Below are 126,135 nucleotides of genomic sequence, written 5' to 3'. Positions count from 1 at the left end.
GATGTGGCACATGGTCAAAATGACGATTATTTTCATCGCCTGACTAACTCAACGTTTGAGAATACTCTGGTTTTGTTTACCGCCAAATAATTAGTTTAATCAAATATTCTTGAAATTGTGCTTTTTAGACAAGTTATAGTTCTGAAATAAGCCGGCTGTATTACAACTTTTCTGCCCTCAGTAGTTGCGACGTACGAATCGAATAAAAATTTTTAGCCCAGTCGTTAGATTGATGTATGGACGTTAAAGCGATTATGTCGTTTTTCTCGGAAATACCAAGATATTTGAAGAAAAAAAAAACTACATAGCGTTTTTACGTTTACTAAGGCCTCCTCATATTCAACAGTAGGAAAAATTCTATTTTTTAAGCCTTACCGAACTATTTTTGATTTTTGTGGACTTTCGCTCTTAATTAGTCGGTAAATATATTCTCTGGTATATAGTGTAAGGGTTTTCGCGACACTTGCTGCCAACTGTCCCTCGACTATCACACAACTGATAGTTAAACCTTATTAAGTAAACTCGATCGGGCTGGAGTTAACGATTTCACAGTGGCCACAGGCAAATTGCTCAAATCAATGATTCACTGAGGGTAGGTCACTGCTGTATTAATGTTCGTCATGTGCTTCCTGATTCTATATGTCAAAGCGTGTATCATAAAGTTACCTCCCGAGTGTATTCCTACCTTGCCCTAGATTTTCTATATATTCGGAAGCTTTTCGTGACAAACACTTCTACACTTCTTGGTACTGATCTGAGGATGAGTGGAGCGAGAATATCATGACCCCTAGGGATCCGCATATCGTTGTCTAGCCATATATCTTGTCCCACGGATATTAGAGCTAAGTTCTACAATTCACGCTTTGTTTTCGAGTTTTGTGGATAGCCGGTAATGTTCTCCCTTCTGCAAGCGAACTTCCTTGGGATTATGATAATTGTCTGCTCGGGAAAGATACAGTCTTATAGGGGGATGAAATATTTATTATCTGACCGGACCACACCCTACTTTAGGTGAGGTGTCTCCGCATGAAGGGGTGGCGAATGGTCGCAGTCTCGATTTTTCTACGAAGCTGTCTCGGAGTCTCGATTTTTCGCAAGGCTTAGGGTCTCGAAGTCCCAATTCGTTCCTTTATCTGTTTTTATAAATTACGTCGTGTCTTTACATGATATGGAATTTCAATGAAGCAACTTACAAATTTTCCGAGAAAAAGGTAATCCTAACTTCTCCTAATTGTCTTAATTCCACGAATTTTAAGAATCTGAACGTCTCGCGCTCGCACTCAAAACACTTTGAGGTCTCGGTCTTGCAATCTAAAAAGTCAAAATGTCTCGGGCTCGCAAAGAAAAACGCTTGTCTCGCCGTCTCGCAGAGTGTCGCAATTACCATTCCCCACCCCTGCATGAGGAGGTTGCCCAAGGAAGAGCTTCGCCTGTGGTTTGTATTTTTACATCGAATTGAAATATAGATATTTGTTTGAATATCGTTATTTCGGGTATGAATTCTACGTATTGGTGACTGTTTTTCGGTAGTTTGGTTTAACTTAGGCAATTTGCTGTAACTTTGGCCTATTCTGAAACGGGAGCACTCTTCTACGTTGGATGGCGTGCATTAATGTTTTAACTCAGTGAATATACACAATCAAACTTAGAAGAGCTATTCCCTTTCAGAAATGGTCCAAGTTAAAATGAGTCATTGTTCAGTAAAGCACGTTTGTATGCACCGGCCGTTACGCGTAGAGCTGAGAAACGCGGGAAAATTAATACAATGAGCCGAGTTTGTTTATTAATATATTTATCAAACAACACAGCACTACATTACGCCATAACACTTCATTGTGTTCCATTTATTCAGAAACTGAATAACACATTCTAATCCATGCTACGTGACACTAGAGTGCATTATGCTGTTCCACATCTCATTTTGACTACTACTTAAGTTTGCTTACATTTTTTTGACTGTTTAGTTATTCTTATAGCTCCGTTAATTTCAAGTGTGATCTCCCCCCCTCCCCCACAACCGGTCATGCACAAACAAACCAAAAACTAGCCATAAAACTGGACGACGTTCCGTATCGTCATGACAGAACTATATTTCCATTAAGGTTCATAGTTTATTCTTATGGAACAAGGTAGGGCCTGGATCGGTATACAAAATCCTCAAAACGGGGCTTACAGAAAAGTGGCACCCCCTCCCCCTTTTCCCCAAAGAATTATCTTCAGAAATAAAATTCTTAATTTCAAAAAGCATATTGTTACTAAGGTAAACATTACATCGAAAGCAGAAACAGATCTCTAAAAATACAAACTGAAGCCGCTTTTTTTAAGCTTATGACGCATTGAAATGTCTGTGATCGCCAAATATAAGGTGGCTCACAAAGGTTTCTAGCATTTCTTAGCACTTCATCTTTAATTAATCACTGCTACCCCTCCTTTTTCAGTTAATGCCGTAATAATCACTCAAAAAAATTTCTATCATCGGTAAACAAAGTGGGGTAATTTTTGTGTTGCAAAAGATCTCCATAGCAACAGCATAACCTGCTATAAACACCCTTCTATTTGGCTTTGACTGCTTATAGCATAAAAACGAGTTCAGTGACCCAATTTTTTTTTATTATAGAATTGATTAACAGCAGTAAGTAAACCTGTATACAAGTATACATCATGAGAAGTGACAGCTAGTAAGGCGACAACTTCTCGCTATTGACGTTGACATTAAGAAAAGGCTTTAGCTCTTGAATGAGCAGAGTCTCCTTAATTCTGCAATGAAGGTCACTTTTACGGGAAGCAAAAATATCAAAATGATCCCGTTTTATGTTGTGACTTGTGGTGATCAGCAATGGCTTTAGAATGGTCGCTTTTAGCAAGGGCCTTGAATTTTAATTTCTTCTGTCATGGAGTCTTCGTCTTGGTTTGCCAACGTAAAATTCATACAGTCCCAGCATCCTGCTTTATAGGTTACTTTGGACGTCTGAGAGCGGTTAAGGCGATATTTGAATGTATTTAATCAAGCTAGGATGGCCTTAGAACAAGAGTTTGTTCAACAATGTTTAGGCATGTGTTTGCTGCCATTATTTAAGCATTAAATGAAAAATAAAATGGTACGTAGTACTGATCTACCAAAGTAGCGCCAATCTTGGAAAAATGATGGAAACTGTTGCCAGCCACCTCGGAACAAAATATACCAAATATTTGTCTTAAAATTACAATTACCGTATACCTTTAGGGGTGTCTCGCGTCCAGTTTAAGCGGTAGATACCTAATATAAACCGCTATATCAAATTAAAGCTTATAGAGCTGGTTATCAAACTATACCAAGAATTTTGAAATTAAATGAATTATCGATTTTTTTTCACGACCACTTAATGCGAGCGCCCTAATCAACTGTTGGAAGCTACAAGCCAAAGAGAATTTTGTTTTTCGCTAATTTATTTTTCACTCGGTTTCAGGAGAAAAAGCGCTAAAAAAGCGTGTCTGCGTTTTGCCATATTCAATTGCAGTAAAAGGTTACAGAACATTTCCGAAGTAGGATTTAAAAAAATGCGAAGTGATCATACGAAAATCGCTCTCAGAGAAAAAAATATTTCGAAATAAACAATTCGCAGACACGTTTTTGGTTTTTTATATGTCAATCTAGCTACTGTCTAAATTTGAGGGCAATCGAACAAATTCCCTTTGAGTTATAACTCTTTAAAGTGTCTGCTTCAAGCGAAAATATTTATTCGAAAAAACAGCGCTAAGAAAAATCTCTTGCTTCGCAAACAAACTCCGCCCACAAACGCCTTCAACTGGGTTCTCAGATCACTGAGCCAATCAGCGCTTGGAAAGTTTACAACCATTAACCTCGCGGTGAAATTTACACGCGAATCTCCAAAACATTCCCGAGTAACTGGCATTAAAACTTGTCAAATTGTACACACACACACACAAAAAAAACAGGAGACTGCTCAAATATTATTGCGGACTACGTGGCACCTAGACTGAAAGCGTTCGAAATCTTGCAGCTGATTGGCCAGAAAAATATTTTTTCTGGCCAATCAGCGGGGAGGTCTTGCAAGACGACTCTGTCGCCTTCTTACACGAAGTGGCTTCCTCATCGATCGAGGTAGTTGCTTCGCCCGAGGTAGTTGCTTCGTCCGTCTCGTGGAGAGTTTCAGAAAAAAAATATTCAAAGAAGTCGAGGAAGTGACAAGCTGGAAGATGGGCGCAAGGAAACAATTCTCGTCGATTAATTTTCACGGCGGACTTATTGAAGGTATATCGTAAATTTGTACAGCTAATGTACGCGATTTCTGTACAGTTGTTGGTGGCGTGCGAAGATAGTCCAGTACAGAACTTATTAATCAGCGGTAAGGATTTCGAACGCTTTTGGAACTGGTTCGGTAAGAGTGAGTTTCCAGGGGTTCTCTCGCACTTGAAGTTAACTTTCGCCCAACACTATCGCGTCCCCCGAAAATATCGCATCGTCACGACTAGCTGCCCCTGGGTCTCCGAGGATGATTATTTTGTAGATCGACTCCTGTAAGCAGTCTTTGGATGGTGGGCAAGAGGCTGTCACCTGCAAAGTGGGAGGTTTTCCAAATTATGTCTTGGCTTTTTTTTTTTCATCGAAATGATGTTATCGCTTTGCGTCACTTTCGATAATGCTTGCGTCAAATAGTAAATGGCGTATTGACAAGCCATATTTGTACGCTTAACAGAATTAGTAATTGCCGCTAATAGATATTATGAAGAGCCAGTGATCTCAAGAGGAAGAGAGTTAAAATATTTTGGACCACGATAAAAAAATTATACAGAATTGCCGGATATTAGTTCTACATAATGGAAGACGAAAGGAGTGTGCTTGCTTTGTGTTAATTGTGACCATAGATTTGGTTGTTTTCTTTGAATATGTTTTCAAACTTTTGAGGGAGAAGAGAGTTTTTAAACGAGAACATAAACTGACCTAGATGTACTGAATGAATGTCTTAAAGTTTAAGCAAGTTAAATTTCTTAAAATTAGGTTCTGTGTGAGCCTTATAATAGGACTTGAAGACTTGCAGACTTGCGGCAAAATTTCAATTATTTGAAGGTTTGTTTTGTACGGTAAATCCCTAAACTAGATTACAGTAATTAAGGTTTGGAATTATCACTGAATCATAAAGCATACGGAGAGAAGTTTTTGAAAGAAAAAAAATAGATGTAAAAATTATACCTCTGGATTGAGAAATTTTATTTGCTAGGCTAGATACGTAAGAATTCCAATTAAGTTGTCATCTAAAACTCCTCCAAGAAAGACCGTTAAATTGGCCTGTGCGATGGGTCTCTCATTAATATCAATATTGAAGTTAAAAGAATGCTATTTTTGCCATGGTTTAAATATGCTTCTTTAAGTAAAGACGTTTTATAACTTAAGATATTTTTTTTTTTGGAGGGGGGGGGTGGGGGGGGGGGGGAGAAGAGGGGGTGTTCTTCTGCTTAAACCCCCATCTTGATTATTTTGTATACACAACCTGGCCATGTTCCATAAAAGACAAACAACCAAAATATAGCGGTAAAATTGGACAACGTCTCGACATTTTAAAAACTTTTGTCCCCAAGCATTACAAACAATATTCTTAGACTGCAAACCGATTCTGGGTTTTTTTAAAGTCTTTTCCATTTGACGACGCACATTTATTTATTTATTTTCATTCTCGGAAATTGTTCCTTTTTCGTGGAAAACCAGGACGTTTTTATTCAGTCATTTGACATAATTAAAGGTATTCAATTCGCACAAAGGTGATTTTTTTTTTGACAAAATAACTACTGCCATTTGTTCAATTACGCCTGGCACCTGTTTGAAAACTAAGTCCATTCTAGAATACGTCAAAAAACACTGACCCGTATGATGGCGTGACACCTCTAGCTTCCGCTCAAAATACACTTTCGTCGGTAGTCAGTGGGCTATAACTTTGTTTATCGCCTCTCTAGCTTGATACATCATGTTATATCATTGCTTGTGATACGCCTAATTAGCCTTGATATATGAGCTGTCCACTTGTTTTGATCTAACTACAACAAAAAAAACAAAAACAAAAAAAGACAAAAGCAACAACAACAACGCCGAAATATTGTAAGAATATTTTGCCTTGTGATAAACCCAAACTTGCCTTTCGGCAATGATAACAATCTTCGGACTCTGCGTCTGGTTTATGTTACTAGCTCGGTACAAATGATAATTGGAGTCTATCTTTTTGTCGAGGGTCGAGGGTCGAGGGTCACATGTCGAGGGTCACATGTCGAGGGTCGAGAGTTGAGGGTCGAGGGTAATAATTTTTTTTTCTGAGCTTTTTTTTTTTTCAAATGTCACAAATCGTAGGAGTCGTGAATCGGAGGCTTGCCAACCCCATTCACTACATTGAAGTGTGTTTGCTTTGTCATTAACATCAAATCTAATTTGGTAAAATGTTGGCGTGACTTCCCGTCACACGATCAGTCGAACTTTTAAATAAATTTTTTGAAATGCATGCCGTAACTACACTGTAACTACTAGCTATTACAAAGGAAGATCCCGGTGGAGGAAACGTTCAAAAAAGGTCTTACCGTCGCTTGCAACTGCGGGTCAATCAAAATTTAAAGTTCTGACAATCAAACTTCAAAGTTTACCCGCCCACTTGGAAACGTTTTGGCGCCACTCCGCAAACACTTGAAGAGGGGCAAAGTCAGCAACGCGTACGGGCATTTTGTCTTTTACAGTTTTGAAAATCAGAATGAATTATAGGAAATCAAGAGAGGAATTTCTGTCGGATATCGACTGCGATCTTTTACAATATCCAGAGGAATTAAGAAGAAAGGGTTCACCTCAACATTGACCGCGCGGCATCTAGCTGAAGATGATCTTCATTTTCTCCCTGAATGCCACAAAAGGTAACAAAAGACTAGTCTTGAACATGATTGCTCGGCTAACAACGCCTGAGAGAGTGAAAAGCAGCTTGAAACGTCATACAGCGTCAACACAGCAGTTACAAAGCCCTGAATCAAATTTACAATCTCCTGCACGAAAAAAGGTCTCCACGTCGGGCTGAACTAAACAATGATGCGGACGAGTATCGTGGGGGGGGGGGGGGGTGGGGTGGGGGACAGGGGGGCGGGAACCCAGGAGAATAGGGGGCGGGAGGGGTACGGGAGGCGGGAGAGGAAAGGGCGGGAAGCGGGAGTTCTAAGAGGGCGGGAAGCGGGAGAGAAATGCGAAACGCTAATTTTTTTAATTCAACAATGCGTTAGAATACTTTCAAAAACAAGAACCCAAAATATATTTGACTTGCATTTAACGTCTTCGCAGTCACTTCTGAGCCTTCTGAGGAAACGAGCAAATGAAAATTTGCGCTTGGGCTGAAAAACAGGCCTACTTCCGGTCAAATAGTAAACCCGTTTACAGTGGTTACGTCATAGGTCATGAAATGTCAAGCAGCATGAGTGCACATGTGTCGCGTAAGCTGTCAAATTGCAAAAAGGTGAGACGAGTAGGCGATCTCAAATCAATGTCGTCCAAGACAATTTTATTAGGTCTCAGTATTTTTCGGTGCGGCAGTGAAAGGTCCGTGCATGGAAGACCTTCTTGGGAGCTTGCTCACCGCGTGGTGTAGGGATGCCTCAACTGAATGCTGCTTTAATTAATGAGTGCGCTGGAGAGTGTGGAGTGGTTCGTTTTACGTCTCTGTTTTTTGTTTTAGACAAGTCGAAATCGATTCCAATTAGAATAGGCGGACAAACAGCTTGGGAAGCAGTTAGGAACGACTTCATCGAAAACAAAGAGAAGACTGCTTCTAAAGATTATGAATTCCACGGTAGGTGTGCTGTCCTGTTTTGTTAGCCATTGTTTACTTACCAGAGCAATCGTTAAGCTTAACATATATTTTGAGTTTTTCCTTGTTTCCTCGCATTCGCTAACACTGTAGATACTGTATCACACGATAACTCTCTAAAACACAACAGCACCAAATTTCTAAATTCTTAAAGATTTTGCGTGTGTACATTGGCTAGAGGAAATTGCCAGTGAGTCCAGATAGTCCAGTTAATAATTAACATTGGGCAAGTCATGTGAAATTTAGTGCAAACGTGGCGTAAATTCAACGTTTGTATTGTTTTTTCTGGCTTGTATCAGGATCGACAACGAAAACGTATACCATTGTTGTCATTATTAAAAAAATTCCGTAAAATGTTAAAAGTGGAGTAAAATATTAATTCTAAAATATACCATAAATAGTAAACGAAAGGTATCATCGATGTGTTTTTACTAAGATATTAAAGGTCCTATAAAGCGTGCTGAAATTGTCTGATCCCAGTAAACGCCGGACTGGTTACTGGAAAACCGTATACTTTATCAGAACAAGATACAATTTACAATTAACTTTTGAGACCGTCGTCACTGAAAACGGATTTCAGAAACAAATCTGAAGAGCCGATGAAAATGGACTGAAATGGTGAAACTCAAACAAGATAAACAAGTAGGTCAAAACCTCATTGAATTGAAACATATGGCAGTGGTAATCTTGTTAAATTATTTAAAAACAAAGGAAATGCTTAAGAATTGCGAAGCTAAATGACTAGAATGTGTTTTGACTGTGCCAATTTACAGGGGACGGGAGCAGCACGGAAAAGGGCGGGAGGCGGGAGATAAAGGTACGGGAAGCGGGAGAGCAGGGTACGGGAGGCGGGAGGTTCTGACAAGCAGGCGTCAGTTACTTAGCCAATGTGAAAGGTTCATCGAGGAAAAGACAGGGGCACCCAACGGATCGTTTCGGTAACTTATCTGTTCGGAAGGCCTTTAATCCCCACTGATTTTCTGAAGAGAATTGTCACCTCGAACTTTCACGATATGAGAAATTTAATGTCTGTTGTTTTCGAATTGTAAATAATGTCGTTTGGAGTACCGAAAAAAAGTCAGCTATCATTTTCGGAAAGGCGATAAGACCTAAGGTTTTCAGGGAATGGACAAAAAAGCCCTAATAGATTCGAGAATACTCCAGTTCCCCTAGAATAACCGAACAGATAAAATGTTTTTTTAGTGCAATCTAAAATTAACTTACAGAGCTTTAAGAGTACTCCAGATAGCCTAAAACAGCGTTTAAAAGCATTTGAGAGAAAACGGTGGTTGGGTGCCCCTGAAAAGAGGCAAGAATTAAAGTTTAAATTTAAGGAAGCAAGCACTAAAAGATAAGAACTTGAATAAACCTCTGCCAAGATAAGAGACGCAGCTTCCGCGCTTGGAAATACCGGTCAACACTATGTAAGCTTAATTGTCATGAAAGAAGTCACACAGTTCGCACCTGCCGAATGGCAAAATGTGAGTCAGTGTTTTTCTGTGGATAGTTGAGTTGGCATCCAGATGAAAAACAGGATTTTCAGGAGAATAAAAGGCAAATAGCAGCATTAGAAACGGCCGCCACGAAAATAGACCTGGATTTGAACTGGCTTTCTCCCGAGGGAAAATAGTTCTTTGAATAAACACGTAGAGGAAATTTAAAAAGTTTCCCCATGAATACGTTTATTATGTTTTAAATTCCTCTATTTATTTCCTATCATTCATTCTGACTAGGTGTAAAGTACTAGGTGGAAAATTGTATTCACCAAGTTTGAAGGATGTAGCTTAGCTAGAAGACGCTCAGTTAATTTTTCTAATTTTCCATACATTTGTCTGTATTTTTTTTTCCCGCGAGCCGCGTCCACCCGGCTAAATTTACAGACAAATGTATGGAAAATTACAAAAGTAAACCGAGCGTCCTCTAGCCAAGCTACATCCTTTGAACGTGGTGAATAAGCTCGCAAATCTCACAGATATTTTTCATCGCAACCAATCGCAAAGCCCTGCAAGTTTACCGAAGGAGAGTGGTAATTTAGATCGCAAAACGCACAGATATATTTTTTTTGATAGCGAATTTACCGAAGGAAGAAAATAGCCGTAAATTTGCTTCCAAAGCTTCCATCGCCTCCAGATTTCACCTACAGTTCCTGTTTTGAATATTTCTCATCGCGGCCTGTCAATAACACTGGAAAACAATGAAGCCAACACTCCACGAAATCCCATCGGTAGTAACCTGACCTAAACGACTACAGCAACATAGAGAAAAAGGTACACAAACGAAGCCAGGGAAGGCGTTGTCACTTGTTCTCCACAGTGAAAGATTTGAAGCGAAAAATGTGAAATTCGAAGCGAGTGAGACACTTGACACAACATTGTCACTGTCAATACAAATATTAACGTGAACCACATTCTGTTATCCCTGTGTTATTTTTTTGTTGAAGAACTGCAAAACTGCAAAACTTAATGTTTAGATTTATTTCTATGCGGATAGCCATTCAAAAGTTGATGGCATTAGTACATCGGCCAAAGCATCCAGCGTGATGAAGTCACATGAAAAACCGGACTTTGAATGTTATAAACGTTATAGATAAATAATCAGGTCTGTGATATATTTACATTTAACCAAATCGAGGAAGAACATGTAGACAGGACTCGACTGAGCGGCGGAAATCGAGCCTACAACAAGGAGTAAAACAACAAACCCAGAAAAAAATAATATTACCCTCGACCCTCGACCCTCGACTCTCGACAAGGGACCCTCGACCCTCGACCCTCGACAAAAAGATAGACTCGTGTTAATTGCCCCAGTCTATAAACAATCCAATTTCCATGATGAGACTGGCTCATAGCCACTTTGATCTAGTTCTCAGAATTAGATTGTCATAAGATTGGCTGAGAGAACAATGAAACAAACAACAGAGCATTGACCCAAAAAGTTATGAAAACAACACACAGCTGCCATGCATACAATTAGATGTAAAACAACACTGCTCCGATAGCTTCAAGGAAAGTGAGAGAACTTTTCCTTGAAAAGGCTTTCCTTTGAAGTTAACTTTTGACGTTTAGTTCTCTACCACGGTGCTATCTAAAGAGCAATGACCTTAATCCACTGAAATCTGGGAAAATGGCTCTTAGCAAAACCAAAAATATCGAGGAAATCGACGACCTGTTTGAAATGTTTCAAGCTATGGCGGCTCTTGGTATTTTATGTACAGGATTAAAAACTCTGGACGATCTGAAAAGGCGAGCAAGAGTTGAATTAAGTCAGACACCAAATAAGCCAAGCTGGAAAGCTGGGCAAGTATGAATTGATTATGTACGTACAGACGACACACATTTTCTATTTCTACCAATAACGAGGCTTGTCATTCTGAGAACCGGTCTAGTGCAGTCGATAAAGTGAAGCCTTTACTAGCGGAGTCGCTGAAGTAGTTTACAAGATTGAAATGTGGATTTTGCCTTCAGAGTTCAGTGCAAATCATCTTAAGTCAAACATCCATGCTCGATACGGCCGACTAGATTCGACGCGAAAGGAATTTCGAATCGTACGACTTGTGAATATGTATGGTTATTGACCAAGTGTGAGGTCAAGATGGCTGGATATTGGCCAAGTTCTTTTTTTGCGTGTTTATGGACCGAGACGGAGTCGAGGTCCATAAACTCGCAAGAAAAGAACGAGGCCAATATCCAGCCATCTTGACCGAACAAGCTTGGTCAATAAAGGATTTATTATATGGCTTTCGGGGAAATTTTTCTTGCGGGACACGGCGGGTAGTCCCGAGCGGGCAAGACAGCTCCATCTTCCCCACTCGGATAGCCAATCACAACACAGGATTTGATTCATCTTGCCCGCTCACGGGGCTAGCCAGTAATAATAAGTTATTGTTAAGTAAATTCGCCACCCGGCAAGTAAAGTTGAGTGGGAAACTATCACGACTCGCCAACATGCCGCATCTTACGCCTAGTGGAGCGCCCTGAATGTTATACGAACAGGAAACAAAGAACACTGCTTTTATATCTCGTTCTGTAATATAGATCGTTTTCACGTGACGTCATCAACTTCCAAAATCCAAAACTAAAGAGCCACGAAAATTTTTATCCTCATAAGGCATAAGGGGATCTAAACTTAGATTTGTTTACAACTTTTCACCTCAATAGCGTGCTTGGTTTGGAAACCAGGGGCCTGTTTCTCGAAAGACCCGGTAAAATATCGGGCCCGGTAAGTCACCCGGTAAGTCCCCGTAAACTCTTGGGGTGTTTCACGAAGCTCCCGTTATTTTCGATCCCGTTAATTTTTCCGCTAACTTGCCCGGTAATTTACGGGAGGTGGTGACCTCCCGTAAAGTTACCGGGAAGTCACAAATGTTGCAAAACCAAACAAAATGGCGGCCGGGGGCGGACTTTTTTGTTTCACGGTCTTATCAAAGACGCCCCTTTCTAGCCGATATGGTTGACAGCGAAGTCATTCAACGATTTCGGCTTTCACGAGCAAGAATAGAATGGCTCGTTGAGGAGCTTAAGGAGAGAAGCTGCCCGCTGGCTCTGGAAATCTAGGTAAATATAATTGTTGTTGTTTTATTTTTTACAGTTTGAAGGCGTTTGCATGGAAGCGCTATATTGTTTTTCAAAACCAACAAACGGCGGGAAAAAAAATTAATGAATAGATAAACACTGTCATGTAAACGCCGATCACTCGCCACGCGTTTTCGAACTGGCTTCTTTGTATGAACATCAAAATGGGTTCCTGTCACGCAAACCTGATCTTACTGCAAGCCAAACCTGTTTCCTGTGTTTTAATTGCAATTTTTTTTTTTTACTGTTTTTGGAGGAGGAAATTAGAAACAGACGTTCGAAGTTCAGAGTTATGGCGGTGCGTGGCATACCGCTCCGATCACGTTTGTGGAAAAATATACACCTTTATTTTTTTCTCAAACATCTGAGCGGGCCGGACTCCTAAATCCTCGAATTTGATTGGCTAATCATACGCAAGTGACCGGTCCTGCAGGGCCTATTACTCCCGTAAATACCGGGCCCGATAACTTACCTGGCTGGTTAACGGGAAACTTTACCGGGCCCGAACGAGCGTTTCTCGAAGCACCCGTAAATTTTCCCGGTACTTACCGGGCCCGATAAAATAGCGGGTTGTTACCAATCTCTAGCGCGCGCTTCACGCTCGTTCGCGAGAGGAGGAGAAACACTTGGGACTATACGTACACATTCGATTCTGATCGATTCTGTTGTCGTTGCGACTGTGATGCTTTTTGAAGAACAGTGCGAAGTTTAACTTCGAAGTTATCGTTGTGTCAAAGGAGAGCAACTGAGAGAGATCGTCATTTTGCATGGTCATATTATTTGAAAGTGACGATCAATTGCCTTTGGTAGCTCGATTCGAAGACTTCGATCGACAATCTCGCTCTTTTCTAGGAGTGTTGTCTTTTTGCGTGATTCATTCTAATTCAAAAGGTTCCGCTGAGCAATCAAACAAGATCTGCGGACCGCCGAGGAAACAGTGTGAACTTTAGAACTTGAAATTTAGCTACAAACACTTATTTCTGCAATTTATACTGATAAGAATTTCGCTTAAGTAAGTGTACAGAATATTTGAAATAAGGAAGGATCTTACTAAAATTTTTAGGCGTGATTTAACCGTTTTCTCCGGCAAACATCAAGCGTAATTTTCACTGATCCCAAATCGACTGTTCTAGCATAAAGCAAGCCAAGATCAGTAGAAATGCGACTGAAACAATTATGTGATTGGGGAGAATAATTTTAATGTTCTTTATTCTCGTTTATCTATCGTGAGTACAGAACGCTTCTTCGTGTTTCATCTAGCTAGAAATGCTATAACCAACATTTGTCAGCATTTGTGCACCGTGCCTAATGCGACTCTTCGTTCGCGATCGCTCTATTATGTTTACTTTTTGTAGAATGTCTGTTCTCTAACTTCCATCTCCAAAAATAGTAAAAAACAAAGTCTGCAATTTAAACACAGGAAACAGGTTTGGCTTGCAGTAAGATCAGGTTTGCGTGACAGGAACCCATTTTGATGTTCATACAAAGAAGCCAGTTCGAAAACGCGCGGCGAGTGATCGGCGTTACATGACAGTGTTTATCTATTCATTAAGTTTTTTTCCCGCCGTTTGTTGGTTTTGAAAAACAATAAAATAGAACTTCACAGTTATATAGCGTTTCCATGCAAACGCCTTCAAACTGTAAAAAAAAAACAACAACAACAACAATTGTATTTACGTGGGTTTCCGGAGCCAGCGGGCAGCTTCTCCCCTTGTTTCTCTCCAATTCCTCCTTTAGCTCCTCAACGAGCCACTCTACTCTTACTCGTGAGAGCCGAAATCGTTCAATGACTTCCCAGTCAGCCACATCGGCTAGAAAGGGGCGTCTTTGAAACAAAAAAGTCCGCCCCCGGCCGCTATTTTGTTTGGTTTTGCAACATTTGTGACTCCCCGGTAACTTTACGAGAGGTCACGACCTCCCGTAAATTACCGGGCAAGTAAACGGAAAAATTAACGAGATCGAAATTAAAGGGAGCTTCGAGAAACACCCGAAACGTTTACGGGGACTTACCGGGTGACTTACCGGGCCCGATAATTTACCGGGTCTTTCGAGAAACAGGCCCCAGCTTTTCACGATACGGCCCACGGGCCGGATTTTTTCCCCGCTGCCTAAATTTCGCTCCTAAAAGTTAGCGGTAATCGTCAATCTTTTGCCTTCTCTACACATCCATCGACGACTAGTCAACGCAAGTTTATCTCTGTTCACTTTAAAATGCCAAGGAAATTTCACTGTAAGTAAATTCAATTGAGTGTTTTGAAGTTGTGGGAGTTTGCTTGGTTGTTTGTAGCTTGGTGCTGTAATGGCGCGTAATCCTGTGTTTCTTTCGCCGTAAAATTTGAGTCAATTTCAGACGAGTTTACCTCTCTGATCGTTGCCGTATTTAGGAGAATTTCTATGGAATACAATTAACGAATTTCCTCGCTTTCTGCTATCCAATTTACGGTAGAAAGGTCTGATTTCAACTGATTTCAAAAGCAACGACTGACAGAAATTGTCTTTGTAGTAAAACTTCAAACAATTCGCACGAAATTTCACACCACAAACGCAATTTTGAAGAACTTAACTGGTGAAATAAGTGCAACTAACATAAAGTAGTTCGAAAAAAATCTGTTCTTTAATACATCTTTCTTTGTCTACTATCTGAGTTACTCGCTCGTTGCCAACATTTTTTACAAATCGTTAGTAGACGGCGCGCAAGCCGATTCAAAGACAAGAGTTGCGTAAACAAACCCATTTGTAATCTATAAAATCAATTTACCGCAGGAAAAATAAAATAAACATGTTATTTGCCGGCTGGGAGGTCCGTATGGCGAAAAACTGTGACCTCGGGCTTGAAAATGCTGCATTTCCAAGACCTCGGTCACAGTTTTCACCCGACGGACCTCCCAGCCGGCAAATAACATATATATCTGGTGATTTTTACCCTTTTTAGGAGTTAAGTGTTAGGAAAAGTGCTTGTGTAAATGTTTGTTGGTTCAGTTAAGATAATCAGTCGCCTAGATAGCCAAAGTAAGTTCCAGATGTTTTCACTATTTTCCGGCCGCCATGTTGGTGGAGCACAGAGTTCCACCAACATGGCAACTCCATACTGGGCTCTGTAAATTTGCGCAAAATATTTCGACGAATATCTGAAGTTTGGGAAAACGTAGAGACCCAAAACTTGGAGAAGTGTCTACTCTACCTGTCTTCTATAAGATTAAGATTTCTAGACTTTATCCACTAAATAATTTTCGACTTAGTTTTTCGTTGCGTGACAGTGAAAACCATCTTTACGAGGGAATGAGTTCAGAACTTACACGACTATTTAAGTAGCTCTAGCCATTCTCGTCCCCAGAGGCCGCGCTCCTTTTGTTCACCACCAAGAATCACGACCTCTGGATAGGTCCAGTGAGATTCCGGTTCTGATTGGCTTTACAAACACAATAGAATGAGACTGGAACCAATCAGATTTGTCAGACTTGACTCTGAGCAGGCGCAGAGTGACGGGAAGTCCGTGAATCGCGGACATCCGGTGTTGGACCCGGCCAGAGGTCGAAATTCTTGGTGCAGACAAAAAGGAGCGCGACCTCTTGGGACGAAAATGAAGCTCTAGCAAGCTTAAAACTGGGGCGTTAACTGTTACCATTTTTGTTAAAAGGAAAATTAAGTTAGACTGATTTTTTACCCTCACATCTTCCGCATTAAAAAACGTGACATTCTCCACGCTTTATGCGTTGCACGTTTCCAGCAGGTCGAGGGCAAACATGCGAAATAAGTTGCTACTGTTCCTCAGAGAAATCGACTGAAATACGAGCTTTTCTTTTTTTGTTGCCTTAGCCCTTCTTATTATCCAGATGTATTCTGTTTTGTGATTTACAGTGCGATGCCTCTTTTACTACATTTTGTACCGTGGCCTGTAAGGGACACCTCGATATTTTTCATTGTCACATAAAAAATTTTACTTTGGCGACTTAAAAATGAGCATAGCTTTCGTTTTTTCTCTTTCTTTGTCTCTCGACCGCGATTTTATTAATCGCCATCGCGACTAATAACTGTCGATCGCAACTAAAAACTCTCGATCGCGACTTAAAACTCGCGATCGCGACTTATAACTCGCGATCGCAACTTTTAACTCGCGATCGCGACTTATAACACTCGATCGCAACTTAACACTCGCGATCGCAGCTAATAACTCTCGACGGCGACTTAAAACTCGCAATCGCGACTTATAACTCTTGATCGCAACTTATAACTCTCGATCGCGTCTTATAACTCTCGATCGCAACTTATAACTCGCGATCGCCACTTATAACTCTCGCTCACAACTTATAACTCGCGATTGCCACTTATAACTCGCGATCGCCACTTATAACTCGCGATCGCAACTTATAACTCTCGATCGCTACTTATAAATCTCGATCGCGACTTATAACTCGCGATCGCCACTTATAAAGAACATGATCGGACTTCAGTAAAGAAAGCGATGGAAACAATACTTTCTTACACCGGGAAATAATGATCATTTCAATATCTCGTCAGTTTTCCAAGACGTGGCAAATGTGTTTCAATAGCTCATGTTTTAATGTTCGACGCGTTAAAAAGCGGTCATCATCGACTGCAGCACCGGGATCGGATTTTACTGGTCGTTAAAATTACAGAATTGAAATTACACTTGGAAGTAGGATCACTGTGGATGAATGGACTGACAGTTTCGAAAACCCTTCCAAGTTGTGAGACATATTGGGCCTTTTCTTGCTTTCACTGTCTTTACTGAAGCTGCACTTTCCGTTGGGTTTGAAATACCAGTGGCGGATACAGTTTGAAAAACTGCGCCGGCTTTTCCCGCACATATTGCTTAACATTATCAATATTAAATACATAGGCTGATTCAGCTAGTTCAACTCCAAAGTAGGTCTTACCTGAACCTTTGAATTTATCAGTGGAGTCCTCAGAGTTCTCTGGCAGCCAAACCCTCAAACAACTGGTCGGCAAAATCTGACCGCGCTTGAAACCGACCGTTGGACACAAAATTATACGGGAACAATGTTTTAGTTCCAAAATATTACGAGGTTACGGGAGTCTCACCGGGCCCCAGGCAAAAATGTGAAAAGACTGCACGAAAGAAGAAACGTCATTACCAGATAACCAGTTATATCACGGTAGAACATGAAAGCAGAACAGACGATGATTTTCCGCGACCGGATCAACGGTGGTTAAACATACAACTGAACGTGGGAAAAAGGAGCGTCAAGGGAAAAGAAACCGATCTAATTTCACGCTATAAATGACAGCAGAACAGACTTCTATTGTTTGCTGGTAAATAAAACTTTAATAAACAACTAACATTATATTGTAAGCATGTTTTCAAACAAAAGGTCAAGCAGTCAGAGAGTGTCAAGTGACACACTTCAGTCAGTCATCCCATCCGGAATGTAATTTCTAGCCAGAACTGATTTGTAAAACCACAATGTAAGCTATTTGAACACCAAAAAAAATTTTCCAGCTAGCTGGCTCTCGATAAGCTAAATTCTCAGCAAGATTCTGTTTATTGCTAAGATTCCCAGCCAGCTCAACTTTAGTCTGCAGAGCGGATATTTTGCGGAGCGGATCCGACGGGTACTCCTGGAACGTCTCGGGGTTGCGGTTTCATGTCGCTTTTGTCAAGGAGATGTGAACATTATGGAAAACGTGCTATCGCAAAATGGACTTGGTTCACCGTGGATTATACGATGCCAAAATGAAAGCTACCCATCACAAAGCTCTAATTCAGCCTTCACAACAACTGAGAAGGGGAAGGGTTTTGAGGTCAATAGGGCAACAGTTCTTGGCCTTCGATCCACCGGTTGTGTTCACGCTGCGACCTCGAAATTTCTGAGTTTTATTGGACTCGCACCGATAAGCAAATGCTGCTGGGCTGTTCAAACCAAAACAATCGAGGGAGAGGTGCGGGTTTTACTCGAGGAAGAACTGAATGAAGCGGCTCGCGAAGTAAAAGAGTGGAAGTTTTCTCTTGGAGAGTTGAACTGTTCTCGCGAAGACCTCGTTAATGCTGTAGTCGATGCAGGTGTGACCATAGATGCTTCTTGGTGCTCAAGAGGCTGGACAGCTACCGACGTTGTCATAGCCGCTATTTCTGTGGACACAGGAAAGGTGCTTGATGTCGTTCACATGAGTTCGTCTTGTAGTGAATGTAAGAAAATGGAGAAAAGGAGGAGTGAAGGGGACCTGAGCCGACTGGAGTACCTTGCCTGGTTAAATAGCCACGACTCAAACTGCTTTTTGAATCACGAAGGCAGCTCAGCGGTGAGTCAAAATATTTTGTAAAGTTTTATAGCTGCAAACGTTAGAGGACTTGTTTATTTCTGTGACACCCAAGTGCTTTTTTGTGGAATAAGGGATTTTATTAATTTCAAATTTGTGCTGTCCATCAGGGCATTTGACCCTCAGCCAGCTGTGAACATGTAAAATTCCTACCCCTTCTACCATCCTTAATCAAGCCCTTTGTCAACGATATTAATTTATATTTCAATCCCAGATCATAGAACTTGGCCGGACAGAATTTTCCATGAGCCTTGGCTGCCAAACTTATTAAAATATATTAGTTCTTAAACCTCCAGAACCCTCCAACTGAAAACCTTATTGGAATTATCTTTTATTATGTTTTATTGAAGACACATTTTTTGGATGCTGTTGTTGCCATTGACAGATAGAAAAGACCAATTTAATGAAATAGGTTTCTGATTTATCTATTTTGTATGTATTTCCTCTTTTTGTACTATATTATGTATGTGTAAAACATACCATATTTCTGGATTGAGCGGGGGGGGGGGATTTTTTTATTATCCCCCTTAGTCAACGATTATTTGAAATTTTGCTGGATATTGTGGCTTTAGATTACAAAATCTAATTTGAAAATGGACTGTTAAAGAGTTTTTGAACATCAGTGTCCTCAGAATTGTCAGAAATATGTTGATTTGTCAGGGGGTTCTGGGAGGTTGGAAGTGGGAAGGGAGATATTAATTCAGTTATTATTATTGAAGGTGGGCTGCTATTCTAGGAAATACTGTACACTGAACTTGTATTTGCCTTTTTGTTCATCAAGTAGTGGCTATTGTTGATAAATTATTTTTATTGTTGTTTTGGGGAGGATGGGTGGGGATTATAGACAGTCTAAAAATGGCTTCTGTTTCTGTGGTTTGTTACAAGTAGTTTTGTTTTGACATGTATTATTTTGTAAAGAGAAACATTTCCCTTTTGTTTGAAGTCCATGGAAGCAGCAGGAGCAAAGATCCTTTATCAACGATCTGTGAAACTTCGAAAACTGCGGTATATACCATTTATAGGTGATGGTGACAGTAAAGCGTATACTGCTGTCAAGCAAGAACAACCGTATGGCCCAGCAGTTTTCTTTCCAAAACAAGAGTGTGTGTCGCATGTGACCAAGAGGATGTGAACAGGCCTGAGAGCACTAGTGAGGGATTACAAGGGTAAGTGTTTGGGCTGTGTACGTGTATATTGCTACATTGGCAGATCCTTCAAGCCTAATATCAGTTGCAATGAGAGCAACAAGAAGTCTTTCTTTCTTTCTGCTCAAGAATGCATGCTCTTTTTGCCAGGCTGTACCTAAATGAATAGGGACTGTTTGCAGCAAGTTGTTGTGACATTTGTCAGCTTTTTGTATTTCATTATAGCACAGAATGCGTATGGTATGTTATTTTGACACCCACACTACATTTACAAAAAGTCAGACAGCTTTTTTTGGTTAACCATACAAAGTTCCACGTAAGTTCCTAAATATGAACAAATCGAACGAAAAGTGACAGTACTCTGGCGATAACTCTAAATAATCCCCAGAACCAACTCAAAGGTTTTGACAACAAAGCTGAAGTTTTTACAGTCCAAACATTTGTTTAATAAAGTTAACCTGAATTGGATCCAATTCGCCCTATTCTACAATGAGTAAACCACAATGGAATGCGGTAAATTTGGCCAAAGGGCGGGAAAAACCCCGCCAAACACAAATAACAATGATCGTTGGATGTTGTCCTTCAGTAGCATTTTAAATGAAAGTGGTAAAGGTTTAATTGAGGCCTTACACCACTGTAAAATAATATTAAAATCGGTTAAAAAATCGATCTACGGCGTCATCCCTGATGACGCCGTAGATCGGCGAAAGCTTGGATTTTTTAAACGATTTTAATATCATTTTACAGTAGTGCAAGGCCTCAATTGAACTTTTATCACTTTCACAAATAACAGTGTTCTCATTTTATTTTTCACTTGGAGAAACAAAGAAAGAAAAAAGACGGCAAACAGACAAATAAAATCAGCAGAAACAACAACAACAGCAAAAAACAAAAACACAAACAAACAAAAAAACCAAACAAGGAAAAAAATCCCGTTTCGCGGTTTCTTGTTACGCCGCTACGCCGTTACCCGTTACGCGTTTTACTAACAACTGAATATAAACAATCAAACTTAGGAGAGCTGTTCCATTTAAGAAATTAAAAATGATCCAATTTAAATTAGTCATTGTTCAGTAAAGCACGTTTGTATGCACCGGCCGTTAAGCCTAGAGCTGAGAAACGCAGGAAAATTAATACAATGAGCAGAACTACATGGCAGGCAAAGTTTGTTTAGTAATATATTTATCAAACGACGCTATAATACACTTCACTGTGTTCCATTTATTCACAAGTAACATACCCTACATCCATGCTACTTGACTTTAGAGAACGTTATGTTGTACCACATTTCATTTTGACTACTACTTTAATTTGCTCACTCTTTTTTTTTTTAACTGTTTAGTTATTCTTACAGCTCCGTCAATTTCAAGAATGACCTTCCTCCCCCCGGTTATGCACTTCTGCACAAACAGACCATAAACTATCTAAAACACTGGACAACGTTCCGCATCGTCATTGCAGAGCTATACTTCTATCAAGACTCATAGGTTGTTTTTATGGAACAAGACAGGGTCTGTCTGTGTATAAAATATCCTCAAAACGGGACTTAGAGAAAAGTTGCGCCCACCCCCGTTTTCCCCGAAAATTATCTTAAGAAATAATAGTCTTTCGTTCAAGAAGAATATTGATACTAATTAAGGCAAACATCATATCGAAAGTGTAAACAGATCTCTACAGATACAAACTGAAGCCAATTTTTAAAAGCTCAGAGGCCGAAAAGGCCTTGTTATGTTTATATTTCCCAGTATGTTATATACATCCTTTTGTTTCATTATTTATATCTTTTATATGTTTACTTAGCTTAGGTCCTAAGTTTCTTTCTTCTCTATATGGTGGCCTAAAAGGCTGTCTAATGCCCCAGCCGGATTACTGGTGCTCAGGCTACCATGCCTTGGGTTTTTTCTTTGTATTTTTGTTTTTCTCTTCCTTGCTCTTTTGTTTTATGTTTTATTATTTCACTGTTCCTGTATGTTTCCCCAAGGGAAGGCAGCCTAATATTACTTATCCTCGGTTTGCGCTCATGATATTGTTTTCTTAGTTTCCCTTTATTTAATTTTCTTTTGCCTTACGGTTGTCTTGATATTGACTAGCTAACTATTCTCACCAGTCCCTTGCAGAGCAAGTGTAAGATCCGACTCTCTAATGTATTCATACCACTTTCACATAGCTAGCGTTCTCTAGCACAGATCCTCCGTACTCGCTTCTTCCTTTCACGTTCATCCTTTCCATCCTTTAGGCCGCGTTTTCTTCTTTTGCTTTCGGTTTTTATTTTCCCACCCTCACCCAATCCCCTCATTTTTTTTTTTTCCCATTGACGTCTCTTTGAACGCGGTCGCCATTTTTCTCCACATCTTATACGAACATGAAAGGGGCTGCTGTGAATAGTTAGCTTTTGAATGCTGCTTAAGTGCAACAAGAACTACCTATTGATCCCTCGGTTTGATAGTTTTGAGATTTTCTTCGAGGGTTGTTTAGAAGCCTCCCTCATCTTCCAACTGCTTAAAGAACCCCGCTGCCTCCTCATAGAGTTTATACAAAATTCCACGTTTCTGTGTATCTGTCTTGCCAGTTTCCCATAAAACTTGAAACGTCTATTACTAGAAATGAGTAAAACGCCAATCTCGATGGATGTACGTGCACTAACCAGAAGATGGAGTAGGTGTTTGGCCTCAGTTTTTATTAATTAAAACGTTATCCATTCTACAAAGATGAGGTGTTTTTCCCTCGTAACATTATACAGATAGCGATTTCACTAGTTTCATCACTACTAACTATGGTCTCATTTAATTGATTCGTTTTTATGCAAATATTTTGTAGACTGTTCGATTTAAATTAGCATAACGTTAGTTCCTAACATGTGTGTTAATTGCTTTATATATAATTCAACATTTTCCCGTTATCGCCTCGTTTGCCATTAAATAAGATACTGATTTTCGGGGACAAAGAAACAACACATACTCACAAGCGAATTTATAATACTTACTTCTCCAACTTTTCGTTTCGATGATCCCTCTAGATCTTCCAAATATTCACGCAGTCTAGCTTCATTTCATGAACTCCTTTGCATCCTCTTGCACTAAGGCGAAATGCTTTCATTATTTCGAGGAGGTCTTCAATTTCTTCGATTTCGTCTATCTTAGTCGCTATTTTTCCTCTATTTCTTTAACAGGCAGCCCTTAGAACTCTAAGTATCAATGGCAGTCAATTCGTTTATATTAATAAAGGGTGTAATATGGAAAGGAGGGGCTTCCTCATATGTCATACAAATACAGGGAGAGGGGCTAGTTTCTTTCAGTGTAATGGTTACCGATGAAAAGCCAAAATAGCTTGCAGGACCGATCACTAGAACTAGCTTTCAAAGTGTTATCTATGTTAACGTGCTGCAAAATAATTAGGGGGGAAATTTGATGCTATAAATTGCCCCTGAACTGATCATACGATCAATCTACGACACATTAATGACATGCTGTCTCTAAGTAAAAGACGAAAGGCATACTTTCTCTCTCATCTTTTACCTCTTCTCCAAGAAATTCTTTATTACTCCACCGTCATTCATGAATATAGTTACGAGTCACCTTTCAAGTGGTCTCAATCTCAACTGCAAAGACGAGCACGATTATGATCAAAGTCTCCGACGTGGTTAAATAGTTCTTAATATTCGAAAGTCTCCTTGATATTCTAATCCGGCTTCAGGCGGCATTTGGAAGTCCCGTAGATAATTCGACACCTGGAACTGAAGCTGCAGCCTCAATATGGTGATCGAACTGATTATTTTGTGTTAGATTCCCGGAAAAAAGGTCTATCATAGATTTTTCAGCGCAAAATGAGTGTTACTAATTCATAAGAGAATGCTATGCACAAGAAGTAAATGACGACAATGACGTATCCCCCCGTATTAGTTTTTTTGAAAATCACTTAGTTATGCATCCTGCACACAAGAACGCAGGTGAAATTGTCTGTAGCTCCAGGGACGAAAAAATAGTTCACATTGCATGAATACTAGCCCTCTATCGGTGTTGCAATGTAGTCATTCATCTTCACCCATCGAGTTACACACGATTTCTGTGAAATGGCTTCTGGTGAAATGGCTTCTGGTGAATCGAAAACCATCGAAGGAATCGACGATTTATTGGAAATGAGTGAATTGATTCAGGCGCTTGGTATTTCGTGTACAGGACTACAAACATTGGATGAGATGAAAACTCAAGTGAGAACGGCATTGAATCTTTCGGTAGAAAAGCCTAGCTGGACGGCAGGTCAGGTAAGAATTCTTCGGAAATGCAATTAGGAAATGCTGGAAACTGGGTTACGCAATTAATTGATGTCCACAGGAAACCGTTTCGCAACGCGTCTTACAGTGACAGCGACCGCAGTGAAATTAGTCGCTTTCCTACTTTCCCACACTGACGCTGTCACTGTAAGACGCTGTCATTGTGAGTGTAAGATACGTTGCTTAAAGGTAGTCGTATCAAAAAAACAAAACGAACGTTCTGTATATTTTCCCACTAGTCAAGATTAGAGTACTGATCGTAGATTCGGATTTTTCGTGCAATTTGTGGTAAGAGAATGTTGACAAAACACGCGGGCCTCCTTTCACTGGAATACCCGGAAGAGTAGCAGAAAACGAAAACTACTTCTCAATTCCGGAATTTTTTGAAATTGAATGTTTGTATTTAAGAAGAATTATATTTAGGCATTTCATCGCGGTTTGCAATTACGGGTGGCGTTTTTGTTTGATATTTGTCTGGTTACATGTACGTAAGAGGCAGATGTGTATTTTCTCCATGCTATTCATTGCACAAATGCTTTAAATTAAGGCGAACAGAATTTAATTTGGAGCCAGTTATCCGGAATTAGTGAGTGGTTTTCTACGAATTTTAGAAAAATTGAAACGGGTTATTGAAAGTGACCCATGATGTGTTGCTCAATCGTCTGCATAATGTTGTTGGTCAACATGGAAATGCTCGAAATTGGTTCTACTCCTATCTTTCTCAATTTAGCGAGTCCCCATGCATGGAACTTTTTCAAATTATTCTGACTTTGACTGCGGTGTTCGACAAAACTCCTGCGTTGGATCTTTATTATTTGTAATTTATGCGTTTAATCTATTTGCTATCATGGAGAAACAACTTCCTAACGCGCACTGTTTTGCTGATGATACGCAATTGCATTATAGTTTTAAGCCTGATGATACGTCCAGTCTGGATGGAGCTATTAGAGCTATGAATAGATGTATCAGTGACTTAAGGTATTGGATGATTAAAGATAGGTTAATGATTAATGATGATAAAACTGAGTTGATATTAATAGGAACTAGACAGCAGTTAGGTAAAATCAGTGATGTATACAATATCTCTGTAGGTGAATATGATATTTATTCTAGTTCATGTGTTAGAAATCTTGGTGCATGGTTTGATAATATAAGTTGCCAATGTCAATGCATGTAACTAAAATCTGTTATGCCGAGTTTTATCACCTACTAGAAGGATTAAGAAGTATTTATCTCGCAATTCGTTATTAACGCTTATTCATGCTTTATCACTAGCCCTTTAGATTATTGTAATGGCCTTTTGTATGGCCTGCCTAAGTCGCAAATAGTTAAATTGCAACTCGAGCAGAATGCTGCGGCTAGACTTGTACTGAACTTAAGAAAGTATTCGCATATCATATTACTCCCACGCTTTATGAACTTCATTGGTTACGAGTACAACATGGTGTTCATTTTAACATCTTCATTTTAACATTGAAAGCTATTCATGGATTGACGCTCAAGTATATCATAGAATTAATTAACACTATGCGTAGATCTACATATAATCGTAGATCAAATCAAACTTTTATTGTTAGACCCTCCTAGAGGGAAAATGCTTGTTGCTTGATAGATCTTTCTCTGTTGCTGCTCTATATTCATAGAATAAATTGTCAGCTGAATTACGTGATATTCAGACATAATCTATTTTTAAATGTGAGCTGAAAAATCATTTATTTCGTATAGTTTTTAAGCATATCTTGCTGGATTAGTTTTACAAATTTGAATTTTATTGTAGTATTTAAAGTTGTAAAGTGCTGTTGATCACTGAATGTAAATAACGCTATATAAGTTATTAAATTATTATTATTATTATCATCGTCCACGTAATGTTTATGTTTTATTATTATTATTATTATTATTATTATTCGTATTAAAAATGATTTCTTTAAACAGAAAACGGTACAAACGAACGATAAAATCAGACGTTTCGAAATAGTCAGGACTCCATTATCAAGGAAAATATGTATCAGATCATGCAAATTATAGCATTGAAGGCGATTTTAGCGCGAATGATTAACATAAAAGGGTGCTAAGATTCTGAAAATTCTTTCGCACGAATAGTCTGAATGCACGTTGAGACTTGGCTTTAAAGTTCTTATAGAGTGTGTGCACGTGACGTCATCAAATTCTCAAATCCAAAACTCAAACGCCACTAAAGGTTTCATCCTCATCAGGCATAAGAGGTACTAATTTTATATCTGTTTACAATTTTCCAGCTCAATAGCGTCCTTTGTTTGGAAACCAGCGCAATTTGAAATTCAGAGTTATGGCGGTGCGTGACATAAAGCTGCGATCGCGTTTGTCGAAAAACATGTATTTATCTCGTGATTTTTAGCCGTTTAAGACGTTATAGTATTTGGAAAAGGGCTTATTTAAATACCTGTTTGTTCAGTGCAGATAATCAGTCTCCTAGATAAGTTCCAGATGTGTACAATATTTTCCGGCAGCCATATTGGTGTACCCAAGCGGAACATTAACATGGCGGCTCCATACTAGGCTCTGTAAATTTGCGCGGAACATTTTCACGAATATCTCAACCATGGGACAACCCACACTTCTTAAACTTGGAGAACTGTCTTCTTTATTTATCTTCTATAATATAACAGTTTCTTGACTTTATCCACTGAATGGTTTCTGATTTGATTTTTTATCGCGTGAAAATGAAAACAATCTATAAGGCAACAAGGTCTATAATATTTGGTTTCATTGAAAGGTATTAAAAGAAAGCAGAATTAGGAAGCATTGAGGCGAATTGTTATTTGCGATACATTACTAATAACAATCAGTGATAGTAAATGATTTATTATATGACTGAGAAAATTACTTTATTGCGATTGGCTGAGAGCAGACCAATTTATTGATATATTCTCAATTTGCACTGCAGTGCAAATTAACGCTCGAGCGTTCGTAATTTTCTCAGTCACATAAAGGCTCGTGCAATTTTGACAGAATTTTTCAATACCTCTCATAGTGTAAGTCCTTAATTACACTTGCATTCAGACGATTACCTATACTTATCCCAATTATAAAGATTAATTATACACGGCCTTTAACTGATAGCTGTCGACGGGTTGTCACGAGAAGTACATTAGAGAGATAATCTTTATTTAAACACAGTTAAAGATTCGTCGGCTAAAACTACTAATAGCTAATGGTAAAAAAGTAATTAAATTTAAAAAATGCTGCTTTCCACGAATGCCGTGCATTATACATCTCTTTTCAGTAGGCGTTTAAACTGCCTCAGGGACTCTGCTTCCCTTAAGGTGGCTCAAAAGAGTTTCAAGCACTTATATTTGGATGGGTCGTTGTAACCACTCTTTATCACTTGATGGTATAATCATGGTATCAAAAAACTGCTCAATCATTGGTGAACACGTTCTTATCTTTTTCGTGGCACAATAGGTTACCATAGCAACAGTATGACCTCCTAAAAACACCCTTAATTACTGCTTTAGACGCTTATAATTCAAAAACGGCACGGTGAAATTTTTTTTATATTATCAACGTTTGATAAGCATGATAAGACGCAATTTTTGGCAAAGTTTAAAAAAATTCTGTACATGGGTTTCAGAGCCACCTTAAATTTTCGAAAAATTAAGGTGGCTCTGAATCCCATGGTTATCAAAAGTTGATAATATAAAAAAATTTCACCGTGCCGTTTTTGAATTATAAGCCCCTAAAGCAGTAATTAAGGGTGTTTTTAGGAGGTCATACTGTTGCTATGGTAACCTATTGTGTCATGAAAATGATAACAACGTGTTCACCAATGATTGGGCAGTTTTTAGGTACCATGACTGTAACATCAAGTGATAAAGAGTGGGTATAACGACCCATCCAAATCTAAGTGTTGGAAACCGTTTAGAGCCACCTTAAGTCACAAGGAGGACTGTTCCAAAGAATGGCGCCACTAGAGCTAAAGCTATTTTTATAATAGTTTGTGCGCAGCAATGGAACATTTAGTTTATTCTCAGAGTCCCTTAGATTATATGCGGTTTCTTGGCTCTAAAATTTAGAACTTAGATATTCTGGAGCCAACCCGTGCAAAGACTTATAAACCTTCGTAGATCTTTAAAACGCTGTGTGACAGATGCCGCGTAGTACGATTGTCAAGCGTTTGTGTTTGGTAGTCGACGAGCTGTTCTGAGTGTTCTCCGTTTGTGGATTGTTGATTTGAACTGAAATATGTCATCGAAGAAATGTAAAGGTTCGTGTCTATCTGCAAGCGCGAAGAAAGCACTAAGAGGAAAAAGCCGGGGCGGAAAGGTTTCCAAAACAGCGATCAGAATTGGGCTGATGCTGGCTTGGGACAAAGGTTCTTGCTTTGAGCAGGAGAGGTTGCTTACACTGGACGAGGAAGACTTTTGACATTCTCCAAGCATATTACTTTATTGGTGCTTTCGCCGTTCGAAGCGGTAACGGCAATATCTCAACTCAATCGGTGTCTCGTGGGTTTCCTTAACGTTGTTTACGTGTGCTCTCTAAGCTGAAGGCATTTTAAAAATCGAAAAGGAGAAACAGAAGCGAAAATTATTTTCTTTCTAACCTGGACGCACGAGCAGTGTAATTCAGATCTCGAAAAGGAGCCCGCTTTGTAATTGATACGAGCTCTATTGTCAAAGTATAATGAGCCTTCACTTTATCAAGGCGTCATTATTTTCACACGTTTTGTTTTTTAAATTATCATCGGCATTACACCGGAAGAACGCCCCACAGTGAAGCACACCTTTCGAGGTCGTTTCCGGTGAGTTTTTAACGTTTTTCGCTGAAATTTGGAGAGAATGTCGCCCGGTAATCAGGCAAAAGTTTCTGCTTCTTTCAAAAGTTATGACTATTTTAGTGAAGAGAATGCCTGTTTTATGAACTCTCAAAGTTTAACTGCGTGTCAAAAATAAACCAGACAAATATAATCAAAAATTCACGACATGGTATTTTAGAGAAAGGTGCCGAGAAGACTTAGCGATGTTTATCGCGTCCTCTCGCTCAAATTCGACCGTAAACGAACTTCTTTAGGGAGCCTCTGTACTTTGGGAAATAGAGCGCTCTATTCGGAAAAGCTTAAATTTTATTTTATTTTAATAAGTGTATCTTCGTAATCTACAATTCTTAAGCTATCAGGAAGTATATACCTTTCTGGAGTTTGCGTCAAATGTCCGACCGTAAAGCGACGCCAACGAATGATGGTCATTTGGGAGTATACTGTTACCTTAAGAGTAGCTAAATGTATATGTATTGCGTGAATTTTGTGTGTGGAACAGGATCACAATCCCTTTTGCTATCCTTTCCTCAGCTCTCAAGGGAACACGTCGCTCCTGTTCAAAATACAAGCAATTTTCCCCTCTATTGTCAATGTATGATCATTGTGCCGGGTTGTTCACACCAACATTGAAGGAGAGAGTAGTTCGTATAGTGTGATCGTCCGGGTGAGGGTAGTTCTGAAAAGAACTGTTGTTGGTGACTGACGTTTCGTCAACCTGAGCAGAAGTCATCTTCAGAGTCAAGTGAATAGTGTTTGTCAGTCGATGATGTTATAAGTCTGGTCCGTTGAACGTTATTGGTCAGTTTAGCCATGATGGTATTGGCTGAAAGACTCGTGTTAATTTTTTCATCGGTCATTGGTGGGAAGTGTGGTCCGCCATCATGGGCTCGGGAAACGAGGGCACGATGCGCCCGGGTTTGAGATTTCCAATCGATTCGCATTTTTTCCAATCTGCCACATGTTTAGCCCAAGCTCGCCGGCCATAATGACCCTATACTGCGGGGTTTTTGCGCGTGGGATAATGCACGGAGTCTCTTATTCTAATCAAAGCTAAAACCTATTCACCGCAATGAAACCCACTTGCGCTAGTTTTCAGATGTGGCCTGTTCGGGAAGGGCGGCTGTAAAACAAGCTACTTAAGATGAAGCATTATTGCTGATGCAGTAGGGTTGGATATGTTATTCTCAAAGCCATTAATAATTTATCAAGTTTAAACAAAGGAAATCATGATCGTGACGGTGTTTGGATATCTGATCTTAATTAGCATAGATTTTTACAATTCTGTTTCTCTGTTTTTTCCTCCGTTTTAGTTTCGATTAAGACAATATATCAAACGCTCAAGGCAGTGTTTTACCACATTTCCAAACACCTCGAAGTTTGTCAAAGATACTCTGCTGCGCGTCGTATTTTCAACTCTCTTCTCGGTGTTTGGAAATGTGGTCAAACACGGTCTTTCGTGTTTGATGTATCACGTCATATATACTAGCATCAACATTTTTCAGTCGAGAGACTGAAGAGGTAAATTCGATTCAAGAACACGTTTGATTTGAGCTATGAAATCGCGTTTGCTTTCACGTTTTAGGCCTTTTCCATTTTAACAGAAGCAAGAGAAGAAGATGGCTTTAAAAGACAAGCTTTACTTAAGCTTTACTCCGATACCGAGGACTATCTGAGAAACCTAAATGACAAACTTCTCAATTTGCTGAAGAAGAACGTGGGCAACATTGAAGAGAAGATAGGAAATCACCAAGCACACCTGAAACGGAAAGAATATTTCCTTCTTGTGGCAGGTAAATGAGACAACGCAACTCTAGTTTAAAAAGCGGTTTAATTACGAACATTTTAAAGTAAAAATGTGCATTGACACAACATGAATTTCGAGCATCGAATTGATTGCAATTTACTCAAAAATAGGAAATTTACGTAGCTTTGACTTTGTCAGTACACCATGCTTAGAAATATTCCTGAATCTGTCAACTTGCAAATGTTTCCATTATATGAAAGGCAATTTCTTGACAAAAAAGAAAAAGGTCAAAAGGTAATTAAAAAGTGTCAAAAAAAAGGAAACACCACTCGCATTTCGTGAATTTTGCAGCAATATAATTCCATTCCAAACAGATCTAAGAATCAGACAAGAAGCTATTATGAAGGTAATCTAATAATTGACAGTTAATACCTTTTAAGGTGAGACAAGCTCTGGAAAAAGCACCTTGGTTAACCTTATTCTTGGAGAGGAACTACTTCCATATTCTGTACTCAGCAAAACGTCCACTATATGGGAATTGAAATATGGAGAACAACGCAGAATCGTGGTCCACTTTAAGGACAAGGATCCAGAAACAGGGCTTCCAACTATGGAGTTCCCTCTAAAAGCTGCATCCTCTGAACAAAGCTATCTTAAGCAGATCTCTCATTATGTTCACGCGACGAGTGATCGAGATAAAGGTTCACTTTACAAAAAGGTTGAACTCTTTTGGCCTCACCAACTTTTGAAGGTATTCATTATTGATGTCGCAATAAATACTGTCGAGCATTCCACCCTCAGGGGAAACGGGTAGTGGTTGGTGGGAGAAATGGGAGGCGAGGGCTTGGTCGCTTAACGGCGATTCGTGTAGTTTTTAGATTACATTGACTGCTAAGTTAACATAGAATCAAGGCGAGACAATCATAATAAACGTGTGTTGGAATCTTTTTCATTAGTCGTGAATTTCTATTTCGTCCCTTATCTGCCACTCGTGTTTTCCAAAAGAAAAAGCCAAACAACGCGTATTAAGTTTTGGGTGGTGACTTAAAAGGGCTAAGGACAATAGAGAACTTTCTCATCGGGACGACCAAAAGGTGGTCGCTGCCGCATAATAGAAGCGCACGTCGTTTTGGTAGGACAGCTCAGGTTTGACTGCGGCCCGTACTGCAGGCGCAGTCGCCGTATGCAAGGCCATTTACAGTACTGTATTTTACGGACAACAATTTCGGGACTTTGACAACTGGCCGCCCAACAAGGGGTGGCCGCTCAAGAGCCAATTCCGTCTAAGATACGTCCCTGCAGGGAGTCATGGACCGTAGTTGTATTCATCATCTTGGACTGGGTATATGTTTTGACGGATGACTACAACTACCATGAGTTTCCTACAAACGTGTGTCATAGAGGGAATTGGACGTAGGTGGCCGCTTAATTTAGGTTCGTCTGTAAATAAGCGGAGCTCTAGATGAAGCGGGCCAGCGGAGCACCATGGATAAAGATTTTTGGATAAGCCATAAAAATATACCGAGAAAATTTGGCTATTGCGTCACTGAATGAGCGAGCGTTCATTCGTCCATACAGACACTGGAAGGAAGAAGAGGGAAGTCACATGATTCATGAAGTGATCAACGAGAAAAATAAAACGCGTTTTGTGTGTTAAGAGAAATCATAAAACTGTAAACACAGCGGGAAAAAAAAGGTTGATTCGCTTATCTATTGAAAAGATTAGTTCAGTTCAGCCTTCCCTTCACAGCACAATGACTTTAAACTAAATAACATAATGATTCTCCTCACAAGGTCTTCTTCAGCAAAGTGAACTCCGCTGTCACGTGGTTCAAAAAAGTCAGGGGGAGCCCGTAGACTCAATCTTAGTTTAATACCCTCCAAATATATCGCGAATAACAGATAATGGGGTTTTCAACTGGGTAGTAAAAAGAAACTAAAGCATCACTTCGATCAATCACAAAAGACGTAGACAGTCCAGTGAACCAATTAAAACTCGAAGCAAACACATGTAGCTGACGCAGAGTGCGAAAAACATGTGCGAGTGAGGCGCGATTGGTTTGGTTTTGACTGTGCGTGGAGAAAAGAAAGTGTTGCGAATGCAAAAAGAAACAAACGCAGATTACTTTCGACACTCAAGAGAAAACCACTTTAAACATAGAAAAAATTAAGTCATTCTAATTTCATAATCTACCCGTTGTGTTGATCATCTCATACAGTATATCAGTTCATGGAATAATTGAAAGAAAAAATAGCAGCCCACCTTTATATTCTCTATATTTCAGAAAGGCGTGGTTATAATTGACAGTCCGGGTATTGGTGAGTCTGACATCATGGACGGGATGGTTACGCAGTATTTGCCTCAAGCATTTGCGTTCATTTATGTCATAAACAGTGCAAACGCTGGAGGAGTTCAGAGAGATAGAGTAAGTATTGAAACTGAATAAAAGTAGTGAAGTTACTGAGTATTTGCACGATGAGATTTTTTCCTGAAATCGGCAGACATAGGATTACCCATTTGTTTAGGAGGATCGAAGGGGACTCTGCTCGCAGGGTAATATAGTACGGGAGGGTTCAAATAGAGAAAAAAATAGAGGTTACACACTCGCCCGGCGCTAAAACAAAGAAACCCTATGCCTAAGGCCCGAAGGCAAAAGTTTGTAAGGCAATTCTCAATAGGAGGCAGGACGCACGGTAACGAATCGTACACTCTGATTGGTTCTTAGCACCGTCCGGATTTTCCTATCTGCCCACGGCCACGGTAACGCTTTGGCTCCCACTGCGGGCGGAATCGTGGTGTTGATCTATTTTCGTGAATAAATTAGCAGAAATCGTCACTTCTTTCCCTTTTTTTTCCTGTTGCTTTTGATTTCCAGCTTGAAAGGTTGCTTGATGAAGTGAGGAAGAAGACGATTGAGGGACAGGAAAGATCAGTCTTATCCCAGTGTGCATTGTTCGTGTGCAACAAATGGGACCAAGTTCCGGAAAATGAAGTAAGCAAGGTCCAGAATCACGTGATCAAGAAGCTAAAGAATTGTTGGCCTGGTTTTGATCCCAAGTCACAGATAACCTATATCTCAACTAAAAACGCCATTATCGCTCAGAACTACGGAATTATCACCGATGAATTTTTCTCCTTGATGAGTGGCATCAGGTCGATGGTTTTGAAAAGCATCAAAGCCCGGCTGGAAATGCACTGGAAGTAAGTATTTAAATATGTTTATTGGTAGAATTCCTAGCTAGGACCAAACAAACAAAAATGTAACCATTTAAATCGTTTTCACCTGACGCCATCACTTTCTAAAGTCAAAAACTAAAAAGCCACCAAAGTTTTTATCCTCATCAGGCACAAGGGGCAGTCAGGAGTATATCTATATCTGTTTATAATTTTACAGCTCACTCAATAGCATGCTTCGTTTTAATTGGAAACCAGAACATTTTAAATTTCGGGGTTATGGAGATGCGTAACACAAGGCTACGATCGAGTTTGCTGAAAAATATATAGCTAATCTCATGATTTTGCGCTTTTTAAGAAGTTAGAGCATTAGGAAAAGTGCTTAAGTAAATGCTTGTTTGTTCAGTACTGATAATCAGTTGCCTAGATAGCCAAAGTAAGCTCCAGATGTTTACACTATTTTCTGCCCGCCATATTGGTGTACCACGGATGTACACCAACATGGCCTTTTCATACTGGGCTCTGTAACTTTCTGCAAAACATTTCGACGAATATCTGAAGTTTGGGGATACGCACAAGCCTAAAACTTAGAGAAGTGTCTTATTTAGTTATCTTCTATAACATTACAATTTCTTAGCTTTTTCCAATGGATGGTTTTCGATTTATTTTTTTATTGCGTGACAGTGAAAACGATCTGTACACTCAAGTTGTCAATTTTAGAAACCAATATTCTGGAATATAAAATATTGTAATTTATATAATAACCCAAGCTATTCTCGCATTTTGATTGGTTCTCGCCTAAGATCTATTAGAGCACAGACGCACGATTGACGTCATTATTACAAAGTTTTTCCCTCTGTGTTTTAAAATGACGGAAAGTTTTGAGAATTTAGCTAATATTTTACGCGACTGGGCGAACGATAGGTCTTGCCGAGGCATTGAACAGGTACAAGAAGCAGGAAGAAGAAAGCAAAATCCGTTTCTTTTTTTAGAAAATCCGAAAAAATACTCGAGCAGTCTCAGTCGGCAGTCGAGCGAGACTAAACCAAACACAAAATTGGTCTTGAAATTAGCTTACTTTAGGGTAAGAAACCATTACTTAACTTAACAAACCCAATAAACAAAATTTTATCAGATTAATTTATTTAAAAAATTCAACTTTTCTCAGTCTCAACTTTAAAATGTTGACACAGATTGATGTCTGGAATGAAGCATCAAAATATCACTTCTTAAAATCAGTTAAAATAAACACATAAACTGCTTCCGACGCGAATGTTCCAGTCCGTTTCAGGGCTCAGCAGCGAGGAAAGTATAGCTCACTACAGCTCACGGTCGACTGTATCGCAGCTATAAGGTGTCTCCGACACTATATCAAGCTGATCTGAGAATCACCAACCACAGAGGACACAAATTTCCACCGTCACTAGCGCTCCTTTCATTCAAAGTTTGAACCGAATGGCCTCTAGTGTTGATCGCCACCGCAAGTTTTCCTAGCGTATTTTTGAACTCCCGCAATATTCAAGGTAACGTCCAAGGTTTTCGGCTCACAGGGCAGCTCTGATCACAAAATTAAAACTGACTTGACATTTCCAGTATTTTCTTCAAGATTTGCAGATTTCGTAGTTCAATTCTGCTCTTGCTGTAAGTTTTCATTCCACGAGAAGCGACGCTCGAGTCAAGTTTGACAGTGGAGTGATTTTCCTGGACCAATCACAATTCTTTGCTACGCATAGCAACCAATGAGATTGCTTCATTTTGTATAGAAAATAGATTACGTCAATTGGCTTTTTTCGTGCTCGCCAAAGTGGGCAAAGGCCGGCTTTCGAGTTATGTTGAAAAATTTTGAAATAAAAAAAGCTTTATCTGTAGTAGTTTGCATGTTTCGTAATTATATAAAACGACTAGATTCCATGTTGCGGTGCGTCTGTTCAGTAATAGATCACAGAAGACGTCAAAATGTGGTAAGAACATCAGTGACACACTCGGGTATCGCCTCGTGTGCCACTTTTTTGTTCTTACCACATTTTGACGTCATCTGTGATCTATTACTGAACAGACGCACGGCAACATGGAATCTATTTGTTAAATAAATTATGCACGTCCTATTCTACCTCAAGAAACGACATCAGATCATATCACATATGTGTAAATATTTACTCAGTAGACCTAGCTGTGTTGAAATGAGTATGTTTGCTCGGAATTTCACTAATGTAGCTTTTTTCATTGCTTTTACAGTAGAACTCCGTTAATACGGTCACTAACCAGCCATGAAAATTTGGCCGTGTTAACGCGGTACGGTCAAATTTTATAACTGGTATAAATTTAGTAACGTTTAAACAATTGCACTTCTAAATAATTGTTCTTTAATGTCTTTAATGAGCATCCGGAATGCAGATATAATTAAAAAAAAAACTTCAATCAGTACATAACATATTAACAATGCAAAGACGAACATAACTGGTTTGACTGGTAACCGTATAAACGGGGTAAAATTATATAGGTTTATACAGGTTGGAATTTCAGAATGTGGTCGTAGGCCGTATTAACGAGGTGGTCGCATTAACGGGGTTTTCTTATAAAGTAAAACAAAAGCGTTTCCCCGGGACAAAAAAGTGGCCGCATAAACGAGGTGGCCGTATTAAGGAGGTGACCGTAAGGCAGGGGTTCCACTGTAGTTGTAAGCTAAGATCGTCTTAAAATAGCAAAAGCTTCCAAAAACGCGTGTGTTAATGCGCCTTATCTCGAGAACGACCACGGTGAACCCCCTCCCTTGTTTAAAAAAATACCTGTTAGTGAGACCGTTTTGGGCGCGAACGTCCTTATAATTAAGGAAACAGGAATATGTTCACCGTTTGAAATACGTTCGCTTACATCACCTTGGTACGATAACGAATCTGAATTTACGAATTTCTGAAAATACGCAACCGACTGTAACGAACAGGGCGCTTGAATGAAGTTTGCACCATACTGGCTCTTTAACAGCTATAACATGACATGTAATTACATGGCATGTATCTATTCTATCTCGGCAACAATTGTGCTCCTTAATCCCTCTCCTAAAAGTTAAATCAAAATGATCGATTGAACAGAACTTAGAAAGTGCCCTGCAGTTAAAAAAAAAACATTTCAGCTGTTTCATAAAAAGAAGTCGGCGCAAAACTAATTCAGGTATAGCGCTCTTGGCTCAAATTGACTCGGTCGCTTATAGAGAACAAATGAGATTAATCCATCGCACCATGATAATGAAAATACTACTCTGAACCTTTAACTTGCATGCATTTTTATGTTCGATTGGGAAAGATGTTAATTGATATTTACGTTTTATTGTTATTCTTATTTTTTTGAAGATGGCTGGATTACTTGCTCTCACGATTAATTTATCAAGCAAAAGCTTTTGTGATGAACGCTTCCAGAAATCACGGAGAGGTCGCTGAACGGATGGATTCGATTGAGCGCCGTTTGGTCCAGATTGAAGAAAGAGAAACTGAAATGATGGAAGAGCTTGGTAACCACTTGGAGGCTCGTGTCAAGAGCGCTGTTGATGAGCTCTCCGAGTATCTTAAGTCGGATGATGTCAAAGCTCGCTTCACTACCTGGACCTTAGACGAAGTTCCAAAGGCAGAGGGCTCCTGGGAAGAAACTAACAGCAAAATCACGAAAGCGTTAGAAAAACGGCTTCGAGAAATCATCGAGCATTGGGAAGAACATCACCAAGTATTTTCAGATGCTCGCAAGTCCCTTGTGCAACGCTCTAAGCAGCGGTACAACATTGTTGTAGGGCAACTGAGGAATCTCCAGTGTGCTGTAACAAATGATGACCTGGATGTTCCCGAAACTGTTCCTCCTAAACAAGGCTTAACTATGGCGGAAAAGGTTGTCATCGGCGTCACTAGTCCAATATGGGTTCCAGTTTCCCTAGTTACGCTGTTGATTGGCGCCCCTGTGATCGGAATACTTGCGATTAAAAACAAACTGAAAAATAGAAGTGAGATCAAGAAATACGAAAGAGACAAATGTGCTTTTATGGCTGAAGAATCCGCAGACTACCTCGATGATGCAACAAACGAAAGCGAGCTCAAGGTGTTCGTGGAGAACCAAGTGAATGAGGCTAAGCTGTGTCTGGAACAAATTGAAGCCCGTATTTCCGAGCTGATCGAGGCTGACAAGATGTTATATAAAGAACTCGGTGATGTAAGGCTTTCACAGATAGAGATACAAAAATTGTACCAACCAATCGTGGATGAAGCTTCTGTTATCAGGGGACATCTGGCGGCATTTGCATTAAATGGCATCCGTGCCATTGACATCAGCAGCGAGGAGTTAGACTGGAAAGAAGAGAGTTCTTCACGTCTTGGATTTGGTGTGTTTGCCACTGTGTACCAAGGGAAGATGAAAAGACAAGGGAACGAGCAGACTGTAGAATTAAAGGTTTGCAACGAAGCGCTTGATTCCAAAAATGCAAGCCTTATCATGGAAGAGGCAGAACTTTTGAGGTAAGGGATTCTTGAGTTTCCCGAACTTCGTCCTTCATGCATGTAAGAGCTAATTGAACTACGAGTGGAGAAAGGTTTATCTGGTATTTCAGGGCTCATTAAAAAGGAGATACTTTGTAGAATGATCTTGTGAATTGCCGCAGCAACGCAGCATAACTTTTTCCTTAACCTGGGGTGTTTTTTCCACTTATTCAGTCTTGTCGACTCTATTTATGAAATTCAGAGTACTTCGGTTCCTACTCAGATGTGTGTGGTAGACGATCGATGTACTAAGGGGCGTAAGATAAGAAGGAAATGAATGTAACATAACCTGGAAGCTTAAATAGAGCAAATTTTGCATTAATTTTATGTATATTGCGTGTTTTTCATTCTCTTGATCAGAAAATTGGACCATCCTCACATTGTAAAGTTTTATGGCACATCCCTTCTCAAGAAAGAGGACACCACAAGAGTGATCTTGGTAATGGAAAAGTGTAAAGGAGACTTGAAGAGTAAGATCCTCGATCACCCAGAAGCAACGCCAGCAAAAACCACGAATCCTGACGTCTTTAGAGAAGTATGTCGATGGGCGAGAGAGATCACTGATGCTCTTACGTTCATGCACAATGAGGGACGTGTTTACAGGGATCTCAAGCTAGAGAACATATTGGTATGAGGCTGAAGTTTTTGTGTTAAGCCAATTTAAAATTACTGACCTAAATATTGCTGAAAATCTTATTCTGATTTTCTGTAAACTGAATTTGTTTTCGAGTTTGAAAGGGCAAAAACGCCATGAAACCTAACTAAAATTCGATAATGAGTTGAATTCTTTCTGGTTTTGAGAACGGAGTTGTACATACACGAGGACTCTTGGACACTTTCTCTCAGCAGAACTATGTAGTGGGCAGTGGGCAGTGGAAAATACCAAATGGGAAACTAAAAATTGGAACTTCTGGTCAGCTCTTAACCAAATCCCCATTTTCCACTTCTCTTATAGATACCCATGTATATTTTCACTATATTGGAAACAAATGCAGGGCTTAAAACGTTTCACCTGGCAATCTCCCATGTAGTTGAAATTAATTGAGTTAAAGAAAATATAATTGTTAACTTAACTGTCGTCCGTATAGTTTTCAAATCCACACTCTTTCAAACATTTTCATTAGATCCCGAAAGTATAAAACAATGAACTATCTTTGTAGGTGTTCCTTTAAAGAAACTGTTTAATTTGCGAAGTATAATGAAAATGTATGTGCTCCTTGGTTTACATTTAAGCTATCAGAAGACAACTTAGTGAAGATAACTGATGTTGGAGTTTCTAAAGAAGTGAAGGACGTCACGGGTAGTTTGCAGGAGACCTTTGTGTACATCGCACCGGAAGTATTTCATTCCAAGGTGTATGACAGCAAAGCAGACATATACAGCTTTGGTTTAATGCTGTGGGAGATGTGGTATGGGCAGCGGGCCTTTGCTGAATTCAAGGGCCCAATGGCACTTTTCTTCAGTCGGGTGGATGAAGGCTACCGTCCGAAAGATGTGGTAGGTAGCAAGAAGCCTCCGGCCCAATGGAAGCAATTGATGATCCGGTGCTGGGAGAGAAATCCAGAGCAACGTCCTTCCGCAAACGATTGCAATCAAGAACTCACTACACTGTTCCAGGACGTTGTTAGACCACTGTAATTTAGTCAATGGTTTGATCCATAGGACGTCCATGGAGCAGAAGATGCACTCGAAATGACTATAACTTTGATTTAGACCATTCTCTTCTTCCTGATTGAAGGAAATATAGGCGAAAATTTTTTCCTCCAGTCAAATACGATTAATAGACAATTCAGGAAAAACATGGATTTTGATTTCGGTTTCGTAGGCTTTCGTCTGATTAGGAATTAGCAATGAAACGTTTTTTTCTTTCTTGTATCAAAGAAAATTTAGAACATTAATAGCTTTTGATACTGATGTAAGAGGCACAGGATAAATCTGTTTGTCAGTATAGTCTTGAGCACCAAGTGCTTAGTATCAAGAACTATGCTACTCCTTCCTCTACCCCTATCTGGGGGAGTGCTTTACTTCATGTATACGATTTATAAGGATGCGTTATTGGGCATTTACTTTTGAATTGGGTGTTGCAGTGTTTGTTCGTATTTTATGAAAATCCTATTTGTTAGATAATCTGTAATCATTAATTATCACACCCTAAACCGCAGCCACGTGATAACACCTTTATATTTTTGTACATAGATTACTTTTGTTCAGTCCTATTAAAGCAGTTGTGTAGACCACATGTCCCGATTCATCGCCTACTCTATAGTAGTACTCCAAACCAGAATACACAACAGGTGTATAAATCCCTCCGCTTTGGTCTGGAACAAAGTGTGCTTTGGAAATCCGAAGGGAGAGACATGCAACGAAATTTCAGTCAGCTCGCGATACAGATTTTTGTTTTTGAGCAGATGAACGCAGCAGAAAAACCATTACATATTCTAAAGAATAGAAAACTCCTTGTTAAAACTATATATAGTTTGAAATAGGTTGTTTGCTTGCCTATATCGAAGGTATATATGTTTAAAGCGTTTTTCCCAAATGTGCAGTTTACAATTAGTCGGGAAATATATGCTATGGTATAGAGAGTAAGGGTTTCCCGCGACACTTGCTGCCAACTGTGCAACGACCATTACATGACTGATCATTAAGTAAAATGGATCGGGCAGGGGTTAAAGATTTCATAGTGGTCACAGGCAAATTGGTCAAATCAATGATCCACTGTCTGCAGGTCACTGCTTTTTTAATGTTCCTCATGTCCTTACTGATCCTATATGTCAAAGCATGTATCAAAACAATATATCCAGTACATTTTACATTTCCCCCGTTTTTATACCTCCCTAAACTTAACGTCAAAAGTACCAGGTACCTTTGTCTTTGAGTGCTTGGAACCGCTACTAGATTCAAAAATCGTGTACGTCTAACCCGTTCATTGTTATCAACAGGCTGCAACCCTTCTAAACTGAATCTTTGCTTTGACCAGTCAACTTCCCTTCTTTGGAGCCGTCATGTAATCTGGTGCATAGGTCTACAATCAGGACGTGAGAGTTGACGAAAAGTAAATTTCCACCAGGGGTACTAAAAGGAGGTGAAAGACTAAATAGATGTTTCTTGTTGGCTGGAAAAACCAGCATTTTATTACACAGCGCTCTCACGTCGTTACATCTCACTGAATTTATTTAGGTATAGGAGAGTTGGTGGATCCCTTTAAGAGGGAGGGGAACAAAACAATAGACGACCCCCCTTCTCGATACTTATCTGAAGATGTGTGGAGTGAGAATGCTTTCCACTCTCTATGATCGTGTCCCACGGGTATTAAAGCTGAGCTCTGCAATTTACGCTTTCTTTTCGAGTATTGTGAATAACCGGTAATTAATGTTCCCCCTCCTGCTAGCGAACTTCCTCGGAATTGTTTGCTTTGATGTATGGGGGCATGAAATATTTATTCTCTGGCCCGAACACACTCTAATGTAGGTGAGGTGTCTCCGCATGAGGAGGTTGCCCAAGGAAGATCTTTGTCTTTGGTTTGTATTTTTACATTTGAAATTTGGAAAATTTGTTTGAATATTGTAATTTCAAGCATGAATTCTACAGATTGGTGACTGTTTTTTTTGTTACTTTAGTTTAACTTAGGTAATTTGCTTTAACTTTGGCCTATTCTGAAACGGGAGCACTCTTCTACGTTGGATGGCGCCGTGCATTAAAGGTAGGAGCGCTGTTCCCTTTCAGAAATGGTCCAAGTTAAAATTAGTCAATTCTTGCTCAGTAAAGAATGTTTGTATGCACCGGCCGTTATGTCTAGAGCTGAGAAACGCAGGAAAATTAATACAACGAGCAGAACAAACTGGCAGACAAATTAAAGTTTGTTTATTAATATATTTATCAAACAGCGCAGCACTAAATTACACCATTATACACTTCATTGTGTTCCATTTATTCACAAATAACATACTCTATATCCGTGGTACGTTACACCATAGTGCATTATCCTGTACCACATTTCATTTTGACTTCTACTTTAATTTGCTTACGTTTTTCTTTAACTAACTACTTATTCTTATAGCTCCGTCAATTTCAAGAGTGATCATCTTCCCTGGTCATTCACTTATACACAAACAGCCAAAAACTAGCCATAACTATCAGCCTGTATGTTTATGTTCCAATTTTCTTGGAACAATTTTAGAAATAGCATGTACACGTCATCGCTTCTGCGTGCATTGCATGCCGTTTATTTACTTGCAATCAGACTTCATGTGGTATTTTGATGCCCCGTTGAAAATTGGACACCTGAAAGCTGCAGCCATAGTATAGTGGCCGGACTTATTGTTTGGGCATCTGAGTTTCCATGGTAAAGTCTTCAAATCATAGATTTTTTTTCGGAACAAAATGAGTCTCACTTAGTCATGCCTCCTGCACACAAGAACGACGCTGAAATAGTCTGTAGCTTCAGGGACGAGGAAATAGTTCATTTTGCGTGAAAACTAGGCCTCTTTCCGTGTTGCAATGTAGCCATTCATCTTCACCCATCGAGTTACTAGTGATTTCTGCTCAAATTTGTTTAAACCAGTGAAATGGAGGCTTCTGGTGAATTGAAAACCATCGAAGAAATCGACGATGTATCGGAAATGAGTGACTTGATGAAAGCGCTTGGTATTTCGCGTAAAGGACTAAACTAAACTGGATGATATGAAAACTCGAGTGAGAACGGAATTGAATTCAGTAGAAAAGCCCAGCTGGACGGCAGGTCAGGTAAGAATTCTTCAGAAATGTTATTAGGAAATGTTGGAAACTGGGTTACGTAGTAAATCACAGCAAAACGTTTAGCAGCGCGTCATATAGTGACAGCGACCGTATTGAAATTAATACACGTTGCTAAACGGTAGTCATATTAAAAAAACAAAACGAGCGTTACTGTATATTTGTCCGCTATTCAAGATTAGAGTATTGATTGTAGACTCGGGTTTCCCGTGCAGTTTGTGGCAAGCGGATGTTGCCAAAACACGCGGACCTCCAGTCACTGGAATACCCGAGTCAAGAGTAGCAGAAAACGAACGGAAAATACCACTCAATTCCGGAATTTTTTTAACTTGAATGTTTTTATTTAAGGAGAATTAATATATCTGGGCATGCATTTAATCGCGGTTGGCAATCACGGGCGGTGTTTTTGTCTTCATATATTGTTACCTGAAAAGACGGAAGCTTCGGCCATCAGAATCGAGTAAACCATGCATCGAGAAGCGTGATTAGGTAAGAGGCGGATATGTATTTTCTCGATACTGTACATTGCACAAAACGCTTTGAATTAAGGCAGACAGAATTTCATTTGGAGCCAGTTATACGGAGTTAGTGAGTGGTTTTCTACGAATTTTAGAGAAACGGATTATTGAAAGTTGTTTACTGATTTCGAAATGGAACTAGCTTTAGATGCTAAGTTTTTTTCATATTTCTTACGAACACGTCTACGAAATTGACCAAAACTGTTTTGAAACATTTTGCATTTATTAGTAGCCTATATGAAGGTGGATAGAGCTCAGTGGATAGAGCGCCCGCCCGGTGTTCGGGAGGTCATGGGTTCGATTCCTGTCGGGGACTCAGAATTTTTCTTTGTCCCACGCTCGTGTCATGTTGATTAATTCTCCTTCACATTTCATTACCGAGCTTAAAATTCACCATCTTTATTAACTTAGTAGCCTATATATTTGTAAGCTGCAGTCCTCATTCCGGTTGCGAGGGTGGCAAGGAGTTTATGTGCGACACGTAATAAGGACAAAAACATAGTTTGTGACGTGTGAGCGAAAAGGAACTACATGTAAATTAAAGGTATACGTGATGCGTGAAATTATACGTATAAATAATTTTATAACATAGCGTGCGCGCTAGTCCTATCTAATTCCTATTGAGCCATCATGAACAGAATCTCTACGTACGCACGGCCGTGCGTATATACGACTGATAAGATGACGTGTGCAGTTTCAATTTAGCTGCAAAATTTCCGTCGAGTTTAGTGCAAGTTCCTTTTGTTTAAGTTTCGGCAACGTGAAGATTATTCTGAACAATCCAAACTTTTCTTCGAGCGTTTGACATTTTGCCAAGCTAAGATGTTTACTTAAAGGTGAGTATTTTGACCTTGTTTGTCTACTTTTTCATCGAGTATTTTTGACTTTGTCTGTCTACAGTTTCATTATAATCAATTCGAATTTTTAATTGAGAATTTTAGAAACCAGGTTAAGCATTTTCGCTCAACCGTTGCTCAACTGATTGCGGCGTGTTAGGATCCTGATGACCTTTGTTTTTCTTCACCGTGCATTGTGAGAACTTTGTAGTCAATCACAAATAAAACATGTTTTAGCGCCCAAGTTGTTGTCGCCATGTTATAAAAGAATTGGTTTATGCTTTTAGCTGTGCGTATATGGAGTTATGGATGCACCTGGGAAGTTTGGACAGCACTCAAGAAGCTAGAGTCGAATGATGGTCATTTGGGGTATACTGTTACCCTAAGAGTAGCTAAGTGTAAATGTATTGCGTGAAGTTTGTGTGTGGAACGGCATCACAATATCCCTTTTGCTATCCTCAGCTCTCAAGGGAACACGTCGCTCCTGTTCATAATACAAGCAATTTCCCCCTTTATTGTCAATGTTGCGTAAATCACTGTGCCGGGTTGTTCACACCAACATTGAAGGAGAGAGGTGGGAAGTGTAGCCCGCCATTACGGGTTCGAAAAACGAGGGCTCGATTCGCCTGGGCCTGAGATTTCCAATCGTTTAGCATGTTTTGCAATCTGCCACATGTTTAGCCCAAGCTCGCCGGCCATAAGACCCAATACTGCGGGGTTTTGCGCCTAGGAGAATGCACTCTTATTCTCTAATTCCTTTCAAAGCTAAAACCTATTCACCGCAATGAAACTCACTTGCGCTAGTTTTCAGATGTAGCCTCTTCCAGGAGGGCGGCTGTGAAACAAACTGCTTCAGATGAAGCATAATTGCTGATGCAGTAGGATTGGATATGTTAGTCATAAATATTAGCATCAACATTTTTCAGTCGAGAGACTGAAGAGGTAAATATGATTCAACAACACGTTTGATTTGAGCTATAAATCGCGTTTGCTTTCACGTTTTAGGCCTTTTCCATTTTAACAGAAGCAAGAGAAGAAGATGGCTTTAAAAGACAAGCTTTACTTAAGGGTTACCTCGATACTAAAGACTATCTGAAAAAGCTAAATGACGAAATTCTCGCTTTGCTGAAGAAGAACGTGGGCAACATTGAAGAGAAAATAGGACACCACAAAGCACAACTGGAACAAAAAGAATACCTCCTTCTTGTGGCAGGTAAATGAAACAAAGCAACTCTAGTTTAAAAAGCGGTGTAATTACAAACATTTTTAAGAAAGGAATCGGGCAAAATGTTCATTGACACAACAAGAATTTCGCGGCTTCGAATTAATTGTTATTTACTCAAAAATAGGGAATTTACGTAGCTTTGACTTTGTCAGTACACCATGTTTAGAACTATTCCTGAATCTGCCAACTTGCAAATGCTTCCATTATATAAAAGGCAATTTCTTGATAAAAATGAAAAAGGTCAAAAGCTTAAGGGAACAAACACTACACACAAGAAGCTACTATGAAGGTAATCTAGTAATTGAAAGTCAATACATTTTAAGGTGAAACAAGCTCTGGAAAAAGCTCCTTGGTTAACCTTATTCTGGGAGAGGAACTCCTTCCATATTCTGCACTCAGCACAACGTCCACCATATGCGAATTGAGTTATGGAGATCAACCCAGAATCGTGGTCCACTTTAAGGACAAGGATCCTGAAACAAGGCTTCCAATTAAGGAGTTCCTTCTAGAGGCTGAATCCTCTGAACAAAGTTATCTTCAGCAGATCTCTCCTTACGTTCACGTGAAGAGTGATCGAGAAAAAGGTTCAATTTACAAAAGGGTTGAACTCTTTTGGCCTCACCAACTTTTGGAGGTATTCATTAGTGATGTCGTATTAAATATAGTCGAGCCTTTCATCCTCAAGGGAAACGGGAGGCGTTTGTCTGTATGTTTGGTAGCTGCGAAAAAAAAATACTATTTTAGTGTGGTTTTTGTAGGACAGCACAGTTTTGACTGCGGCCCGTACTGCGGGCGCAGTCGCCGTATGCAAGGCTATTTACATTATTTTACTGACAATTAGAAGTTTAAGCATTTAAACTGTGGTTAATGAGCTCTGTAGTCTATATCATAGCTGTCATCTAAGGTTGTTACCAGTTCTGTTATGTTCCCCCTATTAGCCATTGTGCAATAACCTTAGGTCAATGTCCAATGCAACCCAAAAGTTTTACGATATGGGAAATTATACGACAAAGGTCCCAGTGATTTTCCACCATACTCTCATGTGATTTCAGCGTGCAATGCCCCTCCCAACTCCCTCAATCCCCAGTTAGTAAAATCCCATTGTTTTCTGATCCTGTCCCAGTTGCGAGCTAGTATTCAAGCTAGGCCGTTCTCCGCTTTCTCTGCCGGCTTTTGTTGTGCAAAATGTTTCAGCTACGATGCCTAAATCACGTTAAACTCGCAGCAACCGTTCTCAAGCCGCTGCAAACCAAACCGGACTCGGTAGTCCAACCTCTGGCGCCGAACAATCGCAAATGTCAGCCTACAATCTGACCATTAACTATACAGCCATGCCCACGGAGACTCGCCGTTTTATGCTGTCGCAACGCCATCTAAACCAAACCGGTCCGCGTCGCATCTTGATCACTCGCCTCCGAGAAGGCGACTCTCCGGCTACGAATACTGCGCCGCAGGTTCCCGAACAGTTATCGGCGATGATAGCCTCCAAACTGGCCAATTTAAACTCCAGCTCCATAAGTGGACCGCTCATCCCGCCTGAAATAGGACCGGCTCAAGCCTCGCCAACTCAACCAACACTGACAGGCACTACAAATCTCGTTCCAGTCCACGAGCCATCAATCGTCCCCACTCTTCCTCCTGCACGGTCTTTCAATGGCGGACAAGATGGCGGACCTGCTGCTTTAGACCTCGCCAATCCGGAAGATGTCGCCTCCATCCACAGGAACTACAGGCTTCCGTCAGGGGCCAGCCACCTTTCCAACAGCCAGATAGCGGCCATCACGAATGGTGAGTACATGGACCTTGCTAGCCTTCTCCCTTTTTCCCCCCTCTTACGCGATCGAGTAAATTCCAACTTAAAGCTCCAGGTAGGGAACGAGGACCTTACTATCCCCCTGCCATCTCCTGCCCAACGCCCTAAAATCACGCGCATCGATGGTTGGCTCGATGCTTTAGCCACATACTCCTCCGTCATTCTGTATTCCTACCCTTCCCGCGGAGTTGACTTAATCTCTTACCAGCAGCTGATCCGTGAATCAGCGAGAAAATTCCCGGGTATGGCTTGGTACGTCTATGACGTAGAATTTAGGCGCCGGGCCTCCCACAACCTCTCAAAGAAATGGGGGGAGCGGGATGTCCAGCTTTACTTGGATACGTTTACGGGCTTACCAAAGTCCATCCTTTGTAAGTTCTCTAGCAGTGGCGACCACTTTACGGATGCTTGCCCCCTCTCTCCCAGGTCCGAGGACTCTCCCGGCCCAAACCATGCTGACCTGTGCTACAATTTCAACAACGGGGTCCCCTGTGCCCGCACCCCCTGCCCCTACAGACACCAGTGCAACAAACCTGGATGCTCAGCAGCCCACCCTAGAAAGGACCACCGTGATTTTCTCCAACTCAGGATCCCAGCCAAAGTCAGCTAGCCGCTCTAGCCATTCCTCCCGAAGCCGTACCTGATTACCTGTCAAAGTTGTCCCCTTCCACTCCCATTAATATCCCTCAGCTTTCCTCTTACCTGCATGATCATCCCGACCGCGACTGCATTGACAATCTCCTTACTGGTCTCACGCAAGGGTTTAGAATTGGTTTTCAAGGTCCACGGACCCCCAAAGAATATCCTTACCTCCTGTCTGCCAGGGACAACCCCTCCATAATCAGCAAGAATATTCTGAAAGGGGTGCAATTGGGCCACTCAGCTGGCCCTTTCATCTCCTCCCCTTTTCCCAACTTCCAGGTTTATCCCATTGGGGTTGTTCCAAAGAAACACTCCTCCGATCGGCGTACAATTTTCCACCTGTCATATCCCAAACATCACTCCACAAGTGTCAACGCTCATATCAGCCCCAGTGATTATTCATTGCATTATATTACAGTTGATAATACCATCTCGATCATCCAGAATCTTGGTCAGGGGTGTTTTATGTCTAAGCTAGACATCAAGTCTGCCTTCCGCAACATCCCCGTCCAGGCTCATGGCTCGTGTACGACGACCTGACTGACGTCATTATACCGCAGATGTAAAGAGTAATTGTAGCACAGAGGAACAGGAGAACAGTAGGAACGAAGGAACAGAGGAACAGGGAACAGTAGGCACAGAGGAACAGAGGAACAGTAGGCACGGAGGAACAGGGGAACAGTAGGCACAGAGGAACAGAGGAACAGTAGACACAGAGGAACAGAGGAACAGAGGATCAGTAGGAATAGAGAAACAGGGGAACAGTAGGCGCAGAGGAGCAGGGGATCAGTAGGCACAGAGGAAATAGAGGAACAGTAGGAACAGGGAACAGTAGGAACAGGGAACAGTAGGAACAGTAGGAACAAAGGAACAGAGGAACAGTAGGAACAGGGCAACAGAGGAACAGTAGGAACAGTAGGAACTATGTAAAACAACTTGTAAAAAAGCTTGTAACGCCAAGTACATATTTAATCGAGGTGAAAAGAGGGTTCAACCCGCGGTCAGATTTTACCTGCAACAAAACAGTAGAGAACCGACAAACTCAGCCCACATATGACACCGAGTCCCGTGCATATTATTAGTAATTTTTTCCCCAGGGCAGAAAACCAAATCCCATTGGGCACAAGAACGTATAACTCTAAACACCTTTACAAAATCCCGCAGGGCATCAATCTTACAAAGTTAATTTTAAGCCCCACTTTGATATGGGAGATGATCAAACTAAAAATCCTTGAACAGTCTGTAACTGAATACGCTATAGATAGAAAAACAAAAACGTCAATAAGAGAAGAAGAAATAGAAAAAGCGTAAAATGTACTGCACGAATTGATAGAATCCAGTAACAATGGAGATCGAGAAAAAAAAACGCCCCCATGGATCTGGAAGAAAAAAAGCTCAACTGGAGAAAATTATTGAATATAGGACGAAAGGTGCAATATTACGTGCCAAATGCAGATGGCATAACGCGGGTGAAAAAAAACACAAAGTATTTTCTATATCTCGAGAAAAGGCATTTTAAAAACGGCGTTATTATCCATTAAAAAACTGGAGAAAATGAATTTGTTATGTCGGACAAAGAGATATTACTTCAGTGTGAAAATTTCTACAGAGATCTTTATAAATCCCGCATAGATGAACAACAATCCGAACCCTCGAATTTCAACTTTTTTGAAGACAGAAATATTCTAAATGCGGATGAAAAAGAAAGTTGTGAAGGTTTGCTAACCAAATCAGAGTGTCTACAAGCATTGAATAGCATGGACCCAGAAAAAAACACCATGCTCTGACTACTTGGTAACCTCGATCAACTACGCGTACCAAAAGGGGCAGTTCTCAGTGACTCAAAGACGAGGAATAATTGAAATCATTCCTAAAAGAGATGCAGAACCATTTCTTATTAAAAACTGGCGCCAAATTACCTTACATAATTGCGACTATAAGATTGTGGCCAAAGCTCTTGTTCCCCTGTTCCTCTGTGCCTACTGATCCCCTGTTCCTCTGCGCCTACTGTTCCTCTGTTCCTACTGTTCCTCTGTTCCTCTGTTCCTCTGTGCCTACTGTTTCCCTGTTCCTCAATGCCTACTGTTCCTCTGTTCCTCTGTGCCTACCCTACTTTTCCTCTGTTCTTCTGTGTCTACTGTTACTCTGTTCCCCCGTGCCTACTGTTACTCTGTTCCTCTGTTCCTCTGTTCCTCTGTTCCTCTGTGCCTACTGATCCTCTGTGCCTACTGTTCCTCTGTTCCTACTGTTCCTCTGTTCCTCTGTGCGTACCCTACTCTTCCTCTGTTCCTCTGTGCCTACTGTTCCCCTGTTCCGACTGTTCCTCTGTTCCTCTGTTCCTACTGTTCCTCTGTTCCTACTCTTCCTCTGTTCCTCTGTGCCTACTGTTCCCCTATTCCTACTGTTCCTCTTTTCCTCTGTTCCTCTGTGCTTAATGTTCCCCTGTTCCTCTGTGCTTACTGTTCCTCTGTTCCTCTGTGCCTACTGTTCCTCTGTTCCTCTGTTCCTCTGTGTTTACTGTTCCCCTGTTCCTCTGTGCCTAGTCTTCCTCTGTTCCTACTGTTCCTCTCTTCCTCTGTGCCTACTGTTCCCCTGTTCCTCTGTGCCTACTGCTCCTCTGTTCCTCTGTGTCTACTGTTTATCTGCGTTATAATGACGTCAGTCAGGTCGTCGTACACGAGCCATGAGCCCCCGTCCACCCGTCAGACTGGGAACTCTTAGGCATGAAATGGAGGGGCATGCACTACTCCAACACCGTTCTCCCCTTCGGCTTGCGGGATGCTCCTTACCTCTTTGACCAATTTTCCCGCATACTTGAATGGGTTATTAAGACCAAACTGGTTATCCCTAATGTCATCCATATCCTGGATGACTTATTTTTTGTTACCAAGCCCCCACGGTCCGACTGCCTCACAGCTCTCTGTAACATCCTTTGTCTGTTTACAGAGCTCGATATCCCTGTCGTCCCAGGTAAAGCCCTCCCTCCCACCACATCCCTTGAATTCATGGGTGTTCTCCTGGATTCCAACAAAATGGAAGTCCGCCTCCCACTAGACAAGCTAACCAGGACCAAAGAGGCCTTGCATGAGTGGTCTTGTAAGAAATCTGTTACCCTGAAAGAACTTCGGTCCCTGATTGGTACCCCTCAGTTTGCCTGCAGAGTTGTGGCCCAGGCCGAGCTTTTCTGTAGCGCATTATTAGTTTAACCAAGGGTATTTCCAACTCTAGATGGCACATCAAACTTAATACAGAATTCCGCAAGGACGTTTCCATGTGGCTGGCTTTTCTTGAACACTTCAATGGGGTTAGTTTCTTCTTGGGGGACACTGTTCTCTGCTTCCCAGATCTCCAGTTATTTACCGATGCCTCTGGGTCTCTCGGTTATGGTGGGTACCTTAATGCGCAATGGTTTCAAAGCCACTGGCTCCCTCAGCACTGCCTTAACCCTGTTACTGGGATCAGCATTGACTGGCAGGAACTTTTTGCTATTTATATTGCCTGCTTTCTCTGGGGTCCCCACTGGTCGGGTAAATGTATTTGTTTCTGGTGTGACAACCTCCCTGTAGTTACCATCATTAATTCAAAACGTTCCAAGTCATCCAGGATCATGGATCTGGTCCGCTCTATTACCATTTTGACCCTAGTACATAACTTTACCTTCACTGCCAAACATATCCCAGGGCTGGACAACTCTATAGCTGACTCTCAGAGGGATCGTTTCCACTCTCTGGCTCCCAATGCCTCACCCATCCCCTGTACCATCCCTCCATCAGCAATGGCCATTTAACACCATCCGTGTACCACTACTTTGGTGCCTCGCTGGCCTTTAATACCCATCGAGCCTATGGTGTCGGTCAGAATCATTTTATTTCCTTTTGCCTCCTACAAGGTATCATTGGTCCCTCTTGCCCTCTTCTCCCGGCATCCGAAATCACCTTAATTTATTTCGCTGCCCACCTGGCCAAAACCATTTGCTACAATACAATCAAACTTTACCTGTTTGCAGTTCAAGATCTCCATAGGCAACATAACTTTTCATTAAAATTATCAAAAATGTATCGCCTGCAAAAGGTCCTCACTGGCATCAAACGGTCCCAAATGCCTCCCAAATTAACTCGCCACCCCATAACTACTCAAATTTTGGTTTCAATTTACAATTATTTCCAGCCTCCCCAAAGTTACAATGTAGACCATATAATGCTGTGGGCTGCTTCATCCTAGCCTTTTTTGGTTTTTTACGCACAAGTGAATTTACTTGTAATAGCAGTAGTTTTGACCCTACTGTCCATCTTAGTCTAAGGGATATTACCTTTATCCCTAACATTGAATCTCCCAAGCACATGCCTGTTTCCATTAAGCATTCCAAAACTGACCCCTTTCTCAAAGGCTGTACCTTAACCATAACAAGGTCCACCACCTCTATCTGTTCTGTGATGGCTATGACAGACTACCTGCTACAATGTAAACCAGCTTCTACAGGCCCTTTGTTTACCTTCACCAATGGCAAGTGGCTCTCCTGTGCCTCCCTGACTAAGGAGCTCCGTTCTGTACTGCAAGGTTGTGGCCTACCTGCTGATCATTATTTCACACACAGTTTCCGCATTGGTGCAGCTACCACTGCAGCCGCAGCAGGGGTCCCTTCGTGGCTTATCAAGGTACTGGGCTGCTGGAGCTCAGACTGTTATGAACGCTACATCAGAACTCCCAAAGAAACACTATTAGATATCCCTAAGAAATTAGTCATAGATAATTCTAATGTTCTAATTTAGGTCTGCTGTAAGATCTGTTTGGACCCTTTCAGCCCTATTATTAACATGCAAATTCTCCCCACTGGCTTGTTGTTACCCATATAAATATCCTTGCTGGTACTGTTAGATCTGCCACTCCCACTGTGTGGGTGTGGCTTTAATAATTTATACTAAATTGCACACCAGCAGGGTCTCACTAACAATTTCGAGACTTTGACAGTTAAACTGGCCGCCTAACAAGGGGTGCCGCTCAAAAGCCAATTTCGTCTATGATACGTCCCTGCAGGGAACCATGGTAGTTGAATTCATCTTCTAAGACTGGATATTTGTTTTGATGAATACAACTGCCATGAGTTCCCTGCAAGCGTGTTTCACAGAGGGAACTGGACAGGGGTGGCCGCTTAATTTAAGTTCGTCTGTATGTTAGCGGAGCTCTTGCGCGAAGCGGGCCAGCGCAGCACCATGGATAAAGAGTTTTGGATAAGCCATAAATATATACCGAGAAAATTTGGTTATTGCGTCACTAATGAGAGAGCATCCATTCGTCCGTACAGAATCTGGGAGAGGGGGAGTGGAGTCACATGATTCATCAGGTGATCAACGAAAAAAATGAAACGCGTTTTGAGTGTTAAGAGAAATTATAAAACTGTTAACACATCGGAAAAAAATGGTTGATTCGTTGATTTATCGAAAAGATTAGTTCGGTTCAGTCTTCCCTTCACAGCACAATGACTTTAAACTAAATAATATAATGATTCTCCTCACAAGATCTGAAATCTAAAGAAAACAAAGCCTCCGACTGTATCTATCGGTCTTCTTCAACAAAGTGAACTCTGTCACGTGGCTCAAAAAAATCACGGGGAATCTGTAGACCCAATCTTTGTTTAACACCCTCCAAATATATTGTGAAGAACAAATAGTGTGGTTTTCAGCTGACTAGAAAAAAATCTTCAGTATTACTTTGACCAATCACAAAAGACGCAGACAGCCCCGTGAACCAATTAAAACTCGAAGCAAATACTTGTAGCTGACGGAAAGAACGGAAAACATGTGCGAGCGAGGCGCGATTGGTTTTGGTGTTACAAATGCGAAACCAATCAAACGCGGATTACTTTCGACACTCAAGTGAAAACTGCTATAAATAAAGAAATATTTAATTCATTCTAATTTCATAATCTACCCGTTGTGTTGATCATCTCATGCAGTACACCAATGAGCTTCATGGAATAATTGAAAGAAAAAAAAAGCAGCCCACCTTTACATTCTCTATATTTCAGAAAGGCGTGGTTATAATTGACAGTCCGGGTATTGGTGAGTCTGATACGATGGACGAGATAGTCTCGCAGTATTTACCACAAGCCTTTGCCTTCATTTATGTCATAAGCAGTGCAAACGCTGGAGGAATTCAAAAAGACAGAGTGAGTATTGAAATAGAATAAAAGTAGTGACGTTACTGAGCATTTGCACAATTATATTTTTTATTGAAATCAGCAGATATAGGCCTACCCTATGAGCAGAGTCTCCTTCGATCTCGATTTTTCTAGGAAGATCGAAGGGGACTCTGCTCGCAGGGTAATATAGGACAGAAGGGGTTCACATAGAGAAAAAGGTTCAACACTCGTCCGGCCCTAAAACAAAGAAACCCTATGCCTAAGGCACGAAGGCAAAAACTTGTAAGGCAATCCTCAAGAGAAGCAGGAGGCACGGTAACGAATCCTACAGTCTGATTGGTTCTTTGCACCGTCCGGATTTTCCTATCTCTGCCGACGGTCCCGGTAACGCTTCGGCTCTTACGGCGGGGGGAATCCTAGTGTTGATCTATTTCTGTAAATAAACTAGCGAAAATTGTCACTTGTTCTGCCTTTTTTTCATTCATGGTACTTTTGATTTACAGCTTGAAAAGTTGCTGGATGAAGTGAGGAAGATGACGATTGAGAGACAGGAAGGATTAGTCTTATCTCAGTGTGCTTTGTTCGTGTGCAACAAATGGGACCAAATTCCGGAGAAAGAAGTAAAAGAGGTCCAGGATCACGTGATCAACAAGCTGAAGAAGTGTTGGCCTGGCATTGATCCCAAGTCACAGATAACCTATATGTCAACAGAAAAAGCCAGTATCGCTCAGAAGTACGGAATTATCACCCAAGAATTTTTCTCCTTGATGAGTGGCATCAGGTCGATGGTTTTGAAAAGCATCAAAGCCCGGCTGGAAATGCACTGGAAGTAAGCATTTAAGTGTGTTAATTGATTGATAGAGTTCCTAGCTAGGACCAAACAAAAAGTGAAAATGTAACCATATAGATCACGTGACGTCATCACTTTCTAAAATCCAAAACTAAAGATTAACCAAAGTTTTTATCGTCCTCAGGTATATTTATAGCTGTTCACAATTTTACAGCTCAATAGCTTGCTTCGTTTGGAAGCCAGAGCATTTTGAATTGCAGGGTTGTGGTGATGCGTGACACAAGTTTCTTGAAAAATGTATACTCATCTCATGATTTTGAGCCTTTTAAGAAGTTAGAACATAAGGAAAAGCGCTTATATAAATGCTTGTTTGTTCAGTACTGACAATCAGTCGTCTAGATAGCCAACGTAAGTTCCAGATGTTTGCACTATTTTCCTGCCGCCATATTGGTGTACCACGGATGTACACCAAAATGGCGTTTTCATACTGGGCTCTGTAAATTTCTGTGAAACATTTCATTGAATATCTGAAGTTTGGTGAAACGCACAGGAGAAGTTTCTTATTTAGTTATCTTCTATAACATCAGAACTCTTAAGCTTTTTCCACTGGATGGTTTTCGATTTACTTTTTTATTGCGTGACAGTGAAAACTATCTACACACTGTAAGTTGTCAATTTTAGAAACCGTTATACTGGAATATAAAATAATAATAATAATAATAATAATAATAATAAAATATTATATGATAAATTATGGATGTCCTATTCTACCTCAAGAAACGACCTGAGGTCATATCGGGTGTGAACGTTTACTTAGTACAATTAGCTGTGAAATACGTTCACTTAGATCACCTGGGACAATGACAACATGGCGGTATGTCGTGTGATGCGAAGCGGCGTTCTTCTTCTACTCGTCTTCGTGTTTACAAGAGATCTTTCTAATTCTAAATGTCTTACACCGTTGGTTAACCAAGAAGTCAATAGCTCTGGGTTGGCTGTTGGACAGGAGCTCTCTTCTTTCGTCGGTTTTGAGCAGCCCGTGAGAAAGAAAACTTCTAGTGGGCGCCATTTTGGATTTTCCCTCACTCCTGTCGCCAAGGTTCAGCTTGTCAGGCTTACAAGATCTGTTCTTCTTGCAAGTTTACTGCTTCAGTGCAATGATATCTCCGTGAATCCTGGACCTTCCACTAAAATAACCTGTCCTCGGTGTCTCAAGACGGTCAGAAGAAATCAGGCTTTTGGATTTTGCGTTTTATGCAAATCGCGCTTCCATTTAAAATGCCTGGATGCGAACTTTGAATCTGGCTCGACTTGTCATTTCTGCTCAGTTCCATCTTCTGCTGAGCAACAGTTCGATGACAGTCTAAACGATAGCTTTGTTGTACCAGCAACATCTGATGCTACCCTAAAGTTGCGTGGTCTTAAGTTCATCCATCAAAACATCAGAAGCTTGAGGAAGAAGTTAAATGAACTTCGTGTTTTCATAACGCAAAGTCCACGAATTCACATCATAGCTTTAACTGAGACATGGCTCAACAGTAACATTTCGGATGCAGAAGTGTCATTGCCTGGCTTTACACTTTTTAGAAGAGATAGATTGGTGAGGAAAGGAGGCGGTGTAGCAGTGTTTGTCAGTGAGTCAATTAATGCTGTGCGCCGATCTGACCTCGAGATTGATGAATCTGTTTGGATTGAGATTTTTCTGCCTAAATCAAAAAGCATACTGTTTGGAACATTTTATCGGCCACCTTCAGAGTCAGATAGCCAGCCTGACGAAGATTATTTGGCTCGCTTTTACAACAGCCTGGACTCTGCCGCGGCTGAGGGAAAAGAAATTATTGTAAACGGGGACTTCAACTGTGATTATTTGCCTAAGAAACCAAGCTCTGAAACCAAAAAGTTGAAAGAGATTTTTAAAATCTTTGGTTTAACACAGTTGATTAATGAACCAACACGGTCTACGTCAACCACCGCTACACTTATTGACCTGTTTGCCACCACAAATCCACGAAACATTTCTCGAGCCGTAGTTGCTGAATCCTGTCTGAGTGATCATGATATGCTAATTTCAGTTCGAAAGATAAATAACTTCAAAGAACAACCTCGTGTGATAAAGTGCAGGAATTATGCTAAATACGATCCAACTAATTTCTGCAGTGATTTGAAGAAAATCCCCTGGGATGATGTGTTGAGTTCGACTAACGTCGAAGAAGCCTGGTCTTTGTGGAAATGCAACTTTACGGCTGAATGTGACAAACATGCTCCACTAATCGACAAAAAAGTTAGAGGACGTAATTGTCCATGGCTTACACTGGAAATCAAACAGATGATGAGAGCTCGGGATGCCAGTCTCAAGAAATATCGTAGATCAAAATTAGACACCGATTTGGCCGCATATCGATTACTCCGAAACAAAGTCAGTGCAAGGATTAAACGTGCTAAGGAAAGCTATAGTAGATCACTACTTGAAGAGAACAGCGGCGATTCTGAATCTTTCTGGAGGTCTGTGAAGAAAATAATGCCGGACACGAAACAGAAATCTATTCCGACCTGTATCAAGGCAGAGGGCAAGATTGTTACTGATAAACAAAGCATTTCAGAATTGTTTAACACTTACTTTACTTCTGTTGTGAACAAGTTATTTGAATCATGCCGGTATGCAAGACCAGTTTTTAATTCTACAACCGAGGAGCTGTTTACAAAGAATCATTTTGAGTTCACAGCAGTGGGTAAACCGTTTGTGCTTAAGCAACTTAAATGCCTAAAACTCAAGAAAGCTACAGGTCTAGATGGTCTACCTGCTAGACTTTTAAAGGACAGCGCAGTTGTGATAGCTGACTGTGTAAAACATTTGATAAATCTTTCTATTGAAACTGGTGCAGTCCCGTCTGAATGGAAGCAAGCAAAGGTTGTACCCTTGTTCAAATCTGGAAACAAAGATGATCTGGACAATTACAGGCCTATATCAATTTTACCGATCTTGTCGAAAATTCTGGAGAAAGCTGTCTTCCATCAGCTACATAGCTACCTATCAGAAAACTCTCTTCTCTCGCCTTATCAATCGGGGTTTCGCGCAAATCATTCAACTCAGTTGGCCGTTACCTTCCTTACAGATAAAATTCGTGGTCATATGGACAAAGGGCTATTGACGGGGGCAGTGTTTATTGACCTGAAAAAGGCTTTCGATACTGTTCCTCATGACGGTCTTTTAAACAAGTTGTACAGATATGGAATTCAAGACCAGCCTCTCTCGTGGTTTGAGAGCTATCTCACTAACAGGACTCAGAGAGTGTCCATTGAAAATCACCTTTCTTCTGCCGCCAACATCAGTAGCGGAGTACCTCAAGGTTCCGTGTTAGGGCCTCTCTTGTTTATTCTTTACATAAACGATCTTCCTTTGGCCGTTGGTCTGTCTAGTGTTATGTTATATGCCGACGACACCGTTATTTTTACTGCTGCTTCAAACATTGACCAACTACAGCTGAACTTAAGCCTTGATCTCAATAACGTCTCTAACTGGTTAACAGCAAACGGTCTTTTCCTCAACCTAAAGAAAACTGAGTATGTTTTATTTGGAACTCGGCAAAGGCTAGTCAGATCTGAATCTCATAGTCCGCTTTGCATGGAAGGAAAGGAAGTCAACCAAGTAAAGTCGTTCAAGTACCTAGGAGTCTTGCTAGACGAGTGTTTATCTTTCAACGATCACATAAGCTATTTAAGGTCAAAAGTTGCTAGCAGACTTGGCCTCCTGTCACGATTACGAGGTTGTTTAACCACGGAAGCAGCAAATAAGATCTATTTGTCCACGGTGCTACCGATATTAAGCTATTGTGATACGTGCTTTTGCCCTCTGGGAAGCACTAACAGAAAGACTCTTGAACGCCTGCAACGACGAGCTGCGAAAATCGTATACGGTTTTAAACCTGACATAGCCACGGAAACAATACTCGAGAACCTACGCTGGCCCTCTCTTACAAAAACCATGGAAAAGCACTGTGCACTGTTAGTTAACAAGTGCTTGGTCGGAGAAGTTCCTCTATACTTTAAAGACTATTTCCTGTTACGCTGCCAGAGCGACAACCAACATGTTTTTAACAGATGCACTAGATCGTCAATCACTGACATTATACTTCCTAAATTTCATTTAGATGTCGCTAAAAAGTCTTTTTATTATCATGGTGCATGCACATTTAATAGCCTTCCAACGAACATAAAGATTTTACCACCTAAGGAACGTTTCAAGGCTATCTCCGATTTTTTTTCTTAGGTTATTTTTTAGAACATTTTCAATTCTATATCCAATTTTTATGAGAACGCTATTACCTTTTTAAGCTTTTAAATTTTTTAAACATTTCAGCGTATCTTTTAAAGTAGTTAGTTTTTTTATAGATATATATTATTTATACATGCTCTTTTTATTTTACGTTATACAGGGCCCCCGTTGATACCAGTCCTGCGACTGAAGGGGTCACCCTGTTTAAATATTGATTATTATTATTATTATTATTATTACCTTGATACGATACCGAATCTGAATTTACGAATTTCTGAAGATACGCAATCATCTGTAACCAACAGGGCGCTTGAATGAAGTTTGTACAGTACTTACTCTTTAACAGCTTTAATGACAAGTAACACGTGGCAAGCATCTATTCTATCTCGGCAACAATTGTGCTCCTTAATCCCTCTCCTAAAAGTTAGATCAAAATGATCGCTTCAACAGGACTTAGAAAGTGCCCTGCAGTTAAAAGAAAACATTTCAGGTGTTTCATAAAAAGAAGTCGGCGCAAAACTAATTCAGGTATAGCGTTCTTGGCTCAAATTGACTCGGTCGCTTATAGAGAACAAATGAGATCAATCCTTCGAACCATGATAATGAAAATACTATTCTGAAACTTTAACTTACAAGCATTGGTGAAAGATGTTAACTGAAATTTACGTTTTATTGTTATTCTTATTTTTTCGAAGATGGCTGGATTACTTGCTCTCACGGATAATTTATCAAGCAAAAGCTTTTGTGATGAACGCGTCCAGAGATCACGGTGAGGTCGCTGAACGGATGGATTCGATTAAGCGCCGTTTGGTCCAGATTGAAGAAAGAGAAACTGAAATGATGGAAGAGCTTGGTAACCACTTGGAGGCTCGTGTCAAGAGCGCTGTTGATGATCTCTCCGCGTATCTTAAGTCGGATGATGTCAAAGCTCGCTTCACTACCTGGACCTTAGACGAAGTTCCAAAGGCAGAGGGCTCCTGGGAAGAAACTAACAGCAAAATCACGAAAGCGTTAGAAAATCGGCTGCGAGAAATCATCGAGCATTGGGAAGAAGATCACCAAGTATTTTCAGATGCTCGCAAGTCCCTTGTACAGCGCTCTAAGCAGCGGTACAATATTGTTGTAGGGCAACTGAGGAATCTCCAGTGTGCTGTAACAAATGATGACCTCGATGTTCCCGAAACTGTTCCTCCTAAACAAGGCTTAACTATGGCGGAAAAGGTTGTCATCGGCGTCACTAGTCCAATATGGGTTCCAGTTTCCCTAGTTACGCTGTTGATTGGCGCCCCTGTGATCGGAATACTTGAGATTAAAAACAAACTGGAAAATAGAAGAAGGATCAAGAAATACGAAAGAGACAAATGTGCTTTTATGGCTGAAGCATCCGCAGACTATCTCGATGATGCAACAAACGAAAGCGAGCTCAAGGTGTTTGTGGAGAACCAAGTGAATGAGGCTAAGCTGTGTCTGGAGCAAATTAAAGGACGTATTCCCGAGCTGATCGAGGCTGACAAGATGTTATGTGAGGCACTCGGTGATGTAAAGCTTTCACAGGGAGAGATACAAGAATTGTACCAACCAATCGTGCATGAAGCTTCCGATATCAGGGGACATCTGGCGATATTTGCACTACATGGCATCCGTGCCATTGACATCAGCAGCGAGGAGTTAGACTGGAAAGAAGAGAGTTCTTCACGTCTTGGAAGCGGTGTATTTGCCACTGTGTACCAAGGGAAGATGAGAAGGCAAGGAGAGGAGGAGACTGTAGCATTAAAGGTTTGCAGGAACAAGCTTGACGTCCACAGTGCAAGCCTTATAATGGCAGAGGTAGAACTTTTGAGGTAAGAGATTCTTGAGTTTACCGAACCTCGCCCTCCATGCATGCAAGAGCTAATTGAACTAAGACTGGAGATGGGTTTGTCTGGTATTACAGGGCTCGTTAAGGAGCAGATACTTTAAATAATGATCTTGTGGATTGCCCCGGTAACGCAACATAACTTCTTTCTTAACCCGGAGTGGTCTTTTCACTTATTCTGTCTCTTCGACTCCATTTTATGAAGATCAGAGTATTTTGTTCCTACTCAGATGTGTGTGGTAGACGATCGATGTACCAAGGGGCATGAGATAAGAAGGAAAGGAATATAACATAATCTTGCAGTTTAAATAAAGGAAATTTTGCATTACTTTTATGAATATTGCGTGTTTTTTTAATCTCTTGGTCAGAAAATTGGACCATCCCCACATTGTAAAGTTTTATGGCACATCCCTTCTCAAGAGCGCGGACACCACAGGAGTGATCCTGGTAATGGAAAAGTGCAAAGGAGACTTGAAAAGTCAGATCCTCGATCACCCAGAAGCAACACCAGCAAAAACCCACAATCCTGATGTCTTTAGAGACGTATGTCAATGGGCGAGAGATATCACTGATGCTCTTGCGTTTATACACAATCAGGGATTTGTCCACAGGGATCTCAAGCTAGAGAACATATTGGTATGAGACTGAAGTTTTTGTGCTAAGCTAATTTAAAAATACTGACCTAAATATTGCTCAAAATCATATTCTAATTTTCTGTCAATTGAATGAAAAATAAGGAAATCTGTTTTCGAGTTTGAAAGGGAAAAATGCTTTAAAACCTAAGTAAAATTCGAGAATGTGTTAAATTCTGTCTGCTTTTGAGAACATAGTTGTATATACACAAGTACTCCTAGACACTTTCTCAGTAGAAGAACAATGCAGTGGGCAGTGGGAAATACCAAATGGGAAATTGGAAATGAAAAATTGTTGTCAGCTATTCACCAAATCCCCGTTCTCTATTCCTGTTGTAGATACCCATGAATATTTGACTATATTGGGAAAAAAAATGCAAGGCTTCAAACTTTCCGCCTGGCAAACACCCATGCAGCTGAAATTAATTGAATTGAAGAAAATATAATTGTTAACTTAACTTAACGTAACTTAATTTAACTTTCGTCCTTATAGTTTTCAAAACCACAACACTGTCAAAAATTTTCATTAGATTTCGGAAGCACAAAACAATAAACTGTCTTTTGTTGGTGTTCCTTTAAAGAAATTGTTTAATTTGCTCAGTATATAATGAAAATGTATGTGCTCCTTGGTTTACATTTAAGCTATCAGACGACAACTTAGCGAAGATAACTGATGTTGGAGTTTCTAAGGAAGTAAAGGACATCACGGGTACTTTGCAGGGGACCCCTGTGTACATCGCACCGGAAGTATTTCATTCCAAAGTGTATGATAGCAAGGCAGACATATACAGCTTTGGTTTAATGCTGTGGGAGATGTGGCATGGGCAGCAGGCCTTTGCTGAATTCAAGGGCCCAATGACACTTTTTTTCAGTCGGGTGGATGAAGGCTATCGTCCGAAAGATGTGGAAGGTAGCAAGAAGCCTCCAGCCCAATGGAAGGAATTGATGAGCCGCTGCTGGGATAGAAATCCAGAGCAACGTCCTTCCGCAAACGTTTGTAATCATGAAATCCTTACACTGTTCTAGGATGTTGTTAGATCACTGTAACTTAGTCAATGGTTTGATCCATAGGACGTCCATGGAGCAGAAGATGCACTCGAAATGACTATAACTTTGATTTAGATCGTTGTCTTCTTCCTGATTGAAGGGAATATATAGGCGATAATTTTTTCCTCCAGTCAAATGCGATTAATAGACATTTCAGGATAAACATGAATTTTGATGTCGATTTCGTAGGCTTTTGTCTGATTAGGAAGTGACAATAAAACGTTTTTGTATCAAAGAAAAGTTAACACATTGAAAAACTTTTGATACTGATGTAAGGTCGATGGGATTTCAAAAAAAGGGGCACAGGATAGATTTGTTTGTCAGTATACTCTTGAACACCAAGTGTTTAGTATGAGGGGCTATGTTACTTCATCCTGGCCTCTACCCTTATCTCTGGACAGTGATTTATTACTTCATGTAAGCGATTTATTAGTATGGGTTTGATATTGGGCATTTTAGTTTTAAATTGGATTTTGTAGAGTATGTTCCTATTTTATGAAAAGCTTATTTGTTAGATAATCTGTAATCATGAATTAGCACAGCCTTAACCGCAGTCACGTGATTATACCTTTATATTTTTGTACATAGATCAGTTTTTTTTTTCAGTTCTAGTAAAGCAATTGCGTAGAACACATTTGCTGATTCATTGCGTACTCTACAGAAGTACTCCAAACCCGAATACACAACAGGCGTATAAATCCCTCCAGCTTTGGCCTGGAACAAAGTGTGCTTTGGAAATCCGGAGGGGGTGATATGCAACGAAATTTGAGTTAGCTTGTGATACAGATTTTTTCTTCAGCAGATAAACGATGCAGAAAAACAATTGCACATACTAATGAATAGAAAACTACATGTAACTGAGTATGGTTTGAAATAAGTTGTTTACTTGCCTATATCCAAGTTCTCTATATCTAAAGCGTTTTTCCCAAATTAAATGCGCAGTTTACAATATTAAGAGCCAACGTCCACAAAAATCAAACAAGATCAAATTTCTTCGCAAGGCTTGAAAAGTCAAATTAGCTCGTCTTCTGCATGTAGCAAGCCCCTAGCAAGAGTGCAAACAGGCTGTAGTTTTTCAAAGTATTTGTCTTTCAGAGAAAAACAACATTTTCGTTTTAACCTTCAGACTCAATAAAGCAATTCCCAACTGGGGTAAAAATCGATCTTTTTCATTCCATTCGCATTTCGCAACTGTTGAGCACAGAAAAGTTGTAATACAGCCCGCGGCTTATTTCAGAACTATTCCTTGTCTGAAAAAAGCACAAGTTCAGGAATATCGGATTTATCTAATTATTTGGCGGTAAACAAAACCAAAGTGTTCTCTAACGTTGAGTTAGTCGGTCGGTGAAAAGAATTGTCCGTTTGATCATGTGCCATGTCTCAGATGTTCAAAAGAGTTTAGATTCTAATTATTCTAGGATAGGCCTTTCAATAGATGTAAGTTTATTTTGGGCAAATGATTAGGCACTCGTCAAGAAATTATTCAAAATTGTCCACAAAAGACACAAAAATCACACGAGCAGCTATCGAGTGCGCGACCAAAAGTCGTACCAAAATCTGTATTATCACTGTCATCAGTTCGAAACGTCAACATTACCAGGCTATAAATAACATAAAGATGTCCACCAACTTCGGTTTGTAACATCCTGATTCTTGCAAACTGATTCTTTCGCTGCTTATTTTCAGCGACCTTCTCACGTTCATTGCTCATATCCGACATTCAAGAAAAAGCAATTACCGCCAAGTCCCGTATGTGTATTATTGCAATTGTATCATCTATCAGTGCGACTTGTGTCGTTTGATTCAGCCAGTAGAAACAGCTAAAGCGTTATTCCATATGCAACATTCGGGTTTCCATTTTGAAGACGTTTGGAAGTCCTCCATGTTGACTGAAGATGTGTTAACCGATCGAGGCAGCCGTGCGTTACATCTTTTACATGGTCAGTGCGGGTCGGGATCTCAGAGCTTTTAGTAGAGTTAATTTTCTTTGTTCGAATTTTAAACCGGAAAGAACGGGTTAGTGTGTAGCATTTTATCGCTCTACTTAAGAAAGGAGGCCCTGAATTGGAACTAACATCGAGATATGGAAAAATTTTCTAACGCTTTTCTTTCGGCAATAATCACCACCCTAGCCTTCCCTGTTTGCAGAGACTTTTGCTGGACAATATGCAAACAGGAGACGCGGAGCGATCGAAGATGGGGATTTCTGCTTGAAAGCAGGTTGAATGATTATACTGAAAAACACAACGAAAAAAGTAGCAACATCTGCAGAGGAACTTGCTAATATTGAGCGATTTGGGGGATTCAAATTCACCAGATGAATGCGTACTGGTCACGCAAACCTAATGGAACACCGTTGAAATGGTTTGATAGGAATGTTGTTTGACAGTCAAGACAGATAACCCAGCTAAGGTGAACATGGTTACGTTGTTTTATGTTTAAGAGGCCCTGCACCTAAGAAACGACCGATGATTTCCGGCTAAAAAATAAAATCGGCCGATTTTTATCTCTCAAGTAGAGGTTACCGAATACTATTTAAAAATGAATTTCTTTTGTTTCAGTTTCGCTTTAAACCAAAAATATCGAGCCGCAAAGTGTTTCCGTCTGAAAGCAGCAAAATCAGGCCGAAAATACGTCCCCGCAAAAAACTGTTTAGAAATTACTACCGCAACGCAAAATAATGAGAAAACTACACAGTGTTGAAGAAAAAGGCCTTTTAATGCAATATCATTCGATAAACATCAAAAAACTGCCGAAGCGATTAACAAATAAAGTTTCAAATATTGCATACTAAATTAGATGGAGCGTTGGAGCTGATTTTAAAATAATTATTTCTCAAAAGTTCAACGCTTTTGAAAGCAATCACAGTGATGAATGAGACATTGGAGGGATACAAATCACGTTTCTGGAAAAACATTTTTCGGCCAAAGTATATTGACCTTGTACAAAGCGTTCAAAGTTACCGTTTTTACCGTTATCCTGCTACTTCGGCGAAACGCTTCTCTTTTGCCAATACGGCCGTGGATAGCGTGGTAAACGCCACTTTAAACCTTGCTAGGCATTCAGAGACTATCCTGAGTAGAAGGATGTAGAATTGAAAGAGAAAGGAAGATGAAAAATACGCAGACAAAGAAAATAACTCGAAATTACCATCTGCTAACGAAAGTTGAATCTGGAAAATGTCGTCGCGTGACAGCGACCAGTGACGTCATTGGTCACGTAAAGGTCGCAAGAGCGTGGGAAAACGAGTCTGCAATGTCCTTCGGGCGGTCAGCGGCTAGAGATCCAGTCGTGACCCCATAACTCAGATCACGCTGCGGCCAAAACGGTGTGGCGGTTGGGGAAGTTTTTCTTTTTGAGTGACCATCATTTGTGAAAAATAACATAACATTGTTCCACTAAACGTTTTCTGGCCGGGAAAAAATTGTTTTCCCATTTGTGCATTCGTTTGGATTCCACCGCTATTGATACAAATAACGTCAATGGCCGCTGTCACGCGACGACATTTTCCAGATTCAACTTTCGTTAGCAGATGGTAATTTCGAGTTATTTTCTTTTTCTGTGTATTTTTCATCTTCCTTTCTCTCTTAATTCTACTTCCTTCTACTTAGGACGGTCTTTGAATGCCTAGCAAGGTTTAAAGTGGCGTTTAACACGCTATCCACGGCCGTATTGGCAAAAGAGAAGTGTTTCGCCGAAGTAGCAGGATAACGGTAAAAACGGTAACTTTGAACGCTTTGTACAAGGTCAATATACTTTGGCCGAAAAATGTTTTTCCAGAAACGTGATTTGTATCCCTCCAATGTCTCATCCATCACTGTGATTGCTTTCAAAAGCGTTGAACTTTTGAGAAATAATTATTTTAAAATCAGTTCCAACGCTCCATCTAATTTAGTATGCAATATTTGAAACTTTATTTGTTAATCGCTTCGGCAGTTTTTTGATGTTTATCGAATGATATTGCATTAAAAGGCCTTTTTCTTCAACACTGTGTAGTTTTCTCATTATTTTGCGTTGCGATAGTAATTTCTAAACAGTTTTTTACGGGGGCTTATTTTCGGCCTGATTTTGCTGTTTTCAGACGGAAAAACTTTGCGGCTCGATATTTTTGGTTTAAAGCGAAACTGAAACAAAAGAAATTCATTTTTAAATAGTATTCGGTAACCTCTACTTGAGAGATAAAAATCGGCCGATTTTATTTTTTAGCCGGAAATCATCGGTCGTTTCTTAGGCGCAGGGCCTCTTAAGTGGTGCTGATATCCCTATGATATTTCGAATTGAAGTGATTTACTGTTATTGTTACCCTCTGTAAATAAAGTTGTTACTTACTTACTTACTAAAACAATGGTACTACTTTTTGGTCACTCATTCGACTGCAGGCGTGATTTTAATTTTTTTGTGTATGATTTGAATCATATTTTGACGAGGACCTAATCATTTGCCCAAACGAATTAAACTTTACATATATTGAAAGGCCTCTCCTAGTATAGTTAGAATCTAAAATCTTTTGGAATTCCGAGATGTGGCACATGGTCAAAATGACGATTATTTTCATCGCCTGACTAACTCAACGTTTGAGAATACTCTGGTTTTGTTTACCGCCAAATAATTAGTTTAATCAAATATTCTTGAAATTGTGCTTTTTAGACAAGTTATAGTTCTGAAATAAGCCGGCTGTATTACAACTTTTCTGCCCTCAGTAGTTGCGACATACGAATCGAATAAAAATTTTTAGCCCAGTCGTTAGATTGATGTATGGACGTTAAAGCGATTATGTCGTTTTTCTCGGAAATACCAAGATATTTGAAGAAAAAAAAAACTACATAGCGTTTTTACGTTTACTAAGGCCTCCTCATATTCAACAGTAGGAAAAATTCTATTTTTTTAAGCCTTACCGAACTATTTTTTTTGATTTTTGTGGACTTTCGCTCTTAATTAGTCGGTAAATATATTCTCTGGTATATAGTGTAAGGGTTTTCGCGACACTTGCTGCCAACTGTCCCTCGACTATCACACAACTGATAGTTAAACCTTATTAAGTAAACTCGATCGGGCTGGGGTTAACGATTTCACAGTGGCCACAGGCAAATTGCTCAAATCAATGATTCACTGAGGGTAGGTCACTGCTGTATTAATATTCGTCATGTGCTTACTGATTCTATATGTCAAAGCGTGTATCATAAAGTTACCTCCCGAGTGTATTCCTACCTTGCCCTAGATTTTCTATATATTCGGAAGGTTTTCGTGACAAACACTTCTACAGTGTTTCATCTCTGAATAACGCTTTTTTTTTTCCCTGAAAGTTAAAAATCGTACATTGTTATCAGCAGGCAGCAACCCTTTTAAATCAATCTTAGCTGTTATGTAATCTGGTAGATAGGTCTAGAATCCGGAGTAAGAGAATTGTCAGAAATTAAGTTTCAACCTTTGCCGATTAATATTAATAGAGTGGGCTTTCTTACGGGGTTACTCAACGGAATTGTAAGGCCAAGTAGATGTTTCTTGCTGGCTGGAAAAACCAGCATTCTATTACACAGCACTCTCACCTTGTACTCACTGAATTTTTGGGAGAGTTGAAAGAGCAATTTTAGAAGGAAGGGAACAAAACAATAGACTGAACAACCTTCTTGGTACTGATCTGAGGATGAGTGGAGCGAGAATATCATGACCCCTAGGGATCTGCACATCGTTGTCTAGCCATATATCCTGTCCCACGGATATTAGAGCTGAGTTCTACAATTCACGCTTTGTTTTCGAGTTTTGTGGATAGCCGGTAATGTTCTCCCTTCTGCAAGCGAACTTCCTTGGGATTATGATAATTGTCTGCTCGGGAAAGATACAGTCTTATAGGGGGATGAAATATTTATTATCTGACCGGACCACACCCTACTTTAGGTGAGGTGTCTCCGCATGAAGGGGTGGCGAATGGTCGCAGTCTCGATTTTTCTACGAAGCTGTCTCGGAGTCTCGATTTTTCGCAAGGCTTAGGGTCTCGAAGTCCCAATTCGTTCCTTTATCTGTTTTTATAAATTACGTCGTGTCTTTACATGATATGGAATTTCAATGAAGCAACTTACAAATTTTCCGAGAACAAGGTAATCCTAACTTCTCCTAATTGTCTTAATTCCACGAATTTTAAGAATCTGAACGTCTCGCGCTCGCACTCAAAACACTTTGAGGTCTCGGTCTTGCAATCTAAAAAGTCAAAATGTCTCGGGCTCGCAAAGAAAAACGCTTGTCTCGCCGTCTCGCAGAGTGTCGCAATTACCATTCGCCACCCCTGCATGAGGAGGTTGCCCAAGGAAGAGCTTCGCCTGTGGTTTGTATTTTTACATCGAATTGAAATATGGATATTTGTTTGAATATCGTTATTTCGGGTATGAATTCTACGTATTGGTGACTGTTTTTCGGTAGTTTGGTTTAACTTAGGCAATTTGCTATAACTTTGGCCTATTCTGAAACGGGAGCACTCTTCTACGTTGGATGGCGTGCATCAATGTTTTAACTCAGTGAATATACACAATCAAACTTAGGAGAGCTATTCCCTTTCAGAAATGGTCCAAGTTAAAATGAGTCATTGTTCAGTAAAGCACGTTTGTATGCACCGGCCGTTAAGCGTAGAGCTGAGAAACGCGGGAAAATTAATACAATGAGCCGAGTTTGTTTATTAATATATTTATCAAACAACACAGCACTACATTACGCCATAACACTTCATTGTGTTCCATTTATTCAGAAACTGAATAACACATTCTAATCCATGCTACGTGACACTAGAGTGCATTATGCTGTTCCACATCTCATTTTGACTACTACTTAAGTTTGCTTACATTTTTTTGACTGTTTAGTTATTCTTATAGCTCCGTTAATTTCAAGAGTGATCTCCCCCCCTCCCCCACAACCGGTCATGCACAAACAAACCAAAAACTAGCCATAAAACTGGACGACGTTCCGTATCGTCATGACAGAACTATATTTCCACTAAGGTTCATAGTTTATTCTTATGGAACAAGGTAGGGCCTGGATCGGTATACAAAATCCTCAAAACGGGGCTTACAGAAAAGTGGCACCCCCTCCCCCTTTTCCCCAAAGAATTATCTTCAGAAATAAAATTCTTAATTTCAAAAAGCATATTGTTACTAAGGTAAACATTACATCGAAAGCAGAAACAGATCTCTAAAAATACAAACTGAAGCCGCTTTTTTTAAGCTTATGACGCATTGAAATGTCTGTGATCGCCAAATATAAGGTGGCTCACAAAGGTTTCTAGCATTTCTTAGCACTTCATCTTTAATTAATCACTGTTACCCCTCCTTTTTCAGTTAATGCCGTAATAATCACTCAAAAAAATTTCTATCATCGGTAAACAAAGTGGGGTAATTTTTGTGTCGCAAAAGATCTCCAGAGCAACAGCATAACCTGCTATAAACACCCTTCTATTTGGCTTTGACTGCTTATAGCATAAAAACGAGTTCAGTGACCCAATTTTTTTTATTATAGAATTGATTAACAGCAGCAAGTAAACCTGTATACAAGTATACATCATGAGAAGTGACAGCTAGTAAGGCGACAACTTCTCGCTATTGACGTTGACATTAAGAAAAGGCTTTAGCTCTTGAATGAGCAGAGTCTCCTTAATTCTGCAATGAAGGTCACTTTTGCGGGAAGCAAAAATGTCAAAATATTCCCGTTTTATGTTGTGACCTGTGGTGATCAGCAATGGCTTTAGAATGGTCGCTTTTAGCAAGGGCCTTGAATTTTAATTTCTTCTGTCATGGAGTCTTCGTCTTGGTTTGCCAACGTAAAATTCATACAGTCCCAGCATCCTGCTTTATAGGTTACTTTGGACGTGTGAGAGCGGTTAGGGCGATATTTGAATGTATTTAATCAAGCTAGGATGGCCTTAGAACAAGAGTTTGTTCAACAATGTTTAGGCATGTGTTTGCTGCCATTATTTAAGCATTAAATGAAAAATAAAATGGTACGTAGTACTGATCTACCAAAGTAGCACCAATCTTGGAAAAATGATGGAAACTGTTGCCAGCCACCTCGGAACAAAATATGCCAACTATTTGTCTTAAAATTACAATTAAAACTTTTAACACATTGAAAATTTTCTAGATTTTTTACCGTATACCTTTAGGGGTGTCTCGCGTCCAGTTTAAGCTGTAGATACCTAATATAAACCGCTATATCAAACTAAAGCTTATAGAGCTGGTTATCAAACTATACCAAGAATTTTGAAATTAAATGAATTATCGATTTTTTTTCACGACCACTTAATGCGAGCGCCCTAATCAACTGTTGGAAGCTACAAGCCAAAGAGAATTTTGTTTTTCGCTAATTTATTTTCCACTCGGTTTCAGGACAAAAAGCGCTAAAAAAGCGTGTCTGCGTTTTGCCATATTCAATTGCAATAAAAGGTTACAGAACATTTTCGAAGTACGATTTAAAAAAATGTGAAGTGATCATACGAAAATCGCTCTCGGAGAAAAAAATATTACGAAATAAACAATTCGCAGACACGTTTTTGGTTTTTTTATATGTCAATCTAGCTACTGTCTAAATTTGAGGGCAATCGAACAAATTCCCTTTGAGTTGTAATTCTTTAAAGTGTCTGCTTCAAGCGAAAAAATTTATTCGAAAAAACAGCGCTTAGAAAAATCTCTTGTTTCGCAAACAAACTCCGCCCACAAACGCCTTCAACTGGGTTCTCAGATCACTGAGCCAATCAGCGCTTGGAAAGTTTACTACCATTAACCTCGCGGTGAAATTTACACGCGAATCTCCAAAACATTCCCGAGTAACTGGCATTAAAACTTGTCAAATTGTACAAAGAAAAAAAACAACGGGAAACTGCTCAAATATTATTGCGGACTACGTGGCACCTAGACTGAAAGCGTTGTTTTTGGTTATTTTGTTTGATTCTTCCTAAAAATAATAGAATAAAATTGTTTTTTACAAAGTTGTTTAACTTCCACCATTCGACTGCTTTTCAAGTTTTGAAAAGATAATGTACATTTCGCGACTGCTGTGGAGGATATTACTTGCAAGAAGGTCGTATCAGGATCGCGTCATCAGACAGGATCAGATATAATAGGCGACATGAACAGGTGAAATTCATTCAAACTTAAACGAGTGGGATTGGGACCAAGCGAATGTTTGAGTATTGTTGAAGTGTGTTCAACGTTGGACGGAAAATGAAGAAAATGACAGATTTTCATACAAAGAAATCAGGTAAGTTCGTGGTTCAGAACAAAGAAATATTAGACCTTGTGGAGAAACTGGGAATCGTTGAAGCTATTCCCAGAAAGACAAGCATAAAGAGGAATCGCTCAAACATTCCCAGTTCTAGTCCAATTGATCATTACAAAAAATCTGTGGCTATTCCCCTTCTTGATTCCCTGATTAGTCAAATGCAAGACCGATTTTCTGACGAGGATCGCCACGCCCGTGACTTGCTTTATCTAGTACCCTCAATCATAGTTAAAAACACCCTGGAGCTATCTGAAGCAACAGAAGGCATGCTGTTCTGGGAGAATGACCTTCCATTTCCCAAATCCCTTGGGAATGAGCTGCGAAAATGGCAAACGATGTGGCAGTCAGCAGAGAAGGAACTTCCAAGCAATCTTCTATTAGCACTTGGCGCGTGTGACGAGGATGCTTTTCCAAACATCCATCGTCTTCTGCTCATTGCGTGCACTCTACCAATCAGTAGTGCGGAAGCTGAGCGGTCCTTTTCGCTCATGAAACGGATCAAAACCTACACCAGATCAACGATGTCTGAAGAGCGCTTTTCAGATCTCGCTGTTATTGCTATGTGTTACGAAAAATTGTCTAAGTCAATTTCTAGAACAATCTAGAACCGGACGTCATTCAACCGTGACCAATTTGTATAAGAACATTCCAGAACATTCTAATCCTTATGTAATTACTCAGATTAGAAACTGTATCAAACTACTTAATTTAGCTTGTAATAGAAGTTTCTAGAACTTTAAGCCTCATGTATATTAGAGCGAGCGTTTCTTCTGTGAGAGAGATTGATTCAGATTTGAAGAAGCTTAGTGCTGTAAACTCACGAAGTTACCTTACGGAAATAAATTAGTTTGTTGCTGTTACCAGCGATCCTGAGTTCTGTCTGGAAACAACCCTGCTCTTCAACGATACTCGTAACACTATGCATTACCCTGAGAGATTCGAGGTAGACGAGATATGCGAGGCCTTTGTAAAAGCTCATCCTGGAAGACTATTTCAGGCTACGTTGTTTGATTTACGAGGTATGTAGAGAAATGACAAATAACTATTGATGATACTGCTGTCCTTTCAATCATGCATTATTAGTTTTGGGTTCCTGGCTGAGAAATAAGATAAATTCCAGATTTTATATCATGCCTTCACAACTCTTTTCAAGTCTCGGGAATGCTGCAAAAGGCGTTTTAGAGAGCAAAATCGGAAACATTATTTTTTGAGGGGAGGGGCATGGCTCCGGACCCCTTAAAAGCTCGTGCCAGAGGTACGGGGCCGTAACTCGCCTTCCACACCATTGGCGGTCACAATAGTGTACAACCCCCCCTTTCAGAAATTCCTGGATCCGCCCCTGCTGGCTTCCTCATCGATCGAGGTAGCTGCTTCGCCCGTGGTAGTTGCTTCGCCCGTCTCGTGGAGAGTTTCAGAAAAAAAATATTCAAAGAAGTCGAGGAAGTGACAAGCTGGAACATGGGCGCAAGGAAACAATACTCGTCGATTAATTTTCACGGCGGACTTATTGAAGATATATCGTAAATTTGTATAGCTAATGTACGCGATTTCTGTACAGTTGTTGGTGGCGTGCGAAGATAGTCCAGTACAGAACTTATTAATCAGCGGCAAGGATTTCGAACGCTTCTGGAACTGGTTCGGTAAGAGTGAGTTTCCAGGGGTTCTCTCGCACTTGAAGTTAACTTTCGCCCAACGCTATCGCGTCCCCCGAAAAAATCGCATCGTCACGACTAGCTGCCCCTGGGTCTCCGAGGATGATTATTTTGTAGATCGACTCCTGTAAGCAGTCTTTGGATGGTGGGCAAGAGGCTGTCACCTGCAAAGTGGGAGGTTTTCCAAATTATGTCTTGGCTTTTTGTTTTCATCGAAATGATGTTATCGCTTTGCGTCACTTTCGATAATGCTTGCGTCAAATAGTAAATGGCGTATTGACAAGCCATATCTGTACGCTTAACAGAATTAGTAATTGCCGCTAATAGATATTATGAAGAGCCAGTGATCTCAAGAGGAAAAGTTTTAAAATATTTTGGACCACGATAAAAAAATTATACAGAATTGCCGGATATTAGTTCTACATAATGGAAGACGAAAGGAGTGTGCTTGCTTTGTGTTAATTGTGACCATGGATTTGGTTGTTTTCTTTGAATATATTTCAAACTTTTGAGGGAGAAGAGAGTTTTTATACGAGAACATAAACTGACCTAGATGTACTGAATGAATGTCTTAAAGTTTAAGCAAGTTAAATTTCTTAAAATTCGGTTCTGTGCGAGCCTTATAATAGGACTTGAAGACTTGCAGACTTGCGCCAAAATTACAATTCTTTGAAGGTTCGTTTTGTACGGTAAATCCCTAAACTAGATTACAGTAATTAAGGTTTGGAATTACCACTGAATCATAAAGCATACGGAGAGAAGTTTTTGAAAGAAAAAAAAATAGATGTAATAATTATACCTCTGGATTGAGAAATTTTATTTGCTAGGCTAGATACGTAAGAATTCCAATTAAGTTGTCATCTAAAACTCCTCCAAGAAAGACCGTTAAATTGGCCCGTGCGATGGGTCTCCCATTAATATCAACATTGAAGTTAAAAGGATGCTATTTTTGCCATGGTTTAAATATGCTTCTTTAAGTAAAGACTTTTTGTTACTTAAGATATTTTTTTTGGGGGGGGGAGGGGGGGGGGGAAGAGGAGGGGGTGTTCTTCTGCTTTAACCCCCATCTTGATTATTTTGTATACACAACCTGGCCATGTTCCATAAAAGGGAAACAACCAAAAAATAGCGGTAAAATTGGACAACGTCTCGACATTTTAAAAACCTTTGTCCCCAAGCATTACAAATAATATTCTTAGACTGCAAACCGATTCTGGGTTTTTTATGTCTTTTCCATTTGACGACGCACATTTATTTATTTATTTTCATTCTCGGAAATTGTTCCTTTTTCGTGGAAAACCAGGACGTTTTTATTCAGTCATTTGACATAATTAAAGGTATTCAGTTCGCACAAAGGTGATTTTTTTTTTTTGACAAAATAACTACTGCCATTTGTTCAATTACGCCCGGCACCTGTTTGAAAACTAAGTCCATTCTAGAATACGTCAAAAAACACTGACCCGTATGATGGCGTGACACCTCTAGCTTCCGCTCAAAATACACTTTCGTCGGTAGTCAGTGGGCTATAACTTTATTTATCGCCTCTCTAGCTTGGTACATCATGTTATATCATTGCTTGCGATACGTCTAATTAGCCTTGATATATGAGCTGTCCACTTGTTTTGATCTAACTACAAAGAAAAACAACAACAACAACAACAACAACAACGCCGAAATATTGCCTCGTGATAAACGAGCCCCTCCCGGGGGGGGGGGGGGTACATGTTCCCATGATCCCTTGATATTTTTGGAGTTTATCCCTTGTTCCCCATAAATAAAACCCCTTGTTCCCAAATATGTTTTTAGCTCATGTTCCCTTGATCCCGAAAAATTTTTGCACCGTACCCTTGATCACCAAAAATGTTTATCATTGTTCCCCATATTTGTTTGCTTGTTTTACCTTTCTATTCATAGTAGAAAAAATCGCTTTCGAACCGCCTCTTTCTTCTGCTTGAGATCCGCTCATGCTGTACTTCATTGGCTACAGTTTCTGTCATCTCAACTGTCTCAGCTGCCTCTGCGACAGTTAAGACTTCATTCATGTGGTATGGTGAAGCACATCAAGCTCTAGGATATCTTCACGGTAGTTATAGCAGGTTAGGGCACAAACAATGTTACTTACATCGACATATCTGTCTGCATCTTCCATGAAAAGCACTGGATTGAAAGGATCTTGAATGAACACTTTGGCTTTCACCCTCTTCATGCCAACACTCACATTCTCTTGCAGACAGGCCATTATGAACAACTGACGAGTATCACTGGAATAAGCTTTACCACAAACAATCTGGCTTTGTTTGTAAAAAGTCTCTGTTGTTTCCCTATGCGGCACTGGGACTGCTGCTGCTTCACTCAGCACTGTGAAATCTAGGGGCTGTACAGTCGGAGAGTCAGTTGCATACAGATATTTATGGGCAGAGTTCCTGGATTGTCCTTTGTTGTCATGTTTCGCTCTGTTTTCTGGGGGACACTCTGACCATACATTGCTCTCCAGTTCCTCATTTCACTCACTTGCTTCTCAGATAGTTTGTGTGCCTTTGGAGGGCATAACTTGGGTAAATCCTTGTAATGTGTGGTGGTGAAAACCTGTTGGTAATAGGACTTGGGAGCTGTGAAGTAAGCAAATGGTGTAAAACATTGCCTCTTCAACCGTTCCTTGATTGCCCTGCTGAATCTGTAATCGAATTCAAGCTGTGATAGTTTCTCGAACTGTGGCAGTTTTCGCCATCTTGAATTTTGCCACATGGAAGAAACAAGCATTCCAAAGATGTCTTGCGAAGCTCGTAATAATAATCATTTCGAAATAATCTCGCCTGACACTCAAGTACGTAATAGATTTTATATTTTAGGGGTTCGGAAAGTTAAAAAAAAAAAACATGTTGTTGAAAATAGATTGGTGTTCCCTTGTTCCCAAAAATCTACTCAAGAGTTCCCTTGTTCCCTGAAAATAAACTGAACGTATCCCCTGTTCCCTGAAAATAAATGCTCCAGTTCCCTTGTTCCCTAAAACCCCTGGGAGGGGCTCATAAACCCAAACTTGCCTTTCGGCAATGATAACAATCTTTGGACTCTGCGTCTGGTTTATGTTACTAGCTCGGTACAAACGATATATGACCTGTGTTAATTGCCACTGTCTATAAACGATCCAATTTCCATGATGAGACTGGCTCATAGCCACTTTAATCTAGTTCTCAGAATTAGTTTGTCGTAAGATTGGCTGAGAGAACAATGAAACAAACAACAGAGCATTGACCCAAAAAGTTATGAAAACAACACACGGGTGCCATGCCTACAATTAGATGTAAAACAACACTGCTCCGATAGCTTCAAGGAAAGTGATAGAGCTTTTCCTCAAAAAGGCTTTCCTTTGAAGTTAACTTCTGACGTTTAGTTCTCTACCACGGTGCTATCTAAAGAGCAATGACCTTAATCCACTGAAATCTGGGAAAATGGCTCTTAGCAAAACCAAAAATATCGAGGAAATCGACGACCTGTTTGAAATGTTTCAAGCTATGGCGGCTCTTGGTATTTCACGTACAGGATTAAAAACTCTGGACGATCTGAAAAGGCGAGCAAGTCAGACACCAAATAAGCCAAGCTGGAAAGCAGGGTAGGTATGAATTGATTATGTACGTACAGACGACTCACATTTTCTATTTCTACCAATGACGAGGCTTGTCATTCTGAGAACCGGTCTAGTGCAGTCGATAAAGTGAAGCCTTTACTAGCGGAGTCGCTGAAGTAGTTAACAAGATTGAAATGTGGATTTTGCCTTCAGAGTTCAGTGCAAATCATCCCAAGTCAAACATCCATACTCGATACTGTCGACTAGATTCGACGCGAAAGGAATTTCGAATCGTCCGACTTGTGAATATTAAGTTATTATTTAGTAAATTCACCACCCGGCAAGTAAAGTTGAGTGGGGAACTATCACGACTCGCCATCATGCCGCATCTTACGCCTGGTGGAGCGCCCTGAATGTTATACGAACAGGAAACAAGGAACACTGCTTTTATATCTCGTTCTGTAATATAGATCGTTTTCACGTGACGTCATCAACTTCCTAAATCCAAAACTAAAGAGCCACGATAATTTTTATCCTCATAAGGCATAAGGGGATCTAAACTTATATCTGTTTACAACTTTTCACCTCAATAGCGTGCTTGGTTTGGAAACCAGCGCCGTTTGAAGTTCGGAGTTATGGCGATGCGTGACATACCGCTCCGATCACGTTTGTGGAAAAATATATACCTTTATTTTTTTCTCAAACATCTGAGCGGGCCGGAATCCTAAATCCTCGAATTTGCTTGGCTAATCATACGCAAGTGACCGGTCCAGCTTTTCACGATACGGCCCACTGGTCGGAATTTTTCCCCGCTGCCTAAATTTCGCTCCTAAAAGTTAGCGGTAATCGTCAATCTTTTGCCTTTTTTACACATCCATCGACGATTAGTCAACGCAAGTTTATCTCTGTTCACTTTAGAATGCCAAGGAAATTTCACTGTAAGTAAATTCAATTGAGAGCTTTGAAGTTGTGGCAGTTTGCTTGGTTGTTTGTAGCTTGGCGCTGTAATGGCGCGTATTAAATCCTGTGTTTCTCTCGCCGTAAAATTTGAGTCAATTTCAGACGAGTTTACCTCTCTGATCGTTGCCGTATTTAGGAGAATTTCTGTGGAATACACTTAACGAATTTCCTCGCTTTCTGCTATTCAATTTACGGTAGAAATGTCTGATTTCAATTGATTTCAAAAGCAACGACTGACAGAAATTGTCTTTGTAGCAAAACTTCAAACAATTCGCACGAAATTTCACATCGCAAAAACAATTTTGGAGAACTTAACTGGTGAAATAAGTGCAACCAACATAAAGTAGTTCGAAAAAAATCTGTTCTTTAATACATCTTTCTTTGTCTACTATCTGAGTCACTCGCTCGTTGCCAACATTTTTTACAAATCGTTAGTAGACGGCGCGCAAGCTAATTCAAAGACAAGATTTGCGTCAACAAACCCATTTGTAATCCGGCAGTAAAATCAATTTACTGCAGGAAAAATAAAATAAACGTGTTATTTGCTGGCTGGGAGGTCCGTATGGTGAAAAACTTTGACCTCGGGCTTGAAAATGCTGCATTTTCAAGTCGTCGGTCACAGTTTTCACCCGACGGACCTCCCAGCCGGCAAATAACATATATCTGGTGATTTTTAGCCTTTTTAGGAGTTAAGTGTTAGGAAAAGTGCTTGTGTAAATGTTTGTTGGTTCAGTTAAGATAATCAGTCGCCTAGATAGCCAAAGTAAGTTCCAGATGTTTTCATTATTTTCCGGCCGCCATGTTGATAGAGCACAGAGTTCCACCAACATGGCGGCTCCACACTGGGCTCTGTAAATTTGCGCAAAATATTTCGACGAATATCTGAAGTTTGGGAAAACGCAGAGACCCAAAACTTGGAGAAGTGTCTACTTTACCTGTCTTAGATAAGATTAAGATTTCTAGACTTTATCCACTGAATAGTTTTCGACTTATTTTTTCGTTGCGTGACAGTGAAAATAATCTTTACCAGGGAATGAGTTCGGAACTTACATGACTATTTAAGAAGCTCTAGCCATTCTCGTCCTCAGAGGCCGCGCTCGTTTTGTTCAGCACCAAGAATCACGACCTCTGGATAGGTCCAGTGAGATTCCGGTTCTGATTGGCTTTGCAAACACAATAGAATGAGACTGAAACCAATCAGATTTGTCACACTTGACTCTGAGCATGCGCAGAATGACGAGAAGTCCGTGAATCGCGGACATCCGGTGTTGGACCCGGCCAGAGGTCGCAATTCTTGGTGCTGACCAAAAGGAGAGAAAATGAAGCTCTAGCAAGAATAGCTTAAAACTGGGGCGTTAACTGTTATCATTTTTGTTAAAAGGAAAATTAAGTTAGACTGATTTTTAAACCTCACATTTTCCGAATTAAAAAACGTGACATTCTCCACGCTTTATGCGTTGCACGTTTCCAGCAGGTCGAGGGCAAACATGCGGAATAAGCTGCTATTGTTCCTCAGAGAAATCGAATGAAATACGAGCTTTTCTTTTTTTTGTCACATTAGCCCTTCTTACTATCCAGATGTATTTTGTTTTGTGATTTACAGTGCGATGCCTCTTTTACTGCATTTTTTACGGTGGCTTGTAAGAGACAACTCGATATTTTTCATTGTTACATGAAAAATTTTGCTTTGACGACTTAAGGTAATTCCCCTGAAATAAAACTGCCAATAGATTTTTGTTCAACTTTGTCCACTGAATATTTATCATATGAGAACTTTAATTATAAAATAAAAAATGGGGGTGTCCATGCTCGTTAAGGAGCAGTGAGGCATTAAAAATGTCCCATTTTAGCATTATTTAATGCTTATTACAAGAACGCATTCCAAGTTATTGTAAACTCTTTGTGAGCCCATACTCATAAAAACACGCCTCAAACTAAAGTCAATACTTGTGTCGGACACAAATAAACTTTTTAAGTTTGATTTTGGCAGACAGCTGAATCCTTGTTAAAATATTGGACCCAAATTGCCCCACACGGCTATCAAACTGCAAAATAGAAAAGACTACAGTGCAGCTGCTATTTCCCTCATTTATTCAATTTTCAACAATAGAAATCAGATCAGTCTTTCTTCACGCAAAGCTAATAATTAGTTGATTAAAATAACTGGAAAAAAATTTGTGGTGTCCGAGCTCGTTAGTGAGCTATAGCCATTCTTAAACTGACAGAACTTAATATCAAGACAAATCCGCCATGTTTTCAATGTGCGTGTGCACGAACGGGCCCTAATAAAGCCATAAATTATGCGCAGTAAGGATGCACAATGCAAATGTGAGGAATCACCTTAATAAATGAGCATAGCTTTCGTTTTTTCTCTTTCTTTGTCTCTCGACCGCGATTTTCTTAACCGCAATCGCGACTAATAACTTTCGATCGCAACTAATCACTTTCGATCGCAACTAATGACTCGCGATCGCGACTTATAACTCGCGATCGCGACTTATAGCTCGCGATCGCGACTTATAACTCGCGATTACGAATTATAACTCTCGATCGCAACTTATAACTCTCGATCGCGACTTATAACTAACGATCGCAACTTATAACTCTCGATCGCAACTTAGAACTCTCGATAGCGTCTTATAACTCTCGACCGCGACTTATAACTCTCGATCGCAACTTATAACTCTCCAACGCGACTTACAACTAACGATCGCAAGTTATAACTCTCGATAGAAACTTATAACTCTCGACGCGACTTATAAGTCTCGATCGCGACTTATAACTCGCGATCGCGACTTATAACTCTCGATAGAAACTTATAACTCTCGACGCGACTTATAAGTCCCGATCGCGACATATCACTCGCGATCGCGACTTATAACTCGCGATCCCAACTTATAACTCTCGATAGCGACTTATAACTCTCGATAGCGACTTATAACTCGCGATCGCAACTTATAACTCTCGATCGCAACTTATAACTCTCGATCGCGACTTATAACCCTCGATCGCGACTTATAACTCTCGTTAGCGACTTATAACTCTCGATCGCAACATAAAACTCGCGATCGCGACTTATAACTAGCGATCGCGACTTATCGCACGCGATCGCGACTTATAACTCGCGATCACGACTTACAACTCTCGATCGCAACTTATAACTCACGATCGCGACTTATAACTCTCGATAGTGCCTTAAAACTCTCCATCGCAACTTATAACTCGCGATCGCAACTTATAACTCGCGATCGCAACTTATAACTCGCGATCGCCACGTATAACTCGCGATCGCAACTTATAACTCTCGATCACAACTTATAACTCTCGATCCCAACTTATAACTCTCGATAGCGACTTATAACTGTCGATCGCGACTTATAACTCTCGATAGCGACTTATAACTCTCGATCGCGACTTATAACTCGCGATCGTGACTTATAACTCGCGATCCCAACTTATAACTCTCGATAGCGACTTATAACTCTCGATAGCGACTTATAACTCTCGATCGCGACTTATTACTGGCGATCGCAACTTATAACCCTCGATCGCGACTTATAACTCTCGTTAGCGACTCACAACTCTCGATCGCGACTTATAACTCGCGATCACGACTTACAACTCTCGACCGCGACTTATAACTCTCGATAGTGCCTTAAAACTCTCGATCGCGACTTATAACTGGCGATCGCCACTTATAACTCGCGATCGCCACTTATAACTCGCGATCGCGACTTATAACTCTCGATCGCAACTTATAACTCTCGATCGCGACTTATAACTAACGATCGCAACTTATACCTCTCGATCGCAACTTATAACTGTCGATCGCGACTTATAACTGTCAATCGCGACTTATAACTCTCGATCGCGACTTATAACTCGCGATCCCAACTTATAACTCTGGATAGCGACTTATAACTCTCGATCGCAAATTATAACTCTCGATGGCGACTTATAACTCTCGATGGCGACTTATAGCCGGTGATCGCGACTTATAACTCGCGATGGCCACTTATAACTCTCGATAGTGACTTATAACTCTCGATAGGGACTTATAACTCTCGATCGCCACTTATAACTCGCGATCGCGACTTATAACTCGCGATCACGACTTACAACTCTCGATCGCGACTTATAACTCTCGATAGTGCCTTAAAACTCTCGATCGCGACTTATAACTGGCGATCGCCACTTATAACTCGCGATCGCCACTTATAACTCGCGATCGCAACTTATAACTCTCGATCGCGACTTATAACTAACGATCGCAACTTATACCTCTCGATCGCAACTTATAACTGTCGATCGCGACTTATAACTCTCGATCGCGACTTATAACTCGCGATCCCAACTTATAACTCTGGATAGCGACTTATAACTCTCGATCTCGACTTATAATTCGCGATAGCAACTTATAACTCTGGATCGCGACTTATAACCCTCGATCGCGACTTATAACTCTCGTTAGCGACTTATAACTCTCGATCGCCACTTATAACTCGCGATCCCGACTTATAACTCGCGATGGCTACTTATAACTCGCGATCGCAACTTATAACTCTCGATCGCGACTTATAACTCTCGATCTCGACTTATAACTCGCGATCGCGACTTATAACTCGCGATGGCCACTTATAACTCTCGATAGCGACTTATAACTCTCAATCGCGGCTTATAACTCTCGATCTCGACTTATAACTCTCGATCGCGACTTATAACTCTCGATCTCGACTTATAACTCGCGATCGCGACTCATAACTCGCGATCCCAACTTATAACTCTCGATAGCGACTTATAACTCTCAATCGCGGCTTATAACTCTCGATCTCGACTTATAACTCTCGATCGCGACTTATAACTCTCGATCTCGACTTATAACTCGCGATCGCGACTCATAACTCGCGATCCCAACTTATAACTCTCGATCGCAACTTATAACTCTCGATCGTGACTTATAACTCTCGATCTCGACTTATAACTCGCGATCGCGACTTATAACTCGCGATCCCAACTTATAACTCTCGATAGCGACTTATAACTCTCGATCGCGACTTATTACTGGCGATCGCAACTTATAACCCTCGATCGCGACTTATAACTCTCGTTAGCGACTCACAACTCTCGATCGCGACTTATAACTCGCGATCACGACTTATAACTCTCGATCGCGACTTATAACTCTCGATAGTGCCTTAAAACTCTCGATCGCGACTTATAACTGGCGATCGCCACTTATAACTGGCGATCGCAACTTATAACCCTCGATCGCGACTTATAACTCTCGATCGCAACTTATAACTCTCGATCGCGACTTATAACTAACGATCGCAACTTATACCTCTCGATCGCAACTTATAACTGTCGATCGCGACTTATAACTCGCGATCCCAACTTATAACTCTCGATAGCGACTTATAACTGTCGATCGCGACTTATAACTCGCGATCGCAACTTATAACTCTCGACCGCGACTTATAACTCTCGATCTCGACTTATAACTCGCGATCGCGACTTATAACTCGCGATCGCAACTTATAACTGTCGATCGCGACTTATAACTCTCGATCGCGACTTATAACTCGCGATCGCAACTTATAACTCTCGACCTCGAATAATAACTCTCGATCTCGACTTATAACTCGCGATCGCGACTTATAACTCGCGATCCCAACTTATAACTCTCGATAGCGACTTATAACTCTCGATCGCGACTTATTACTGGCGATCGCAACTTATAACCCTCGATCGCGACTTATAACTCTCGTTAGCGACTCACAACTCTCGATCGCGACTTATAACTCGCGATCACGACTTACAACTCTCGATCGCGACTTATAACTCTCGATAGTGCCTTAAAACTCTCGATCGCGACTTATAACTGGCGATCGCCACTTATAACTCGCGATCGCGACTTATAACTCTCGATAGTGCCTTAAAACTCTCGATCGCGACTTATAACTGGCGATAGCCACTTATAACTCGCGATCGCGACTTATAACTCGCGATCGCGACTTACAACTCTCGATCGCAACTTATAACTCTCGATCGCGACTTATAACTCTCGATCTCGACTTATAACTCGCGATCGCGACTTATAACTCGCGATCCGAACTTATAACTCTCGATAGCGACTTATAACTCTCGATCGCGACTTATAACTCGCGATCTCGACTTATAACTCTCGATCGCGACTTATAACTCTCGATAGTGCCTTAAAACTCTCGATCGCGACTTATAACTGGCGATCGCCACTTATAACTCTCGATCGCAACTTATAACCCTCGATCGCGACTTATAACTCTCGATCGCAACTTATAACTCTCGATCGCGACTTATAACTAACGATCGCAACTTATACCTCTCGATCGCAACTTATAACTGTCGATCGCGACTTATAACTCGCGATCCCAACTTATAACTCTCGATAGCGACTTATAACTCTCGATCGCGACTTATAACTCGCGATCGCAACTTATAACTCTCGACCGCGACTTATAACTCTCGATCTCGACTTATAACTCGCGATCGCGACTTATAACTCGCGATCGCAACTTATAACTGTCGATCGCGACTTATAACTCTCGATCGCGACTTATAACTCGCGATCGCAACTTATAACTCTCGACCTCGAATAATAACTCTCGATCTCGACTTATAACTCGCGATCGCGACTTATAACTCGCGATCCCAACTTATAACTCTCGATAGCGACTTATAACTCTCGATCGCGACTTATTACTGGCGATCGCAACTTATAACCCTCGATCGCGACTTATAACTCTCGTTAGCGACTCACAACTCTCGATCGCGACTTATAACTCGCGATCACGACTTACAACTCTCGATCGCGACTTATAACTCTCGATAGTGCCTTAAAACTCTCGATCGCGACTTATAACTGGCGATCGCCACTTATAACTCGCGATCGCGACTTATAACTCTCGATAGTGCCTTAAAACTCTCGATCGCGACTTATAACTGGCGATAGCCACTTATAACTCGCGATCGCGACTTATAACTCGCGATCGCGACTTACAACTCTCGATCGCAACTTATAACTCTCGATCGCGACTTATAACTAACGATCGCAACTTATACCTCTCGATCGCAACTTATAACTGTCGATCGCGACTTATAACTGTCGATCGCGACTTATAACTCGCGATCCCAACTTATAACTCTGGATAGCGACTTATAACTCTCGATCTCGACTTATAATTCGCGATAGCAACTTATAACTCTGGATCGCGACTTATAACCCTCGATCGCGACTTATAACTCTCGTTAGCGACTTATAATTCTCGATCGCCACTTATAACTCGCGATCCCGACTTATAACTCGCGATGGCTACTTATAACTCGCGATCGCAACTTATAACTCTCGATCGCGACTTATAACTCTCGATCTCGACTTATAACTCTCGACCTCGAATAATAACTCTCGATCTCGACTTATAACTCGCGATCGCGACTTATAACTCGCGATCCCAACTTATAACTCTCGATAGCGACTTATAACTCTCGATCGCGACTTATTACTGGCGATCGCAACTTATAACCCTCGATCGCGACTTATAACTCTCGTTAGCGACTCACAACTCTCGATCGCGACTTATAACTCGCGATCGCGACTTACAACTCTCGATCGCAACTTATAACTCTCGATCGCGACTTATAACTAACGATCGCAACTTATACCTCTCGATCGCAACTTATAACTGTCGATCGCGACTTATAACTCTCGATCGCGACTTATAACTCGCGATCCCAACTTATAACTCTGGATAGCGACTTATAACTCTCGATCTCGACTTATAATTCGCGATAGCAACTTATAACTCTGGATCGCGACTTATAACCCTCGATCGCGACTTATAACTCTCGTTAGTGACTTATAACTCTCGATCGCCACTTATAACTCGCGATCCCGACTTATAACTCGCGATGGCTACTTATAACTCGCGATCGCAACTTATAACTCTCGATCGCGACTTATAACTCGCGATCGCAACTTATAACTCTCGACCTCGAATAATAACTCTCGATCTCGACTTATAACTCGCGATCGCGACTTATAACTCGCGATCCCAACTTATAACTCTCGATAGCGACTTATAACTCTCGATCGCGACTTATTACTGGCGATCGCAACTTATAACCCTCGATCGCGACTTAGAACTCTCGTTAGCGACTCACAACTCTCGATCGCGACTTATAACTCGCGATCACGACTTACAACTCTCGATCGCGACTTATAACTCTCGATAGTGCCTTAAAACTCTCGATCGCGACTTATAACTGGCGATCGCCACTTATAACTCGCGATCGCGACTTATAACTCTCGATAGTGCCTTAAAACTCTCGATCGCGACTTATAACTGGCGATAGCCACTTATAACTCGCGATCGCGACTTATAACTCGCGATCGCGACTTACAACTCTCGATCGCAACTTATAACTCTCGATCGCGACTTATAACTAACGATCGCAACTTATACCTCTCGATCGCAACTTATAACTGTCGATCGCGACTTATAACTCTCGATCGCGACTTATAACTCGCGATCCCAACTTATAACTCTGGATAGCGACTTATAACTCTCGATCTCGACTTATAATTCGCGATAGCAACTTATAACTCTGGATCGCGACTTATAACCCTCGATCGCGACTTATAACTCTCGTTAGCGACTTATAACTCTCGATCGCCACTTATAACTCGCGATCCCGACTTATAACTCGCGATGGCTACTTATAACTCGCGATCGCAACTTATAACTCTCGATCGCAAATTATAACTCTCGATGGCGACTTATAACTCTCGATGGCGACTTATAGCTCGTGATCGCGACTTATAACTCGCGATGGCCACTTATAACTCTCGATAGTGACTTATAACTCTCGATAGTGACTTATAACTCTCGATCGCCACTTATAACTCGCGATCGCGACTTATAACTCTCGATCGCGACTTATAACTCGCGATCGCAACTTATAACTCTCGATCGCGACTTACAACTCTCGATCGCGACTTATAACTCGCGATCACAACTTATAACTCTCGATCACAACTTATAACTCTCGATCACAACTTATAACTCTCGATCACGGCTTATAACTCGCGATCGCAACTTATAACTCTCGATCGCGACTTATAACTCGCGATCGCGACCTATAACTCTCGATCGCATCTTATAACTCTCGATCGTGGCTTATAACTCGCGATCGCGACTAATAACTCTGGATCGCGACCTATAACTCGCGACCACAACTTATAGCTCGCGATCACAACTTATAACTCTCGATCGCGACTTATAGCTCGCGATCACAACTTATAACTCTCAAGCACAACTTATAACTCTTGATCGCGGCTTATAACTCGCGATCGCAACTTATAACTCTCGATCGGGACTTACAACTCTCGATCGCGACTTATAACTTGCGATCACAACTTATAACTCTCGATCGCAACTTATAACTCTCGATCACAACTAATAACTCTCGATGGCGACTTATAACTCTTGATCGCGACTTATAACTCTCGATCGCAACTTATAACTCGCGATCGCAACTTATAACTCTCGATCACAACTTATAACTCTCGATCGCAACTTAGAACTCTCGATCACAGCTTATAACTGTTGATCGCGACTTATAACTCTCGATCGCAACTTATAACTCGCGATCGCAACTTATAACTCGCGATCGCAACTTATAACTCGCGATCACAACTTTTAACTCTCGATCGGGAGTTATAACTCTCGAACACACATGTATAAGGGGAGTTCCATGACCATTTTTAAAAATAATTCTGTAGCATCCGCGGTGAGCAAAGCGAGCCGCGAATTATACAGATTATTTTAAAAATTGCACATAGAACCCCCCTTATACATGTGTCTGACCAGGGCAAGTTTAGCTTTACTTTTGAGTCTCGCCTCGCGGCTCGCCTCAAAAATAAACACAAACTTGCTCAGTTCACAGAACCCACCTTATCCATGTGTGTTGCGCGGATTTGTCTACATATTGCACACTGTCTATGAGATTGGTCGTAGATTTATTTTCAAGGGGCCTGTCTTAGTATAAAACAACCATGGCCGCGTCAAGGTAGGCGTCATCAAGGGTTTTATGGCCTGCTTAGGAGTTTGACCAACCAGTCTGTCAAAGGTTTTCGCGGGATTCGCGGTATTTCTGTCTTTTTTAAAGTAAAATACTTTGTTTCTCTATCTTTCATATACATATCCACATTTGCCACCGCCTCCACGGCAACACGTTTCACCTCGTCTTCATATTCGCGATAGGGTTCCTAAGCCCCTTCGTAAATATATAAACAATATTCAGCCAGTTGTTCCATTTCTTCAACATGAAGAGTTGGCCAAGACAAGGCCGTTGCGACCAGGGCCATTTTATATTTTTCAACTTCAAAGTCTGACGGTTGAATACCGCATCTAAGTCTCTCCGATAGGTATTTTTTTTATATATTCGTTGAAAATAGTTTCGGTCTTTCTCAAAGGGGTTTCCATCTTGTTATATTACACGGGCGAAAAATTTAGAACCGCTATTCTAAGGTACCGGCAACGTCCAAAAGGGAGCGCGAAAACAGAAAGACACACACGTATAAGGGGGGTTCTGTGAGCGGGTAAGTTTGGGTTTAGTTTTGGAGGCGAGCCGCGAGGCGGGACTCAAAGTTAAGCTAAACTCGCCTCGGTCACAGAACCCCCCTTATACATGTGTGTCTCGATCGCAACTTATAACTCTCGATCGCGAGTTATAACTCTCGATAGCGACTTATAGCTCTCGATCGCGACTTATAACTCGCGATCACAACTTATAACTCGCGATCGATATAGTCGATCGCGACTTATAGCTCTCGATCGCGACTTAAAACTTTCGATCGCAACTTAATATATAGATTTAAGCCAGCCTAAAAGCGTAGCTCCTGGGCCCGGTTGTTCCAAGCCAGAGTAAGCTAACCCAGGAAAAGGTAGAATTTTGATTTGAGTTTTCAAGTTTGCAGTGAGGTTTTCTGTATATTGTTTGGCCTTCTGTTTTGAGTTTTAATAATCACCATATACACAAAACAAAGCAGCAAAAAACATTTGTATAGAAGGAAAAGTTATAATTCGGTTAACTTTTAATCCTGGGTCAGCGTTAACCGGCTTCCGAACAATCCTGCCCTGTTTTCAACAAGTTAACCTGACATGAGCCCGCAATCCAATCGAAAACAGCATTTGGTCAGCAGTCAACCCCAAAAAAACGCGTAACCTCGATGAGCTGTAAACTTGAGCCCGCGATATGGTCACATGATACTGATCAGCGGATACCTTGTTTTGACAGGTGTCAATTGATCATAACATGGATGTCCAATATCAAAGAAGTACACGGTAAAGCAAGGATGCATGCATATCTCTGTCAACCTGTTATTTGGAGTATGGCCGCCATGTTGCAGGATTCCGTCGTCGTCGCCGTCGCCGTCGTGCGTACGCGCCCACGAGCAATACCGCTGGCCCTTAAACCATGAGAAAATCAACTCATGGGTGTCCTTTTCTTTCCTATATGAGTATGGGGCTCCGCTTGGCGGCCCTTCGGGCCGCCGGAGCTCCGCTATAACTCGCGACTTCTAACTTTGCAACTTGATTTCCTCTGTGCAGTGCGGGTGCGCTTACTGCCCGAAACAATGAAATATGGCGGCTGCAATCCGCAATTACAGTAGAACCCCCGTAACTCGAACTCTGAAGGGTAACGAAAAACAGTTCGAGTTAGCGGGGGTTCGAGTTATCGGGGTCGATTGAATATCCAACTTGCCACGTTAATAATTGATAGTTTGCTGATTTTTCAGTACTTCAGTATGCAGTGGCAGCTAAAGCACCAAATCCAGTATGACTCATAATATCGGGAAATGACTGTCAAATATGTGAACGGTCGGTTGCACTGATTAAAATCAAATTGCTGTGGTGTTAGTTTTGAGTGCTTTTACCGATTACAGGACAAGAAAAGCTAATGGGATGACATCCGTGGCGAGTTACATGAACCAGGATTCGAGTTATCGGGCTAAATTTTTATCAAGGGAAACGAAATCATGATTTAGTTCGAGTTAGCGGGGAATTCGAGTTATCCGAGTTCGAGTTAACCGAGTTCAAATGACTGAAAAGTGGGGTCAAATCCATGGAAAATGGGACTTGGTTCGAGTTAGCGGGAATTCGAGTTATCCGAGTTCGAGTTACCGGGATTCTACTGTACTTCGCTGTGACTTTTTTTGTCGCCCTTTTCCGATTTCATGCCGGCGGAGCTCTTCCAAATTACATTCCTAATTTACGTAGCGGCAATGGAGATCGAGAGGCCTTGATAGACGATTACTTCTGTCTTGGATTTTTTTAGCTAATGGGAAGTGCTCTCATTTCTGCTGGTATATCATGGCACCTCAAAAGGATCCTGAGAAGTCGTGGACCACGCAGGAGAAATATCCGTTCAAGTATCAAGAGAGTCGTGGATGCTGTAGAGCAGGAATTACAATGTAACCTGATGTCTTTGAAATGCTACAAAGACACTTAACACACGTTTACTCCTTTTTAAAGCCAATCATATAGCAAATACAAACTAAAATCATAAGGAAAATGCACACCTCCTCCACTTCGTCCGCCATATTGAAACTTGCAGCACTTTCTGTATTACCTCTCACCAGGGCCCCTAGTGCGGGCGCGAACGCGAGAGTTATAAGTCGCGATCGAGAGTTGTAAGTCGCGATCGAGAGTTGTAAGTTACGATTGAGAGTTGTAAGTCGCGATCGAGAGTTGCAAGTCGCGATCGAGAGTTGTAAGTCGCAATAGGGAGTTACGTGTTGCGATCGAGAGTTATGAGCTGCGATCGACAATAAATCAAAGAGAAAAAAAGAAAGCTATGTTCATTTAATTAAGTTGCCAAAGCAAAATTTTTATGTCACGATGAAAAATATCGAAATGTCCCCTACAGGCCACCGTAGTTTACATTCCGTGGAAGAAAAATTCGCCGAATTAAAGTTCCCAACCTCCAAAATCCTTCACGCAAAGACGGAAAACGTGATATTTCTCACGCTGTTGCACTCATGACGTGATTAGTTAGTTCAGATTTCAAAAGGTCGAGTGCAAACATGCAAATTATATTTCTATCGTTCACACGATCTGTTCCTTTAAATTCGTTAGCAAGTTTGCTTTTTCTTTCGTTTTTCTGTTGCATTCGCCCCTTTTTAATACGCAGATGTATTTTTTTTTTAAATTTACCATACGATGTCTCTTTACGTCTTAACCAACTGCTACCATTCTGTGTATTAAAATATTTTCTAGCAAAGACCGGCCTCATTTTCACTCACGGTAAACCTGGGCCGTGCGGAGAGGTCTCGGGCTACTCACGTACAAAACAAGAAGAAAATCCAGGAGCGGAACAGAAACATCGCTGGGCCCTAGGCCGTCCCGGTTAAAAATAGCCAAGAGTAAAACATGATTCGAGTTCGACCCTAGGCCACCCCGGTTAAAAATCCAAGAGCCGAGCATGAATCGAGCTCGGCCCATGCCGTCCTGGATAAAAAGGAAAGGCCATGAGTAAAACGTAACATGTTTTCGTCGAGCGTCTGCATCTGCGCCATTTTTAATGACGTCATACGTCATATGCGCAAAGATTATGGCGTACCTCGTGGTTTTCGTTGTAGTGAGCGCGTCTGAGCATTGTAAAGATCTACAGACTACCTCGTGGTTTATGGTTTATTTTATATGTTCACGAACCCGACTTTGAACTGCCTTGGCTTTGGAATGTTAACTGTGGGAACAGTTATATTTCATTGGCTGTAGTTTGATTGCATTTGTTGATTAGTTCGAGTCGCGACGGATAGCTCAGTCTTTATCCAGCAAATATTGTTTGGAATCGGTGGAAAAGTACTCTTAAGGCAAGATATCCAGGCTGGATTGTAGATTACCGTGCCCCTCATTTGCATCTCATTGAATTTGAATGGTTTCTTTTGTTTCTATATGCTTTGTTCTTAGAAGCGTGGAAGGATATGTTAATAAGTGGCCAGGTGTTGCAAAATCGCTCCTTCGAATCAGACGCACGGAGCTGTAAACCTTTAGAGTCTTCAGCTTGGTTCACACTAGCAACATAACGACATAACAACATCAACATAACGACATAAAGAAAAGATTAGTTTTATCTTTATATGCTTATGTTGCTAACATGTCATTATGTCTACATGTTCACACTACAAACATAACGTCCTTTTTACGTCGAGATAACGTCCTTTTTGTGTCGTTCGTGACGATGTCGTTATGTCGTTATGTCGCTAGTGTGAACCAGGCTTTACTTAAATAATTGGACTACTCGCCCTCGATCGTTTTCTATGAGTAATAGTCAACTCGGCTACACCTCGCTGACTTTTCGCTCAAAGAAAACTCAGACTTATAGTCTAATTGTTAATTTAAAAAACGCCGGTCGATTTCAAAACGTCATTATCTTTCCATCCGTAAGTGAGGGTCGAGAAAATGTAACTCGCCTCTTCATTAATTCCAGTTGGCTAGTAACATTCCTTCATTGAGTGTTGTTTCCGTACTTGCTGTAAAGAGATCCTCCTAGGAAACTGAATATCAATGCTACGCGTCTGTTATTTATCTACAAAACGTTTAACATTAGCCTGATTGTAATCTGGCGAAATTCAGAAGTAAAACGCGCGTCGGACCTAGTCCTTCAAGTTTCCGGGCAGACTTCTGAAAAACACAGCAAAAGGAGACTTCAATCTTGACTCGTCATAAAGGCTTTCGAAATTCGGAGATTGGGCCAAGGATTTCCAAGACCACCGAATTTCGGTGCACCATTCACCACACCTACTATAAGACTGATCAATTCCAGTATTCATGGATTCCAGTATTCATGGATCCCAGGGCCGGGTTGTTCAGAGCCTGATTAAGCTAATACAGGATAATCGGGAATTTTGATATATTTTCTTGTTTTTTTACTTTGCGGTGAGGATTTCTGGTAACATTGTTTGGCCCTCTGAGTTTAAATTATCTCAAAGTACACAAAACATAACTGGTGAAAAACATCTTAATACAAGAAAAAATATACTTTGGTTAACTTTTAATCCTGGGCTAGCGTTAACCGGCATGCGAACGACCCGGCCCTGATTACGGCTCGAGCCCGCGATCCAATCTAATAAACCCACACTTTGTCAGCGGTCATTTAAAAAAAAAACACGTGTCCTCGATGCGCTTCAAACTTTAGCCCGCAATATGTCACGTGATACCGGTCAGTGGATACCTTATTTTGACAGGTGTCAATTGACCATAACGTGGGTATCCCATATCAAAGATGAACGCTCTAAACTAAGGCTACATGTCTCGGTCAACTTGTTAGCTAAAGTATGGCCGCCATGTTGCGCGACGTCGTCGTCGTCGTGCGTACGCGCCCAGGAGCAATACCGCTAGTCATTTTTACCATGAGAGAAGTAACACAGCGGTCAAACGTCGGGCATGCGCAAATGGGTACATTTTTTGGCAGCCGCGCGCCAATTTCCCGCGCAAACATTTACAGGAAAACATAGGAAATAACCGGTGTCACGCAAAATTTACGAAAAAAAATTGAAACGTTCATAGAAATCTGTAAAAGGAAAAGAAAGTAGGAAAAAGGAAAACTTACGACTTTTCAGACACAAAGTTGATTGAGCTACCGGTATTCTGTTGATTCACCATTTTGTTTTGAGCTTTACCAAGAAAGTTTATAAGCCTTGAAAACCCGTGTCATGCTACGAGCCGACGGCGTAGTATATTTTCATTTGTTTTTATTAATCATACGATGCGTGACGCCGGAAACGGACGACAAACGGTGTGTAAAAGAAGGAAAAACTGGAGAAGAAAAAGACAATTGCAGTGATTCGGCATCGCTCAGACGAGCTGGAAAAATTTTGGCAAGGACTGAGGGCATTCCATTCGGATCCTGGGTTTGTCTGAAGCACAGGAACGAGATGAATATAAATTGAAACGACAAACGATGTTCGTGTCGATATTATTTGCTTACATTACACGAACGTTTAATTAAAAGTAAGTAGTAAGAATGATTAAACCGCATTAATTTTCCGGGTTCTTGCAAGCTGTACGGGTCCGCAAATGATCCCAGGACCGCAAATGATGCCGGACCGCAAATGATCCCCAAATTGGACCGCAAATGATCCCGGACCGGAAATGATCCCCGATAGGGACCTCAAATGATCCCGACTAAAAAAATAAGGAATGGCATGGATGGTGGGATGGTGTGGATAGGGAATTGGCATACGTGAATAGCGATGTTTTTATTAAAGCCATCTTATAATTATAATGGCTCACAACTTGCTTTTTTTTCATACTTTCGACTAAATTTTGTTGCTAACTACGATGTTATGAATATCACCGCTGAATCATCAAAACACAACTTGGCTTGCATTTCTTTGCAGTTCTCAGTAAAATTATGATCAGTGCAACATACGCTACATATCCTCCTTTGTTAAACATTGATATTTCGGTGTTATAGATAAATCACATTTTATCAGCCATTAACGCCACTCGTCTAAAGTTTTAAACTAAAATCTAACCATGAAGCAATTATTACAGAAGACGCTGTCACCCGAGTAGATCTACAAGCCTCAGCAACGCTTCATCACTCTGTAAAACACCTCGTGCGTAGCACTGGAAATTTGAACAAATTTAGTTTTGGAATTTTTCCATGGTCGTATTTTGGCTTTAATTCCTCGGAAATGACTACCTGAGTATTCTAAAAAGCCAAAACTCCAAGCTATAGTTATGAAGTTCAGCTTCATGACCAAGCAAGGCGAAGGCTTGCGCTTCGTTTTGACAATTAGCTGTTTGATAGATGTTTGATACTATCGCCACCGGGATTTCGAGAATGTTTACAAGTATGTGTTTTTCTAAGACTTCAATAGATCGTCTTCACGTGACGTGTTTTTATCTTCATCAGGCATAAGAGGCGGTATATTTATATCTGTTTACAATTAGCGTGCTTCGTTTGGAAAACAGAGCATTTTGAATTTGAGGGTTATGGCGCTTGCGTGACACAAGGCTACGATCGAGTTTGTTGAAAAATATATACTTATCTCATGATTTTGAGCCTTTTTAGAAGTTAGAGCATTAGGAAAAGTGCTTATGTAAATGCTTGCTCGTTTAGTACTGATAATCAGTCGCCTAAAAAGCCAAAGTAAGTTCCAGATGTTTACACTACATTCCGGCCGCCATATTGGTGTACCACGGATGTACACCAACATGGCATTTTCTTACTGGGCTGTGTAAATTTCTGGGAAACATTTACGACCAATATCTGAAGTTTGGGGAAACACATAGGCCTAAAACTTGGAGAAGTGGCTTATTTAGTTATCTTCTATAGCGTACATCACAATTTCTTAGCTTTTTCCATTGGCTGGTTTTCGATTTATTATTTTTTTTATTGCGTGACAGTGAAAACGATCTGTACCCTTCGAAGAACAAACAGCAACTGTGGAATAGTTTTTTGTAAAATGATAATTAATTGGAAAATTTCAAGTGGCACTTGAAATGGGTTACCCTTGTATGGAGTGAGTGAAATGAGGACATTTGCGGAGCTACACAAACCTGGACTGTTCAATGCTATTCTTAACATAATACAGCGTAAAGACTCGAGACTTTCTGAAGACAGGAGACACCTCCAAGAACAGAGGACAGTTGCCCTCCTTCACATACTAGCATATTTCAGGTGTGCATAAACATGAATTTATTTTAACCTTTAAAAGAGTACATCTGAAAAATTGATGGAAAAAAAGATTCATTTTTGCATAGATCACAGATGGCATGTCCTTTACAAAAAGACTTGGGCCTGTACATGCATCAGCATGGCCTTTCAAGAGCTGGCCTGAACAATGGCCCTATCTTTGGCTTCTCAGTTGCACCAAGAACTGTTGACAGGCACAACAAGAACTTGCGGGAGCAGTATCAAGGCTCAATCCAAAAAACACTTCAACATGCAGTTGAGGTACAAACCTCTTTCAAGTGAATTGCAATAGACAAATGTACCTAACTGAGAAAAAAATAACCACTAAAAAGTGGAGTAAGACAGCCTTTACACTTTTAGAATATGGTCTTGGAACCTCTTAAAATGGGCACTTGGGTGTTAGGGAGTGTTGTCAATTGCAGTATAAAATAATATTAAGTAATGTATCAGAGCTAAAATAAGATCACAGTTTTCAAGATAGACAATTTAGAGTTTATCGCTCAAGGGAGTTTGACTGTAATCTATGCAATATTAAGATAAATTATTTTCGTTTGCTTGTTGTTAAATTCATTAGTTCAACATTAGCTTATCAATAGATTATTCATTTTCTTCTATTAGAACGGTACATCTAAGGTGTTACTACTGGATGACTTTCACAACATCCAGACAGTTCGCGTGCCAGACAACCTTAAATTGTCAAAAGTAACGCATATGGCATCTGCACTTCTCGATGTTCACCAGGAAATACCAGCTGTTGCAAAATCCAGTACAGAGTACATCCACAGTGTCCCTAAAGTTACCTTTAGAGGAAGGGAGACTGAACGTAAAGGTGGCATTGTAAAAAGTCACCTGCAAGAAATTTTCACTAAAGGCCTTAAAACCCATCATAAGTCATTTCTTAGTTCTCTTCCTGAGCAATGCCAAAAACTGAGGGCAAAAGATATACAGAAGCAAATTAAACAGTTCAGATGGAGTGTGAATAATAAGAAATAGAAAAAAAAATTATTTCCTTTCTTGAACCTTTTGATTTCATCATACATGTAGTGAGTCTAAATTGGGAAACATTTCAACAACAACAACAAAAATAATAATAAACTAATAATAACGATAACAATAATAGTAATAATTCCTTTGTTTCAGATACAATAGTTCGCAAAATAAGTAGCAACAACAACAACAGCAGCAGCAACAGGAACAGCAGCAACAACAACAACAACAGCAATAGCAACAACAACAACAACAACAACAGCGACAGCAACAGCAACAGCAACAACAACAACAACAGCAGCAACAATAACAACTACCGCAATAGCAACAGCAGCAAATGCAGCAGAGCAACAACAGCAGCAGCAGCTTCCTCTCCAGCGACCTGCATTACACCCACAACCTGCAACCACTTCTTCACAGCCACTGTGTACAAGGCTAGCTGCGGTTTGAATTTTGCACAATAAACCAAGTGATTTTGATGGACCTCTCGCAACTTAATTTTGCTGATTGCTTTTTCAAGACTCAATACAAAGTAGTTTGCTGACAACTAGAAATTTCAGGCATAATTTTCTTGTCAGTTCAATGTCAGGTCAGTCCAGTCTGGATTGTTGAAATATATTTCACTTAGAGTATCCTAACGTTTCATAGGAATTTTCAGGAAAAGTAATAGTCAATAATTTTCAACCACGGTTTATCAATAATGATGAAGATGAAGATGATGATGATGTAGGTGTATTAATTTTGCAATAGTATTTTGATCCTTTTTTAGGGGATCCTACAACTTTCTCCTCGCCACTTTTTCCAGGTTAAGAATAGACAATGTTATTAATGAAGCACTTACTGAAAAGTTACAATTGATTTTTTCAGCAGCCCATATTATGGTTGGCTTATCACTAACCATAAGGTCTGTTCCCAGGTGATGGTTGTTTGTTAATGCTATCATTGTATTCCATTTGCCACGTGGTTACTGACTGGCAGACAATTAATTATATTTATAGGTCCAGCTTAACAGGATTCAAATTCTCAACATCATTGAAGACGTTTTTGTCCAAGCATTTCCCCTGGAAAATCTTAGGAAGACCTTTTCATGAAATGATTTGAACAATGCAAAAACTCTGATTTTAACCAGAGTAATTCTATCAGTCCTCTGTTGACACAAGCATGCACTCCGACATTAACAACCTGATTTACAAGATATAACCAAAATAATATCTTATATCATGTCAGCAAATAACATTCTTCGGCTACACTTTAAGGTGGCACACCCAGGAGTGTAGTGTAACCAAGAGAGTCAGATGTCATGCCTGCAATAACATTATTCGGCTACACTTTAAGGTGGCACACCCAGGAGTGTAGTGCAACCAAGAGAGTCAGATGTCATGCCTGCAGAAGCATTATTCATCTGTTTTAATATTAATTTGCTTCACTTTAAGGCAGTTTAGTGAACTGTAACCGAGAAATACTTATATCAGTTTATCGCAACTAATGTAAAGTCCTCAGGGCCAAAGAATTTTGATACAAGGTAGACAGATGGATTGCTATATCGCACAATGATGAATTCTGATTTATTGAACTGGATGAAAACGGAAAAATATCACGGTCGAAGAAAACTTATCTGATAAACGTAGAAAACGCGGTGACATATCGATATATTAAAGTGAATATAAAGTGGTAAATAAACCACTATCGTGCTATCGTTACACTTCTGTCCCCTTGACCTCAGAATGAAGATATACTTTCTCATCCACGCCGGTTAGCGACACGCAAGCGCGAAAGGAAGTTTACGCATAGAGAAGACTTGAATATGATCTTTGATCCTTATGGCAGATTCCGTTTACGCGCACGAACAGTATATCAGTAGAAAAAGATTAAAATGAACAGATAAAGAAACTATTAAGTTGTCATATTGGCCTTGAAAAACGTCATAACAGGAAGCCAAACAATGAACGCGGCAGTGTCGGCTTTTTCGTTATTGAAACATGTACCACCATATGTGTACAGGCAAACGGATCTATTTTCTCTCTGAATTAGAAACCTAACGACCTAAGCAATCCACTGTTGTTAATTTCTGTCCAGTAAAGGCCTTTAGTAAACGTACGCCCAGCAAAAGCAAACAAACAAACGAACAAACGATATAAAAACAAGTTCAGTTTGATCCATGCGCGTTATTTGAGGTGCCTTGTTAGAATTTATCTGCGCTAAGTCTAGCAAAATCAGCAGGGACAGGTCTGAAAGACGGTCCTTCAGCTGCTCTCACTCTCGGATAAAAACGCACCACCTTAGAATCAGCTTTAAGCATCTTTTCTAACGAATGCACATCAGTTGCGACACATCAGCCCATCGTTCTAAATAAGTAAACTTTTCATGCTGTGTTCAGGGGCGATTCTTTATCTACTTAGTGTTAGTGACACGGAACTCGATGCTACCTTGGTGATTTTTTTTTTTCAAATTCTATGAGAACAGGGTTGTCTTCCCTAAGGTTGGGGGTGTAATTCGTAAAAACACTGAGTTTTTATAAATCGTTTTGAAATTCTTCGTTCCAGTTTAAATTTATGTTGCTGGCACATGGGTGGGCACTTAATATGTAGACCGTGATGTAAAATAGCTTAAACTATTTTTACCGTACATGATGCACTGTTACGATAGTCTGCTTTATAAACATTTAACTGCTCTGGTCGAGTTTTAATTTCAATATGATTAAACGTTCTTTAAATGCGTTCCCATTAAAAGTGATGCAAAGTTGTCAATTTTACTTTAATTTGAAGAAAAGGTCCTGTTAGGTACCTTCTTGATACTTAATGAAAATTTTGCGGAATTTGTTTTACCAGAGCGCTTCATGACGCCTCCTGGAATAAGCTATACCTTCCCTTGTTGAATCGTCATCAGTTTATCGTACGTTATTCACGTTATTGATTGGAAAAATAATTATACTTTTGAACCTTTAGTTCCTCTATTTTCAGGGGATAGGGGTGGGCTCACTTCTTTCGGAGGTCGTTACTTACGGACTCTAACGATTCGTTACGTGTACGAGCAGTCCGGGATCGTTATCAGATTTGATAACCATGTGACGTCACAACATGGCGGCCATTTCAAAAACCGGGAATTTTCGTATTCACTTCGCTTTGCTCGTTATTTTTTCGATTACACTCGGGTAATTTACCCATAATTCTATTCGATAATTACCAGAAAAGAAGGAGCCTCATGTGTTTTGAAAATGGCGGTTGAAGACCAGCGTAAACGATGTAAAATGCTACTCGTAAAGTGAAACAGCGCTTGCAATTTTGCATCCAAACCAGGCATGTTTTTCATTTTGTCATTAGATTTAAGTTACTTGGAGATTTTTGCGAAAATCACAAAAAATATGTCGTTAATCTTCATGCCATATTCTTGGGATTTAACGTGTTTGTAGTGTTGTGCACGATCTGTGAAAAAAGTGCGCGGGGGTATTTTGATTTGCGATGTGTTGTTCGTAACGGCGGCCATATTTACAGCTGTAATTGATGTGTTCCTAGGTATTGAGATGGGAGTTGAAGCAATGCCCGCTCTTATTAGCTGATTTATGGTCAGGTGGCAATGGTAAAAAAAAGTCTGCATACGGACCAAGTGACTCATTACGCCGGTGCTTATCTCCGGTTTTGTATCAGTTCTCATCCCTCCCTCTGGATGGGATGCTAGTTCATCGCAGGGTTACTTACAGTGTACCAGCATTAACTTCGCCGGTACCCATTTATACACCAGGGTGAAGAGAGGCACTGTGAGAGTAAAGTGTCTGGCCCAAAAACGCAACAAAATGTCCCTGGCCAGGGCTCGAACCCGGACCGCTCGATCTGGAGGTGAGCGCACTAACCGTAAGGTCACTGCGCCTCCTCTCAGGTGGCAATGGCTGCGTATAAATGTCACCGAGCGGGAGACAATTAAGCAAATGTCGCTCGCTCTCCTCTAACCAGAGTATGTTAGTTTAATTTGGGGTAATTTTTCTTGCCTTTTTACTTTACGTTACTTTTCTCTAAGCCATGTAAATGTAAACTACACGAGAAATATCGAGATTCTAAGGTATCACAAAACTGATGAAAATGTTTTCCTCGAGACCAGCAATTAATTAAAAGTGTATATCGGTACACAGTCATCTGCACACGGCTACGATCCCGTCGATTTTCAGCCATAATTTTCTAATTTTTGGTAAACGGTTAAAAACCTCTAACTGCAACTAAATGAATGTTTTCCTACAACAGATTCAGGTCCCAAAGAAGTGACTGGCCGCTCTCCTTCAATACTGCGAAGGTAGACGGAATCACCATCCTGTTGTTTGGGTGGAATATAAAATGCGGAAATTTGTTACCCTCTCTTACTTTTTTTAGGCTCTGGGCGGCTGAATCAAATCATTCCGATGACAAAAGAAAACAGCAATTCATTATTTGGAACACCTCCTACTTTTCAGGTTACAGCACCATCCAAGGACTGTTTACAGGATTCGATCTAGAAAACAATATGACGCTCTTTCTTTTACGGCCTTATACAGTAAAAGAATAATCGATCGTAGGGCGGGTCGGGACGACCTCTCTAGAAATGGACGACTACCGGTCTTCCTTAATCCGTCTCTTTTTATTCGCTTTACAACAACGCTATCTCTTACAATTCCGAACCTTAAATCCTGCTCTCGCTCTTTTATGTTGACCTGGTAGACAATGTCACTCAAGCATTAAACTGACAGTACTACGAAATCTATTTTTACGTAAGGGCTTCCAGAACCCGGAGCCTCCGGAATATAAATCCAGCGCCCTAACCACTAGGCCACGCCGCCTCCAGCTGCAAAATGGTACTTGCAAAACTTATATTAATAGCTACTTTACTTTATTTTTTCTTACTAAGCACCTTTTTTTAAATTAAAGTGTACATGTACTTCCATTTACCAAGAAGAATCAGGTGAAAGGAGATGTTGGACATATGTGATCTCCACTTAAGCAATGAGGTCTGCTGTGGTTTTACTTCGTAGAAATTAGAGTATAACTCTAAATTAAGAACAGAACATACTAGCAATAGTAATAAATTGTTCCAGAAAAATGGTCAGGTAAAATATATTTTAGTAAATCACCTGGCCAGAACACTAAGCCTAAATCGGGATAACCATCCAGATTGAAATAACATCAACTACGAAACTTAATGAAACTTATTCTCTTTGAGCTAAATTAATTCTAAGTACACACAATTAAATATTTACCGACTTTTCCACCAAGAATTTCTATCATAAGATTCCTCTATAATATTCAATTTCGTTCTTTAGCAATAGATTGGCAGGGTCTCGCCTTTGCTTTTAAGAGTAAATACCTGGCAGTACTCCAGCTATAGCAAATATAAGAAAAAATGATTGTCTTGATGTGGGGAATTAAACTATTAGCCTTTCCTAGGAACTAGTCCATTCGACACTGAAATGTTCCCCTGACTCTACAACCTCTTCATACAGTTCAATTGTCTGTTGGTTACATTCCTCAGCTGAAGGACGTTCCTCAGCGTTTCCATTCCAGCATTTCTCCATCAATTCTTTCCAGCGCTGCGGGGGCTTCTCGCAGTCTTCCAGATGTTTAGGACGATTTCCAGCATCTACGAAAGTTATGAGCGTTTCTACCTTAACTTCAGCGAAGGCGCGCTGCCCATACCAAATCTCCCACAGTATCACACCAAAGCTGTACATGTCTACTTTGCTGTCACACAGCTTCGAACGAAACACTTCCGGCGCGATGTAAACAAGGGTTCCCTCCAAAGCACCACCTTCTTTGAAACCGGCAATATCAGTAATCTTCACTGAATTCTCCTCTGTTAGCTTCAATAGAAATAAAAATCGTTATTTAACATTATTTTTTTGAAATCGAGGTGGATAGTGGTAGATTATATATTCTGCCGCTATTCACCGAGATTGAAAAGAATAATTGTTTTAGTATATACTCAAGAAGTGATCTCGACAACAGACGAAAAGCAAGCCATTAAAAGTCGATTTAATTGACCTCTCAATCCATCCGTGGAAAACGAACGTGCAAACGGCACGAAGCATGCGCGAAACTATTTATAGAATCTTCAAACGTGTAAATTGACCTTCGAGAAAATCCTTGTCATAGTCTAACAAAATGGTCTTTCAACAGCGTTCAAATCAGCAGTCTTAATCGTAAGTCTGCTTGCAAAACAAATTCTCCGTTCGATCAAAGTTATCATTTTCACTTGAAATGAAAATTGAAAGAGCGGTTGGCGAATGACCAATCTCAAAATTATACTGTGTGCGCAGGACTCTGGGGAAAACTGAATGTTTTCTTGCACAACGACGCAGAAGTGCTATGATGAATAACACTTGATGCTTCTACCAATGAACCCTGCGGATTTGCTTAGATTAATGAAATCTGTGATTGTCAAGGACAAGTCTTGAAACTGCTCGAAAGTCGAACGTCGGCAAGTCTTTTTTATCCTTTGAAACCTTTTCAGGTCTTTTTCAGGCCTTCTTTGTATTGCTTTGTATTGTATTGCAGATTGCTTGGAACGCCAAGATCACTGAGTGTGTATATACTAAAGATATATATGCCTTGGTATGCCTGTCCTATTTTAAATTTCATATTGTAAATAAATAGGGGATATTACACGGTGGCGAGAAAATATGAATTTTATGTCCGAGCGCAGCTCACTCGTGAGATATTGTTCTCGACAGGAGAACATAAAATTCATATCTTCGAGCTAACTTGTAACGTTCTTTTTATTATATGGACATACTAATGACGGGGGTTTTGATGATTTTCCCAAGATTTCAGACCATTTCCCGAGGATTTCCGAAGATTTTCCAAAGCTTGTTCGAAGGTCACACGAACGTTGCCGAACAGCTTCCGAAGATTCCTGAAGATTGCCGAGGACTTTCGAGGAAGACCCGAATATGTTTCGATGATACACCAACGAGTTTAAGTACAATTTAAGAGACAAACTTGATATCAGTGAATTTTACGAGTGGTGTATTTTCCAGTAAAACACTCGGGTCTGGGTAACAAATCTTATTAACCAAGCGCGAGGGACCGTACGAAAGAATATCAGTACCGACCGAGATCAGGACGATCCCGAGTCGAACACGCTTGGTGGCTCAAAAAATTAAATTAAATGTTTTACAAAGGTAATTGTTCGGGTAATTGTCATAGATACTCGAAAATGTTCGGTTAAGTTTCGAAAGCCTTCGGAGAAGATCGCTCGATATTAGAAAATGTTCAGAAACGTCTAATTGTCCCCGGTGAGCACTTCAACCTTCCTGATCGCAATAAGATCAACAACATGAGGGTGTCCGTGATAACGCAGGTATAGAGTGGAACGACTGTAAGACAGCGCGAGTAGATACGGCTGATCTTCCGACTGGGATCACTAGCTCCTGCGTGCTTGAACATTGAAATCAAATTTATAATTGAATTCTCCATTTTAAACAAGAGCTCGCATGCGCGCGCGTAGCAGTTTCAAGAGCATCTACGCCATTGAACGCGCGTGACAATAACGTTTGGTTAAGGCCCGGTTCATACGTCGCATTTCTGCCGTGTCGAATTCAAGTCAATTAAGTGCGGCAGAAATGTGACTGTCGATTCATACGTCGTCCTTGTGTCGAGTTTAATTCAGAATTAATACTGTCGGGTATGTCGGCCAGCGGAAAATGTTTTAAGCGCAGAGTATTCAATATGGCGGACGGAGATACTGAGGGACGAAGGACTTTAATTTTGCGAAAAATTGTCCGCTAATGGAATGAGAAGGAGAAGGCTGACAATGCAGCAGTTTGTTTTGCAATATTTCAGGTTGCATTGGGTCGAGAATAGCCAAGTTTCTTCTTTCTCTTTGACGGGACCAAATTTACGCACGCTCAATACATTAACATAATGTATGAATTAGATTAGACACGGCAGAAATTCGACGTTTGAATCGGTGTCGCATTTCTGTCGGATAATGCGACAAGACCAGTCGAACATGCGGCAGAAATGCGGCATCCGATTTAGGCGTCGAATTTCTGTCGAATTTAATTCGTTGAATTGAATTCGACACGGCAGAAATGCGTCGTATGAACCGGGCCTAAGGTGGCACCCTATAGTTTTACGATTGCACGCACGCATAGGACGAAAGCTCAAGTAATCTGCGCGGGCTCAAAGGAAAACGCAAGTGTTTTTCGATTCTTATGAAGTCAACACGAGCACAAAAAGCAAAACTGACACTGAATTTTCTCGCGTTTCCTTCGGTAATTTTTTTAATATTTGGCTCAGTTGTAACCACATACAATTCCTATAAAATACCCTATTTTTGCTAAAATCTGTCAGAGCTAATCTAATATATTTAGAAGAATGACAAATTACAGAAAAACTGTCTGAACAACCTTGACTTTTTCCCAATTCAAAATGTCAGGCAATATCATTCCTTGATGTGGCAAAGTTTGAAAAAAATTCACCTATGGAAAGTATAAATATTAAGGAGGTTAGGCCGAAATGAGGAATATATCTGCCTGTCATTAGATGAGATGTTGGCATGGTAACGGCCTTAATCCAAAAATTGAGAACCAAAAATAAGCCTCATTTTAACAGTACCCATACTGGAAAATCTCTACAGGGAAAACTTTAGGAGAAATTAACTAAGTTTCCTTTTCTAACTCGCGCTCTATAGGAAGGGTGTTCGTAAATACTCTAGGGAGCCACCTCAACGCTTCATTTACGACTGATGGAAGGGGTATTCCCCGAAACGTCTCTAAAAATACTACACATAAGCACTTTTTGTTAACTTAAACGAATGCATTCAATTCAAAGTTCTACACAGCAACAACCTGTTTTTATCATTCGAAGGCTTCGGGTGAACTACGACCCTCTCCGAAACACCTTGGATGACCGTCGGTAGTCCTCGTTGTAATTTGCACTGGTGTTAATACACTTTTTGCACCGATGTAGTAAATAAATAAGCCATAAAATAACCCGATCGGGAAGGTCAAAACGTTGTGACTTTCTAACGCGTTTTTTCATAGCAAAATCGTTTTCAGAATAAAAACTAGCGGTAAAAAACGACGTTTCGATCTCCCTGAGATCATTTTCAAGTTGAAGAAAAAACGAATGAAATGTACATATACAAGTACAAATTAGGGCGTGAGAATGTCAAACAGTAAAATATGTAAATACAAGCGCTAAAATGTAAGTATTAAAGTAATAAAATACTATAAAAAAAAAAAACCTATATAAATAACTTTGCACGGATTGAATCTGACTGTTTGTTCAAAGTTGGCTTAAGCTCCTTTATAAAGAGCATTTCGTAGATCAGGCAGTCGAATTTACTTTGGCACTTTCTCAAGATCTTAAAATCACGATATATGTCACTTGGGACTGTTCCATGCTGCTCTTTGATGTGATTCCCGATTTAAAACGATCCTTTGTGTTCCTCAATGCGTTGATAGAGGTGTCGGCACGTGTACCCGACATAGTTTGCATCACACAAACCACATTTGTAGTAGTGTACAACGCGTTGCTGGTTAATGATAGGCGGCTTCTTTTCTTTTGGTTTGACCTTGTGTCCGATCTTGCGGCTTGTATACGCGGGACGAATATCAATTCCAATTTTTCGGCCTAGTTCCCCAAGTTGCCTTCGCGCGGAATTGGCCGATCTCTGATCCTTGAAAGGTAACACTATTCTGACAGGCGCTTCATTCACGTTACGTGCTCGAGTAGAAATTGGATCGCCAGAAACTTTCTTGGTGACAAAATTACTGATGGTCGATTGTATCAATTGCGCTGGGTACTGAAGGCGGGAGAACGTCTGTGTGAGACGATGACATTCCAGGTGGAACAGTTGCCAGGTAGATGATAGTTTAAAGGCACGATCCAGCATTGTTTTTAGCAATGACTTCTTATATCTAACGTCGACGTGGCTCTTGTAATGTAGTAATAATCCGGTGTCAGTTGGTTTTCTGTACACCCTTGTCTCCAGGCGACCATTGCATTTACTGATGTCCGTTCCCAGGAACGGAAGTTTACCGTGTTCGCCAAGTTCCATGGTGAAGTTGGCAGATGGATAGCTCTCATTTAGAGAGGAAAGGAATGCTTCAGCTGTTTCGGTGTCAGGCATTATGCTCAATGTGTCATCCACATAGCGTTTGTAGAACTCGGGTAACTTGCCTTGGTCCTGAAGTCGATCTTCGATACTGCACATGAATACGTTGGCCATTAGGGGTCCAAGTGGCGAACCCATGGCAACAACATCGGTTTGTTCATACAAACTCCCCTCGAACTGAAAAAGCTGGTTCTTGGTGGCAATATCTAGCAACTCTACCAAGTCTGATTTTGTAATGTTGAGATTATGCTGTTTATTGAACCAGTCGTCCTTAAATGCCTTTTCAGCTAGAATTTGTATCTTCTCATCAACAGGGACATAAGATCTTGAGAAAGCGCCAAAGTAAATTCGACTGCCTGATCTACGAAATGCTCTTTATAAAGGAGCTTAAGCCAACCTTAAACAAACAGTCAGATTCAATCCGTGCAAAGTTATTTATATAGGTTTTTTTTTATAGTATTTTATTACTTTAACACTTACATTTTAGCGCTGGTATTTACATATTTTATCGTTTGACATTCTCACGCCCTAATTTGTACTTATATATGTATATTTGATTCGTTTTTTCTTCAACTTGAAAATAATCTCAGAGAGATCGAAACGTCTTTTTTTACCGCTAGTTTTTATTCTGAAATGTTTTTCAAAAAAACTACTTATAAAAATCGTTTTCGAAATATTAATACACTGCTAAATTTAATTCTTTTAACAAGGTATAATTTTTTCCCTAGGTATAATTATAAATGTGCTTGAGTTTTGTCTGTAAAGTGAGTTTTGTAAATGTGATGAGCTTAGTGCTGTAATTCGAGAAATCAAATAGACCAGTTTGTTGCAATCCTGAATCTCCACCCTTGTATCGACACCCGCAACGGTGCTAATTGAACGTTAGCTACTATACTTATTAATTAGTTATCTGGTTCGCTAAGGAGATTAGTGTCCAAAAATTGTATAACCTGAAGGCAAATAATCATGGTACATGTATAGAGCTTAGTTCCATACCAAGATGGTCTCCAGTGTAAGGTTTCTGTGAATAATTCCCTGTTTGTGTATGAACGCAAGAGCATCAGTGATCTCTTTAGCCCATCGACATACATCTCCATGGACATCAGCATTCCTTGCTGGCGCTGCTTCTGGGTGATCGAAGATCTGACTCTTCAAGTTTCCTTTGCACTTTTCCATTACCAGGATCACTCTTGAGGTGCCCTCTTTGTTGAGAAGGGATGTGCCATAAAACTTTACAATGTGGGGATGCTCCAGTTTTCTGATAAACAGAAGGAAGATGGTAATTATATAAAATCAGCAAAAACAAGTTAAAAGAAAAGGGAGAAGTAAAAATGAGACAGAGAAAAAAGATTATTTTTTTGGTTTTTTGAATTTTCTTCGCTGCCTCTTTACATTGGCTTATTTCTTTTCTGCTCGTTCTAACTATAGAGTAGTTCCGACAGCCCAAAGGGTCTCCAAACCGAGCACCATAACCGTAGCAACAGAACCGCATGTATGCATAGAAATAGAAATTCATGCAACTCTTTTTTCATGGTCAACATGGCTGGCAGCATGGATTGCGGACGCGTGCGCCCTTGGACGACCACGCCACGCAACATGGTGGCCACACACCAGCTAATATAGCAAAGCAGTGGGATAAAATACAGAGGCACCAGAGCGCTGCGAAACATTGAGGTGGTACGGGGGGGGGGGGGGAGGGGGAGGGGGTTTAGCCAAACGCATACCTCCACTCGTATTTTCCAAATTTAATGTCTTTTGCGTTGGTAAAACGATTTGTAAAATTACGAAACGGAATATCTTGTCGAAGCAGTTTTATGCTGCAATAGGGATATTTTCGGTATCGAAACGTGAAAAGGAAGGGGGCTGAGGCCCCCAAATGTTCGTTTGGGGGAGGGGGGGGGGGGTTACAGCCCACCTGCCTCCCTCCTCCGCTGCCTTTGAAATACTTGAAAATATTTACTCAGAAGACTGCAGGACTGCTCAAGTAAATTGGCGCACAAAATGTGCAGCCGTGCAAGAAAAGTCGCATGATTCATCATCAACAAGAGAAATCAAACGCGTTTCGTGTGTTTAGAGAAACTACAAACGGTAAACACAGCGGAAAATTAAAAGTGGTCGATTCGTTGATGTATGGAAAAGATTAGTTCAGTTCAGTTTTCACACCTTTTGCTGGATTTTTCTGCCTGGAAGAATCACATTGAAGTGAATTGCCACTGTTTGAAACTTGCACTTCATTTTCTATAAAGTTTGTCAAGTTGTTTCGGCGAGATATATCTTCAATAGAAAACTTTTTGTTTACAATATGCAGCTTACAGCACCTTCGGCAAAGCAGCTCAAGTGTTTAGAAACAGGCGAAAATAAAAAATGAAATTTAAAAAATGTGTCACAGTATTGTTTCCAAATAGGAAAACTTTACAAGCCCTGCATATTTTTGCTCATAACCTCACGTCTAAAAATAGTAAAACTGTATTTGTAACTACTGCCAGTCTATTAGCAGAAGTCGCCGCTTCGTAGATGACTTAAAATTCTTCTTCTGCTACGGTTGGAAACCAAGAAAGGTCAAGCGAACACGTATTTGCTCTATTTGACGCTCGCTCGCGAATTTCTTTACAGGTTATTGGTAGAAGACTGGTAAAGCTTCGGACGATAAAATGACCACAAGTACTCTTTTTTCCCACGCACAATAAGGGAATGGAATTCGAGAAGAACAAGAAGAAGAAGAAGAAGAAGAAGAAGAAGAAGAAGAAGAAGAAGAAGAGGCCGTCGGCACAATAATATTTAAATTACACTTTAGCGTGAATAATCATTAACCTTGAACACCAAAAGTCTTTCAAACTTTGGACGTTCTTTTAAATGCATTTCTTGGCTTTACCTTGAATGATAATCAATCTCTAACAAATTTTCCTTAACATTTCTTTCATTGGGCCATCCTTCGTTGAGACATGATTTGCTATTTGATACTCAGATGTAGTGATATTATGCAAAGCGTGTTAATGTAGATTTCCTCCGTTTTTTCTTCAGTTCATTCCGTTATTTGGTGAAATGCTTATACTGGTGAGTCTTTAAAGGCTATTGTGCCGAGTAGCTCCGCTTTTGGTCTTGGCTAGATCTATGTATTATACTTCTCAAAGGGTGTCGTGATAATTCAGCAGCTTTTCCTATTGCTGAACGATAAGCCCCCATTATTTCATTTTCCTTTTAACCACATTTAAATTGTGTATACACGCAATAGCTAATGAGTATCCAACTTATTCAACTCCGCAGAAGTTATTTCGGGTTCCCAGCTAGCTCTCAGGCTTTTTGATAATAATACATGGGTCTTACAGGTAGGCGGAGTGGCGGAGTTGCTTAGAGGTAATAGTAGTTTAAGAACCCACGACGGCGACGCCGAGCACAACGTCGATTAGAAACTGAACTTATATTTTACTTGCGAATCTCGCGATAATCTGAAGTCATTTAGTTTGTTTGTCACTGTCAAAACTTCCTCGAAACTGGATATGAAACACAGCGTTAAATTCGAAATAGAAATTTAAAAAATTAGTCGTCGTCGTTCACGGTTTCCAGAAAACGCAGAATTTGGTCATTTCACGTTGTTGTTTTGCAGAGGACGGCAGAGAAATGTACCAAGAATTATAACACACGTGCGCAGCCATTGTTCTACTCATTAAACCTTTGTTTAGCGACGTTCCCGTTGCCGTTGCCGTTGTGGTTTTCTTAAACTCCCTAATATATCAAACACGAAAGACAGTGTTTGACCACATTTCCAAACACTGAAAAGAGAGTTGAAATTACGACGCTTAGCGGAGTATTTTTGACGAACTTCGAGGTCTTTGGAAATGTAGTCAAACACTGTCTTGAGTATTTGATGTCTTTTTAATCGAAACTACAACTAAGGAGAAAACGGAGAAATAATATAGTAAAAATCTATGCTAAATTAAGATCAGATATCCAAACACCGTCACAGTCATGATTTCCTTTGTTTAAACTCGATGAATTATTAATAAGTTTGAGAAAGCTGGTTTAAAATCTGGAGGTTCTTGATTTAAATAATTCATCCCGCCACTATCTGCATCACTGAGCTCTCGGTAATCCCGATTTCAGCTTATTGGCCCCGCTTTGTGAAAATCCAGCTGGGCTACTTCCTATCAGTTTGAAGACACGACTCCTTTCTATTTTAGCTATCTGCAACATTTGTTCGTTTGTATGTTTGTTTCTTAAGTGTTCTGTTGCCTGTGTTTGAGATTTAACGGCAAACGAAAAATACATATATGAAAACTTTCTCACCTCAACCGTTCCACTTTCGCCATGATTTGATTTGCATTTATGGTATCAAGTACTTCATTGTAAACTGTCAATGCCACAGTTAACGTTTCCTCCACTCCATGTCTTTTCAGCTTTCCTTGGTACACAGTGGCAAACGCACCACTCCAAAGACGGGGGGACATGTCTTCTTTCCAGTCTAACTCCTCGCTGCTGATATCAAGGACATGGATTTCCTTTAATCCAAATACTGCAAGATGTCCTCTGATAGAAGACGCCGTATCCACTGATGGTTGGTAGAGGTCTTGTATTTCTTTTGATGAGCGTCTTTCATCACGGAGTTGATTATATAACAGCTCATCAGCTTCGATGAGCTCTGGAATGCGAGCTTCAATTTGCTTCAGACACAACTGAGCCTCTTCCAGTTGTTCCACCACGAAATCCCTTATCTTACTTTCGTTTGTAACATCATCTAGATAGTATGCGGACATTTCGGCCATAAAAGCACATTTGTGTCTTTCGTATTTCTTGATTCTATTTTTATCTTCCACCTTGTTTTTAATCGCCAGCACGCCGACCACAGGAACACCAATCACCAACGCAACTAGGCCAAGTGGAACCCAGATTGGACTAGCGACACCGATGATAATCTTGTCACCTGTTGTAAGCATTAGATCGTCATCTTCGGGATCATTATATGGAATATTAAGCTCGTCAGCTGTAGCAGCTCCTTGGAGATTTCGGAGTTCCCCTTCGACAAAATTGAACCGCCGCTGAAAGAGCTGTACAAGGGACTTACGGGCATTTGCAAACATTTGGTTATCTTCCTCCCATTGATCTAAGATATCTTTCAGACGGGATCGCAACGCATTCAGGGTGCTGTTTCTTGTCACTTCCCAGGAGTTTTCTGCCTTTGGAACTTCGTCTAAGGTCCATGAAGTGAAGCGAGCTCTGACATCGTCTGATTTGAGGTATTCAGAAAGTGTCTTTACGGCAACGTCGACTTGAGTCGTCATATGTTTTTGAAGCTCTTCCATCACTTGACCTTGTTGACTTTTAATCTTATTCAAACGGTGAAGAATCGAGAGTATCTTCTGCTCTGCTTTAACATGGTCTCCGGAAGCATTCAACACGAAAGCCTTTCCTTGGAAAATAATTCGCGAGAGAAAACAGTCCAGCCACCTTAAAAAATACACACCAAGGTTACTGACCAAACTTGCCCGGTCCGAAAAGATGAATGAAAACTCAGTTTTAGTATGTCCGACTACTTTACTCTGGATTCTTAAGTTCTACTCAGCTATTTACCAAACTTGAGGTTCTTACTTTGGTTATTGTTCATTTATTTTTATTTTTATTTCCTTATAATGCCGTTATGTTTAAATATTTCAAAAGTTTTACCTGAAGCCTTTTTTGTCTGTCGCAACTGGACCAATTTTTTTTTTATATCTACTTTGGTTTGTATTAATAATACTTTCAGTGAGTATATTACGTGCACTTAAAATTTCGCAATTACACAGTTGTTTCAGCTCGTCAACAGGTAAATAGAAACAACGTAGCTTTTTTTATAATTTTCAAAGCTCACTATAGAAAAGGTCTCACTGTTCACGCGTGTTGATCAGTTATACCTAATTTTTCTCAAACATACGGATTTTGTCATCCATAGCAAAAACAAATGTAGGCAAACACAACCACTTACTTCCAATACATTTCAAGCTTGGTGTTAATGCTTTTTAAGACCATACACTTCAAACAATTCATAAGAGCGAAGAAGTCTTCGGTGATTATTCCGTGGTTCTGAGCGATACTAGCGTTCGTCGTTGACATGTGGATGATCTGAGACTCGGGAACAAGACCAGGCCAACAGTTCTTCAGCTTCTTGATGACATGACTCTTGACCTCTCTAGCTTCTTTCTCAGGTATTTGGTCCCACTTATTGCACACAAACATGGCACACTGGGGAGTGAATCCTCCCTGTCCTTCAAGCGTCACTTTTCTCACGTCTTCTAGCAGCTTTTCAAGCTGAAAATCCAAAGCAATAAGTCATCATTTGAACATGCATCTCCATTTTGATCAAAAGAATCCTCGGGGATTACTCAACTCTTGTTTTGGTATAAAGGTGCCGCTGGGGATTTTGAAGCCCTGGCAAAGTTTGGGAAAAGAAAACCTTTCTGAGGTATGATTTTTAGCGTATCAGTATTTATAGCTACACATGTTGTGCTGTCTATACATGACAACAATCTATAACCTATTTTAGAACCCTGTTTAAGACAATGAATGGGGTAGAGTCCAAATATTGACAACCGTACAAGATTTTTTTGATGTTCAGACTGAAGACCTGCCAGATTTCAAGCTTATTTAACGACAACAACTGCGCAACCAACCCCGTTTAGGACAGATTCGGGCATACCCTATCAGATGGCAAGTCCCCGAAACAGGCCATATCTTTTAGGGCAAAAGATGTTTCCACGGAAACAATCGAAAGTTCACCCGGGACTTTTCATCGAATGGAAAGTGCCTCCATATTCATAGCATTGCCGCAAATACGAAGTAATTTCAATGCTCACTCTGTCTTTCTGAACTCCTCCAGCGTTTGCAGTGTTGATGACATAAATGAAGGCAAAAGCTTGAGGCAAATACTGTTTGACTATCTCGTCCATGATGTCAGACTCACCAATACCTGGACTGTCAATTATAACTACGCCGTTCTGAAATATATAGAATAGAAAGGTGAGCTTTCTTTTTTCAGTTACTCAACGAAGCCTATCAGCATTTGAGATTGCACAAATAAAATGAGTGGAACTTGATAACTTGGAATGATTTAACTCTTTTGCATGTTTATTTATTATTTAACATTCAGTTGGATGATTTATAGTTTTAATGCCTTCTGCTGGGAAGGGAAATGGCATGAATCAGGCGCTAATAGGATGTGGTGACAGTATAGTTAGAACAGAGCAAACGGTTTTCGTGGTGCTTTCTTGCTTTTCCTCGTCCTTGACATCCTTTTGATTATTTTTTTTATTAATTTCGGGAAAAGACTAATTTAACGTCCCATCACTAATAAATACCTTCAAAAGTTGATGGGGCCAAAAGAGTTCAATCTTTTTGTAAACGGAACCTTTTTCTCTATCACTCTTTACGTGAACATAAGGAGAGATCTGCTGAAGATAACTCTGCTCAGACGACGCAGTCTTTAAAGGGCACTCCATAGTTGGAAGCCCTGTGTCAGGATCCTTGTCCTTAAAGTGGGCTACAATTTTGCGTTGCTCTCCATACTTCAGTTCGCATATGGTGGACGTTGTACTGAGTACAGAATATGGAAGAAGTTCCTCTCCCAGAATGAGATTCACCAGGCTGCTTTTTCCTGATCCTGTCTCACCTGTAACATAAGCGATCAGTTTCCTTCAGTAATCACCCTCATAAAAGCCCGTCCATTTTCCCTGTTAAAATATATACCTGTTAGCGGCCATTTCCGTGAACGGCAGCGACCGTGCGGTGAGACTATCCGCGACAATCCGCGTAAAATGTACGTACACACTGTACTATATACATGCCCATAGGTAGAGTTTATAATGACAAATAGATCTGAATACCGTTCTATCCGGCCGCCTTATTCCTGATTCTTTTGTAATGTTGTTAGCGACCAACTCACCTGTTCAGTGGGTGGTCGCTTACAGGATTGTATTCTCGTAAGCTAAAACGAGAAGGTCCACTTACGACTTTCACATTCACAAGCGAGCTCAAAATAAACATTTATTATATACATACTGAGACTTACTCACTGAAAAGGCGCGAAATAAATTCTAATTCACAAGCCAGTCTAAGTAGCGGAAAGCCAATGAAATGTCGCGTACCGCTTTTTTTCACGTGTGGAGGAAACGATACGTCCAATCAGGAGCCGCGTATCATGTTTCTTCACGTGTGAGCTGTATCGCGGCGATTCTCATTCATGCCCGACTTGTAGCGTTTCACTTGTCAAACCGTTCGCAAAATTATACAAATTGGCTCTACGGACTTTTTTCAGAGACGAATTTCTTTGAAAAAATGAGAGAGATCAGAAAAGATTTGTCGCGTATATAGCTTCGGTAGAGGAATATGTTGAAAGTATGGAGAACAGAAACACGGGAGAAAAAACTAAGTCACATGTGCAACAGTTCGAAGAAGTTTTGAGAATGGAAAAGAACAAAGAGAGAGAAGTACACATGATTGCGCCAGCAGAATTGAACAAGTGCCTTGCAGAGTTTATTCGCTCTGTTAGACGTAAAGATGGAGAAGATTATGAACCCACAAGTTTACGATGCCTCGTCTCCAGCATTGAAAGGCATTTGAAAAAAAGTGGGTATCATCACCACAAATAATTTGAATTGAAGAGGAAAAGTCTTCAGTCAAAACAAAAAGCGCTGAAAAAAGCAGGCCGCGGAAACAAGAGGCTGCTGTGGCGCTGACGGAAGAGGAAATCAACCTACTATACGAAAATAATTTGCCTGGAGTTTCCTCGGCGGAATCATTGTTAAACACTGTTTGGCTGAACAACATCATTCATTTTGGAATGGGTGCCTGTCAGGAACACAGGGATTTGTGCTGGGGTGAGGTCAAACTTGCTACAGACGTAAGCGGTGACAAATATTTGGTGTATACACTGAAAGACAAGCAAAAACGAGATAATAATAATAACAATAACGATAACGATAATGATAACAGTTCATTTATATAGCATACACATCCATTATTTCCCCGAGGCACTTAACAAAACTATCCCTAAAAAATACAATCCTGCCTTAGTACAACTTCATTGATTACTTGTCTCACATTGGATCGTGTCTAAGCGTATTCTTTTTGTCTACAAATCATAGAATTGTCTCTGCTCACAATATCTAAAACAGAACTCCTGGAACACTAGGTCTCCTCGCTCCAACTTTCAAGACCCGCTAATGCAGCCAACATGTAAAACCAAAGCATATGGTGAAAGAGCTTTTTCTGTATACGCTACGAAGATTTGGAGCACTGTTCCTTTGGAAATACGCCGATCCAGTACAATTTTATTATTTAAAAAAAAACTCAAGACCTTCCTTTTGACTAAGTTTATTAAGAGTAACTCTCTATCATATTTGAAACATTTTTTTAGATTCCAGTTTTTTACGTATTTTGCTAGTGTTGTTTTTTGTTTTAGTTTTTAAGTTTCTTAGAGTAAAAGTAATAATTACGGTCATGTTTCCTTGCACCAGTGATACAACAAAGTGGTTGATCAAAGACTTACATATATGATTAATGTGGTCCTCAAAGGTCTTGTGCCGTGTCAAGAATGTACTTTGTCAGAGATGGAGATTCATTCATCTCTAATAAATTGCAGATAATCAAGTGCAGGCTTCACACGAAACCACGAATAAATCAACAAAATATCCGTCTTCTCCGGGTTCAACTTCAAATCATTCTGTTCCATCCAGCAACTTATCTCGGACACAGTTAACAACGCGATCAACAGCTAAATTCACATCATCTGTTTCGAAGGCCAGGTAAAGTTGAGTATCATCCGCATAAAGGTGGTAATTAAGATGGTGGCTGGCGATGACATCAGAAATAGGAGCAGTATACAACAAATAAAGTAAGGGTCCTAGAATAGAGTCCGGTGGTACTCCGACAAGCAAGTCACGTTTCGTTGAATGAGATTGATTGGTGCTGACAAATTGTGTAAGACTACAAAGATAGGACTTGAACCAGTTAACAACGGTGCCGGTAATTCCACAACGCCTCTCAAGCCTAGACATAAGTAAGTCATGGTTAACAGTGTCAAAAGCTGCTAATAGATCCAAAAGAACCAGTATTACACTGTTTCCGTCAGTGTCCAGTGATATCATAATGTAATTATGCACCCTCATTAAAACTGACTCTGTGCTGACAACCCCTATATGCGGACTGGGGCACATGTAGATTGTTGCAGGCCAGATAGTAATTAAGCTATAAAGCAACCCCTCTTTTTAATAACTTTGGAGACATATTTAAGATTAGAGACTGGACAAAAGTTGGCAAAGATCTTATGTTCAGCAGTAGGCTTCTTCAACAAAACGGTCGTAGCATGGCACATTTTAACAGCAATTCTCCAGGAAAGTGAAGCAAAGGTGGAAATGAAAATTTTTAACCCCCCTTCAGATTTTGTGTGGAGGTAGGTTACCTAGGGGGATGAACAAAAACAGCCATATTTGGATCGGCAGGTGTGTCGTTGCCATGGTAACCGCAGTTGATCACGTCGGCCCGAGGTTTATGTTTTGACCAAAAAATTCACTCCTCAGAAGTAAAAATAAACAAGTCTGGTTCTCAGGGGGAATGTGAACCAATTCAAATGAAATTCATAAAGATGGTAGAGCCATTCTCCCCGCTTATAAAGTTTGCCGTTAAAGTATTTTGGGTTTTTATTCAAGAAGACAATGCTAGTCCAACGATGTTGCCTGTCAGCCATTTTGACAAGCAGGAAAAACAAGCACGACCATATTCGTAATTTCTCCGAAAGTACTCTTTCCCAAAAAAAAAACAAACTAGCAGCAGAGCTTACATAGATATTGAGGTTTCTAAATATCATAAAATCTATTTGGGGAAAATTATATTCTGGCCATAAGTGTTGAAGATATCCGAGGCAAGTTGCAAAAAATTGCGAAATTGGAAATTTTGAGGGCTCTAGTATTTGGCTCAAACAGACTTTAGATAGAGAATATCAGCTTCAGAAGTATTTTCTATCATCTTGTCTGTTATCTACATTTGATTTATTAGGTTTTGGCCAATGAATTTGATGAAATATAAATTGAAACAAAGCCTACCTTGCAACTTTTGGGAATTTCTTCAGAATGCTTTTGTCGTGATAGTATGGGTCTCCCCTAAGTTCGCTCGCTCCATTTTCTTGAGCAAATCTTGCACAGACTCTAGCGGAAAGGTCAAATCTAATTGACTAGCCTCACCGAACATCTACTTTTAGACCTCAGATGATGATGCATTAACCAGAATCAAGAACAGTCGAACAGGTCAAACACAGTCGCGTATCGAGTATCGAAATAATTCATCAATACAGTCCATCCAGGAAGTTAAATAGATGCATCAAGATCACAGCTAAGCAAATGCATGTCTGCGACGATTCTGAATTAAGTCTTGGGCTAAATCGAGCCGTACATTCCATGGTGCATGGTTGAAAAGCGAAGAAATCGTTGTTTACGACCAAACGTATGTAGACCGGAAATGGAGCAAAACTGCTGACCGAATGTACTTTTAAAATGCGATATACGCCCTTTTTGTTTGTTTATTTTTGTAGCTTCAGATAAAGCGACATTATCGCAATAGCATTGTCTCTTTAGATATTTTTGATACAACATATCATTGATGGAGGGCTAAAAGGACGACTTTTGATCCGCAATTATGACTGTTTTACGGTCGTGAATAAAGAGGACAAAATGATCGTTTTACGCAACCTGATTGCCTCCATTGGCTTTACTACACTGGATCAAGTTTATATGAGAGGATACCATTTATCGTCTATTGGTTTAGCTACAGTAAATCCAGGAGTACTGACAGGTGTTAAAATATGTACGCCCTTTTTGTTTGTTTATTTTTGTAGCTTCAGATAAAGCGACATTATCGCAATAGCATTGTCTCTTTAGATATTTTTGATACAATATATCATTGATAGAGGGCTAAAAGGACGACTTTTGATCCGCAATTATGACTGTTTTACGGTGGTAAATAAAGAGGACAAAATGATCGTTTTACGCAACCTGATTGCCTCCATTGGCTTTATTACACTGGATCAAGTTTATATGAGAGGATACCATTTATCGTCTATTGGTTTAGCTACAGTAAATCCAGGAGTACTGACAGGTGTTAAAATATGTTCAGGTTTTCGTTAACAACAAATGATGTGCAGGCTTGAATGAGAACAAGGAAGTTAGTTTTTCAAAGAACTCTTGGACGTTCGAACTCTGTCTGTCTAAACAGGTATGGGAAAAAAAAAAAAAAAGAAAGAAATTCATGCTATGGGTGCCAAAAATGCAGATTGCACTTATAACCATTCAGCGAAAAATAAAATTCAACGTGGGGCCCTTTGGTACGTATGAATCCGAGTTAGACTTTGCACCTAAACATTTCAACCTTGTTCCCAGTTAATTTCCCCGGGTATGAGATTGCTCAACGTTTAATTTTTCTTTGACGTTTTTTTCGGTTTTTCGGTTTTTTTGTTTTTTGTTTTCGCTTTCTTCACCATTGCCATTGTAAAACAACCCCAGTACAAGAGGATATTATTACACTTACATCCGGTGCCACATCCCATTACATTGTGTTACATCCGGTCAGCAGTCAGGCTTCTCGGACTTCCGGCCTACGCGTTCAGTTTATTCACCATTCTTGGCTTATCGACTCTCGCAATATCTGACTCGCTTTTAGCCAAAGACATTACTCTGGCTTGTTCAAGGGCATGCATTTACTTTTGTACATTGATCTCGACACATTTACTTTACTTCCTGGTTGGATAATGTTGATGAATTTAGGTGCTCGATGGCAGAAATCGCAAGTATTACGACCATATTTTGACCTTGTCAACTATTCTTTGTCAGGTGTACGCAGGCTACTTGTATCATCATCTCTGGTCTGAAACACGACAAACTGGATATTCGATGGGAGTAACCGTTAGATTAATAGAGTCTGTGCTAGATTTGGTCAAGAAAATGGAGCGAGCGAAGGAGAGACACTGGAGAGAACCGTGCGACGAAAGCATCCTGGAGAAATTCCCAAAACCTTCAAGATAGGTTTTGTATCAATTTATATTTCATCAAATTCGTCGGCCAAAACCTTATTAACTAAATGTAGGTAACAGACAAGATAATAAAAGATACTTTTAAAGCTGATTTTCTCTCTCTAAAGCCGCCTGTTTGAGCCAAATACTAGAGCCCTCAAAATTACCAATTTTGCAATTTTGTGCAATTTGCCCCATGTGTCTTCAGCACCCATGGCCAGAATATAGTTTTCCCCAAATTGATTTTATAATATCTAGAAACGTCATTATCTGCGTAATCTCTGCTGCTAATTTGGTTTATGTGGAAAGAGTACTTTCGGAGAAATTACAAATATGGTTGTGCTTGTTTTTCCTGCTTGTCTAAATGGCTGACAGGGAACATAGGAAGACGACCATTTTCTTCTTGTTTATAAAACTCAAAATATTAAACGACGAATTTTATAAACTGGGAGAGTGGCTCTACCATCTGGATGAATTTCATTTGAATTGGTTCCCATGCACCCGAGAACCAGACTCGTTTACTTTTACTTTTTGAGAGTGGAACTTTTGCTCAGAACATGGTCCCGAGGCCGACGTCATCTAGTGCGGTTACCATGCAACGATACATTTCACCCGTAGCCAATGACAAATTAATGATTCTCGTGAGCATAGGCAACAAAGCATGAAAACATGTACGTACACTTGGACATGATTGAAGCTGGAAGTGGGTCAATTGAGCTCGACTTAATTGTCCCAGACTTGGTTAATCTCAAGACCTCGTCATTTGTAAGTGATTTGAAAGACCGAAGTTTCGTTTCGCAGCTCAAACATAGCGCTGTTTTAGAGATTGTTCGTAATTCATTGGCACTCCCCCCCAACCGCAATTTCACTACGTATACGGTCAATTATCTGCATGAAGAAATCAGCAAATGCACAAGCAAGGTGGTATCACTTTTAGTTGTTGGATAGCATGCATCTAGCTAGGTTCTTATAAAGTAGCCTGTTTACAGACTTGAAAAGCTTCCTCGAATCAGTAGAATATTCTGCAATGAACTTGGGATAATGTGCCTCTTTGCTGCTACTTAATAGCTGATTAACTATACAACATTGTTGGATATTTAACAAATAGCTACAAATCGAATGTGGTTTAGCGTGATCTGTACTCTTATCGACAACGATACGCGTCATCACAGTGGTCAAAATGCTGTGGACTTACGAGGCGCAGCCAAGTGAGTCCACAACAAATTTTGACCGCTGTGATGACGCGTATCGTTGTCGATAAGAGTACAGACTACGCTAAACCACATTTCGATTTGTTTTTTACCACAATGTCAGCGTCAAAGAAAATTTTTTTTTTTCAGAGCTCGAGCTGGAAAAGGCATTGCATCGGTGACACATTAATTAATGCGTGCAGGGTTGTCTGAGCTCTTATCGAGAACGGCAAATTAGCCAATCAGATTGCGAGATTGGTAGCAATTGTGGTGAAACTTCTAATCGATCACATTCAAATTTAGACCGGCGCCACTTGCGCCCAAACTTTCCTCTAAGCCTTTTTTCAATTGCAATCGAATCCCATCACCGTACCATGATGCATTACTTTGAATAGTAATTAATCTGGATTTAATTGGTGCCATCTGGTCAAGGGTATCTACAAGAACTTGCGCATATTTGGATGCAGCAGAGGCCAGACACAGATTATCATCCAATAAACCTACCTGGTTAACAGCATCGATGAAGGTTTCGACATCCAGGTTCTTGAGTGCCCGCGAGACAACAGTTTTGCGTATGTTAGGTGGTTTAGGCCCGCGTCAAACGCCGTACTTCACATGAGCCGAACCCAACGACAGTTTGGGTCGACTCAAATAATTAAAAGGACGCCTGTTTGAGTCAAACGTGGAAAGTTGGTCTTCAGGCGTTATTCGCGGTTGGCCAGGCGTGAAAAAGGCCTCAGCCGCTCCAAATAAAATCAGTCGAACTTAACTGGGTCAAACGCCGAACTTCACGAGCCTAATTGGTCGAATTGGGTTCGGCTCATGTGAAGTACGGCGTTTGACCTGGGCCTTTCTGAGTGTCAGGTTGATTGTAATTGCTTTAAGATCAGAGATTGGTTGCTCAGCGATGCAAAAGTTAGACACAAAGGGAACTGCAGCAGATCTGGTGATCACAAGATCAAGAGTATGAACTTGAAGACGGAAGACATGATTGATCATCGCAGTTATGCACACAACTTAAGCAATTGTGTAATTAAAGCCTGAAAACAATTCAGGCCTGAACGGAATTCGAACCCTTGAACTCTGCGATACCAGTACAATGCTCTACCAACTGAGCTATCAAGCCATTTGGGAGCTGGTCACAATGTGAGTTCGTATTAAATATACCCGTAGATAATGAAGAATACAAATAAATATACGAAAGATCATATATTTGAACTGAAGAGAAAGATATGAAGACATGATTGATCATCGCAGTTATGCGTTCAGGCGTGAATTACTACCTCGCCAACCATCTCGGAAAATGCGGAAACCACCGAAAAAATATGGAAAAGAATCAGGATCGAAGAGTCTGACTCTGAATAAACTTTACAAGTCTTAATTTACATTCTGTGCTTGTTATTGAATATTGCATTTCTTACGTAAAGGACGTTAAGTATTCTACATTTACCTGCCACAAGAAGAAAGTATTGCTTCTGTTTGAGTTGTACTTGGTGAGTTTTCATCTTTTCATCAATGTTCTGCTGGAGCAACTGAACAAGTTTGTCATCCAGTTTTTTCAGACAGTCTTCACTTTGAGAGAAAAACTTCAGCAACAATCTTCTTTTCCTTTCATCTTCGTCTTTTGCTTGTGACAAAATCGAAAACGCCTGAAAATAAATTTAAAAAAACTTTATAGCGGAGCTCCAGCGGCCCGAAGGGCTACCGAGCGGAGCCCCACACTTAAAGAAACTCGTGATCCACTTCTCTAATGGTAAAAATGGCCAGCGGTATTGCTCCTGGGAGCGTACGCACCACGACGACGTCGACATGGCGGCCATACTCTAGCTAATAAGTTGACCGAGACATGCAACCTTGGTTTACAGCGTTCATCTTTGATATTTGACACCCATGTTATGGTCAATTGACACCTGTCAAAACAAGGTATCCACTGACCAGTATCACGTAATATATTGCGGGCTAAAGTTTCAAGCGCATCGAGGACACGTGTTTTTTTTAATGACTGCTGACCAAGTGTGGGTTTTTATATTGGATCGCGGGCTCAAGCCGTAATCAAGGCCGGGTCGTTCGGATGCCGGTTAACGCTAACCCAGGATTAAAAGTTAACCAAAGTATATTTTTTCTTGTATTAAGATGTTTTTTACCAGTTATATTGTGTAGTTTGAGATAATTCAAACCCAGAAGGCCAAACAATGTTACCAGAAATCCTCACCGCAAAGTAAAAAAAACAAGAAAATCAAAATTCCCGATTATCCTCTATTAGCTTAATCAGGCTCCGAATAGCCCGGCCCAGGAGCTCCGCTTTTAGGCTTGGCTCAATCCATATATTAACTGGGATCCAAGGTGAATACCGGAATTGATCAGTCCTATAGTAGGTGTGGTGAATAGTGCACCGAAATTTAGTGGTCTTGGAAATCCTTGACCCATTCTCCGAATTTCGAAATCCTTTATGACGAGTCAAGAAGTCGTCTTATTCCCAAATGGTCAAGAAACAGGGAAAGGAAGCTGCCCGGAAACATGGACTAGTTCCGACGCGTTGTTGCGTTTTAGTAAAATAAAGCTCAATGCGAGTCACAGCAGTGAGTGTTCAAGAAAAGCGGACAAGGACTAAGAAGAACTAGCTCCTAAGCAGGAATCTTCCATTTTAATTAGCAGGCGTTTTACTTCTGAATTTCGCCAGATTACAATCAGGCTAATGTTGAACGTTTTGTAGATAAACAATAGATACATAGCATTGATATTCAGTTTCACGGGAGGGTCTCTTTACAGCAAGTACGGAAACAACTATCAATGAGGGAATGTTACTAGTCAGCTGGAATTAATGAAGAGGCGTGTTACATTTTCTCGACCCGCGCTTATAGATGGAAAGATGATGACGTTTTGAAATCGCCCGGCGTTTTTTTTAGACTACAAGCCTGAGTTTTCTTTGAGCGAAAAGTCAACGAGGCGTAGCCGAGTTGACTATTGCTCATAGAAAACGATCGAGGGTAAGCGAACGCAATAATAAATAGTTTCAGTTCTCATTGGCTGAGATTTCAATAACACGAATATAAATATTTTTTCATTCAACATAGACATGAGTGCTTGCAAGAAAAAACAAGACCAGAAGTTGGTCTCTTTTTCCATGGCCAAAAGTTTGCGCATTAAAGATAAAGCATTATTCAGGGCAAGAGATTCTCGCCCATATCAACTTTCTTTTCTCTCGTAAGTTCTCGCGCGTTTAGAGATGCGCCACACGCGCGTTTCAGGTGCGGGAATAATAATAATAATAATAATAATAATAATAATAATAATGGCATTTCGGGCAGTATATCCACAGGGTGGCTCTTCGCCTGCCCGATGCTAACTAAATTTACAATTGTAAAAAGATTAAAAGATATCTAAGAATTTATATCTATATGTAAACGACATAAAATTGTGTTTTAAGATATGCTAAAACAAATAAATGAATAAATAAATAATTAAAATTATGCCAGGTGTTCTAAAGCTCTCTTAAAAATAATGTTTTTGGTGTCTTTACAAAATTTAATATAGTCTTGGCAGCACCTCACGTTGCTGGGCAACGTGTTAAATAAACTTGCAGTCTGGTCCTGTAGAGTATTATTAATTAAAGATCTCTCTAACTGAATGCTGTTACTAGATCTTAAGCATCTTTCGTGTTAAAATACATTAAGTTTCAGATAACTTTAACTAAATTAAAGATCCTACTTTTAGCCTTCCCCAAATCTACACACGTGTATTTCACTTGTGGAAGTCTATCGATTTGGACAGTACTTGGTTGAGAGATTCTCGGCCACATCAACTTTCTTTTCTCTAGTAAGTTGTCGCGCGTTTAGAGATGCGCCACATTCGCGGTTTTGGTGTCGGGATCTCAAACTATGCTTGCTGGACTTTTTGAAGATGCTAGATTTGACCCTTTTTCAAATCTACACACGTGTAATTCACTTGTAAAAGTCTATCGATTTGGACAGTGTTTCCATTGGAGATTCTCGCCCATTTATATTTTATTTCTCTCGCGTGTTTTCGCGCGTTTAGAGATGCGCCACACTCGCGATTTCGGTGTCGGCATCTCAAACTATGCTTACTGGACTTTTTGAAGATGCTAAGTTTCACCCTTTCTCAAATTTACACACGTGTATTTCACATGTGGAGGTATATCAATTTGGACAGTGTTTGGGTTGGAGATTCTCGCCCATAACAACTTTCTTTTCTCTCGTAAGCTCTCGCGCGTTTAGACATGCGCCACACTCGCGTTTTAGGTGAGAGAATCCCAACCAATGCTTACCTAACTTTATAAAGATGCTACTTTTAGCCCTCTCCCAAATCTACACACGTGTATTTCACTTGTGGAAGTCTATCGATTTGGACAGTGCTTGAGTGAGAAATTCTCGCCCATATCGACTTTCCTTTCTCTAGTACGTTATTGCGCGTTTAAAAATGCGCCACATTCGCGGTTTTGGTGTCGGAATCTCAAATTATGGTTACTGGACTTTTTTTAAGGTGATAGATTTGGCCCTTTCTCAAATCTACAGACTTGTATTTCACTTGTAAAAGTCTATCGATTTCGACAGTGTTACCGTTGGAGATTCTCCCCCATTTATATTTTTTTTCTCTCGCGTGTTTTCGCGCGTTTAGAGATGCGCCACACTCGCAATTTCGGTGTCGGCATCTCAAACTATGACCACTGGACTTTTTGAAGATGCTAGGTTTCGCCCTTTCTCAAATCTACACACGTGTATTTCACATGTGGAGGTATATCGATTTGGACAGTGTTTGGGTTGGAGAGTCTCGTCCATAGCAACTTTC

The 126,135-nt window shown here is 40.4% G+C and overlaps 5 protein-coding genes and 2 pseudogenes across 6 annotated transcripts in view; 5 read left to right on the top strand and 2 right to left on the bottom strand.

Annotated features, from left to right (window-relative positions):
- The first annotated feature begins 23,551 nt into the window (after positions 1 to 23,551).
- On the top strand, positions 23,552 to 40,579 carry LOC149108706 (uncharacterized). Its single transcript, XM_089293434.1, has 8 exons — positions 23,552 to 24,100; positions 30,490 to 30,697; positions 31,092 to 31,402; positions 32,937 to 33,077; positions 33,528 to 33,853; positions 37,174 to 38,319; positions 38,701 to 38,968; positions 39,574 to 40,579. The coding sequence occupies exons 1-8, from the start codon at positions 23,909 to 23,911 to the stop codon at positions 39,976 to 39,978; spliced, it is 2,997 nt and encodes a 998-aa protein (XP_089149560.1). The 5' UTR covers positions 23,552 to 23,908; the 3' UTR covers positions 39,979 to 40,579.
- Positions 40,580 to 42,782: 2,203 nt separating this feature from the next.
- On the top strand, positions 42,783 to 63,497 carry LOC110064384 (uncharacterized; annotated as a pseudogene). Its single transcript, XR_016208777.1, has 8 exons — positions 42,783 to 43,086; positions 45,455 to 45,662; positions 45,998 to 46,308; positions 54,155 to 54,295; positions 54,772 to 55,097; positions 60,027 to 61,172; positions 61,555 to 61,822; positions 62,461 to 63,497. The product of XR_016208777.1 is annotated as an uncharacterized LOC110064384 (transcript).
- LOC149108705 (uncharacterized) lies at positions 46,970 to 48,234 on the top strand. Its single transcript, XM_089294892.1, has one exon. The coding sequence runs from the start codon at positions 46,970 to 46,972 to the stop codon at positions 48,095 to 48,097; it is 1,128 nt and encodes a 375-aa protein (XP_089151018.1). The 3' UTR covers positions 48,098 to 48,234.
- LOC149108704 (uncharacterized) lies at positions 51,135 to 51,916 on the top strand (annotated as a pseudogene).
- Positions 63,498 to 72,065: 8,568 nt separating the features above from the next.
- LOC149108703 (52 kDa repressor of the inhibitor of the protein kinase-like) lies at positions 72,066 to 73,150 on the top strand. The gene is made up of 2 exons (XM_089293815.1): positions 72,066 to 72,681; positions 73,041 to 73,150. Exons 1-2 carry the CDS (start codon positions 72,066 to 72,068, stop codon positions 73,148 to 73,150), a joined length of 726 nt encoding a protein of 241 aa, XP_089149941.1.
- Positions 73,151 to 101,618: 28,468 nt separating this feature from the next.
- The window catches only part of LOC110047000 (uncharacterized), a 34,855-nt gene continuing 10,338 nt past the window's right edge, over positions 101,619 to 126,135 (bottom strand). The window contains exons 2-8 of the mRNA XM_020752711.2: positions 122,780 to 122,978; positions 114,441 to 114,751; positions 113,940 to 114,080; positions 113,072 to 113,394; positions 111,400 to 112,557; positions 108,112 to 108,373; positions 101,619 to 102,853 (exon numbers count right to left, since the gene is read on the bottom strand). Coding sequence (XP_020608370.2) covers positions 102,437 to 102,853; positions 108,112 to 108,373; positions 111,400 to 112,557; positions 113,072 to 113,394; positions 113,940 to 114,080; positions 114,441 to 114,751; positions 122,780 to 122,978 — 2,811 coding nt within the window. The 3' untranslated portion in view covers positions 101,619 to 102,436. The remainder of the gene's footprint in view (positions 102,854 to 108,111; positions 108,374 to 111,399; positions 112,558 to 113,071; positions 113,395 to 113,939; positions 114,081 to 114,440; positions 114,752 to 122,779; positions 122,979 to 126,135) is intronic.
- On the bottom strand, positions 106,184 to 108,101 carry LOC149108702 (uncharacterized). The gene has a single exon (XM_089293437.1). The coding sequence runs from the start codon at positions 107,251 to 107,253 to the stop codon at positions 106,426 to 106,428; it is 828 nt and encodes a 275-aa protein (XP_089149563.1). The 5' UTR covers positions 107,254 to 108,101; the 3' UTR covers positions 106,184 to 106,425.

Source organism: Orbicella faveolata, unplaced genomic scaffold (assembly GCF_042242905.1).
Source record: "Orbicella faveolata isolate gen_17 unplaced genomic scaffold, um_ofav_v1 contig_25, whole genome shotgun sequence".
NCBI lineage: Eukaryota > Metazoa > Cnidaria > Anthozoa > Scleractinia > Merulinidae > Orbicella > Orbicella faveolata.
The sequence above is the reverse complement of the archived record's forward strand: the minus strand, read 5'-3'. Positions and strand labels throughout refer to the sequence as shown.

What these genes read in the sequence shown, in the direction of transcription:
- LOC149108702 (XM_089293437.1), bottom strand. Translation starts at nt 107,253, where the DNA reads ATGGGTTCGCCACTTGGACCCCTAATGGCCAACGTATTCATGTGCAGT.
- LOC149108706 (XM_089293434.1), top strand. Translation starts at nt 23,909, where the DNA reads ATGGCTTCTGGTGAAATGGCTTCTGGTGAATCGAAAACCATCGAAGGA. An exon ending in CTAGCTGGACGGCAGGTCAG is followed by an intron (nt 24,101 to 30,489) that starts GTAAGAATTCTT and finishes TTCACGTTTTAG; the next exon opens with GCCTTTTCCATTTTAACAGA. An exon ending in GAAGAGGCAGAACTTTTGAG is followed by an intron (nt 38,320 to 38,700) that starts GTAAGGGATTCT and finishes TCTCTTGATCAG; the next exon opens with AAAATTGGACCATCCTCACA.
- LOC149108703 (XM_089293815.1), top strand. Translation starts at nt 72,066, where the DNA reads ATGAAGAAAATGACAGATTTTCATACAAAGAAATCAGGTAAGTTCGTG. An exon ending in TTCAGATCTCGCTGTTATTG is followed by an intron (nt 72,682 to 73,040) that starts CTATGTGTTACG and finishes ATACTCGTAACA; the next exon opens with CTATGCATTACCCTGAGAGA.
- LOC149108705 (XM_089294892.1), top strand. Translation starts at nt 46,970, where the DNA reads ATGTCAGCCTACAATCTGACCATTAACTATACAGCCATGCCCACGGAG.